Source organism: Thermobia domestica, chromosome 1 (genome assembly GCF_964235325.1).
Source record: "Thermobia domestica chromosome 1, izTheDome1.hap1.1, whole genome shotgun sequence".
Classification (NCBI taxonomy): domain Eukaryota; kingdom Metazoa; phylum Arthropoda; class Insecta; order Zygentoma; family Lepismatidae; genus Thermobia; species Thermobia domestica.
The window spans coordinates 388485969-388611110 of NC_137454.1; the positions used below are offsets into that span (position 1 = coordinate 388485969).

At 37.3% G+C, this 125142-nt stretch overlaps 1 protein-coding gene across 4 annotated transcripts; it reads left to right on the forward strand.

Annotated features, from left to right (window-relative positions):
• Positions 1–28358: 28358 nt before the first annotated feature.
• On the forward strand, positions 28359–101315 carry LOC145665085 (uncharacterized). 4 transcript variants are annotated; one of them, XR_014127553.1, is made up of 3 exons: positions 28359–28929; positions 43301–43448; positions 47726–52719. XR_014127553.1 is itself a non-coding variant. In XM_081732366.1 (2 exons), the coding sequence occupies exons 1-2, from the start codon at positions 28568–28570 to the stop codon at positions 101298–101300; spliced, it is 381 nt and encodes a 126-aa protein (XP_081588492.1). In that variant the 5' UTR covers positions 28359–28567; the 3' UTR covers positions 101301–101315. The 4 variants fall into 4 exon arrangements, 3 of the variants coding, with proteins under 3 accessions (XP_081588492.1, XP_081588484.1, XP_081588490.1); XM_081732366.1 differs by lacking the exons at positions 43301–43448; positions 47726–52719 and adding an exon at positions 101282–101315; XM_081732358.1 differs by lacking the exon at positions 43301–43448 and having other exon boundaries at positions 47726–52716.
• The last annotated feature ends 23827 nt before the right edge of the window (positions 101316–125142 follow it).

Consider the following 125142-nt stretch of genomic DNA (forward strand, 5'->3'; position numbering starts at 1 on the left):
GATCTCAAATATTTATCTTTTAGCCTGATTCTATGTATGAATCCGAAATTTCAAATTTAGATAAGGGTCACCAAAATTCATAGTTTATTCTCGGTGCTCATATTGTGATTTACTAAATAATTATTAAATCTAATTGTAAAGTGTACATTTGATATTTAGAGAAGACTGAGCAAGATAAATATACGTAAAAACTGGTCAATACTTGTCTTAACTGTTTGTTTTCTTAACTGTCAATGAAATAGGTGTACTGAGGAATTTTTAATATTCGAGTTTTGTATTCCGATTTCAAATATAAATGTGTGTATTTCATCTCGGTCCTGACACCGGGTAGACTTAATTTCGACATTCGAACTCTCATCCGAATCAAATCAGGTTTTTTTTTTTTTTTTTTTTTTTTTTTTTTTTTTTAGTAAGGTAAGCATTTGATCTTTAGTGTAGAATGAAGGAGACAAATAGACTTGTCAATATTCGTCTTAATTTTCTGTTTTCTTCTTCACTGTCAGGACTTAGTGAATTTACTTTCGGCGAATTTTAGATATTCAAGTTTATCACAATTTGGGTGGGATGTGGGTTTGGATAAGAATCAAAGATCTGAGATCCGGATTTCGGATCCAGATCAGAATTTCGAACCCAGATCCGAGATCCGAATCCAGATTCGAGATTCGAGATCCGGATCCAGATCCGAAATCCGAGATCCGGATTCAGATCCGAAATCCGAGATCCGGATCCAGGACCGAGATTGGAGATCCGGATCCAAAGGATCCGGACCCAATCAGATCCGGATCTTCGGATCCGGCCATCCGTAGTCAAGACCACTGATTAACTGGTATGTGAACTATCCAAATATCCATGATTAAGAATGCTTGAGTACTTGCACACCAATTTTTAGAGAGGTAAGTGGAGAGTAATCGAAAATGAAATTGAAATCTTTGAGTTTTACGTCCCACGTTTTTGCCGGTTAGGCTAAAGGAAACGGTGATTATGAGAAATGAGTGAAATGGTGGAATGAAGAAAGTGGGAGGAAACGGGAGAACCCCGAGGAAACCCACGCACACGGTGTTTGTCCACCACAAAGTTCACTTGGCGGGGGCTGGGATCGAACCCGGGACCCCAAGCACCAGAGGTGAATGCTCTACTACTGAGCCACCGTGGCCCGGAGAGTAATCAAGTACTCCCAAACAGTCTCTCTAAAAATGATTGAGCAAGTACTGGAGGTTCTTAAACATAGATATTTGGATAGTTCACATACTGGTTCCTCAGTGATGTCTTGACCCGACTACGATCGGTCCTATAGTGGTAGAACTATGAACCTTTAAATTTCATTTTTTTACATTTTCATCACGCTATAACTACGAAACTATGCATTTCCGACCACAAGCCCTTATTAACTTTTTTCTTATTTTCATGCGAGGAATCTATACCCAAAATACTGTGACAAATTTTTGTAACACCCGTATAATTAATATCCATGTTCCCCATATTCGCACAATTGTTACTTCTTTGCGTGTTTTCTGTCAAATTTTTCACAATACAAAAAGAAAACTTTTGCCCATATAGCACACGGAACGTCCTAGCCTGATCAACAATGGACAACGAGACATCCCGTTATCATCTCAATTTGCTCCTGGGGCATCCATAGAATCTCCGCGGGATATCCAGATGTCCGCTAATATTCCGGAAAACAGGATATTCAACGGGACGTCAAAGGAATGTCTACTGGTAAATCGTAGGATAATGTGGTCCTAGGTATGTCCGGCGTGGGATTTCCCTGGGATTTTGTTCCATCTGGGACGTCCCGTGTACATCCTACTTGGAATCCTTTAGGACATTCCATGCAGGACGTCCATGGGATGTCTACTCAATGTTTCGATAATCCCGGGAGCTATATGGGATAATTTGGATCAAAATGGAACGTCCTAGGGACGTCGTGTGTTATGTGGGTTGGATTGAAGGGCTGATTCAAAAGCAGACAAATCTTTTTTAAAATGTACTTTTTGAAATACATTCATACGGTAGAGCAGTTTCTCTTTGCTTAGCTTTACCTGATGACATTATTCAACTGCTCAAACAACAGTTAAGGTTGGAGATATAGTATACATGAAGGGGATATAAAATGATTTGCGTAAACTTATGATATACCTATCATAGCTCGGATTCTGGCTTCCCCCACCCCAGATTTTATCTTCCAGATCCGCCAGTGCACCCCGATATATCACAGTGTTCAGTGTTGCAAACTAAGCACATTACAGTAACTCATCACAAACATCCAAATTTCGGAGCCGTCTATAACAGCATATAAAATGGGAATGAGACGGTCGGGAGCATGGTGGAAAGACTACAAGGTGGATGCAATGCAGTGCTACATTCTTGTCGCTCTGGCGCATGACGTCATCTCGGTCGCAGACGTGGCCAGCGAGAGTCAGATGAACTTTTAACAAGCGCTTGCTCGCTGGTATCTTACACGCAAACTTCTCTTCTATTTAGAGTGATCTTAAACAAAGTAAATATTTTAGTACAAAGAATAATTATATAAACGTAATGTAATCAATGCTTAAGCTAAGTGAATTCAAAGGAAGATATTTACAATAGCAAAAGAAACAGCAATATCAGTTCATATTAAACAACTTTGAAACTTGAACAAGCCAATATTACTCACTACATTTTCTGCTTTTTCTTTCTTTTCTTTCTTTCTTTTCTTTTTTAAATATCTGAAGTAATACACTCGAGTACAAGGATCTTATAAAATAGAGGATCTATCCTTACAACAAAATCTTGAAGCCATACCTCACAGTTTCGCCACCTCTACTCTGCCCACTTCGTCCAATAGGATCGCAATGTTTTGAGCCAACAATCATGGCGGAAACGAAAGTAGCTAATCAGACGATGGTAGAAACGAGAGTAGCCAATCAGACGTGCCGATGCTCGGTTGCTTTCTGTCTTCACCGATTTTTAATAGGATGAAGATACATATGGGCAGATCCTCTATTTATAACATCCTTGCTCGAGTATGTATAGGCCTGAATAATCTATAACACAGTGTGTCGTTAATGCATTTTATTATTATATATTTATGTATGTTCAAGTATATTTTCGTAACACATTGATCGGTTTTGATTTACTATTATTATTATTTTGCTTGAAAGAGAATTCTTTACTGATGACCCCACATAAATTTTGAGAATATCTCAAGGGAGAATTCATGGTTTTCATAAACAGAAATGCACGTACGTATATTTTCGTTATGCTTGGACAGCTTTTTTTTTTTTTTTTTAAGACGTTGCTCCCACGTAAGTTTCGTCGGAATCTCAGGGGAGGTTAAAAACTTTATTGAGCAGGGACGCACGTATTTAATATTTTAAACATCGTTTTTATTTTTGATTTATAAAAAAATCATCTTATTTGAAACCACTGATCGCTTATTTATAGAATTTGTATTTGAACAAAAGGTTTGGTGAAACTGACAGTTCTCTGAATATTAGTGTCAAAATTTACGCCATAACAAACTGTATTATTAAACATTTGTACGAAATAAAACGTTACATATACTATTGTGTTCCAAAAATATATAGAAATAAATATGTATATACAAAGCACCTCAAACAAAGAAATTGCAACTTGACTATTTCAAGCAAGAAACAAAGTACTAGGCGTAAGTGAAGACGATGTAGGGGTGTTACAGCTAGACTAGAAAACACATAAACCATAAAATTACACAATTTTCTTAATTTCCTTGATAAGTTTTCTCTTTTCTATCCCGTGGACTAAAGAAGACAAAAGATAAATGCAAGTGAATGATTATGTGGAATTTGGTGGAATGAGAATGCGGGAGTACCCCGAGAAACTCACGATGTTGTCCACCAGAAACTCACTTGACCGAGAAGCGGGCAGTATCCCTTGCACCAGAGGTGAGCCTTCTGCCACTGAGCCACCGTGCTTCCTTGATTGGTTGAGAATCTACCATATTTTTAAATTTACTGTAGTCATTCTTAATTTTATAATTCTGGAGGGGGGCCCTAAATATGTATATGTAATTATCCAAAGTTATGATTAAAATGAACAAAAATTTCAAAATTTGAGTGTAAAAATGTCCCGACAATGTCGCCCTGACATGGTAGGTGGACACTTTATTCTCTTGATCAAATATATTGTTATATATCTTTGTAACCGTTAATCGTTATTACGAACCTTCCATTCGTTAGTTAATTTGAAGTCCAATGTCCCGTTTTAGCATCGAGGCTACAGGGAATGCAGACCTCCAGAATGAAATGGGACCTAAACTACTGTAACGCGTTCAATGCTCTCCATATGCGTAACTCGAAGGAGGTAAGCCTTCTAGATCATCGTGCCTCCCTTCTCGAGTTACATGCCTGTCTCTGTGGGGAAAATTTTGTCTCAATAGCTTATGTATAAGGAAATGATCACCTCTGTCGGTTCCCCTCCCTCATGATTTCAAATCTGGGTCTTACCTCAAAGTTCGTCTTTTTAAATCATACTGTTGGATTTTTGTATGCAGAATCAACACAAACTACTGTAGCCCTATATACTATTAATACTAAAAGGAAAGTACGTAAATAAATCGCTTTTTTATAATTTCATTTGCCATTGCATTTATTTATTACTTTTATGTAAAACTTAACATATTTTAGGTTTATTTTGTCCTGTCGCCTGCAAGATAAAATCCATTTCTGGAGACATTTCCCCTCTTTTTGAGGAAATCTAAAGTATTTTATATTAGTTCCCTTAGTTTTTCTCTAATAATTACTACAGCCGTACATTGCACAATTAGGCATTCTCGATATCATTTAAAAGAACAAAGTAACAAAGATTTTCCACTTGTCACTTAAAGCCGCGCCGTTTCCCGTTGTCTCTTGCAAACTAGATGACGTCACAGCCACGACAGCGCTCTAGGCGACATGCGCATGGTCGGGAGAATGTACATGTAAAATACTTTATTACTATGACTGTGGAATGATACTTTCTTTCAAATGAATATGTTTCGAGGAAAGTGCATAAATCAGTACTATACCCAATCACATGGGTAATTTGTCTTTTAAACTTAACACATTATAACATTGAGCGGAGTTATGGGGGTCAGTGACCCACAACTTTTTTTTGACCCAAAACTCCACAGTCGTCTAGGAAGTATGACGCAAGTCCGAGACCGATCTAAAGGTCTACCCCCAAGCGGACAATTCCTAACTCCGATCATGATTATAATGCTGTTTAGAACAATTTGATAACTACATCCGTTGCAGTTGCCCCCCCCCCACTTTTCTGAAATGGCCTATTAATGTATATAGTTTCAACCAGGGAAATTCGTATATTAACATTGATATACAAATATTCAGATCATGTCTTGCCCCCCACTTTTAACGTCCAATCGCCGCCACTGGTTGCAACCATAGTTAAAAAGGAGAACTGTTAAACACCAGTTGCAAATATTTATATACTGTATAAATTAATATTCGATAATAGGCGTATTAATTATTACCGAAGTAATTACATTAATACACCCTCCAAAAAATTAACATAGTTTCTTAGTAGCACAATCACACGCTAATCATTATACAAAAGTTAGATTTTTTTTTTTTTTTTTTTTAAGGTTACAGGGTTAGGGATTGGTACTTTAACCTTTATTCATCTATTTTCATCTATTTTCATTTCAAAATGGTATGCTGGTAGAGTGTCTCCTAACCCTAGCCATTAGAGGGTTACGCCCTCTCTTTGGCACAGAATTGACGACACTGGCGGGTTTATAGCATATAAGATGGTCTAAGTGCAGTTTTATAAACGAATAGTGCTGAAAGTAACAATAAACAAAACAATAATTGAGTGAATAAATTGAAATGTGCAGATAAGTAAACAAAATACATATATAATTATATAATTGGCGCAGGCGCAGGAAACAGAATGGAACTTTGTCATGGAAGCAGTGCGTTGAATTGTTATGAAATAAAGATGATAGTATAAAATGAAATGCAGTGCGTACACGCCACAATCACAAACATAGTGTTAGAGACACGAATGCATGTTAGTTCTTCTGTCTCGGGGCGACTCGAGACTGATGGAAACACGAGGAAAGCCCAAAGTTAGTAGTGAATTGAGACATAGTGCTAAAATGGAAACAAATGATGAAGATGATCTGGTATAAGATATATATGAAATATGTCGTGGTCTTCAGCTGTAGGATGTATAGATTTTAGGTATAGCGTGAGGAGAACGTTTAACGGTGTATGCAGATATTTATGCGGTGCATCAGTTTCAGCATCAGCTTGTAAAGTATCTAGGAGTAATGGGTGGGAGACCGGTAGGCGAGAGAGTATATGTTTCAAACGGAGGTCTGCAAGATGTTGAATAAGGTGAGGAAAGTTGATGTGTTCGTATGTCATGAAGTTCGGGTATGGTAATTTTATGCGGTACGCAAGTCTAATAGCATGGCGTTCTAGTATCGATAATCGGTCGTAAAACTTTGTTGGAGCATTGCACCAAGCAATATGGCCAAATGTTAAAATGGGCCTGAGGAACATTTTGTATGTGTTGATTAAGAGAGGTGCGTTTAAACCCCAAGTAGTTCCTGTTAGACGCCGTAGAAGATTGAGCCGCAGAGTGGCCTTTTGTGTTATTTTCTCTAAGTGAGCTTTCCAATTTAATTTAGAGTCGAAAACAACCCCGAGATATGTAGCTGTAGGTGTTGGTCGAAGTGGATGGCCTTGTAGAGATATATTAAGGTTGCGAGGGTTACGTTGAACCTTGGAGCGGCGTTTAGGAGGTAGAAATACCAGTGCTTGTGTTTTGGCGGCATTTAAAGTTAGTCGCCAAGTGGTGCACCATTGCATAAAATTATTTAGAGTTGATTGCAAGGTTATGTTGATCTGTTGCATGGTCTTGCCCAGAGCTAAGAATGCCGTATCATCTGCATATTGAAATAAGTACACATTCTGTGTAGGTGGTGGTATATCGGAGGCATACAGTATATAGAGAAGTGGGCTGAGTGCAGAACCCTGTGGAACTCCGGAGTATGGAAAAATAGGACGGGAGATGGCAGATCCTATGTAAACATATCCGATTCTATTAGTTAAGAAGGTATATATAAAACGTAAGTAACTGATCGGAAGGTTAAGTTTCTGCAACTTTCGTATGAGCCCATAGTGCCAAACTTTGTCAAATGCTTTTTCCAGATCCATTAAGACGAGACATGATGGGAGACCTTTGTTATATTGATTGGTGATAATTGTCGAAAGACGAAGTAACTGGTCATTAATAGAAAATGAGGGTCGAAAGCCTGCTTGATGTGTAGGTAATAAGTTATGTTCTTGGATATATATATGAAGCCTTTGTACCAGGACTTTTTCGAACAGTTTACTAAAAACTGATGTGAGCTGGATAGGGCGATAAGACGTTACATCATGTGCCGGTTTATGAGGTTTGAGAAACATGCAGATTTTGGATACTTTCCAATCGACAGGATAAAAGCCGGTACGGAGAATAAAGTTGAATACTGCAACAAGTAACGTAAGCAAAGAAAGCGGAGCCTCTTTCAGTAGTCGGTAGGAAATATGATCAATGCCTGGTGCAGTATTGCGTTTCTTATGGAGAGCACGTTGAAGTTCGTGAGTAGTGATTGGTGATGTAAGAGGGGCTTCCTCATCGATTGTGTGTAAAAGTGACGGCTGTAGAGCAGGAATAGTAGCCAAGTCTATACGGTTACGTGAATGAGGAGATACTTCAGGTGTAAAAACTGTCTGCAATTGCGTTGCAAAAGCGTTGGCCTTATCTAGGTCAGTAAACAGAGGAGCACTATTGTCCAAAAGTGGATACGAAATTTTAGTATTTCTACCTGTGAGTCTATGGAAAGATTTCCAATACCGGCTTGGAGATGCTTCATCGTTTAATTTATTACAGGCGCTGATCCAGCTTCGACGTTTATATGCTATGAGATAATTAGTTACTGTGCGATGCCATTGCCGGTGATGGCGAAGACATTTCTCGTTTCCGGTTTGTTTGTATTCTCGGAAATGCTGGCGTGATTTTTGTACTAAAGACAGATATTGAGGAGGCAATTTAGGTTTAGAAGGATAAAATTTCTCCTCAGGGATGGTTTGTTGAGCACTAGTATGTAAGATGTTTGTAATCTGGTTGACTGTGCAATACATTTCATTTTCAGTAGTTGGTGGATGAAGGGTTGAGACCTGGGTATGTATGAACTGTCTAAATTGAGGCCAGTCGGCTTTATCATAACGGGGAATAAAATGAGGTTGTAACTGCTTTACAGAGGAACGACCTTTGTTAATGGACAGTTTAATCGGACAATGATCACTTCCGATCGTGTCGAGAATCTGCAATTTACAGTCATTTACAAACGATAAAGAAGTGATTACCACATCTGGAGTTGTTTGACTGGCTGGTCGAGTGGGACCAGGAAGGTTGTGAATATAAAGTTGTAGGGTGGTTGAAATAAATTCCGTAAATCGTTCTCTTTCCCTGGCACTTCTGCTATGAATGTTTACGTCGGCCATGATAATTATGTTTTTAAAATTACGGGCTATATAATCGAAAAAAGAAAATGGTATTGGATGCCCAGGGCGGATATATATAGTGGCTACATTTACTGTGAGAGAAGGATAGTATATAGAGTAGAAGAGATGTTCAGGTAGCTGTGCAAATGCCGGAGGATTATATTGCCGATAAGGAAGTTTTGGAGAAAAGCCAATCAGTACTCCTCCTTGAGCGCGCGCATGTGCATCATGGTAATCGCATCGTTGAATTTGATACCCTGAAAGTCGCGCTGTAATGGTTGGTTTTAAATCTGTTTCATTGAGAGCTACAATATCAACTCTCTCTTCTAGCAGTAGAGGCTCTAGAAGTACTTTGTGTTGATGAAAAGAACGAATGTTTACAAAGAGTAAAGTCAAAGCCATTATGTATACTGCCATGTTGGTTTCAGACTGCTGTTTCTAGAGGTGCGATGTGGAAGTGGACAAAATTGCCTGAATATGTAGCTGTAAAGTTTAAGTTGAACAAAGATTTAGCTGTTGAAATGGCAACCCGAAGAATGTGCTCGCGTTGGAATGGAAAAACATTTTGGAGTACTATGGTGATGTAACGAAGGAGATCTTCGACAGTGAGAGGCTGAGCGAGAGACTGAGTAGGTGGTGTGGATTTGTCAAAGCTTTGTACCGGTACTGTGAGTTCTGGACGTTCAGGTTGAGCTTGTGGTTTACCCTTACAGCGATAACTGTAAGTTGGATGATTTTCGTTACACGCAGAGCAAGTTGGTGGTTGCTGCTGATTTTTACAAGACTTAGTTTCATGAGGTCCACTACAGTACCCGCATTTAGATGTGTTTGGACATTGGTGTGTAAAGTGAGAATTATAGGTTTGACATTTCTCACACCGGATTGGAAGAGGCCCTGGTGTCTTGGAAGGTTCAACACGATGGAGTTTCTTATAGATAGGAGCTCCATGTGATAATAGATAATCTAACGAAGTTTGATTTTGAGATAGAACGCGCACCATGTATGTGGGGCCATTGTTATTTTTAATGCGAATGCACTTGCTAACGTCGATTCCCTCTTGTTTGAGTTCCTCAAGAACCTCGTCATCGCTTATTTCGGGTATCACCCCTCGGATAACGACAGAAAACATGGGTGGTTTTCGAGGAGGTGGTGGTTGTTTGATTTTCCTATCAGTTTGTTTTGTTAATTTCGCAGTTTTACCAAAGATCTCATAAGATGCCTTATTTCGGAGTGTTGTACCGAAATTCGGGTCCTTAGAACGAATGATAAATCCATTCCGAGTTTTAACAATAGTTTCCATGCTGGCTCGTGGTAAGTATTTGATGATTTGTAGAAACACCATCTTAGGATGGGTGTATTTTGTGTCGAAATCAGTAAGTAGAAATGAAAAGATTGGTTCTTTGGTGTTGTACAAATTAGAAGAAGCGGTAGCAGTGTCCATTGCAGAGTCCAAGTTGGTAGTCAGAACAGGAGACCGAGATCTATCGCGAGGCCGTTTACTGGAGTGTGCCGAGTCACCAGAATCAGTACGATCTCTGGGTCTAGTTATTCGTAAACTAGTTTGACTACCCCATGAGAGGTGCCTGGTACGACCGGAACGAGACACATTGTCACGGTCTACTGTAGCAGAGCCAGGAGCCGGTGGCCCCACATACGGGGGTAGGTTCTTGTGCATTGGTCCAAGGACCAGCACTATCTATCCGTGTGATTTAACTACAGTGAGAAATGAAGTGAAGTGAAGTGAAAAGAAGAACGACGAATGATAATGATGAAATCCCAAAAATACAAGCGACCCTCCGAAAGTGTCAACTTTCGTCAATCCCCTAAATAGCGTATGTCTGTGGTGCTCACAAGTGCGTATGCTACACCTGATCCTCGCAAACAGATTAACAGCTATAAGAGAGGCTAGGTTCTGCTCAAAGGTAAAGATGTGAAAAGTTAGATTACCCTCATTTTTATTAAATGCTGATTTTAATATATACTAGCCATGGTTTTTGATACTTTTTTTAAAGATAATTGGGAAAATTGTGAAACTACTACCAAAAGTTGAAACACACTAACCGCAACATTATAGTTTTAGAAGTTTCGGCACTTTAATGTTATTAGCTTAAACGCAAGGCAAGTTGTTGAACACAGATTGTATTTGAGTCTGTGCTACCATCTGTTGGGCATAATATAAATTTCAAACCTCTTCTTACATTACGCCTCTTCCTAACGGTCTCAAACGTTTCTGAGATCTCATCCCGGCAAAATTAAAATACCGCTAATTTTACTGTAATTATGTGATATCTTCAAATAGATAAAATATAATTGAAATGCGGAACAAGAGCGCCCTAGACAATATTATTTTGTCTGAGGTATCGTTATCACAAGTCGCCTATTATAGTTGCTTTCCTTTCCAGCCGTTTAGAAACGCGAAAATAAATGCCGATTTTCAAAATGGCCAGAAATTGAAAGCAGATAAGTGGGTCGTGATAACGATCTCATGTAAAATGAAATTGTCTAGAGCGCTCTTGTTCCATATTTCGATTATCTTTTATCTATTTGAAAATATCACATAAATACAGTAAAATTAGCGATGTTTTAATTTTGCCGGGATGAAGCCTCTTAAGGTTTTCACAAAGAAATTTGGAGATGCTGTTGTATAGGTCTATATGTTTGTTTTGTTAACATTACTAATGTTGAAGTTCCAATGTAGAGTTATTTTTAAAACTCATGTATTTTTTCTGCTGAATACGTAAATATTTTTTCTTTCTATGTATTAGGCTGGAGCAGGAAAAGCTTCCATGTAATGCCGTGATTGTTCTAATCGGACAAATTTTATGAATTATGCCCCCAGTCCTCCTTTCATATGTAAATAGACAAATTTATTATTATTATTATTATTATTATTTTATTATTTATTATTATTATTATTATTATTATTATTATTATTATTATTATTATTTTATTTATTATTATTATTATTATTATTATTATTATTATTATTATTATTATTATTATTATTATTATTATATTATTTAATTGTATGACGAAAAACTATTGAACCTGCATGTTGGTTCCAGGGGCGGATCCAGGGGGGCGATAGAGGTGATCGCCCCCCAGAAGAGGAAACTTTCTTATTTTTTATATATAAATAAAACCCATCCCAAAGTTTGGAGCCCTTAAAAGTAGCAGTATGACAACCCACCGCCCCCTTCAGAAGTCGGTCCTGGATCCGCCCCTGGTTGGTTCATGTCATCCTACTCATTTTATGTACAGTCGCTCACATTAATATTCGGTTTTTATTAGAAATTGTCAAAAAAATGGATTTGGATAATAAAAGGTCAAGTAAACATAATTTGTAAGGCAAAAGATATCTGGATATATAATTGAACGCTGAGGGGAAAAAATGTGACACAAAATGCTAATCAATGCTTGGTAACAGGATGTGGAAAAGATAATAAGTGGCGAAGGGTCGTAAGAGACCCTGAGGCCCGGCCTACCCATTTACTTTCAGAAATTATAATTTATAGTTCATTCATTTTCCTTGCACAGAATGTATGATACAGTAGTTTTCTAAGTTGAAAAAAAAATATTCGATAAAGAATCGTGGTTAGCACCACTGTTGGGAGTCTCACCGAGCAGTGTCTTAGGCGGCAGTAGAACTACAAGCTACTCAGAAAATCCCACGAGAGAACGTGTTGGTAATAACCTGTGAAAGAGACCGGCCTCAGCGCTTATCGACTTTCTTTTCTACATAAAGCGTTTTTCTCGAGACCTATGTCAAACAAACGAGCAAGAGAACGTAGAGCCCCATTCCGTACCAACTTTGCTTAATTTTGCGGACCCTAACGCAACGCAAAAGCTGGAACAAGCAATTCTAAAGGTGCTACGCGAATTATTGCGAACTACTGCCCCTTTGTTCGGTTACGTTGGCAGAAACCTGTACGAAATCAGACTCGTTGAGTTCATTAGAATTGAGTAGGGAGTGTGTGTGTTTTTGAGATATTGAGTGTGACATTTTTTAATTACATTTACAAAAGCAAATGAGAGAAAATATCAGTAAGTGGAAAATACGAACATAGAATCTTCTATTAAAGTGGTCTTTTGAAAATTAATGTATTATTAAGGAACGATGATTAACGCCTGTGTTGAAAATAGAAAAAACAGAGGGCAAGAGAGTTCTGCATGCATTGGTACAATAAAATTATTTGCAGTTGTTGAAATAAAAAGCAGCGTATGAAAAAAAGCATGGGTATGGCCTTTGCTCCGAGACTCAAGCATCCGTTGGAAATTTTCAGTGTATATTCTTAAAACTAATATCGAAATAACATTTTCATGACATTGACAAAAACTTAGTGCATATGACCGCAAGTTTGATTTCATGGGCGGATGCTTATACATTGAATAATTTGTTTATTAATATAACTTTTAGTCTCCTTATTTATACGGCACATCGAGGATTGAACGATATGACATTATACTACAACAATAAATTTATATTATAAAATTGAAAGTGACTATTTTTGCGACTTCTAATCTCTTGAACCAGCCGACCGATCTCGATCTAATTTTCAACATAGATGAGGTTTGGGCCTGTGAATGTTTTCATCATTTAACTTTGACGGTAAAACTTACGGGAGGGAAAAGGGGGAGTTATAAAATAATAAAAAAATTCTTAATAACTCTTGAACCAAACGACCAATCTCGATCAAATTTTTAACATAGATGAGGTTCTTATTGGCTGGAATGTTATTTCTCAGTTCACTTTGACGGAGCAATGTAGGGGAGGAGGAGGAGGGGGGGAGATGTACAAAATTCAATATAACTAAAAATAAAAATGACTAAGTTTGGGACTTAATAACTCTTGAATGGATCTCAATCAATCATGTATGAGGTTCGGTCCTGGAAATTTTTTAGAGTTTGTTTCACTTTGATGGTAGAACCTAGGAAAGGAGGAAGGGAGAGATATAATATAATATAATATATACATATATAATAAAACTTAATAACTTTTGAAACATCCGACCGATCTTGATCAAATTTTCAACATAGATGAAGGTTAGGCCTGGAGCGATTTTTATCATTTTACTTTGATTGTGCAACGTAGGGAAGGTGGAGGAGGGATATATATATATATATATAAATTAAACATATACAGTTATGTCTTTGTGACTTCACTCTTGACCTAGCCAATCGATCTCAATCAAACTTTCAACATAGATGAGGTTCTGACTTGGGGTGTTTTATTTTTTTTTTTTTATATCAAATCACTTTAACGGAAGAACTTAGGGTAGGAGGTGGGGTTGGAAAATGTACAAAAATAAATAAAATTTAATAACTCTTGAACCATTCGACCGAACTGGATCTCATTTTCAATATAGATGAGAATCGGACCTAAGGTGGTTTCTGTCATATCACTTTGACGGTGCACTTTTGGGGAGGGGGAATGAAATATATGTAAAAATCATCGAAAATGACCGATATTAAAATGGAGTCTATAGTTTTGATAAACAGAGATACTTCCGATGCTATTTAAGTCCAAGTTCAGCCCCGTAGCTTGGTGGAGGGAAGAGAAGATAAAAAATAAAACGATCGAAAATAACAAATATTATTGTCGAATCCATAGTTTTCCAGTTTGCTGAGTTGAATACTGGCACTTCCGATACCGTTTACGACCAAATTCAGCCTCGTAACTTGGGGAGAGGAAGATACATAATAATGATCAAAAATGACCAAATATTAGTGTCGAATCCATAGTTTTCGGCGTCGCTAAGGTAAACAGTGATACTTCCGATCCCGTTTAAATGCAAATTCAGTACCCCAAGTTGGGGGAGGAACAAGATATATAAAATTATCAAAAATTACCATTATTAATGTCGAACTCATGTTTTTCGAGGTCATTGAGATGAACAATGACACTTCCGATGCCGTACCTCGCAACATGGGGATGAAGGAGATATATATGTTTATTGAAAATGACCGATATTAGTGCCGAATCCTTAGTTTTGGGGGTCTCTGAGACGAACAGTGACACTTCTGATGCCGTTTAAACTCAAATTCAGCCCCGCAACTTGGGGAAGAGGAGGAGAGAGAAATATAAAAATAATCCAAAATGACCGATATCATAGAGCGCTTTACTAATAGTAAAAAGTGACTGACTAACGAAATTTATTATTATTATTATTAAGTTTAACCCAACGAAGTGGGTAATTGATGCTAGTAATCCATATTCACAAGTGAGACTTCAAATAACTTGGAGTTTGATGCCGTTATTTTGTATTTCCAATACAGGTGAAAAGTATTTATATAGATTGAATTTACACAAAAGACATAGATAGTTGAATCGTTTTCAGTTTTCCTTCATATTATTCTAGACTATTAAGAGGTTTGATTATAATAATTATTATTTTAATTTTCTCTCTCTCTTTTTTAGTCAATATTGCTAAATATATCCTCATCTTCATAATAGCTATTCCGCCATTATTAGCAGGTTACTTGCTGCAACTGAGAAGCTTCGACGTTCGGTGATCCTCAGCTAGTCTCTTCGTCTTGACGTAGCAATTTTCTGTTTTAATACCTTCCTTCAAATAGTTTCCTTCGCTTCCTCCCTCTCTTTCCTTCCACAATACCCTCCAGCACGTCCCTCATAATAGAGTTCCTCCTCGCCAATATCCTAGCCAGTTCCTCTTCCTCCTCTTAACAATATCTAAAATTCTTCTTTTTCCCTAATGCTATTTTTTTAACACCTGCTCATTCGTTGTCCGTTCAACAGAGCTAATCTCTCCTTTTTTGTCCATGCCCATGTATCGAAAGCCTGCAATATTTTTATCTCTTTTGCGTAATGTCAATATTTCTGCCCCATAGAGTACATTGGATTCTGTAAAACAAAATCTCAATATTTAATTGAAAGTTTGATTATCACAAGGATTAGCTAAACGTGGTTGAAAAGAAAAATCCTTTATGTGTAAAAATGCCTTTAGATTGTAAAAATAATTTTTCAATTTATGGTATTTCAATAATCTGTGCCGTCTTGATTTTCTTTCATGCGTCTCAGGGGTAACTTTGCCAGTTTGGGAACCAGTGGAGTGTTGGATCTGTTAAAAAAATATAAACAGATTACGAAACGTTGTGATTTAGGCATATCTTACAAGTGGTGAAGCGTAGGCACCCATTAAAACTAAAGGCACCCATTAACACCTATGTTGTACACTATCATGATACTTACACAAAGTTAAACTACATTACATATACAAACATGCATTATATTTCCGTTACTATTGGCGCATTGTAGAGTTTATTATACCTTATATTCATAGTAAAATTTAACTATGAAAAGCTTGAGATTTCTTAAATGCAAGACTTGCAAGACTCTTGCATGCAAGACCAAGACCAAGACCAAGGGTTCCAGTGCAAGACCAAGACCAAGACTGGATGTGCAAGACCAAGACCTAGACCACCCCGGTCTTGGTCTTGGTTTTGCATTTGCTCATCACTAATTTTATTATTATTATTATTATTATTATTATTATTATTATTATTATTATTATTATTATTATTATTATTATTAGTAGTAGTAGTAGTAGTAGTATAGTAGTAGTAGTAGTAGTAGAATATTGGACCTACCCTCTTGAAAATATCACCCTTCGCCACTGCAGATAATGGACCAAAAATACCTCCCATAACACCTACGGTGTTTACTTGTTTTTGTACTATATAGAGAGCAGGCGGACTGGGCTGCCTGGATATCCGGAAATTTCCGGGTGGGCCCTGACCTCTGCAAAAGCACTTAAGATATTGCTCGATTAGTTATTTCAAAAATCACGTTTTCGTTCATAGTAACCAGTGGCGTAACTAACAGGCCCGCAGTGCTAGCGAAGGGAGGCACTACGGAAAGGGGGTCCCTGCTCAACCCGTAGCCTTGTTTGTTGAAAAATCAATAAGACAATAAAAAAGCCTCAAAAATACATATAAGTTAATAATTCGAAAATATTATCTCGTCCATAATTTATGTATTCAATAATATGATGTGCAATCGATAACATATAGGCTAAATAGCATGGAGCTAGTTCTTCTACGGTAAGGAAACCGTGTTAGAGATTGAGTTGTTGAACGCGAGTGGTGGCGATAAATAATGGACCTCTGAGCACAGCTGTGATGTCAGAAAACGGGCTTGAAGCCTTGAAGCCCCAGAAATCGGGCCGCGAAGTTTCTAGCTTGGGTCTCTTCTATTCACCAATGAAATAGTCTACGTATGTAGTTCTTGGACGTGGGAAGTGGCAATGGAAAGGTTGTGGCTCCCTGAGCACAGTGGTGATGCCACAAATCGAGCCCGGGATCTGATGTCCCCAGATATCGAGCCCCGAAAGTATAGGGTAGGGTCCCTTCTATTCGTCAATGAAGCATGGAGTTTTAGGACGTGGGTGGTTGCATTGGAAAGGGTCGGTTTTCCCTGAGCACATCAGTTATGTCGTAAATCTGGCCAGAAGCCCAAGAAATCGAACCCCAAAGAACGTTCATGCCATATTCTCTATGGTTTTTGCTCACAAAAGTAAGTTTCCTTATTATCCTACCTGAATGTTATTCAGCCGGACATTACAAAACAATACTGTGATGCTGCATATCAGTAAGGGTCAGCGCAGTGTATATGATACCGAATAGAAGGGAAGTAGTACTGGGGACACCCTATCGCACTCTTGATTATCCAATTTGGGGCCTCATAGCGTTAATGCAAATGAACCAGGGATGCTTAAGCCCGGGATTGGGTCACCTATTAAAATTTTGCTTATGCTTATTCAGGGGCCATGCACGCTGGTGCGAATGAGTCAGAGGTACCTTGGCCCGGCTATGAAGTCATTGAATCGGGAGTTTTGGATCAGATGTTATAATGATTCTTTAAAATTACTAAAAATATGGTCTTGATGATTTATTACCGTTTGAAATAGTACAGGTTTACGAATGCTTTTTATGTTTCGTTCCCTTTTATGACATAAAATTTGGAGATTGTTATCCCTTTGATGAGATGGACTAACACTGGTGAAAATGAAATCTTTAGTTTTACGTCCCACCAGGGCCGGCGCGAAACTACATGCTCTGTTATTTTTTGAAAGTTAACGAATTTTGTTTTATCCTGCCGTAAACTAGTCCAATCTTCATCACTAAGTTCATCTTTGAGATTCCTTATTTCTTCACTAGGTACGTAATTTTCACAATTCCATATTACGTGTTCAGGTGTTTGGATTTCTCCACATGAACACATTTCGTCATTTTCAATATTTAATCTTTTCAAATGTGTTTTGAAGGGTCCATGTCCCTACAGCGCTTCCATAGTTTCCTTCTTTATTTCACCAATTTCTTTCCTTACTTTGATAGTTGGTATGTATTCTTTGAGCTTTTCTCCTTTTGTTGTGATGTACCATTCCTCCTGCCATTTTCTTTCTATCAACATATTTAGTTCGTCTTCGTTGTTCGGATTTGTACATAGAATCTCTATTATTTTTATAATTTCATTATTTGTTTTCCATCGTTTTATAGCTTCTCTTAGTATTTGGTAGTAGATTGGTTCTTCTAATGCAAGCACCTGTAAGGATTCTATCGGTAGTGTTTTGATTATTCCTATTGTTCTATTTATAACTCCTCTCTGAACTCTGTTTATTTGTTCCCTTAAGTTTTTATTTGCAAATATTCTGTGAGCCCAGATGCTGGCACAGTATTTTACTGTTGGCATTATTACAGCATTGTTGTACGTTTGTAGGGTCTTTTTGGGTATCTTATAGTATTTTCTTGCAATTGTGAGTATTTTATGTGCTACTTTCTTTCCTTTGTCAGTTACGTTTTCGACATGTTTAGCATAGTTCAGTTTATCGTCAATCCATACTCCCAAATACTTGAATTCTTTCACTCGTTCAATTTTTTGGTTGTTAATCTTTAATATTGAATCTCTTTGTATATATTGCCCGAATATCGCGTATTTAGTTTTATTTCCTGATAGTTTCAGTTTATTTATTTCGCACCATTTTTGAAGCGTGTGTAAGACTTGGTTCCCTTTCCTCTCAATTTCGTCTCTTGATCTTGCTGATACGACTATTGCGATATCGTCTGCATAGCCGACTACTCCTTCCGTGTCTTCCGTAATTTCCAGTGTTTTTAGACAGGGTTCGATAACGATGTCTGACATCGTTGGGCCACATATGGATCCCTGTGGACATCCCTTTGTTGTATATGTGGTAATGTTATTATTTGGTGTCTTGTAAGTGACCTGTCTTTCGTTGCAGTATTCTAACATTAATTGGTATAGTGATTTAGATACTTTCATTTTTTAAAATTATTTGAAGAGTGATTGCCACCGCAAATTGTCAAAAGCTCCACTGATATCAACATAGATTACTATTTGGTACTTGTCTATTTTTCCATTTTCTATTAATTCCAAAAGCCTCCTTATAGCTGTCTCCGTACTTTTCTTCTACCTAAAGCCATGCTGTAGCTTATCTCTTTCTATGTGTCGATATTTGCTAAGTCTGTTAGTGATTACTCTTTCGAATATTTTTCCTATTATATTTAAGAGACAGATCTGTCTACACGCCTTAGGGTCATCATTTCTTTTATCTTCGCTCTTTTTTATTATTACTAAGTTTGAGTGTTTCCATATTTTAGGAATTCTTTTCGTCTTGAGGCATAAATTGTAGAGTCTTAATAGATATGATGACCATGTATCTGCATTTTCCAAGAAAATTTCTGATTTTATCATGTTTGGACCTACTGCTTTCTTCTTTTTTAACATTTTTATGTAATTACTTATTTCTTGATTGGTTGTTTCTTCCATAATTTCGTCGTTTATTGGTAAAATTTTCATTTCTTCCCTCATTTGTTTGTGCACCTCGTCATCGTCTTCTTTTCCATCCTTGGGTAAAAGTTTTTCCATTATAAGTTTTAAGGTGCTTTCCTATTCTTCAGTAAAACTTCCGTCATCTTTTCTTAATGTTGAGAGAGTTGTTGGCTTCTTTATTTTCTGACTAATTATTTTATATGGTTCACCCCAAATGTCTAGGTTGGTATTCTCTTTAAGGTAGGTCTTCCAACTATTCACTTTCATTTCTTTTATTTTGTTTTCATGTATTTCTTTTTGCTCCCTGTATTTTCTTGGTCGTATTTGTTTCAATTCTATTTCCCACGTCTCTTAATATAATTTCCTTGCTCTTCTCGTTTTTAGTTTTAAGTCCTTTAGTTCATTATTCCAAAAGGAGTGGTTTTTATTTGATTGTCTATTTAATGTTCATGTTTTAGTTGAACTTTTAATTGCTTTAATTATTTCAGTTTCCAATGTTTGAGCTATTTCATCAACATCGCTATCGTCTTCAATTTGTGGCAATTTAATTGTCTCCCAAAATTTAGTCCAATTTATTCTTTTTGTGTTATATATTACAGTTGTATCGTTTTCATTTAGATTGTTGGAATTTGTTTTGCGGCTTATCTCGAGTAGTATTGCTTTATGATCACTTAGGGTAGCCGCGTATAGTACCCTTCAATTTGTTATTCTGTCGCTGATTTGCAATGTTGTTAGTGTTATGTCTATGTTTGATTCACCCCCTTGTGTACTCCTGTACGTGGGCGGATGACCTTCCTCATTTATTACCACCAGATCATTTTCTATCATTTCTTCTACTTCCTGTCCTCTGTCGTCTGGATATCTACTCTGCAAATTGGAGATTTAGCATTTGCGTCGGCGCATATAAGTAAAGTGTCACAGAATTTTGTCATGGTATTTAAAAAAGGTTCTATATCTAGACAATACTGACAGTAACAGTTTAATATCATAATATCTCCATTTTGTGATTTAAGTTCTACACAATTTGTCCATGTGTCACTAAGCTGGGTTAGATTTAGAATTTTATAGTTTTTGTTTCTGTTTACTATTACTGCCATAGGTTTCTCGCCAATGTGGTTTGAGTTTGGCTTCCCTCCTCGTGTGTTTTGTTTCTCACCTGTGTTGTTTATAGGTTTCTCTCCTGCGTACACTATTTCTGTTTTTCCCATTACCGTTATTTTTTTGTTTTTAGTATAGGGTTGTTGTATTAAAATTATGTCTATATCTTCCTTCTCAGCGAGTTCCTTTATCTCGTCCATTACTGTAATTGACCCACCTGCGTTTATCTGCATATTTTTTATTCTTTCATCCTTTCTCGGTTCATCCATGCTTGTGGTCAGGGGTTATATATTTTAACGTGAGTGTGTGGCCACTCCGCTCTGTGGTCAAATACAATACGTCCATACAGTTTGGCAAATTCCCTATAAACTTTTTCCAAGTCGAGGGTCTTCTTTCTTCTTTTGTCTTTTGAAAATTCAGTGTTGCAAAGAACCTGTGTGATTGACTGATAGCTACACATAAATTGACAGAATTGAAATCTATATTTTAGTACTGAAGCTGCCCTCAGGCAAACTGCCTGCAAGTGTAGCTTCTTTGCCTTCTAACATTCTGTTTAAAAAACCTTCACAGGGTCAGTTGTCAGTTGCTTAGTTCTTTGTAAAACAACTGATAACACTTTTTTTCTTATATTCAAATCATATTGTTGTTTGAAGCCTCTTTATTCCTTACAAAGACAATATATCCAGATTCACGGAAGCCCACAGGAATTGTAATAGAAAGTTGAAAAATATCTTTATCATCCAGATCCTTTATTATTATTATTATTATTATTATTATTATTAGTAGTATTGGTATCATTATTATTATTATTATTATTATTTTTATTATTATATTTTTTCGTTAGCCTTCAAGCAATTAATACTTAGCAGCAGAGGTAAAAGTGCGTTGGAACACGGGGTACCCCAACCCCCACCTCCAAAAAAGTTTTTACGGCGACCCTCAGCTCCTAAGCAATTACAATGGGCAAAGATAAACATGGGGTACGGCGTGACGTAATGCCGCTACTTACCAACCCCTACCTTTTCAGAAGATTCCATCTCATTTCGCCTAATCCCACCTCACCTAACAATTTATCACCCACTTATATCTCCAAGATAAAAATGTCCACCATTTCAGGCGAGATGGGAATTCACATCTTACCTGAAATGACGTTAGCATGCATGGAGTTAATTTCTATACTAAAGAGGGAATTCCTCTATTAGCACTGTAACCAGATATTTCAAAAAAATATTGGCAATCTCTCTCGATGTGATATGTTCAGACTGACAGGCCTAGTTCGTGTTCGGTAGTAGGCCTTCTAGTCAATGTCGGGGCCATGAGATGAAATCTTCGGTTATTTATTATATAGGATACGAATAATGTCAGACTCAACTATCATTGGGTAGAACTACAGAGCTTACTTTCTTTTGTTGTACAACGATTTTAGAGCAGGATGATCTCCATATTTTAATATCACCAGCTCGTGTCAGTTTTTTTACTCTGCAATTCGGACTCAAAATTATATTTGATTGCTTTTTTCTAAAAAAAAACAAATGCTTTAGTTTCATTTGCGTTCTATTTCATCAAGGTTTCTACTTGTCAGGGAAATCACGGAAAACTCAGGAAAAATGGTGCAAGTCAGGGAATTTCAGGAAAAAAGACTGGAAATAAGGGAAATTTTATAAATTGTGTTTTCTAACATTAATTCTTTTACTATTTTAGCTTAGCCAACCTTTTAATGGACGTTGTTCATATTTTTATAGAAGGTAAGTGGAATGTACATATAAGGAATTGATTACTGTTTTACTCCATAGAATATAATGTTCTCATATATAAATATTCTCCGTTATTTATTCGTTATTTATATGTCAACGTCATCCGACATCTGTCTCGAAAGTCAGGGAATTTCCTGCCAAAGGTCACAGAAAGTCAGGGAAATAGAATTATCCAGATCAGTAGGAACCTTGTTTACAAAAGTTTTATTTCTGATTTTACTTCATTAGTTACCATCAGTTCTGGAATGTTTTTATATTATTGACTTCCCTTTTGGAGAAGGAGCAATATTGTTCTCCATTTCAGAAGTATATTTCTTTGAATCCAGGCGAGGAGAGATGTATATGTCTTCATGTTACACATCGTTTTGTCAGTAAAGTGTTAATTTGGTTCCAAGCTCCCGTTAATGCTCCGATATAGGTACACTCACTTCATTTCAAGCAGTGATGAAGGATATTTACAGAGGAAAATAGAATTATTAGTTACAGGAAAGGATACAAAGCTGGATTGAGGCCTCGAAATAGGAGTCACATCGGCCCTTTAGGTTAGTCTAGAGAGTGGGAAGCAAGTGGCCCTGACCTTAGAAAAGGTATCTCCCACCAATAACCTCGTTGGACTTTGTAAATCCAGGGAAGCCGCTTAGAGCACGGTTCCTTTCCACATTCGACCTGGGTATGTAAAGTGAAAAGATGTGAAAATGACACTTTTCTGACACTGAACTTTTATTATAAAAAATAAATGGAACAGCCCCTGGGAAACGGATGATAAATCTGAACCTGCTACCTCTAAAATTCAGTGATAGCGCTAGATTTTGAAGAGATAAATTACTTTGAAAGTATACACGATAGATACCTACTTTATACGTATAATATACACCACGAAGCCGGAAATCTCAGCTACTGATATACGTATAATATATATAACTTATACCGAATTTATATAGATAATACGTGTACAAGTGGGAAGTTTTAACATTGTAGTTATTACAGCGTCCGTATCGGAGAACCATTAAACTCAACCCACTTTGGCGCACGTTGAAAAGTACAATAAAAAATGAATTTGGTTGATTTTATTAACTTGCGAAAACTGTTTTTTTCTTTTTTCGCTATATTTAGAAATAAGTAGTGAGTAATTATGAAAAGGTTAAATTTTTGTCAGAATTCTTTTCACATTCGAATAATCGATTGGAGATAAATAAATACAAGTTAATTATCAGTTTTTATTAAATGAATTCATAAATTTAATATTCCTTGTACATTCCATGGCAAGGTGCATTCCAAATGTTTTTCTATCTTTCTTATCACTGGTATACAAATTTTGATCAAGGTCGTGCTTATGTTGGTTTTTCGTTGGTTTCTTAATGATATGCACCCGCTGGACACAAGTATGGCAGTTATTTTCCCGTAATGTCAAAATTTGTAATGATATAAGCATATCAGATTTTATTGAAACAGTAACATATTATACAATTGTATCTTATGAGAACATTGAACTACAAGCGTAACAAATATTGTAGTCGTGTTTCTGTTGATTTTTCATTGGTTTCTTAATGATTTGCACCCGCTGAACACGAATATGGCAGTTATTTTATCGTAATATCAACATTTGTAATGATATAAGCATATAAGATTTTACTGCCACAGTAACATATGTTCATCAAGTACTGGAATTCCGTAATCAAAAGTGAAGGGTAGTGATTCTTTTTCTTTTGTGGAAAACGTTCACTTCGTCACGAACTAACCCGCAAATATAATCGCCCATCATTACTAAGTCCCACCTTCCTTGGCATGCTTTCCAGTACCTCAATGTCCTTATGGAAACGTTCCCCGTGCTCTTCTTTAACATCTTCTAAATTCTCCCTAAAGAAATCCAAGTGTGAATGAAGCATATGTAATTTAAAAAAAAAAACATTCTACATCCCAATGCTCGATATTGATCAAAGAGTGTCTTAAAGTGGTGATCCAACGATTCGCTTCGGTTATGCACAAGAAATCCCGTCACCAACTTATGAAAGGCCTCCCAAGGGTTTCTTTCCAACTCCGTCATTTTTTGTTTAAGTGTAGCACTATTAAGCATGACACGATTCTGAGGCTCTGTGAAAATGCCAACCAGAACTTTTGCCTCTGAAAAAGCTGGAAACATTTGTTTGATACATAGTAGGGCAGGTGATTTGCGATTCAGAGCTTTCACAAATTGTTTTGCCAATCCCAGCTTAATATGTAATGTTGGCATGAGAATCTTCTCGTTAGATCATAATGCTGGTTAGTTGCCCGACTGTCCCACAGACACAGTAAGGAGGAATATTTAGTATATCCACTTTGCAACCCAAGGAGAAAAACAATAATTTTGAAATCCCCACACACGTCGCATTGATGTTCCTCATATTTAATTTTCTCCAACATCAGCTTCACACTTGAATAACTTTTCTCCATATGGATGGAATGTACAACAGGGATTGAAGGATACTGGTTTCCGTTGTGCAAAATAATAGCCTTCAGAATAGTACTCGAACTGTTCATAAACAGTCGCAATTCCTTTGGTTCATATTGAAAGCCAATTGCCCTAAAAAGACCACCGATATCTGTACAGTGGTACAATGAATCCTCAACAGCAAAATAAACGGAAAAACGTTGGTGTCTGCTTCTGTACTTAGATATTTTGCAGGAAGGAAGTAGAAACTTTCACTCTTTGAGTCGTGATGCTAGCAATTCGGACTGTTTTTTCGACAAATGTAGATCTCTAATCAGATCATCTAGTTCTTTTTGGTTCAGTAAATGAGGTTTCTCAATATCTTCCAAAATAAACGAATTATCTGAACTGCCGGAATCAGCTGCTTCTTCACTGGAAACCGTTTCGGGCGGAGGTGAGGAAATAGGAGATTCACTATGCGGAACAGGTGATCTGGAGCATGGTATGTTTGGGTATTCTAGCTGATGTCTGTTCTTGCTTTTCTTGTAGTGCGTCAAGTCGATCATGCAAAAATAACAATCATCATGATGGTTGGTAGGCTTTCTCCACACTCGTGGAATGGCATGGCAAACGGCATGCTTTTTCTATTCCCACGGAACCAATGTTCCAACGTCGACTTGCAATTACCACTTGACACATGTGGGGTCCATGACTTGTCAATATCCCAAACCGCCATTCCGAAGTAAGCTTTATATTCTTCACAACATTTTGTTCTAGGCACTATCCCATGTTAAACCTGCTTCGGACCAATATAGTATCCACACGTAGTTTGCACTTCCGATCCAACGACATGTTGCTTAAATACATTAACTACACACTGACATTTAACTACACGCACATACTCTCAGATAGATTTATACGATAATATAAAATAACTGTGGAAAATGTGCAAGCAGCACTTTGCGACCATTTCATTACTACCAGAATTGGCTACAGCTTAATTATTGCTTAGACTCTATTTAATCAATTTACAATCCTGCTATGAATCTTTAGAATCTATATTCTCTGTTTGCTACTCCGAACAATTTATCTTTAATAACAAATGCACAGCCACCTAGCGAGCATCGAAATAAATGCATGAAATTTGCTCTGCATAAACTAGTACGGTTGAAAAATAAAACATGCTTATATCACTGAAAATATTGACACTACATAATATTAAGTGCCGGAATTGTGTTCAGGGGATAAAATACATAAAAATTCATCGAGAAATAATAATGAGCAAAAAAAAATGTTTACCAGTGTTATTCGTATGTAATTGTATAGTAGGTGAGCATACTTTGCTTAGTTACGAATTATGTGTAAAATTGCCTTTAGCTAACTAGAAACAATAAATTCTAAACATTGTTTATGGTCTCGGTACAGGATTTTCATAACCAGCAAAGAAATTCATCAAAACATGGTGAGATACCTCGCTTGAACTAACAAAGAAGTCCACAAAATAAAAAATGAACTCCTTGCTGGAGCCTGCATATAAATCTGCCCATTTCTTAATAGAACAAGCATAAAATACAGGAAAAATGGTACATTTTGGAGCCAGGTAAAAGCAAAGTACAACATGCTAGAATATCATTTGCAACCTTCATGGAAGTCTAGCAAGACATACTGGAATTCATTGCTGGAACAGTTTAGGAATCCATCATAAAATGCCGGTTAGTCCAAAGACACATGGTGGAAGTAGTCCCAATTACCAGGGAAAAACTAGAATGTTCTTCTTGGTCCAGCGACAAATAATTGGTGGAACTTTTTTTTTTTTTTGGAAAAATTACAGTTCTTGCTGGTCCAACATTTATTTTCCAACAAAAGTTTTAACTAGTCACTGCTTTTACTCGGTTGAGGAATACATGAGCTGTTAACTGCATAAACATTTTGTAAGAACTAAGTGAATCAGTGTCATTCCTTGTTTGTAAATTTATATATGTGCAATGATTTCTACATACAATGGAAGTAAAATTTATTATGATTTTATTTTTTAATGATAACATGCAAAATATCTTTTTTCATTATTATGATTATGAACATAGTGTTTGTAATTTACTATTATTAGTGTTTCTTTTGCTTTTGTATTTATATTTAAATGAGATTTTTTTCACTTTGGGTGTATTGAAATACTGCGCTAAATATATGAAAAAAGGACGAAAATAAATATAAAACAATACACTACCGTAAGACGGTGTTACTTTGCACAAGATTTAAGCCGTTTTAAAGGAAATCGCTCGAACTTACAAACGTAATGATTTGGAACACTGTATTTTAAATATGTAAAAGCTAGATATATCTAAGGAAAATATTAGTTCAAGTTCATTAGTATACGTTCAGTATAACCTTAGTTATTGAAATATAAACTTTGGTGCAAAGTAACCCCATGAGTGGGGTTACTTTGCACAACGTACAAAAAAAAAGTATGTTCAATATACAAACATAATAACGTTTCTGTGCAATGTTTTCGCTTCAGTAAATATACATTTAATTTTCTACACAAAACTGCATGCAGTCTACAAATACTGTTATTAGAATGATGGTACTGGTATCAGTATTTAGTTTGAATTATCGATGTTTGTAAAGAAAATTATGTTTTTTTTTTCGTACTGGCACAGGTACCGTGTCCTGATAGTTTAGCATATGTCCCACAAAAATGCCAACTCAGCAAAAGAAAAATAATCCCGGTAAACTGATTTGCCTTGGTCATTCCTGAAGTCCAAGAATAACGTCTCGAGTGTTGTTAGTGAGAGAGTTACGGGTTTGGGAATTTCAGGCTGAAACTCACCCAAAGCGCGATTAAAAAAAAAAAAAAATCTAAAATTACTTATTCCTATGCGCATAGTCTGCAAGCCCACCCCCCAAAAGTTTAGTAATTTCTGAAAAGGAAAAAAATCGAAGTCTTTGTGTTTAAAGCCTCTCTCAAACTACTTTTTGGATCCACCACCGTTCATAGTTAATTTTCCAACAAGAAATTCGTTCCGGCATATTACTAAATAGGAAATTTAGAATGCAGGAGGTTCCAGTAGTAATAGTTTCCTATCTAAGCGGTATTTTGGACCGGTGCAAAGTAACCCCGAGTAGAGGCCGAAACTGTGTTCTCCCAGTTTTACTTTTTGACGTTAAAACGTTTCACATTTTAATTTCATCTATTTCATCAAAATCTGACTATACACATAAGTATTCTACGAAATTTACCTAACTTGACGGAAAATCTTGTACGTGATATCTTTCAAATTTTGGCGGCCTTTACAGTGACTGCTTCCCATACCTCTACAACAATGAACACTTTCGGTAATTAAAACTGATGTTAACCCTCGACATTATACCCAAATTGAGATAGATGTTCTATCTTACGTTGCAGTTGATACTACCACATTTCTGTTCATGGTTTTGCCGACAGAGGACTGTACCACCCTTTTCATATTTTGTTCAAAGTAATCCCTGATGTGCAAAGTAACCACGTCTTACGTTACGTTAGCGTAATTTGCCCCATTGTTGGCTAAATATACTTGCATTTTTGTAAATAAATAAATAAATAAATAAAAAATAAGGAAAAAGTAAAAAAAATAGAAGCAAGAAATGAATGAAACGACTTTAGTCGATGTTTCCATTAGTATAGCTAAATTAAACATATTAATGATTTCTGTCATTGTAATTAGGCACTCAACAAACTAGGAAAAGTTTTGTCAGGAATGGGAAATTTTCTAAGGGAAACTTACCAACACTGATAGAGGTTTGGGAAGCAAACTACGAAGTTCTTCAATCGTGTTGTTTCAAAAGAGTAATTATTCTGTAATTTTTAAAGATCTGATTGCATGTTTGATTACAAGTATAAAATTGCTTCTATGAACGTTCTTTTAAGCCATTTCATTAATACTGGCAGCATAAAATAAAATGGAAGTATCAAGCACAGTTGCAAGTTCGTATTAAGTTTGTATCAATAATGGATGGTGAAGCGTCTGTTAAGTTGGAATTTTTGTGCAAAGAAGAAATTGATTATGGTTTTCCTCAGGAAGATCCACTCGAAGGGAAAGGATGGACATACGAAATGATAACTGACAGCAAAGAATTAATATTATCTACAACCGAAGGAGAGCAAACAAGAGAGAAGGATGTAGCTATGTATTCTTCGGATGTCAAATTAAACATTGATACGGTGAAATCTGAATTTGCAGTAAAAGATCCTGCCTTTGAAAATAATATAGAAACACTAAGAAAAGTAGAGGTTGAAGAGACTTGTGCTTCTTACTGTGATGACTACAAGCAATTAATGACCAGTAGTTCAAATGCAGTTGAGCCACAAAGGTAATGTTAAATTTTATATACACTAACTGGTTCAGATTGATAATACAATTACAAGGGTACGAAATTTTATAGTTGCAAGGGATACTTTTCGAGAAATAGTTATGGGAGATAGGCCTACGTCGAACGTAAATTAATAATCAACATTTTGGAGTGGCGCGGCACACATAGACTAGAAGTACCCAGAAACACAAGTGAGTGCACCCATCTTAATGAAGGAATGATTACCTAATTATTGACAACACATTTCAAACCAACTCTTGTAGATATTTTTGATATGGGTACTTTGCGATAGTGTTCCATACATAGAGGCTTGTTTAAGAGAAAACCTCCATGGCTGAATGGGATCTGAAAATTTCCAAAATACAAACGTGATATTTTTTATGCCGGACCAAACGTTTGTAACTTTATCCCCAAATTATCTCGAATACGCCAATTTTCCGGTCTTCCAAAGACATTAATAAAGCATAAGATAAACCTAACAAAAAATAGATTGATATTTATTGAAAAACCTATATATAAATTCATTGCATATTTTACTTCATTTGCTAAAAGTCGGCTATTTTTATTTTCAACATTCATTTTTGGGGGACGGAGTTGCACTCATCCATATAGTTTCACATCATAGCGCTCCAGTGTAAGTACACAATAAGAATTATTATGTAAAAGACACGAATCAAATTGTGCTAGGTTGCCACTAGAAAGAAGTAAGGCTATGTAAGTCAGGGCAGGACCGAAGCATGTTGGCTGGAGAGGGAGGGAAGTGTTGCGTCGGTAAGGAACAGGCGCGTCACCAAAGATCAATATACATTTGAACAAGGATAGGGCAAAACACTGTATATGGCATAAAGTGTATTATTTTTCATGCTGAATTGTGTATTTGTACGCTAGTAAAGATGTTATATGAAACATTCCAATACGTTGTAATTGCTTACATATTTGTGTTCCAATATAATACGTTACTAACGTAAATTTTGCAATTGTGTTGATCCCTTAAGTCTCGGATTTCTCTAGTACCGCGCCAATTACATCTATACTTCATTTAATTTACAATGGTTACTAGCTACTTTCTGTGTGAATCCGCGCATAACAAGTTCGATCTTGATTAATTTATTTTTATGAAGGTAGGCATCTTACAAGTAAGAACATAACATATTTACGATATCTAAGTACTAGTCTATTAAAATATATCGAATTGGGTGAAGATTTTACTTTGACTCGGGCAGTGACTTCAATCGGTTCTTATTGGTTCAGTTACTTCCTCGGACTGTTTCTGCCTCAGTCAGTTGTTGAAACTGTTTGTGCCTTTGGAGCTTTCACGTGGTATGTAGTCCACTTTTCACACGCAAATTCACTAACCGCTTAAGGACCGGACATGGATCCACCGGTGCGAATTCTTCAAAATTTTTAATATCTGTCCTTTTTTCATCCTTAAATAAATTTTTGTTTTGATTTGTCGCTTACCACTTGCTAACATTTTGTGATGTGATGGTCCCTTTTGGGTACATTGGTACATCGCGTTTGCAGAATTCACGTCTTAGTTTTTCTTTCACAATATTTTCTATAATTATTTAATTAATTAATTACATTAATGAATTTCATACAGACTACGTTTCTATGACTTTATTACACAGACACGCATATATATATATATATATACGAAATACTATTTGCATATCTTCCCTACACATTACATATATTAATACTTAGAAGTAAAATAAGACATTGTTTTTGCACACAGCACATTCAAATATGTCTAACATTTTTTCTCTTGTTACATTTGTGGTAAATATGAGGGTAAATATATGTTGGAGGTTGTGATGTGAGGTGGAAGATTTCACATTTCGGATAATTTTCCGCTATATTTTTCCGGAAAATTTTCCGTTCTAAAAAAATTAAATGAAATCTTTGAGTTTTACTTCCCACGGTTATGCCGGTTAGGCTAAGGGAGAAGTTGATGATGAGTAATGAATGAAATGGTGGAATGAAGAAAGTGGGAGGAAACGGGAGAACCCCGAGAAATCCCACGCACACGGTGTTTGTCCACCACAAAGTTCACTTGGCGGGGACTGGGATCGAACCCAGGACCCCTAGCACCAGAGGTGAACGCTCTACCACTGAGCCACCGCGGCCCCCCGTTCTAAAAAAGTATCAGTAATCACGTAACAATTCCTCAGCAATCATTAAATTGGTTGAATTCATGTAAAGAAATGTAAAACAGTGAAAGATCCTTTAAGGAATCTGAAAATTTTCATAGCTCAGACAATTTTCAGTCGTATGTAGGAGTAAGTTAAACATTTTTTCATGAATGGAATTATTTTCTGTCTTATATGGAAAAATTAAAGAACTTTTTATGAGTCGGAAAATTTTCATCATTTTGAAGCAAAAAGTAAATAAACTTTTTTTGTGAATCGGAAAGTTTTATTGCTCTGTAGAAACAAGTGAAAGGAATTTTCATAGATCGGAAAATTTTCATCACGATGTAGAAACAAGTGGAAAAAACTTTTCGTAAGCCGGACAATTTTGGATATTATGTATAGTGATGTTAGGTGGAAAACTTTCCAGTATATTTAACTGCACATTCAGCTACAAAATTGAATTTCTTTAGAGGAAAGTTAGTCATCAACAAATTATAGTTTTCCAATTAGCTTTCGGGAACCGGAAAATTTTCTAATATTTCCAGTTGGGAAATAAACTTTTACACAGTGCTTCTTTCTCTATCTTCATCTGCGAGCTCCTTCGTTGCTAAGCGGTTGGCATACGCGCCTTTGTCATGGAAGACCTGGCATCGATTCCTAGCGGGAGCTCATGTAGTTCGGATTTCACATTAATCAGTTGGTCCCGGCTTATACAGTCTCACTGCTGAAAGAGACGTTAAACTCAATTCAACTCCTCTCTCTCTCTCTCTCTTTCTCTCTCTCTCTCTCTCTCTCTGTGTGTATGTATGCAAAGAGCAGAGAACATGAGTTCTAGAATACAAATATCCAATTCTATTATTTTAAATTTCAATTTATTGAAAGTTATGAATGTTTTCCGTTTCATAAAAACATACTCCACTTATTCCTACATCGTTGTTTAGCCGTAGAATTTATTGGTAATAAATATTGTCTTAAAAAGTTTCATGAAGTGAAAATCTAACGATTCTGCATTTCAAGAAAGTTTCAGTATGTAAATTTTTACTTCCCAACTTGATATATTAGAAAATTTTCTAGTTCCAGATATCTAATTGGAAAATTACAGTTTGTTGCTGTCTAATTTTCCTCTACAGGAATTGCATATCTCAATGTGCAGTTAAATATAGTGGAAAATTTTCAACCTAACATCACTATACATAATATCCAAAACTGTCCAGATATGAAGTGTTTTCACTTGCTTCTACATCCTGATGAAAATTTTCCGATTCACAAAAAGTTGTTTTACTTTTTGCTTCAAAATGATGAAAATTTTCCGACTCAAAAGTTCTTCAGTTTTTCAAGACACAAAATATTTCTATTTATGAAACATTGTTTCACTTGTTCTCACATAGTACTGAAAATTGTGTGAGCCGTGAAAATTTTCAGATTCTTTAAACGATCTTTCACTCTTTAACATTTCTATACATGATTTCAATCAATTTTATGAATACTGAGGAACTGTTACTTGATCACTGATATTTGTTAAGAACGGAAAATTTTCCGGAAAAATATAGAAGAAAATTTTCCACCTCACATCACAGCTAAACAACGATATAGGAATAAGTTGAGTATGTTTTTATTAATCGGAAAATTTTCTGGAAAATTTTCATCGCTGTATAGGACATACAATTCTTCGATTCACGAAAAATTGTTTAACTTGTTCCTACATAGTGCTGAAAATTGTCTAAGCCATGAAAATTTTCAGATTCTTTAAACGATCTTTCACTTTTTAACATTTCTATACATGATTTCAGTCAATTTTATGAATACTGAGGAACTGTTACTGGTTCACTATTTGTTAAGAACGGAAAATTTTCCGGAAGAATATAGAAGAAAATTTTTCACCTCACATCACAGCTAAACAACGATGTAGGAATAAGTGCAGTATGTTTTTATGAATCGGAAAATTTTCATCACTGTACAGGACAGACAATTCTTCGATTCATGAAAAATTGTTTCACTGGTTTTTACATAGTACTGAAAATTGTCTGTCATGAGAATTTTCAGATTCTTTAAATAATCTTTCAATTTTTAACATTTACATGACTAATCAATTTATGAATACTTAGGAATTGTTATTTGATCACTGATATTTGGTAAGAACGGAAAATTTTCCGGAAAAGTGTAGAAGAAAATATTTTCCACCTCATATCGGGGCTATACAATGATGTAGGAATAAGTGGAATATGTTTTCATGAATCGGAAAATGTTCAACAGTGGTTGAAGGGCTCGACGTTTTTACGTATGAGTACACTTGAATACCTATGAGCTTTTATTTTAGATATATATTTACTATTCTTACTATTCACTTACTCTTAGTATATGTACATGTATTTATTAGTATTTTTGTAAACTATATAACTAGTACTTTTTAGGAAATTGAAAAACGTATAATCGCAAAAAAAAGTTTTTCAATTCTATACTAGTCATGAATTTTTCTCAGCATAAGCTAACCGTCTTTTTTCAGGTCTTTGAAAAGACGCTTACAACCCATGGTACTTTGGAGAACACTTCTGATGTAACCTCTTTTGACACAGAAAACACATTTTTCTTGTATTAGATTTGCACACTACTCAGCGTTCTTGTGATGCATCTACAATGTAATGCGTGTCAGAGTTTCGAGCTTCGATAGGGATATGCGATCTTGGACCTGGCCTAATTGATGTCATGTTTCCAATGTGAAGAAGACACATGGTAACTTCCCTCAAAAACTGTAGATATGTGAGTTCATTGTTCGTGTTGAATTCGTAATGCAATTTTCAAGAAGAAACAACTGCTAAATTGAGCGCATTATTGAAAAGATGCCACCACCATTTCTTGGATCTGAGTTTGGGTCTGTATGATGCAAGAAGCCGATCCATAACGTCAGCTCCTCCCATTCCTTCATTGTACCGGTACTTTTGAATAACGAATAGTCGACTTACTGGAACCTTTTTCTTATATACACAAGAGTATCTCCTTACTGATTCTACTGGCAAGTTTGTAAAACAGTTTCAACCAACAGTTACAACCGCACTGTAATTCCACCTTACAAAGAACATATTACCATCACTTTTGACGTCAAACTGTTTCGTCCTTAGCAAGTTTTTCTGTGGAGTCAGAGGACACTGTTGAACACGATTATCTCTTACTGTCCTTGTTGCTCAATTGCCTTTTCCTTGTAATTCTAAAACAACATCATAAGACGCGAAGAAATTATAGTAAAAGACTTGGTGCTGGTCATTATTTTCTATGATCCATGTGAGACAACGAGTAACTCGTTCCAAATGGGATATTCTCACTAACGTTATCAGTAGTATTGTCTTTTACACCATAGAGGTCCATTGCATATGGATAACCGTCAGAAGAAGATAAAAACCATATTTTGTAACCAAAACGGATTGTTTTTTTTTCTAATAAACAATTTGCAGGTGTGATGCCCATAGTACGGAACCATGCTTTCATCAATGCTTACAGATTGGTGAAAGATACTAAACTGCTGGAAGTTCTTCTGTAGTTCGTGGTATATAGGTCTTATTTTCCAAAATTTTTCACCTCTTGGTAAGTTAGAATTGTCAACAATATGGAAATATTTCTGTGTTCGAAACGGGCTCTTGGCATTACGGATGACACAATCGGTATACACAGGTCGTCTGCTGTACTCCACCAGGACTTCTCAGAAGAAGAATATGATACCCACTGAGAAGTAATAAACGAAAACAATTGGTGTAACTGTTCATATGATACTTTTATGTGTGGAGCTCACTTCTGATGTGCGTACAAATTAGACATTTGAACAAGGTGCTCAATGTATGATGGAGGCAAGATCTTGAAGAAAATATCTATCGGAGAACTACCGTCAAGATGAGAATGAGAAACCACAAGTTTTTCTGGTGAACAGGAAATGGGATTGAGGCTAATTTTCGCAACATTTCTCACTTAGACACACACTGTTTCCCTTTCTTTTTAGATGATCAAGTTGATGGTATATTTTCGAGCTCATTTGCGCTGCCACTATCAACTCACCACATACGTCCTTAGGCATAACAGGAACTAATTTGTCTTCATGTATGTGCGCCTCGTCTGATATGTCATCTGTTTCATCTTGAGGGAGATTAAAAACATCCGTTTCCTCATGATCAGAAACACACAGTGTCCAACGTGTCTACTATTTCATCCAGCGTAAGAAATTACCTTGCCATCTCGCAATTTTAAACAACAAATATTCAAATTAACTCGCTACGTACCAATGTTCCCAAATGGGAACATTAAAATATTTGAGTTGTGCAATAACAAACGATGGTCTCAGATGCACGTTCACTCATACTACAAAAAAGCACACACATTGAACTCTCAACTGTCCACAAACAGTCTTGCCAACTTCTATATTACGTCGTAAGCACGCAGTATTGCAATCTCTTTTAAAAAGCACGAAAACATCAATTGTAAAAAAATCGAAAGAAATTACTTAATATACATTGTTGTGAAATTAAGACAAATAAAATAATTCACAATTCATTCATTTATAATACCACTCAATGTCGGGCAGAAATATAGAAAAGATACAATGCTAGAACACTGAAAATTTCCTGTTTCCTGAAGGAAACAATGGTGCCTAAACGGTTAATGAAAAAGTTACTTACTTACGTTACGAATCAGCTAAGATTTCTAAGCCACGCAGGTTTAATTTCATTGCACGTTTACCACCATGATAATACCACACAGCGTTACATCACGATCGGGTGGAGCGACTGGAATGTAATTCCTGAACTGCTCCGGGAACCGGGTCAGAGAAATCGGTTACACTGTCCGAGTCAAAGTAAAAGCTTGCCCGAATTTGTTATATATTGTTTACAATTCTGTGAATTTTAAAGTTTTTACAGTAGATCTGTAAAAAAAGAATGCTTGCGTATTGATTCCTCTTTTATAGAAATTCACACAGTAGAGTTCGATACTTTAAAGCAGTTGTATCGAAAACATCATAGTTTGGAAGAAATCGTAGCCTTTATATAAACGTTTGGTTGTAAACTTTAACTGGAGAGAAGGAAATACCAACGAAGTAAGGTTGCTTCAATATTTACACACACTCCCCCTTATATATATATATATATAGAACAAATCAATCACGTGTCAACCATGGAACTCGGTTCATAGTCTGATTTCAATCAATGAGTTGAAATACACATGTAACTTACAAATCAGGAGTAAAGTTCTATCAAGGTGAGAGACCCCTAGGGTTTGGAATGGAGGGGATATATGAAAATAATCGAAAAGGGCAGCTGTCAGTATCGAATCCATTGTCTTAGAGGTCACTAAACTAATCGGTGGTAGAGTCAGTAACACTAAGCCTAAAGTAAGTCAAGAACAATCTCAATTTGCACATTGATATTTATTTTGCTCATTTATAATAATAATAAATATAATAATATTTATTAATGTTATTATTAATAGTGAATTGTATTTTTACCGGATTAGACACGGATAACGCTAAAATATTACTCTTCTGTATTTATTTTCGTCAGTTTTTTAAAAAATTATTTTCATGCAACTGCTGGTGTTTCAACTGGAGACGATGAAATAGAAGTTAATGCTGTCACAATAATAATTTTTTAGATAACCAAGTGCAATAAAAATTATTTATTTTAAATTAGTTTTTGAACAAAGCACACAAGAAATATAATTGCAAAATGTATATTGATAATCATACTCGTTGAGTAATTCAGGAAATCACAGCATGCAGTTTATTTACTGATAAGAAGAACACATCTCAGAAATACGCTCCATCTTTAATATTGGGAATGGCGCCAATAATCCGTAATGTTTCCAAACCCGTTTCAAGGAGGAAAAGCTAGGAAATAGTTCGTGACATATCTAGGTCGATATTTACACTCCTATAGATTCTAGAAAAGATATTAACCCATTTCATTGGTTTAACAAAATTGACGTGATTTCAAATTGTACCCTATATTAAAAGAGAATATCCGCCATTAATCGTTCAAAATTCAAGGTGTGTATTTAATATTACTATCGGTAATTTTTTGATGCCTCATACCTATGCTTTCTTACACTTTTCCAAATTCTAAAAAGAAAAATAACTCAATTTATTTAATTCTTGAAATGTCAATATGATTACTTAAAATGAAAAACTTCCATGATAGTTTCTCATATTGGCGTAAATAACAGGTCAAAATTTGGAATAAATGGAAAATAGAAGGAAGAAATAATTTTCGTTGCTTGTATCTAATGACATTTTTACAGTAGATTGCATAAAATTATAGGAAATATTTTTTTTCACTCAGGTAATAGGTATAAGTAAATTTCTAATTATATCCTTGGCGTTGAGGAACAGAAAAGCTGTCATTACAAATTCGAAGTTCGATAACATCTCAAATAGAATGATTGGTAACTTTTTCGTAACGTTTTCTGGACTTGTAGTTTTTAATCGGAACCATTCTACTTGAAAGTGCGAAATGTATAATTTTTTATCTTTTAATTTTTATGATATAAGTGTAGTAAATTTCAAGCTTTATCTTTCCGGAATTGAGAAAAATGTCAGAATATACGTAGCTATAAGTTACAAAGAGAGTTTAGTTCGTTCTATTTCAAACACATTCGGGATTAGATTATCTTGTTTGCACCTTATTGGAACCTATCGTCGAAGTATATATTTGACATGATGCTAACTCTACTGGCAAGCTATGAAAAAATTTTGGATTGTTGTATATAATCTTGTTGCAAGGTTGGGCACCTAAAGTGCTGCTTTTCGGCTTGTAACTGCGGATGGTTAAAATTGAGATCCTGTCATTTTTTCGGTGAGTGACATAATTTGATATCTTTTTTGGGAATTTAGGAAACGTAAAAGATCCATAGTACAAGCCACGAAAAATTTCGCGACGGCTCTATTTCAAGTATATTATGAGCATTTTTTTTCCTTCCAACTTCAGAGAATGGAACCTGAGGTCAGTCTTTCTTACTAGATAAATAAAATAAATTATGTTTTTTTTTTCAGATTTTGGACGTGAAAATAACCCTAGATACAAAACAATCATTTTTTTATCTGTTTCGTTTCAAAAGTCTTTTGACATTATGCGGATTATTCTCGCCATTGTAGCTTGTAACTATATGTACTTTCAACATTATTTTACTTTTATACAAGTGAAATAAATATTTTTGTGAGCTCTTAGCAGTGAATGAATCACACTCTGCATTTTGTAGAAATGTTTTTGTGTGCTTTAGTAGAAAATATATTGTAAAATCAAGGATCTTTTTTTTCATTTCTTAATACGGTTTCGAATCTGAAATTCGAAAATTGTTTCTTCTGGTTTCGAATCTGCCATAATACCACCTCTAATTTTTTGAAATGTATACAGAAGTCTTTTTGGTAAGTTATTGTACATAGTGTGCATAAAACCAAAGCAGCTTTTGAGACTTTTAAGCTGTTACTTGCATAAGTTACAGAAGGGTTATAGAATGGTTTGTCTGTGCGTTCGTCTGTCAACAGCTATCAGAACAAAAATTGCAAAAAACCGAGAAATGGATTTCGGAATCGGTTGAGCGTCCAAAGAATAGGTTCCATCTCCTCTGTTTACCCTTACCAAGCCTAAAGTGGTTAATATTTCATTTTGAGATTGAACGTTTATTTCCAGAAGACGAAAATTTTAATATAACGAGAAGCGGATGTTTGTGCATGATTCATCGTCTTAGCACAACATTCAAGGCTATTTCAATTATTTATTTGGGGGCGCGGTTGCTCAGTGCTAGAGTGTTCACCTCCGGTGCTTGGTGTCTCCGGTTCGATGCCAGCTCGCGCCGTGTGGACTTTGTGGTGGACCAGCACCGTGTTCGTAGGTTTCTCGGGGTTCTCCCATTTCCTCCTACTTTCTTCATTTTACTATTTCACTCATTTCTCAATTTCACCGTCTCCTTTAGCCTAACCGGCATAAGCGTGGGACGTTAAACTTAAAGATTTCATTTCATTTGTTCCAATTATTTATTTATTTATTTAACAATCACCAAATACAGCTCAGAGGCCATTTTATAGTGGATACATAACAACAACAATAAAAATCAAAAGGAAGTGGGAAGATGTTGGTCAGGGCCTATTTAGTTGATACTATCCTGATATTGGCCTAATAGGACTAAGGGAGACTGGAAAACCCCAGTCAGGATTATCTGCAACGTGAATGGAACCCACGACCTCCCGAATGCGAAAGCAACGCTCTACTACTTGCGCTATTTTGCTCGGTTCTCCCGAAACCGAAAGTAGTTCAAATTTACTATTACGTCCGGTTCATGACTGATTCCCGTACGAGATAAACGGTCAATGCTTTCAAGATGATTTTAGTATAAGTATTTCATTGTCCTAAGAATAGGTCCCATTTCGTCCGTTAACCGTGTTTTGAAACCGAACTCTATTCAGTTTAGTCATTTTGATTTTAGCCTTTATTGCCACAGAAGGTATCTGTAACACACAACGAGAAGCGATTGTTTGTAAACGATTCACCATCTATATATAACATGCGTATCATGACTCTCTATAACTCTGTCCAAACCGTTTGTTTTTCAAATTCACTATTACTTCAGCTTTCACATTTTCTGCTCCTATTCAAACCGGAGCGATTGAAACCGAGTATGATGCATTCCGGTTTAAATATTTGTCACCATAGAACGGGAAGGATAAGATATTGACAAACATTTTTCTACATTGAATAGACAGTCTAAAGAGGACATACTACATGCGCAACACTAACAAATTCGGAATTGTTTGAAATTTAATAATATAATTCCTTTCTATACTGATTTCTATATACAAAAGACGGTAAGAGATATCGAGATATGTTTTTTTACAATCGGTTCAGTTTCCAAATGTAGATTCCATCTTCTCCGTTAAGCCTCTATTCCGACCGCTAGTTTTTTAAATGACCATTTCCAGTTTCAACAATATAGCTTCTGAACAAAGACAGACAAGCGTGTGTTTTTTTCTTGGTTCTTCTTTGTTGTTCATTCCAATATTTCATTCGTTTTTCATCATTCCTTTGTCCTTTAGCGTAGCCGACATTTCTGTGATACGTGAAACTAAATAATTCATTTAATTTAAATTTGAATGAAAACGGGTCAATGGTTGAACATTCACCTCTGATACACGGGGGTAGTGCCGCGATCCCAGCTTGCGCCAATCGGAATTTGTGGTAGACAAACACCATGTAAGATTTCCTTGGGGCTTTTCTATTTTCTTTATTTCAATATTCCATCCATTTCTCATAATCCCTGGTCGGCATAAGTGTGTAACGTAACACTTAGATTACATTTTCGTATCAAAACGAAATCGGTAACAGGTATTGTAACGCGGGTCTCTGAAAACGATTCGGCGTTTAATTGCAACATATGATAACGAGAAACATTTTTGTGCAGAGGATTCAGCTTCGCAACACAATGTATAATGACTATCCTCAACAATCTTAAAGTGAGGCTGCACTTGCTTAGTAGCAGAGAGCGTTCACTTCTGGTGCTTGGGTCCTTGCTTCGACCGCAAATCGTGCCAAGTGAACTTTGTGTTGGACAAACACCGTGTGCGTGGGTTATGTCGGGCTTATTCCCCATCCCTCTACTATCATTCCACAATTTATTTCATTTCTTATCATCACTGTCTCCTTTAGCCTAGAAGGCGGAAACGTAGAACATAAAACTTAAAGAATTTTAAAATGAGAAGTTGATAACATTTACAATTACGTCCAATTTCAGAACTGATTTTTTTTACAGCAAAAGCCCCAAAAGCTATTAACTTTCAGCTTCTTGCAATCGATGTGGCATTTAAAGAACATGCTCAAGTCCTGCGTTGAGATTCTATTCAAACAAGAAGTGATTAGAAATAACGATGTGTGGTTTCAACATTTATTGCCACACATCAAACACGGTAATAGATACGGAGAAATATTTTCTTCAAACAGTTCAACGTGACTATTTATAGCACTATACCAGAAACGGAAGTCTTAGATTTACCATTGTGGTTTGAACACTGTTTTCCGTAGAGCCAAAACGCTAAGAACGACGGGATGTGTTCTTCGAGTCGAGTTTGCTGATCGAGAAAACGTTACGTTTTTCCGTTGAAGCTCTATTGAAACCATAGGTGTTTAAAATTACCGGTTTCCAGTTTCGTATCGACGTAATACGAAAATTGTAACAAATAGCGTGTAATTATTTTATTTAAAAAGATTTCAGCCATTTTCAGCGTCTCAGGACAAGTTAGCACAACTATCGACAACACTGTTCCAAAACAGAAATTGTTTCATGCTTACCGTTATTTTCAGTTTAACACATCTATAGAACAAAAACGATAAAACATATCGATATGAGTGTTTTTTAATTCATTAATTTTGACAAGAATTGGTTTGATGTTTTACGTTAACTCTAAGATAAAACCGGAAGAGGTTAAAATTGTCCATTTCTCGTTTCAAAGGTTATCATAATAGAACCCAAATGATAATAGGTGTCGACAAATCATACTTGGAATGGATATAACTTTGTTTCTTATATAAAACCTCACACTCGCAGCAGCGATTCAAAACCGGAAGTGGTTAAATTTATTGGTACTTCTGTTTTCAGATTTTCATAGACAAAAGCTCGAAAAGATGTAGAGAGATGCTTTTTGCGACCTTTTCAGCGTCCCAAGTGTAGCTTCTATCTCATCCCTCCACCCTGTATTCAAATTTAAAGTGCTTCAAATTAACGATAGTTTTCAACATTTAGTTCTATAGAATTAATAGAGTAAGGGAAAATAACGCCTTCTTTACATGGAATCAGTGTCCAAGGAACAAACACTATCTTTGACCTTGTTCTCTATTGCAACCAGTATTTACAAATGTATTATCTTCAATCTGAGTATTGAATTCGCTTAGTTTGAAAGTCTTAGTTTCACACATTAAATTTATATTCACTTGTTTAACTTGGGTATTGGTACTGATGACTCGTGTAATATATGTCACTAGGTTGACTCCTAGTCATAGATGAAAAAATTCGAGCAGTGTAACAGATTTGTGGCTGACGTGCGAATTGTTAAGCATGATGTAGCTCCTTCACCGTTTTTCCTCCAGTGCCACCAGTTATTGTTATTTCAACTACTATCCTAAAGTAAAGCAACGATATTTAATTCGTCGTTAAGACAATGATATATGTGTTACCCACGCCACGTTCTTACTATTTCGACATTCACCTTGTATATCTCACACATTCGCTAACATCCTATCACTTATTCAATCAATTAAAAGCATTTTACGAACTCGTTAACTTGATCATTTTTAGTTCTCTTACTGTAAACAAAATATTTCGGTGAGATTTTTAAACAGCTTTTTATTTCCTCATTTTCAAATATACGCAATACTCTGTCCGCTTCTATCATTTTGCTAAGTATCTTATAAGCTATTGGGGCTTATGCACAGTCGTTCTGACGTGTCATTAGAGCCATGCTGAAGACTTTGACTGCCTGTAGCATTGTGCAGTATATTGTATTATATAGATGGTTAATAACATGCAGGAAAGAAGACCTACGAATTTTCAAAACAAAATCTGAGTAAGTTACTTAACGTTATGTGAAGTAAATGATGGTTCACGTCGCTAAAGGCATAGTCGATGTTTACAAAAGAAAGATACGACATATATTTACAAAAGTAATGCAATCAAAATGTCTAAGCAAATTTTTCACTTTGTTTGCGACAGAAATATGCATGGGCATTGTAATATTCTTTAGAAAAATATGTAGGCGGGTTTGTAGGTCAGAAGCGACAAGAGAGTATTATACAACAGGAGCCTATTAAAGTGCGTGATAGGAGTCTAGGGTAGCTTGGTTTAATCGTGGATTATATCCAGTAGAGATGTTTTTTTCTGACGCCATGAGCCTACGGGACCACTTAATCACAGGGTGTCTGTGTTTTGTATATTACCGTATGTATACTCAAGTTTAACGATGAAGAGTGTATTGCATTTTCTTCAGTTTTCACATGTGCAGGTAAAATTACACAGCCAAAATTACTATCAAAACTTCTAATGCAACTCGGGTCTGTTGGATATATTTAACTCTTTAGGTCTTCGTTCATACTTTCGTCAACTTATGCACAATAAGTTCTTTGCTTGTAGCCAGCGAAACAAACACCTGATAGCGAGGGTGACACCTTTATAACAGTATGTCAAAAATACCAAAGCTTAACTTCAACTTTTCAATTCCACAGATCGTTCAGTATATACAGCCAGGGTAAGCTTATTGTACACTGGTTCAGGATCGTTGCATTTTCACAGTCTTACTCTTGGCTGGATTGAAATATTGACCAGTTTTAAGACGCATTTCTACAAAGAAAGAGAAACTTTAACTAAGAAAATGTAAGTGTAATTTGTACTTTCTTCAGAATGCGTTGGTGAAGCCTAAAAATAAGATTTTTTAAACTTTTTTTTTTATTTTAAATGTGTACTTCTTTTCTAGTTTCGGCCTTTAAATATTTATAATGGTTAAGTGTTAATCACAACATTAAGAATATTGTATCATAATTTTCAATACCTCTATCGTGTTAAAAAGTTTATACCATGTATAAACCCTTATAACTAACTAGATGTACTGAAGAAAAATTTTCCACAAGATGTTCTCCCTTGAACATTTTTGTGTATTAACTCGCAAACAAAAGTAGTAATTTGAACTAGATTTACTCAAGAAGAAATTGTGATTCTGTGACATATTTTGCCATTTCACATAAGTAAACGGGAAATTGCGTTATTTAGATGAAAAATGAGGAAAATACTTTGTTTGCCTGATTTTTTTTAAAAATTTTGTGCCACGAGACTTTCTGCAGTTTTAGACGTTTCACATGTTAGAATACCGAAACTAGTCTATATGTTGTGTTTAAGATGTATGGGTTCACAGCTGAATAATTTTTCATGACATTCCAATGAAAATGTAGGTATCCTAGTTTTTTTTTGTATGCTGGGAAAGCTGTGATCACTAAACTGGATCAGATGATGTGTAACGGATATCTGTGCAATACATATTATTAGGAGGGTAGATCGGGAAGCAACGCGCAATGTTTTTTCCCCAAAAAATTTAATATACCAAAAGCAAACAAAGCACAAATAAAGTTACGTATTTGATCCATTTTTCTACAGTCACCAACTTTCTCAATACGTTTCTATCAGCGTGGTACCAGTTTCAAGATGCCCTGTTCGTGAAAGTCTGTTATGGTGGAGTATAGGAATGTGCAGGGTGCTGTTTTCACTTCCGCATCTGTCGCAAAATTTTGACCGGTGTGGAATTTCTTCATGAGACCTAAGAGACTTGTGGACTGGCAGTAATGATGAAGTTTGACGTTGTCAGCATTATTGTAGCGGCGTTTGTCACGCAGGGCATGACGCAACATTAACCGATTTTAATTTAGGCTGCAGCATTTTCAGTGGTCCCGTGTTTAACAAATCCCCCAATAAAACAACAAATGTCCCAGAACACTGTCACAAGCACTTTTCTCGCAAATTTAATCACGTTTAGTTTTTGTCGTGTTGGGAACCAGTATGTTTCCACTCCTTAAAGACCTGCTCGATCTCGGCCGTCTAATAGTATGCCCAAGACATATCACCATTGACGATTGCTTGCAGATGGCATAACGCGTTAGGTGATCCAAGCATGTCATCATTCCCTGATCTTCGTGGTTATCTGTCAGGTTCTTAAGCACCTAGCGAGCACCAACTTTACGGAATTGTAACGTGTACTGGGCTAGGTCGTACACTACAGCATAGGAAATGTTGAATTTCTGCGATAAGGTTCGCAGGTGGACACGACGGTCACTAAGAATTGCTGGATGGATGGTGCTGATAATCTGCGGTGTTAAAGCTGTTACCGGGTGCCCGGAGAGTGGCGGAATGCACAATAACTGGAAACATTGCAACAGTCCATATAATCGTCCCCATATACGGTACGCATGTTACAGTAATTTTCTCTTTGTGTATGCCCTTTGCTTCATAAAATCTAAGCATAACTGCCTTCTGTTCACATGTAAAGGACAGTAACAGGACGCCATATTGGTTTCGTAGTTCAAGTTTTTGTAGCGAGGGCTACATAGGAAAACAAAGAAATTCCTGTAGAGCAAATATCAAACACTCTCGTCATGCAATTTCACCATTCCAGCTGGAATACCTGGGGAGAAAAAAATATTGTGGTTTACAATCTGCCCTCGAATTTAAATCATATGGTAATTTTATGTATTAAGGAAACAGCTGGAATTTCCCGTTTTCCTTCCTTAAAGCCGATAACACTTGCCCACTGGTTTTCACTAAGGATTTTAATTACGAGGCCCGATAATAACGTAAGAAAAATGTTTTTTTTTAGCTGATGCTGGCAACCCTGCAAACTTAAACCTCCATTACAAATGGGGTGAGGGAACTTGTGCGAGCTTGTTAATATCAGATGCACATTTTCTCGATTTATGTTCAGTTCATCCGCAATCATTTTCACGGTTAATCGTCTATCCTGTCAGAGAAGTTCCCTCTCTGTGTGTGTGTTCTCTTCCATTCATATTGTTGTGAGTCGCCCACTACGATGTTCATCTTCGATTTCTGTTCTGCCTTCCGCAAACATTTTGTGCCAACAGTACACCTCTGCCATTGATAACGTTTATTTCCAAAGGCCTGTTGAATCTTCCGGTACGTTAACGAGGCAGTCTTAACAAGTTTCATACAGATGGAAATTGCGTTGCACTGGACAATATTACGTGTGCGTGCCACGTGCTGTGCTATTGGAGCAGGCCCAAGGCCACACGCTGGCGACGGTTTCACACTGCAGCGTTGGCAGCAGAAGCTGAAACAATTTTCTTATTACTTTATTGTCGGACTTCCTATATCGTAAATTTCATCTTCGTAACGTAATCCACTTGTCAGATACTCTGCTTGGGGTTCAATTTAAGTGTTCTGTTACTCACAGAACATTGATTCTAATGATAGTAACGTAAAAAGACAATAAAGAGTAACAAAAGGGGGAGACAGAGTGCTCATCTGTGGAAAGTATACTTTCAAGATATTCACACGTTTCCTGAAATTATAGGAAAAAAGCTGTATCTCAACTGTAAGTACTGATAAATATTATGCTTTATGTTACTCTTCTCCCTACCAAATATAGCATTCTCCAATGCACCTGTGAATGCAACCGTCTTTTTTAAATCATAAGCTTATGTTAAATTTTCTTTCTTTAAGAAGAGAAACGCATGAGATGATAATTTTTGACGTATATTTCTTGATCCTCCTTCTCTCCTTATGATACCAATTTGAATGAAAGTAACATGATAAAAACCCAGGTAAAGGTAGGTACTCAACAAAATAGCTAACATTTTTCAAATAGTAGAGCTGCCTTTCTTTTATAATTAAATATTTACCAAGTTTTTTTTTAATTTTCTTAATATTCAGGGCGTAGCATTCTCAAAAGTTTTTATTTAAGGAGAGTGCTTTTTACACTTAGATGTATATCAATAAACTTAAAGATTGTATAAGGGTTTAAAACTTAATATCTCAGAGCATTCAAGTGATACTAGAAGCACTAGTAGAGATTAGTAAACTGCTTGAAATGGCGTATTTTGTGCAAAATATTAAACATGGTTATAGTCTTGTTTTCTTTCTTTGTCATAATACGAACAGTTTCTGGTAGTTGTAATTGCAAAAATCTCTCGCAATTACTAAATGTTATACCACAAAATTAATGATATAGTATACAAGCACTGTCAGTGAGAGCGTACAACCATTTTCACCTGTAATAATCAGATGTTCATTCCATACTGTAACGTATATATGTTAGTATGATGTTAATCTGATAACTGATAGATAAAGTAGATACGATTTGAGATATCAAATGAAAGAACATCCTTTCCTTTGGATGGTAGAAATGATGCTGAAACACCTCAATAGTTCTCTTTTCCTAATATCTACAAGATTTTATGTAATATTACAATAGTATTATAAATCAATTTATTGGGGGAAAGTGCAAAACCTCGTATCTCCACTTTTTATGGATTTTTAGATTTTGGTTGGATTCAATTCCCCACATATGATTCTACCTGCGTGTGAATGCTCGTAAACGAAAACCCGATAAAAAAAACGTGAAAAAACCAACTTTTAAAACCTGTTATTGCATATAAGATAGTGTAAAAGCAGAACAGATTTATTGCTCTCCTGAAAGATTGGTTTTGATGAGGGGGCCGCGGTGGCTCAGTGGTAGAGCGTTCACCTCTGGTGCTAGGGGTCTCGGGTTCAAACCCTGCTCCCGCCAAGTGAACTTTGTGGTGGACAAACACCGTGTGCGTGGGTTTTCTCGGGGTTCTCCCGTTTCCTCCCACTTTCTTCATTCCACCATTTTCATTCATTATTCATCATCACCGTCTTCTTTAGCCTAACCGGCATAACCGTGGGACGTAAAACTTGAAGATTTCATTTCATTTCATTTTGGTTTTGATGAGTTACGAGGGTTAGCTCTTTCGGGGCTGTAAAACTTATGATTACCTTGAAAAACCTCACGTTATAAATACAATATTTTTGTTGTTCTATTTTAGATGCGAACTTGTGCCTTTCTTTGTTGTTTGTTTCAATATAGTGTATGCAGATTTCCACTCCCTAGTTTACTGAATTTGTTACAGGCTCCATACATATTCTCTCTCCACAAAAGCGAATATGTTCAGAACACAAAAGGCAATAATTTCTCATTCAGATGAAAAATCTCATGCTTGCAAGGAGTTTAACCCTGGAAATAGTAGATCACATACAGCAAGACATACGTTAACACATGACATTGTTAAACATTTTCCTTACCCAAAGTGTGATAAAGTATTTTGTCGAAATTCAATTTTGACAAGAGACATGTTAATACATACCGGTGAAGAACCTCACATAAACCAAGAGTGTTCAAAGGGATTAATTGACTCTTCAAATTCGGTTATACGTATGGTCACACATACAGGTTTAAAGAATCTAACATGCGAAGTGTGTTGTAAAAAATTTAGTCGGCGTTCTTTTTTGGCTAAACACATGTTAATACATAGAAGTGAAAAGTCTCACACATGCCAAGACTGTGGTAAGAAGTTTGGTCAACGTTCATATTTAACTAGACACATGTTAATACATACAAATGAAAAACCTTACAAATGCAAAGAGTGTGGAAGCAAATTTAATCACAGATCAAGTTTAACTAGACACACGTTCAAACATAGTGGTGCAAAACAGCACACATGCCGAGAATGTGGAAAAAAGTTTAGTCAGCGTTCAAATTTAGCTGATCACATGTTAATACATACAGGTGAAAAACCTCACACATGCCTAGAGTGTGGTAGGAAATTTAGTCGGCGTTCTTTTTTGGCTAAACACACCTTAATACATAGAGGTGAAAAATCTCACACATGCCAACAGTGTGGTAAGAAGTTTGGTCAACGTTCATATTTAACTAGACACATGTTAATACATAGAAATGAAAAACCTTACAAATGCCAAGAGTGTGGAATCAAATATAATCACAGTTCAAGTTTAACTAGACACATGTTTAAACATAGTGGTGCAAAACCGCACACATGCCGAGAATGTGGAAAAAAGTTTAGTCTGCGTTCATATTTAGCTGATCACATGTTAATACATACAGGTGAAAAACCTCACACATGCCAAGAGTGTGGAAGTTTGGTCAACGTTCAAATTTAAATGTACACATGTTAATACATACAAATGAAAAACCTTTCAAATGCCAAGAATGCGGAAAAAAGTTTAGTCAGCGTTCCAATTTAGCTACTCACATGTTAATACATACAGGTGAAAAACCTCACACATGCCAAGAGTGTGGAAACAAATTTAGGCACCGTTCACATTTAGCTAGACACATGTCAAGAAGGCATACTAGTGCAAAACCACACACATGCTGAGAGTGTGGAAACAAATTTAGTCAGCGTTCAAGTTTAGCTACACACATGTTAATCCGTACAGGTGAAATCTCACACATGCGAAGAGTGTGGTTAAAAATTTAATCAACGTTCATGTTTAGCTAAACATATGTTAGTTCGTAAAGGTGCAAAACCTTACACATGCAGCAACTGTTGTCAAAAATTTAGTCAACGTTCATGTTTGGCCAGACATATGTTAAAACACACATTTACATAACCTCACACATACCAAGAGTGTGAAAGCTAATTTTGTCAGCGTTTAAATTTAGTTGCACACATGTTAATACACACAAGTGAAAAACTACACATGCCAAGAGTATGGAAATAAATTTATTCGACGCTCACATTCAGCTGAGTCATGTTAATACATACAGGTGGAAAATTTAACGTGTATGCAAGAAAGGTGGAAAGAAGTTAAGTGAAGGATCAAAGTTGGTTAATCATACGTTGATACATGCCTGTGAAAAACATTACTTACGCAAGAGGTGTGGGAGATTTTGTCGACGTTCAAACTTGACTAAACATATCTTGGTACACAGTTAAGAAACCTCATATACGGCAAGACTGTGAGTAGAGATTTCGTCAAACTGCATTTCTTTGTACATACGTTAATACATATAGGTGAAATTTCTCATCCATGCCAAGAGTTTGAAGTTGATTTTGAGTTTAACGTTCCGTTCTTCAGCGACACTAATTGGACCTTATTATTAGCGTGGTATCTAAACCACGATCTACCGCCGGGAATCGATCCCGGGAACCCCACACCAAAGGTGCGTACGGTAACCGTTTAGCCATGAACGAGCTCCCATGCCAAAAGTATGGGAAACGATTTCTGCAAAAAAATTAACATTCGTCAGAAAGCGTTAATTAACAAAGGAAAAAGATCTCAGTGTGCGACAAGAAGTTCAATTTTGGCAAAGCACATGTTAGCACACACTAATGAGAAAGCTGATATATCGAAGGAGTTTGGAGAAGAAATTTTGGAAAAGATCAAACACATAAAATTTTCTCGCAAATTAAATTTTGCAAAACACCCACACAGCACAGGCACGCCCAAATATGATCCAGGAATTTAGCCGATTCAAGTCGTCTGAATGTAAGATGGATCAACATATTAGAGCAAACTGCGTGTATGAGAAAGTAAACATCCATTAATAATTCACCATGAATATATAGTGTACCTTAACAGAACACTAAGAACATGTCCACTGAACGTTTGTATAGATCTTAATACTACTCCATGCAACGTCCATTACATGTCCGCTTTTTGGAGAGCCAGTGGGTCAGTGAGGGACATTGCGGACGAAAGCAGATGTTCAGTATATGTCATGAAGACATCGATGTGTACGTTTATAGATGTTCACTTGTTAACCTTAATAGAGGTAAATCGTTTGTCGAAATTTTTTCAGTAAACTTTCAGGAAGTCGAATGTGTGCCCAGTGGACACCTGATACGTACCTGTATAAAAGTGCAATGTATGACGTGTGGATGCCAGTAATTGAGTTTTATTAACGTACACAGACGCCCAGTAGTGCCGTAGAAGTAAAACGCAGGTAAAACGAAAGTTTAGTGTACATGCACTGGATGTTCCTAGGTATGTAGAGGCACGTCCACTAGACGATTCATACGCATATCGAGGGACGTCCACTAGATGTTAGACAATATGTGTGTGTGCGGCTATGGATGTGAACGGACGTCGAATGTCCAAATTAAAGATAGCTCGTACGGGAAATCATATCGGGAAAAATAAATTTTTCTCGCGTCGAACTCATCCATTAAACGTATACTTTAATATAGCAATATACAACATTAATTCAATAGAAGAGGTTGCTTTTCTTTCCTTAGTTCCAGGCAAGAAACCGAAACTTTTGATTTTACCGTAATGCTTTCCCTTATGAGACGCCTCTAATTTTGCCTACATCCGACGTCTGTATAGGTAAAATACAGCTCGTCATACCAACGTACCTGTGGAAACAAAAATTACATAATCAAAACATTAAAGTCTCTAATAAAGGCTATATAAAAAGTGGATACCAATCAAGCAGTACTTGTAGAAACATTGTAAAATGTACTTCAGCAATCAGATCTTTGACATTTACTTGGATATTATATTTGTTTTACATTAACTCTGGAATACATTAAGAAGCTAAAAGAGTGTTAAGAATTACTCAACTACATTTTAAAAATGTTCCACAAAGAAATAAAAAAGTATATACGCCCTTGGTTTGGCTTTACTCTTCAAGATAATATCTATTGCAAAACAAAGAATTAAACACTAATTACACGCGCTTATAATACGTGTAATTCTTCTTTACGTGCAGGCAAAGCGTGATTGTATAATTATGAATACATGGATTCCATGTAATTAAATTATAATGGACAATAGTGAGTGTGTTTACGTGATTGACTGTACAAAATTGATTTTAATTTTATTATTATGTCCACTTGCTTCACAATTTTTGGCCTATAAATAAACCTTTCTTTTTTTGTCTAAAAATCTTTCAAGTCAAAAACTTATTTAATATCAAAAATGTCCTCGAAAGAATTTTTTTTCTGTAATTTTCAACTAGCTGTCTTCACCAACGGAACTGAAATAAAAAATCACATATTAAGACATCAATAATGTCATTAATCCCTGCACATTCAGTTACACATACACATTCATCAATATAGTTATAATTGAAATTAAACAGGTAATTGGCATGAATAGAAGACACAACACATGCAGCATACATATGCCTAAATACGTCCAGTGGAGATTCAATGTACGTATACAGTGCCTTAATCAAGGGGTTTGGGATACCCAAGAACGTGCACCCTCACGACGGCTTAGTTTTTATTTACCGGGTACATCATTTATTCGAGAGATTTATGAGTTTGCAAACAATCATATATGAAAAATTAAAAGCATTTAGTTGTTCTGTTAGTTATTAATGAAATACTTTCCTTTTCTCTGTATTTTTCAACTTTAAAAATTGAATCTTCTATTTTGAATGAGTTGTGTATAGTGCGAATTCTTCCTATATTTCCATGCCCAAACCTACTGCTGGGCTGCATATTTTGCGAAAAAAATGTGTCGTAAACGGTTTCGGGTACATTACGAAGATAAGTATATCATACCTTCCTTTTCTATGACAGAGGACAGAGTAAATAATCTGAGACACTTTTCAACGAACAGTGACATTGATATCAATGTACAATATTTTCTGCCTCCTCTCAGAGACAAACGTCGGCTGAACATTATATTGTAAAAGCAGTCACAACATCGGAGTTAAGACGCAAATTACAAATAAAGTTTTTCATTAAGGCTCGGATTTCTATGAGCTCATATCTTCATCCTGTTATCCTTTTATATGTATAATTAAATATAAACATATTTCTGACTGTTGTCATAAAAAATTTTTTTGGTGGTTATATATATATATATGTATATTTGAACCACATTTTGGCGTAAGGTCATGTGGGCTTGAAGTGATACAAAGGCTTTTTTTTTTATCATATTTTAGACGGGTTTCATTATTGTTCAAATAGATATCTGTCATTATTAGGAATGAGCAGATGATCATTCAGCTTTTGTGTTATAAAGTCAGTAATATGCTGTGATTTATTCTTCAGAGCTTACAGATATTCATTCAGGCCAAAATAACTGTAAATGTGTTAACAAATGATTATTCTTAGAAATATGTTTGTTAAAAATTCAAGTTTAAATAAAATTTCAGTAAAAAAAAAAAAAAAAGATTTACTTCGTGTATTTGAGCACATTTTAAGTCATAGTTTGCTATTTTTTCGGTCATAAAACATGCACATTTCCAACTTTGGTGGTCATAGAGGTTCGAACCCTAGTTGTTATATTTCTCCGATAATGATTGGTAACCTATATCAGTTAATTGCTAAGGACATCTTTGTTCTTTATGTACGTGATTATTCAACAAGATATAAAAAGCTGGTCTAAAAGAATCAAACACTTTTTCAGATATCTTGGATGCGTACCTACGTACTCCAGAAGTAGCTATTTCAAACATATCGTATATTGCCTCCTAGCATTTGCAAATATTAAAAAGAAAAACTTAATTTAAGGATAGTTCACACCCTCTTATGATCTAGATATAAGGAGATAAGTTAATGTTTGCATCAATTCTATACGTTTGCGTTTAGCTTTAGTGTCTGACCACGGAATTTTATCAGATAACTTTCATTCTCTATTGACATCTCAGAGCATGTTTTATACTTGTGTAGCATTCTGGTTGTAAGATTTGAAGATCCCTTTTCTGCCTAGGTATAGATCAAGCATCCAATAACTATCTTAGTCTTCAAAAAAAGTCGAAAACTTTAATCGCCTTGGGAAAGTTATCGATTTTCCATTATTTTACGTAGTAAATAATGAGAAATGATTTTTTATCTATACAAAAACTGAAACAAGAATTTTCAAAGTAAAAATAGTAGCAGAATTTTTTTTTTAATATCTGGACATAATAAGTATTATTAATATACTTTTGATTTTTACATGTTGAACATGTGTTAGTTCATCATCAGAACTAATTTTGAGATAAAAATAACCCAGCAGGCTATCTATTCTGGTGATCCTGTAAGAGTAGTTCCATGGGAGTATATTTTTGTGTGAATTCTGACTCAACCTCAAATCAAATTTAGAACATTGTTGCTATTAAAATAACCATAATTCTCTTATCAAATCTTCAGGTCTGAAATTTTTTTTCTAAGTAGCACTTAAACTGTCTAAGCAGCTAAATTCTTGATTTCTTGAGAAGAATCAAGCCAGGAGCCATGCCTACCAAGTGCAAAAAGCATGTTAACAGATCGTCAAGAAGGTTAGCATTAAGCTTTCTCTCTCACACACCCGAAACCCCATATGAATATATATATGTATCAAAGAGAGATACAAAAAACTTATCTATGCCCTCCTTTTAACCAAATCCAAGCTATACGCTTGTACGTATATGTACCTCTTAGTTGGTCCGTTCTGTTATTGATTTACAGATGGGTCCGTTGCGACGTTAATTGTCATCCAAATAAGTATGTGTAGGTCCGTGGATGTAATCTGGACACTGTGGTAGCATGTGGATATTAAGACCATTTTGTGGGAAAAAGAAATGTATAGCGAGTATGGATCATGAATTAAGCATACTACGTCAGTTATTTCTAACGGAATGTTCCATGACATCACACATTGCTTCTCGAATTTTTGTTGAATACCTCTCCCAGAGCAAAGAAAAGGCATCATAGATAGCGAAGATTTTGGGGGCGTAGTCAGTAGTTTCACTGATAAACTGCTCGTGCGACTAACGAAACAACCAACCTTGTTTTGTTCAGTTCCATTTACTTCGTTTCCATCTTCTTTCTCATCATATTCTATTCAGTATCATAATAAAAGCAAGACACAGACGACTGAAATTACTATACTAGAATATTCGCTAGATATCTTCTTCAACGGGCCATTCAAGCTCCTGCAGACGAGTCCTTCTTGCTGCTATAACCTGAAGATGTTCGCAGAATGAATACCAAAGGAATCGTTCATTGAACACGACAGAATTCCTATTCGTGGTTAGTTACGACTGTCGATTTACTGTAAAAATAAACAAATAAATGAACACTAGTAAATACCGTAAAGAGGATCATGGAATATTTTTCAATATGGAAAACGGATCTTTTCTCCGGTTCGAGAATAGGGATTAGTGTTGATATGGGTTATAATCTTGGGGGCACTTCATAAATTACACAAAAACCCTCCTACCTGCATTATACAGAGATTAACGTTAAAACCAAAACTGTTTTATTTTCGCCACCTTCGGTCTTAGTAGATAGTTAGAGTCGAGATAGATCATTCTTGAAATACTTGATTACACCAAACTGCTTTACGATATTTTTAACGCTTTTGATCTAGCCATACCGATAGTTATCAATACTAAAGATTGGAAGTGTTTTCCTTTTCACCACTTGTGGTTTGATTAGGAGTTTAACAGAGAGGATGATAAATAATCCCACAACGCTAAATTGATCCCCAAAACAACTCCTTCCTGCATCTTTGCTTTATGATGTAGGTTAAACTGAAACCGAAAGTTTCAGATAATTTCTACCACTGCAGTTCCACTCCCTCATACTATCAACTTTTGTGGTTCTCCTTCAGATCCACCTCTGTTGTGATTTGGAGTCCCCATGTTCTCTCTCTTCCACTATTCTTACCTAAGGTTAATCCACGAGGTAGAATATATAAGGAGTCGAGAGATGACATAGATAAGTTCCGGTTAGCAGAAAACCGTGGACTATCGAACTGACCGGACATGTTAGAAGCAGTCTCCGATAAATCAAGTTATGGCGGGACTTAATCTTTTTGCTGAGCCTCACTGTAACATGTAGAGTTCGACTTCAAGTAAGTAAGATGCATAATCCTTCACACAGCAGAGGTTAGTCCAACACACAACTCTTTCCTTTCGAGTTTTATTCCAATCTACTCTGTCTCTTTTTGCTATTTTTCTCTTTTACTACTTTTCCCGCATTCCCGAATTTGAACAATAAGTTGAAGGAATAACAGAAAGCGTGGACACATTCTTAAACTCGATTTTTTGGAACATAATGTTCATTTTACTCCGACCTCACTCACCCTCGAACTCACAGTCGGAGTTAGCCCTCGCCCTCGTTCACACTCTCCGTCGCGAAGGGAATTGTCCTTCGCCCTCATATCATTGAGGGCGAGGTTATTTTAGGGTGAAAAAGCCCTCGCGAGGATCAGATCCTCAAATTTCCAGCATATTTCTTGAATTATTTCCTTAAAATACCTCCTAAACAAAGCAAATTAAACATACCATCGTATAACTTACTCCGGATCACCTAAAATGGAACAAATCATTGACCACTCGACGCTTAATATTACCATTAATATGTTCAAGTAAAATTTGAATAGAGTTTCCTTTACATCTTTCGGTGCAAAACTGGTGTTGCTCATGAGCCAAGTCGACACTAGAAATAAGAAAAATAAAGTGAAATGTTTGAGTTTTACGTCCCACGGTTATGGGGGTTAGGCTAAATTAGACGGATGAGAAATAAATAAAATGGTGGAATGAAGACAGTGGGAGAACCACGAGAAAATCCACGAGCACTGTATTTGTCCACCACAAAGTCCACACAGCGCGAGCTGGGATCGAACCAGGAACTCCAAGTATAGGAGGTAAAAGCTCTACCACCGAACCACCGCGCCCGTATGAGAAATAAGGTTTATTGTTTCGTCTTGTAAATTTTATAGAAGTCTCGTCCCGTCTCAATTCTTTGAAACTTCTTTATTGTCTCGATTCTCGAAAATTCACTTCTCGTCTCGTTCTGTAAATTTACGTACAAAATGTATATCCCTTATTTACATGTTCTAAGAATCCTTCTGCGTCACTAGAAATATAAGAAGTTTGCATCTAAGAACATTTAAACTATATTTATTATCGGGATATATTATGTAATGATTTGTGTATCTTTAAACGTTCATAAATGCTTTTCATTGTGATCGCACAATCACTTTTATCAAAATATACGTTTTACATACGGTTCAGTTAGCAAAAAAAAATGTATGAGACCTAAGACTCGGGTGAACTGGTGTTGCTCACGAGATTCGAAAATAAATTTCGTCTTGTCTCATAGTGCAAATTAAAAGGGTGATAATGCTGATGAGGTTTAAAAAGTGTTGGTTTAGTATGTTGTTTCTTTGATGAACTATTAGCGTATAAGATTTTCGTGAAAGATTGAGTTAGTTATTTGCACGAAATTAATTTGTTTAGTTTTGTTCACAATTCCAGCAATAACACCCTTTGTAATATGTGGTATATATTTCTTATTTGCAAAAATTATTGGCCCATTTTTAATGTTACTTTTGTGTGTAGAAGTTAGTTTCTATTTTAGCTAAGGTGATGAGGAAGACACCTAAACTAAATTCAAAGAAATCTTTGCGTCATCACAGGACGAGGTGTCGTTTTACCCTATCCTTACTGTCCCTATTTGCGGCAGCTTCAGATCATCGGAGAAACCTTTCTCTGCCCCCAAGGAGTCCGTCGTGAATTCAACCCTGGATTACAGTCCTAGATTGCCTGTAGGTGTTATAGCTGCAGATAAAATCATTTCTTCGGGTACTGTAAATTGAAGGTTCGTTCTGACGACTTTTCCAAGGAATGTGTAGAAGTACAAAAGAGAAATTGTCCATGCAATTAAGTGAAAGAAAGAATATGACCATTCTATAATCTTACTATGACATCAACTATAATCTAGGGGACATGGGAGATGTTAATTTAAATATTATATTCTTCTAAAAAGAGGTCAAACTGCTAATTCAAAATAGTTGTTAAGAAGGCTTGTCCATCTCCCTCGCTTGCCCTAGTCTCGCGAAGGAAATTGTTCCTCTCCCTCGCGCACCCTCACCATTCCAGTAACAATTGATCCTCGTCCTTGTAAAAGGATTCATCCATCGCCCTCGCCCTCGTGCTGAAGACGTGTCCTCGCCCTGGCGAACGAAGTTGTACATCGCTCTCACTCGCCCTCCTATTGGAAATTCCCCTAACCCTTGCGCATCCTCGCCATCGCTGCCCAAACTTCTCCTCACCCTCGCGCACCCTCGTCTTTGCGAATGAAGTTGTCCATCGCCCTCACCCTCGTGTTGGGAATATCTCCTCACTCTCGCGTACCCTCAACCTTGCTTCGTTGTGGGCTAGGGAATTTTGAGGGTGAGGATGCCCTTGAGAGGGCCACCCTCGCGAGGGTGAAAATCTGGTTTGGAATAGTGTATCGGGCAAAATAATAGACGTTAATCTTAGTGATTTATGTAATCACGACACATATAAGGAATTAATGTCTCACATAGTTATGTTTCCTCTCTTGTACTCATCTTGTATATCTATTCTAATATTGTAATAGACCCTATTATGTCTCATTGAACTTCTCCTAGGTGGATATTATGATAACACGGTTAGAGACAACAAACAACTTAGCTACGACTTCGATATGAATTCTCTATGAGCTTCACTTCATACCAGCAAATCAGAGAAGATAGGAGTATGTGGATTAAATACGGGGTGTTAACTAACTACAGCCCTGTTTGGAAGGAAAGAGAGAGAGAGAGAACGAATTGCAAATCCATACAAAGCAAAGTTCTATAATGAAAATTGTCCTAAACGGATTAGTGTGTGCTTCTTGCCACGGACACACACTGTGTGGTTCGTATCACGCCAGTCAAACACGGTGGAACCCTCAAAGCGTTAGTGATCGGCTGCCGGATTGCAACCTGTGGACCGCGTTACCTTCAGTCACCACACCACCGTAAAGGTTATATTGATGGAGTTTCGCCAGGTATGGATGGTGAACTCTACACAGTAACTATACATCCCAACTACCCCAACCGTAATAGTCGGTGGCAGCCGCCGGTGGTACTGATGTTTTACTTTTACACTCGTTATGTCATTTGCCCAGGCTTGTGGATCGGTGAGGCCAGTGCTACAATGTACCAGAGGTACAGTTTCATTTTTATTTTTATGTGTAATAATACACACTTGGTTTCAGCATGTTAGTGTTGCTATCGTTTTGTGTTTTTCTTACAAGTGAATCATGAAAATAATTACTTTCATTGGTGTCGTAGTATACATGCTAAATAGCATGTAGTCAGTGAACAGTGACGTATAATACCGGAATAGTGCTCAACCTACAAATACAGATATGAAAACGATTATAATACGTAAGTAGTTTTGAATGTAATTTCTCAATCGTTTCCTTATCTGGAGCATAGTATTAACGCACCATTATCCTTTTCGAGCTCTATTATGTAACGTTCGGTAATCATCCTCGACTAGATCGGAGCCTATTTCGTGTTGCGTCAAAGTGAAACTCCTCTCTTTTTAGTATAAGACAGCAAAAAATATTGTCTAACAGAAGTAAACAGATTACACGAAGTATATTGAATTTTATCTATCTAATCCAAATGATAATACAGCAATAAACTTAACACTCGTTCTAGAAAAATAGACAGGAGAAGGAAATGTAACTATCCTCTTAAAGCAGGAGAAGAATTCTTTATTTTTAATCTTCTTGTATGCCACTTCCTGATGAAGTAATTCTTCGCGAGTAAAATTATTTCTGCTGTATGCATGTTTTTATAATAGGAACTAGGTTAAATCATAGCGTTGCTAGGGATATATGTTGAGCCACTAAAGAAATAAAAAGGGTAAAATTGAACACTAGAACAATGAGTTTTCGGCAGCAAATAAAAACGTTGGCGCGAACTAGGGAAATTACATTGCCCAGCTGGCGAAGGAAAACCTTATTATATGTGGTATTCATATGGCAATGTTTATTGTTTATATAATGATAAAGTTAAAGGAAAAGGATACGCTATTCCTCAATTTAGTCGAAAGCAACATAGTAATGCGCCGAAGTATATTGATATGTGGGATAGAACCTTGTATTTAGATCCTCCAACACCGATTTCTGACGTGCAAGAACCACCTGAGTTCGGTTGTGAAACAACCCGCTTAGCAGTTTGTAGTCCTGCCGGACCTGCGCTTTATCCTGCACAAGGAAATGATAAACTGGTTCCATTACTTCGAACTTTGGTTCTTTAATCGGAAAAAGAGAAATACTGCCTGGAATGAATGCCAGGTACTTGAGAAACAAAAATAAGTTACAAGAGGAATAAGAAGTAGCAGAATGGTGGCTGCTCAGGTAGATACGAGGACCACTATTGAGTTATAATCTACCCCAGGCGTTTTTCCTATTATAGAGTCGAACCCAGTTCGTCAGAAAGGAATAGACAACGAAATTTTAGAAAATAAATCTCCTAAAACCGAAAATGGCAGTAGGAAAGAAGCCTGCCTCTATTTGCGTGAACCTGACAGTCCGGAAACTATTTACTTCCCAGTAAAATACGAACCATCTGAGATTCCGTCTCAACCTGCGTTAGAACAGTTTGACAAGGAAACTAATAATACTATTATTAGTAACGAACTTAGCTGTGTCGATATAAGCGTTAAACCTGACTTGACTGATACGAGTATCGAACCGAGAGCCTCCAAATAGCAACTATTAAGTGAATATAAAGAAAATGACCCGTACTACTCAAATATTAGTCAGGACGACGAAATAGTAACACGAATTAGGACATAATTACAAACTGACTTATCGCCAGTGATAGGAGCCTTAGCACAACCACTGATTAGAGGAAAGAAAAATAAGAAGGTACAAACCACCGTGGTTCGTTGTATGGACTAGGGTGTAGAAATATTATGGGTATTTTTCAGGCAGATCTTATCATTCCTAACGAGAACTTATCACTAATAGATCATGTAATAGGGAATATCGACATCGAGGTTCAAACTGAATATCCCATGCGGAGAACGGACCATAGTGATCAAACCGACTTTAGGTTCCCATAAATGATTACCATCGAGACTAATCCGGATCTCAAAGCGTTATGTAGCGTTTCTACGGAAACCAAGCCCGCAAGCTTTCCGCTGGAAGAAAAACTGTCGCACCTAGAAGGCATAGATAGTGTAGTTAGGCGAGTTAGATGTTCAGATGGAATCGTTAGTAATTCCGAATTAGAGGATGATGATACTATAAAAGAAGCGTGGCTGGAATATAAATTGAACCGATTACAAGCTGAAGACGAGTCTCCGAGTAGGAATTAAAGCATTTCCACAGAAGTAACCCATAGTTAATTCCCACCTTATTGAGTAACGAAGCAGCGCCGTTTATTCCGTTGAGCCCAGAAGACGACCTTACCTATTGTAATTGGGACACCTTAGTAGCATCCATACCCCAGTGAACAGCTCGAGATCTCATTTTTAGTAAAGGGAACGAAGAAGATGATGACGTCAACTTTGCTATTGAAGCAAGACCTTCAGTTGAAAAGGATAAAGGAAATGAAGATATTTCTCCCATCGACCCTTCTAACCAGACAGAGGAAGAAATAGGAGCGGATAACAACGACTCGTGGTCGGAATCTAGAGTTTTATAAAATATCAAAAAGATACCGGTATTTGAGTATGCGGAATACGGACCTTCGATAGTGTGTTTAGAGGAGATAGAAAAAACCAAAATCTTCTGCACCTCCTTTACAACCAAGTACAGTTCAGGAAAAGATAGTGTTAGACCTAGTATTAGTTTATTATGTACAGCTCATACGAGTTCGAAACATAGTAACAGTTAATCACCAACCATTAAAGAAATGAAAAGGTACAGGAAAGTGGACAGTATATCCCGCTAAAATAGTTTGTTTCTCCACCTGTAGTTTGGGCTCTCCCACTACTAGTGCGACGAACATGTTAGAAAATGCAGAAATTATACCGGAACAAAGTAGAGAGTCACAGAGCAGTGATTTAAGTAGGTTATATTCGACTAAAACCTCGATGGAGGTCGACCACCCCCTCACACACAGAAAAGTCACAGTACATGATAATTGAATTTTCTTCGTTTGAAAGCGATTGAAAGCAAATGACCAGCAGTCAAAGGTCAGATTCGATTCAGGACACTACTTCAAAACAAAAAGATAACATTACTACTAAATCTGAAACAATTTAAGACTAGTTCGGTTAGAGAACTTTCGTCTCAACCTAGCTTAGAGAAAGCTCAGACAGGCTCAGCTCAGAAAGCTAGACCTGCAGGTGGTCCGCACACCCTATTATTGTTACTCAATCTCGAGCATATCGTATTTACCCGGAAGTAAAAATCCCGTTATTTTCAGTCGGTAAATATGAGGCTGTAAAGATTTTCTTTCTTCCTACGAAATGACGTTACGTATATACGATTGGACACCATAGAAAATGACGGATTATTTCCCTATTTGCTTAAAGGGCCGGGCAACGGCTTGGTAGTTTGTGGAAATAGCAAATCAGCCTACGTTAAACTATGCGGAGCTAGGAGGTAAGGTACAATTTGCTTTCCAGTCTATCCCTTATCGCGCTAATCTTGAATATGACTTAGAACATAGACGAAAAAAGTAGGCGAAGATACCATACCTTTTGTTTACAGGTTAGAAAAAGTTTTTAAATGCTTGTGTGGAAGTACAGATCAGTTGGAAGTGTTACATAGGCTCAGAGTGAATTTACTACCACAGATTTTATATCAACGAATGCTTAATGTTGAAGACATAGATAAGTTAGAGCAATGCGTAGATTACCTGCGAAAATATGAAATCGCGAAAGGAACTGGTGGACATATTTGCAAACTAGTCATGGCGTCATCCGAAAAAATGATCGTGTAGTCTTGCCCTTGCTTGAAACTACTGTGCAATCTGAATCTGTTTCAGTTTGCTATTACTCTTCGAAATATGCATTGCCTAAAAGTGATCGGAAGTCCTAAGAGAATAATTACTCTAATGACTATGAGCTGGGAGCTGGCCGAAGTCAACTCAGTACAGTTAAAATAAAAATAGGAGACCGCTGGACGTCACATCTAATTGACAGGAGGACAACCATTTCATTCCTATCTAGTGAATGCCTATCACTTAGGTTCCCAGTGTTTATTCGATTGAAAGTTTACGTACGAATACAAGTAGTAGGCTCCCAGCTTTCAGAATACCTACCGGAGGTCAGAACGGCATGCTACATAAAATATCACTTAGAAACCACTAGTCGAAAGTACATTGATGTAGTATGCCACCGCTATTCACCCTAAATGTATAACTCTTGCGGATAGCGATGGGAACTTTGTAGAATATCGCTGGTTCGAGATTCCTCAGGATCTTCGAAATTTCCGTGAGAACAAGGTCTATAATCTAGATTTAACACACGTTGAAAGATATGCAAGAACAATACAAAGGAGAGCTTCCCAGACAAAGATTATGTGAACAATTGCGGGAAGGAAAAAGCTAACCACATATACCATACAGCTATTCCAGTAATTCCTCTGCCCAAATACGGCACTTTAGGAACCAGAATTTCACTAAAAAGAATCAAAACTTCTCCAATTTGGCGGGACGCCTTTTAAAACTTTCAGAATGGAAAGGGAGCAAAATGTCCGCCCTACGACTATTAGGTCACGAGTATTTGTACGCTCAAGGGAACTCCTACAGTGTCTTTTTGGAGCCTATAATTACCTTAAAGAGGCCGTTTCAAGCGAAAGAAAGAGTAAATGATTTCACACTCAACGAAGGGAATATTAACTGCAGTACTCATGAACTGGATATTGGCAGCTCAATTACCTTGGTAGAAAATGTTTCTTACTCCGTTAACGGTGGAAGAAAAACCAACAAGCCTGTTGCTTCGAAATTAGGGAGAAAGAAATATTCTCCTAGAATCGCCATTGCCAACAGTTCGACAGAATCATCTACCGAGAGCTATCAGACTCGCTCAATTGGTACGAATGATCAAATGTGTGAAACGTATTCTGAGAACGCACCTCTAAACGGCGACTTAGACGAAGCTAAATTTCTAGAAATCTCTTCGTCAGAGATCTATTCGCAGAGTCCCTTCGAAAACGGTTCTCAAGAAACGATTGTTGGTCTAAGTGATGAGGCTGTAAAACTTTATCCCACAACCATTTTTAAGATACAATTATCAACCAACCTGCGTGTCCGAGCCAATGCATGCTAAGAAAGAATTAGGTAAAGCTCTGAATATTGCACCGAACTTAGAACCCCATGAGAAAGACCAATTATTGGACATGCTTATGGAATTCCGAGATGTCGCCTGCAACAATCCATGTCTCTAGGCGACAACAGACAAATTCATGTGCCCGCCCCTAGAGGTAACTACATTTATTCCTGTTTCTCAGCCTCCTTATATTGGGAGACTCCCGAAAAGACAGAAATAATCAGGGCAGAGGTGCAGAAAATGCTGGATGGCTACATTATACGAACGAGCCGGAGCACATACTCCAGCTCCGTCGTTGTAGTTACTAAATATAACAATACGTATCGCTTCTGTATCGGTTATCGAAAACTTATTCTGAAGCCAAATGTTTACTCGATACCCCGTATAGACGAGGTTCTAACGTTCCCCAGTGATACACAATGTACTACTATGTTGGATTGTTTAATCGAAATACCACCAAATGCTCATAAAACCTAGCGAGATAGAGAAAACTGTCTTTGTCTGTAGCAGTAGTAAGCTTGAATGTTTTCCCGTTTGGCCTGGCGCCAGCGCCAGCTCTTTTACAAAATATGATGGATGTGATCCTTTCCGATGTAAAATGGAAATATTTAAAGGTCTACTTGAATGGTGTCATTTGTCCTAGTCCGTCCCTTCCAGGTCTGTCGGATAGGACAGGGGCTATCCTAACCCGGTTCAATAAAGTTAATCTCAAACTCAGTCCTAAGAAGTGTTTCTTCGCTTATGAAGGGACCTATGTTCTCGGTCACATTGCGGGAAAAGCGAGGCGTTCGTGTAGACCCTGCTAAAGTTGAGTCTATTTTGAAGGTGCCCCATCCGGGAACCTAAAGGAGGTTAGAAATTTTATAGGACTTTGTTCGGTCTATCGCTCTTATGCTCAAAATTTTTCAAGGATAGTAAAACCCCTCGTAGCCTTAACAAAGAAGAACGCTAAGTTCGAGTTTGGAGAAACTGAGCAGGCAGCCTGGGACACTCTCTAATAAGTGCTAAGTAGCGTCTTATATCTGCCCCAATTTTAGCTCATTTTGACGCCACCAAGACGTAATCGTCTATTCAGATGCCAGCAGGGATGGCATCGGTGGGTATGTAGTACAAATTAAAGAGGATAACAAGGAGCATCCAATAGCCTACCTTTCCAAATCCTTGAGCTCAGCCGAGCTTGGTTATTTGGTTCCGGAGCTGGAGGTACTATCGAGCGAAACGTGACGGCCGACTTCTTATTTCGATGCCCACTAAAACAAGAATTATCCTTTAAGTACGGACAAGAAGAGGATTGCGTACATATCTGTCATCTGGCCATGAGTCCTAAGATAGATTGGAAGAAGTTACGGTATGAAGATCCCCATATTAGGGAATTGATTCAGAAAGACAGCTAATACTATTGACGGTGCACTAAAACCCTATGTTTTAGTGGATGGCCTATTACATCGAACCATGAAGGTCGCCAATAAGTTAGTGGTTCTAGACCAAGTGATTAACGATGTCTTGAAAGACGCTCATACCTCTCCTTTTTGCGCAAGTCACTCTAGTTTTTCTCGAACATACTCAAAACTGAATGAGCGGTAGTATTTCCCGAACATGGGAAGAATTATCGAGGAATATGTCCGCTCCTGTGACGATTGTCAAGTGAATATTCCGCGGGTAAAGAAAAAATGTTTATTCACCTCCTACCTGTGAAAGATGAGTTATTCACAAGATGGAGTTTCGATATATTTGAATAAAATCACCATAGTACCGGCTACCAGTATATATTAGTCTCGGTCGAATATCTTATCCATTTCGTAGTGTTAGTATCCTTAGGTAACGTAAAGGCACCCACCGTGACTGTAGGCATTTGGATTAATTAATTACCTGATACGGCCAAAAACTATTTTGACGGATCAGGTATTGAATTTCTCTTCAACGTTAATGAAAGAATTGAACGTCCTGTTCGACATAAAGCATGTGCGAATCGCAGCATTTAATCCTATCGTTATGTCCTCTTATAATACGCCTCTTTATGACCTGCGGTCCGGGCAAACCTTATCTTTTAATAAATAGATTTCCCATGAATTGCATCTTTGAAACTCTCTTTACCTTATGCTTTAATATGTTTACTGATCTAGTACTCAATTCTTACTATGCATTTTCTTATTGAAATTTACTTTAATTATTATTACCGTTTATTTTTATTCAAATTACCAAATACTCATACAAATGTAATAAATCAAAGTAAACTGTGATACATAACGCTATTATCATATTTTTTCAAAATGTTCTTAATGTGCGATAACTAAGTCTTAGCCACTTACTACCAGTATTCACCTACATACCATTTCACCATATAGGTTTCAGCATGTTCTAAATGTTCGTATGTTAACCTAACCAACATATTTTCTAAATAAAATTATTACAATAGGTTTCATCATGTACTAAATATGCGATATGTTAACAGAGCCTACTTACTACTTGTATTCACCAACTTCAACATAATTTATTTCACATGTTTTATTTGTTCCGTGCGCAATTATCACATATTGTGTGGCAGTGTTCCGGACAGCAAGGAATGAGGCAGCACTTGCATTTTGTCTTCACCTTTCTATCCAAGGAACGTGGACGCAGTTGGCAACACATCTTTTTTGGCTTCTCTTGACTCCCAGTTTCAGCAGATGCAGCTTGCAATTTTGAAATTTCCATCCCCAGAGATTTAAGTGATAGACGAACTCCAGACTGCAAGGCTTGTGGTTTCTGAAGTCTTAGTTGAATCTGGTCATTGGCCAACTTCCTTCCAAGTTCTTTCAGCAATAGGAAACGCCTATGTCGCTTTCCAAGTTCCTAATCTGGAAAATTGAAAATCCAAATTATGTATACTGCTACCGCTACACAGTCCAGCATGTTGAACCATAATATCATTGGTTAACTGCGAATCTTTCGTTTACATGAATACAACCTGCATAAGTGGTGAAGGTTGTCTATACCGGATTTTTCACATTGTAATGAATAATTATCTCTGGTTTTTTGTCTTTCATTTCATTTATTACTTTGTCGAGATGCATTGAAGAGAGCAAAACAACAGCTTTTCTTTCTTAAGAATATAACTAACCAGGGTCACTTCACGATCGAAAGAAAAGATGGAAGACTTCTCTTCACGTTTGGGATCTTTCAAAAGTGTTTTTGGTACTTCTTTTCGATGATGCCGAATTCTTACAACTACTGTTGTTTTTACAGCTAATAGGTCTTCAGCTAGCTCAGCACTGGTGAAGAAGTTATCCAAAATAACTTTGCGTCCTTTGTTTTTGCAAGGATCAACCAATCGCTTTACAAGATCCAAAGTATTACTTCTTCCAACCAGTGATGAAAATTTTCCGATTCATAAAAACGTACTACACTTATTATTACATCGTTATTTAGCCGTGATGTGAGGTGGAATTTTTTTTTTAATTTTTTTTCCGAAAAATTTTTCGTTCTTAACAAATATCAGTGATCAAGTAACAGTTCTTCAGTGTTCAAAAAATTGATGGAAATCATGTATAGAAATGTTAAAAATTATAAGATCGTTTAAAGAATCTGAAAAATGTCAGGGCTCAGACAATTTTCAGTACTATGTGGGAACAAGTAAAAATGTTTTTCATGAATCGAAATATTTTCTGTCTTGTATGCAAAAATTGAAGAACTTTTAATGAGTCGGAAAATTTTTATCATTTTGCAGCAAAAAGTAAAACAACTTTTTGCGAATCAGAAAGTTTTGTTGCTCTGTAGAAGAAAGTGAAAGGAATTTTCATGAATCGGAATCGGAAATAAGTGGAGAATGTTTTCATGAGTCGGAAAATTTTCCGTTTCAAAATTTTCATCACTGATGCGCAGTTAAATATAATGGAAAATTTTCCACCAAACAGCACTATACATAATATCCAAAATTGTCCGGCTTACGAAAAGTTTTTTCCACTTGTTTCTACATCGTGATGAAAATTTTCCAATGTATGGAAATTCCTTTCACTTGTTTCTACAGAGCAATAAAACTTTCCGATTCACTAAAAGTTGTTTTACTTTTTACTTCAAAATGATAAAAAATTTCCGAATCACAAAAACTTCTTCAATATTTCCATACAAGACAGAAAATGTTTCGATTCATGAAAAATTGTTTCACTTGTTCCTACATAGTACTGAAAATTGTCTGAGCCATGAAATTTTTCAGTTTCTTTAAATGATCTTTCAATTTTTAACATTTCTATACATGAATTCAACCAATTTTGTGAATGCTGAGGAATTGTTACTTCATTACTGATATTTTTTAGAACGGAAAATTTTCCGGAAAAATATAAAGGAAAATTTTCTGCGGAAATTTTTCCACCTCACATCACTACTTCCAACTGTAGCACTAGGCTGTCGCCCGACAAACACTTCTGAAGAAAAAGTTAATGAATTTTCTGTGTCACAGGATTAGATTATTTTATTCCGTTTTTTGTTGGCTTGGTAGGTACGTATTGTTTAGACCCACTTCGTCCGCGAAATGCTACCAATTGTTCATCAACGGTCAGGTCACCCCCAGGCTTGTAAAACTTCGATAAGTTATACAAAAGCATTTTCCAAACCGCTGCATGCATCCAGTTTGTCTCTCTCTAGTCTCTGTTTCCTTGTTGCTTCGTCGTCGAAACGACAGAAACGAAGCAAGTGAGGGAAGCGTTTTATTGACATTGTACCACGAAATATTGGCCTTCCAGTATCCCTTGACCATATTTCTTCAACACTTTCATTAGGGGATTTGTAAACTCCATCAAGTAACAATATTGCAATAAAAGCATACATTTCTGTTTCACCTGTTTCTGCCCATTTATTTTCATTTGCAGGATGTGATTTATTCCAGTTTTTTACCACTCTTTTAGCCTTTCGATTTGTCTTCCGAACAATGAGATTGACCATTTCCGGTGTTATGAACAGTTTCAGACACTACATTTATCAGAAACATTCTTCGCATTACCTACTAATCCTGTTTTTTGTTGTAAAATATTATGGGCTGTCGTGTGTGTTCAATTAGGTTCTTCAGTAGTCCACTTGCGCCCTGACCGCGATTCAAAAATATGATATTGATGAACCGTTTACGACTACTACATGGTTGATCGAAAGACGAGTCACTAGTTTCACTACCACTGTCAGATTCTTGATCGTATTCATAGATCAAGTCTTCTATTTCATCCCCTACACCTCTCTTCATATTCGGAGGATTCGTCGCAGCTACCAAATTCTACATCATCTTCACTGTCACTTTCATATAATATACGCTTAGCTTCTTCCAGTGATAGAGCTTTTTGTCGTGACGTTTTGCAACCGAAGAACACAGCACACAATCAATCTACTCTTTTTCTAACTTTGCATTTACGTGTGGTTAAGACAACAATGAAATCCCTTCAGGAGCACTCTACAAGAGGTATTTACTGGTTGGCGAACAGCCACAAACTGAACAATAATACAAGTTGTACAAAAATGTTGAAATTATCTGAACCTAGATTGCCGTGAGACCTGTTGATAAAATAGAGAAGCCAGCGGCATTGTTGAAGTAATATACACCCAGAATGTGCTGTTACATGTTGATAAGATAGAGAGCTTTCAAACATCCTGCACGTGCACAAAATTAACATTTACAAATTGAATAGTAAATTGAATATAACTGGGGTCCGCTCGGACCTCAGTTCACATAAATATGACATTAAGACTTTAAGACAGCAATACTAAGCTTTCGTAATTTTTACGAACGGAGTTGGTAAAAGCAGTATAGAAAGAAAACCCATGCGGACCCCAGGTCATAATGATGAGGTTAAGCCCTCTACAGTCGGCCTATGTGAACAATATAACTCCGTTCTTACTTATTTCCTAGCAAAATATACGGCCAAATACCCAAGGCGTTGGACCGAATATGTGCGGCTATGCGCCTATACCGACAACATATCTACTTGCCCTATCAGAAAGTATTCTTTTACGAGATTTCAAATCAACTGGATATCCTACACCAATACACAAATATACAAGATCATCAAAAATAATTGCGTTTGATTCGCCGGCTAGCTCAACAGGCTATGACGAAAGCTCAACAACGAACTAAACTATGTGTAGGCCAACGTAGACAGCCTATTAAGTTAAAAGTTGGCGTCTTAGTTTTATGTAGAGATTATTTGCCGAGAAAGTCGAGATGTCAGTCCGAATTTGACCCCGAAGTATTTAGAACCTTATATTCTACGGTATCTTTCCTACAAATGCATGTAGGATCGAACTCGTAGCAGATCCTAGTAACACACAGATAGTAATCATCGAAAGATTAAAGAAAATTGCTCTCGTAATTCACCGTCCACAGGCGAAGTAGATAGCGACAGTGACCAGCATACGAATTAGATTTACACATTACCGTGTAGTAGGCCTGAGTATGTTGAACTGGCCCATTTTCTCACCATACTCAAGGCCTACTACGCAGGAATTAAAACTAAATTTAAAAACCGAGACGTCTCACTCATTAACATAGAGGTAAACTTACTTCTATATAGGAATAATGGGGTTTATTTTCTTCTTCCTATGAACGGACTATGTAAAAAATTTTGGGAAAATATGCCTCTACGAAAACAGAAGGCTCAAACTAATACTCGTCTTTAGATGTTTTCTATATATTTTTCGTATGGAGCGCCTACTTAGATCTTGATATTAGTTTTTATGATAGTTACAAATAATCTAGTATAAAATGTTTTTTATAGTTTGTTTTTGTCGTAGTTTTCTTTTTGTCACCAAAAACAGAGCTTGGTTCTCCTAATAAAGCTTGCGAATTCACATGGAATTAAGGTTATATCTAATATGAAAGCTATCTGGTTAATTTCGTTACCTAACATGGTGATGGTACTAATTTTGAAAGACATGGGATTAAGAAAAACAAATATTTAACCATTTGTGTTCTTGTTCCCAGAACAATTCTCTCTTCTAAACAGCTAAGAACTTGGTTATTTCTGTTAACATAATCACGTAAGTCACATTGTTACCTGACCTTCTTGTAATTGCTTGTTGTGCTTACTGATAGCTGGAACTGAGATAACCATGACAAGTGCTATGACTATGACACCGAAAGTTAATAGCATTAAAATTGACAGTTATGGTGGAACTCCAGGGGAATCCCTTGAAGATTTCTTCCAGACGTTAATACTCGCCGCCAGACGTCTCATATAGCCTCGCTGCTGAAAGGGACGCTAAACTAAAATCAACTCAACAGCCGAGCTAAAAAGAGTTAACTTATTCACAATACTATTTTGCTATGATGAAACTTTGCCAACGAGTTTCCCCTAACATGAATGATGAGGTCAAATTCCATTTATTACGAAGATTACCCGCGGACGCACTCAGTTATGTAATTGAAAAGGGATGTGAGACCCCGGAAGAGGTAAAAACTTCCCTCAAAAGTTATGGAAAAGCGCGCGCTCACTCGCAGATGCGACGAGCACAGACTTCTAATTCAACCGCCATCAAATCTACAGTTCGGACTCCGAGAACTCCGCTTTCTCGTAAACCACTGTCTTTTAGAGCAACCCCAACGAGATTGTAAACGGTCACGGTAGAACAATATAAGAATCATAGTCCCCAAAAATATTTAGATGTGGAAGAACAAAGAATTTGCGAGCTCAATGTTGGGTTAACACTCACATTTCAGGAATTCCTTTAACGGACAAGGTCCCAGCAAATTGCAAAGGGAATAAACCTCAAACCTAATGGAAATCATAACTGGCGTACTGCCCCTAAGCTAAATCATCAAAATGACTCTAATCGACCCTTAAGGGGTGAGCTACCCCTTAGACCGTCTGGGAGACCCACTTCACATGTAAACCCAATTAATGTCCAAACTCCACAAAAACAAAAAGAGTAATTGAAACAATAAGAGAGCTAGAAGTAACCTAAAAGGTAGAGTCAGAGTTCCATAGATATTATTTAAAAAATAAGTAGTTTATAGTTAATCCCAGACAGCAATTTAAACTTGCTGCAAGTTGCCACAAACTTGCTGTCGCAAGGTCAATTAGCTTGCCGCAAGCTATGCTATGCAAGCCAATTAGCTTGCTCTAAGCTTGTGACAAGCTAGTTAGTTACATCTGGGCAAGGCTTGGGGCAAGCTTGTCTTCACAAGTTAAACACAAGTCAAATTATCTCAAACGCAAGCCAATTATAAGCGCATTCTCATCAATGGTAAGCTTTAATTAGTTTATTGCAAGCGAAACACACGCCAAACAAGTTATATGGAAGCTTGCAGTAATCGAATTTAGATAATACAGTATGAAATCAGCATAATTTAACCGTGTGACTAAATCTATGGTATAATATATTGTCCTCTCAACTTCCCAATTATTGAAGCAAATGCACAACCGTGAAAACACCCAAGTCTCCGATCCGCTTCTGCAAAACATCAAAATAAGCATAATTGTTACGTTTTAGTTGTGACAAGTAACACGGTCACGGTCACGGTAATTTTCAAGTTTTGAGTAGAGTATCGGGCCGAAGCCCCTGACTCCATGAGTTAGATGGTATAAAAGATATATGCAACATGTGCAGGTGGTTTGTTGGGTAGTACTATTGTTTTGTTAGGCGTGGTAGACTACATCGGCAACTGTCGCAGAGTTGCAGATGATGATAGCAGTGCGATCGCTGGAAAGATATTAAATGCGTGGCGTGCGATAGACATTTCGTAGAGCAAATTCGGTGCCGATGTTAGCGATTGCTGGATTAATGTGTCGGGGTAAAGTACGCCAGAACTTACTGTGAAGATGTCGCAGTAGTTCTCTAACAGTAGGAAGTTCCAAATCTTCCAGAATTTGTCTGTTTCGGGTATATCTGTCGTGACCAGTGATTATACGACCAGCTCTAGTTTGCACACTTTCAAGTGTTCGAAGGAGACTGTATGAAGCGTGTTGCCAAGCAGGGCATGCATATGTGAGGGTGGACAGAACTATCATCTTAAGTATGTGAACGCGGACCTCATGAGAAATGGAACTGCAGCGGAAGATGGGATATAACGCTGAGATTTTCGTAAAGCTCTTTGCTTGATGTTGCTGATATGTGCGGCGAAAGTTAGCCCACGGTCTAAGGTCACTCCCAAGTATTTGGCATGGGTGGCGTGAGGAATATGTGCGTTCTCATAGATAAGGTATCGAGGGACGCGGATGCGTCGTCGGCTGTGGATGACAGCACAACTTTTTGTCTGTGTTTACTTTAATCCTCCAACGTCTTGCCCATTCCTGAAAACTTGTTAGTTGTCTTTGCATATAGATGTAGCATTGTGCAAGAGAGCTACTGGTTGTAAAAAAGGCAGTATCATCGGCATACGTTGCGAGAAAGCAATGTGGTAGGGTCGGAAGATCTGCTGTATACAGAGTATACAGAGTGTTGATTAATTCGTGTGTCAATTTCATTTGTTCACTGTGCAAAAGTGGTATGAGGTAAAGCCGTGTATTTTGGTGTAACTTTAGACGAAGGACATAAGTTTTGTTTCGCCACAGAAGCATGTCAGTTGTACTGAAGGTTGAAGAGAGGTAGGGTCAAAGGTCAAATTTCGATTTTTTCTTTATGGGATTCCAATGTTAAATTCTGAAAGATCCTGAAAAAACATAAATCAAAGTGATAACAAAGAAAAAGCTGTATGGTATGATTCTATGTCGCAATCCGACCAAATATGCGTCAATCAAGTGTCAAGGTCAGAGATCACGGTCAGATCAAGGTTACAGGTCATGTTGAGAACCCACTTGAATACACTGAAAACAACGAATTTTCCGTACCTCATCATGTCAAATGGGTTCTCAAGGTGACCTGTGACTTTGATCTGACCGTGGCCTCTGACCATAGCACTTAATTGACGCATATTTGGTCGGATTGCGACATAGAATCATACCATACAACTTTTTCTTTGTTATCACTTTGATTTATGTTTTTTCAGGATCTTTCAGAATTTAACATTGGAATCCCATAAAGAAAAATTCGAAATTTGACCTTTGACCCTATCTCTCTTCAACCTTCAGTACAAGTGACATGCTTCTATGGCGAAACAAAACTTATGTCCTTCGTCTAAAGTTACACCAAATTCCACGGCTTTACCTCATACCACTTTTGCACAGTGAACAAATGAAATTGACACACGAATTAATCAACACTCTGTATAAAAGAGGTGAAAGTACAGCCCCTGTGGAACACCTGCTTTGATAGTCCTAGAGGAGGATTTGACACCGTCAACAGACACATGAAATTCTCTGCCAATGAGGTAAGAACGAAGTAAATGCAGAAGACGATCTGGAAGACCCTGGGTGTATAGTTTATATAATAGTCCTGCTAAGCAGACTTTATCAAATGCTTTTGAGACATCCAGATATACTCCAAGGGTGTGTTGTTTTCTGTTGAAAGCCACTGTTAAGTGATCTACTACGCGTACGAGTTGCGTGGTAGTACTATGTTGTGCACGAAACCCAAACTGGTAGGATGGTATGAGATCATTATTGACTACATACTGTCTTAGCCTCCAGAGTAACACACGCTCAAATAATTTACTTAAGTGTGACAAAAGATTGATCGGCCTATAGTTTTCCGGGAGCAGCGGATTTTTTCCAGGTTTGGGTATGGTAATGATATGGGCTTCCTTCCAGGTCTTTGGGAAGTAGCATAGTTGAAGGATGGCATTAAATAAATAAGTTAAGAAGACCAGTAATTTCCTTGTTGGGTGCTTCAGTATCTCAGTTCGAATCCCATCAGACCCAGGTGCTGTCCTTGCCGGCAGACGTTTGATATGTCTTTCTATTTCCCGAGGTGTTACTAAAGTGATATCATCTGTAGGGTTTTGTTTACTTATGGTATATAAGGTGGTTCGAATGTGCTGTTGGAAATAAGGATCGAGAATAGGTCTGTTGGGCTGGAACTGCTTTTCCAAAGAGTCGGCGAAAATATCCGCTTGCGACTGAGGGTCTTGAGTCAGTCCTTGGGGTCCTTGTATGAATCTAGCTTTTAAAGCGTTCGTAGTACGTTGGAATGCTTTGGAGTACGTCCAGATTTTGCGATCATTTACTGTAACATTTCGAAAAGTGTCTTCCCAGTATTGTTGGTTTTGTCGCATACTCAGTATCTTGAGCTTTGCACGCAGTTTGTTCCATAGTGTCTTATATGCTGGATGTAGTGTGTGCTGCCATCGACGCCTAGCCCAACGTTTTAGGTGGATATACAGTTGTAGATGAAAACTGTCGCATTGACCGGTTTGGGTTGAACAGATTTTGATGGTGGTGCTCGCTGCCTCAGCAGTACGAAGTGCTAAGGTGACGTGAGAAACTGCTTGTTCGATGTCCTCAATAGTGGCTGGTCTATCTCGTAGATCGATCATATTGTTTAATTCCTGTTTAAATACATCCCAATCAGTTTCTGTTGTTTTCATGAGAGGGCTGGTATGTGCGAGGCTGTGGTGTGAAACGTGGAAAATGACAGGATCATGATCAGAGTCTAAATCCGAGATGACATAGGGATGTACAGTAAAGGATACATCTTTGCAAATAGCGACATCAAGAACATCGGGTTGACCACCGAATTTTGGATGATAAGTCGGGTCTCGTGGAGCACTGATAATGAAATTAGACGTTAGGATATATTGGTGTAAGGCGTCCCCTGCGTTGTTAGGTTTAATTGAGTGCCATTCGCCATGCTTAGCATTAAGATCTCCAGCCAAGATGACTTTTGGTCCTAAGCTAGCTATGATATCAAAGTCTGTGGGCTCTAGTTGTGTGGCTGGGGACCTGTACCCAGTGACCAATATTAGTGGAACGCCTGGAGTAATTAGCTCAACAGCAAGGGCCTCCAAAGTTAGTAGGGGTGGTATTGTAATCAACCTGACTGGGAATGACTTTTTGATGATAAGTAATAATCCTCCTTTCTGTCTACCCACTCTATCCTGTCTGTACACAATGTAGTTAGGTAAGCGCCAGCTAATGATTCGAGCAGTAAAATGCGTTTCTTGTACAAACATAATATCAACTTTATATTGGATGAGAAATCTAATAAGTAGGTGTTTCTGCCCTTCGAGACCATCTGCATTCCACGTAGCAAGAATAAGGGAGTGATGGAGAACCTTGGATTTAGAAGCAGCCATCGTCAACCATTTCCGCTATTGTTTCTATTACAACTGCAGCCTTAGAAGCTGAATCGACTGCTTGTCGGAATCGTGTAATCCCACGTTTAATATGAGTTATTATTTTACGGAAAGGTAATTCCTTGAGGAAGGAAAGAACGGACTTTAAGTCCAGATCTTCTTTAGAATTCCCTTGATTGAGTGCAGAAGTTGTCTCGATGTTGGAAGAAATGGGAGCTTCAGGATCATTATCTGTAGTCATTGGCTGGTTATTAACAGAAGTGGGAATGGAGGTTTTCTCTGTCGTTGGTTCTTGTAAATTTTTCTTGGGTGGTGCTTCTGGGTGTTTCTTCGGCTGCTGTGCCGGTAATTTTAGTGCTTCAGAGTAAGACTTAAATACCGGGCAACCACGGTAATTTGTCGGGTGATCCCCCTGACAATTTGCACAAGTGGCGGGTGTTAATGTGTCTGGTTTACTGCAAGACTGTGTGAAATGCAGTTGTCCACATTTGAGACACCTCGGGTGAGCTTGGCAGGTGTATTGAGAATGCCCCAAGCGTTGGCACCTGTAACATTGCAGCACTGAAGGAGGCTTATAGGGTTCGATCTGGACCTTGTAGTACAGCAATTTATTGATTGCATATATTTCTTTGACAGCTGCAGTTCTCTCCAAAGCTACCAAGAACAGTGGCATCATTATTTTCTTATCATCAGTCTTGCTTTTGCGAGACATTTGGTGGACACTTATTGGTTTGAAGCCTAATCGTGTAAGTTCTTCCTTCAAAACAAGTAACGCTTTTTTTTTTAGTGCTAGCCGAAGGCTAGCTCCCTTGCGAGGGTTACGCCCTCTATCCGGGGTGAGAAGTGCAGAGACTGGGGAAGGAAGGATATTGTAGGTGGTCTATGGGAAGTAAGAGTAAGCGGAAAGAATCATTTATTTTATTTAGATCATAATTTCAGTTTATTGCTTTTATTGCATTTTATTCAATTTCATTGGACATTATGAACTTTGTTCATAATCATGAGGACTGGGAAAAAATGACAATGAAGTGCATATGACAGGACAACACAAGGATATGTTAGTGAGACGAATGCAGATTATCTTCTTGTCCAGGGGCTGCTCTGGACAGTAATGTAGACAAGTGGAGCCCTGTTAGCACAATAGGTTACGGTGCAGCATATGTAGGTGATATATGAAATGGAAGGTGATCAGAAGAATAAGCTGAAGCGACAAAATGATCTGGATGGTCTGGTGGAATGGTTTTGAGATATAAAGAGAAGAGTAGGGATAGAGGGGAAGTAGAAAATTGATATCCTAAATCATAGTGGCGGTCGGCATCCATAGTATCTAGAAGTAATGGATGACGTTGCTGAAACCGGTTTGTGATGAACTTTAGTCGCAACTGTTCAAGATGACGGAGAATGGTAGGAAAAGAGATACGGTCGTAAAGCTCCTGTGTCGGACTGGGAAGCTTGATCCTATAAGCCAGACGAAATGCGTGCCTTTCAAGAACTTGTAATTTCTGATAGAAAAAAGGTAGTGCAGCAACCCAAGCGGGATGACCATAAGTTAGAACTGGACGTAAGAATACCTTATACGTATTAAGGATTGTAGTGGGTTGCAATCCCCATGTGGTACCAACTAGACGTTTTAGTAAATTGAGCCTAGCATACGCTTTACGAATGATTGCTTGAAGATGGGGCCGCCAAGTTAAGTGATGATCGATTATGATACCAAGATAGGTAACCTGTTTAGTAGGTGATATTCGTGTGCCATGAACCTCTAGATTAAGTAGATTGGGGTTTTTCTGAACTCGAGAACGTTTTCGAGGTGGTATGAAGACGATAGCTTGAGTCTTAGTCGAGTTTATATGAAGGCGCCACTTAGCACACCATCGGAGAAAAGAGTCTATTGCTAGGCGGAGTGCAGAATTGATTTGTTGAATAGTTCTGGCTGTGCAAAGAAATGCAGTGTCATCTGCATATTGAAAAGTATGAACATTGGGAGGAAGGGTTGGCATATCGGCTACAAACAGAAGGTATAGAAGAGGCGAGAGAGCGGAGCCTTGAGGTACACCAGAATGGATAAAGATCGGATGTGATGAGGAACTATTGATGGTAACATAAGATAGGCGGTTAGAAAGAAAATGGAAAATGAAACGGAGGTAGCAGAGTGGAAGCCTAAAACGGTGAAGTTTGAACATGAGGGCTAAATGCCACACTTTATCAAAAGCCTTCTCTAGGTCAAAAAGAATGAGGCATGAAGGCCGAGCAGTGTTATAATGATTTGTGATTAGGTTGAGAAGTCTGAGCAATTGATCATTGATGCTGAAATTAGGTCGGAAACCAGCTTGGTGTACAGGCAAGAGATTATATTGAGAAAGATGGTGATGTAGTCTGATGACAATGATGCGCTCAAGAATTTTGCTAAAAACGGAGGTTAATTGTATTGGACGGTAAGAAGCAACAGAATCTGGAGGTTTGTTGGGCAAACGAGTAACGCGCCGTTGCTTCTTACAAATATCTAGTATGTTGCAATATTAGCCGCGAGTACTTGAAATTTCTACCTTTTTATATAAAAACGCAGAAAAATGTTTATACTTTAAACACAGCGTTCAAATAAAGTTTATACTGTAAGTTAAACTTGAAGTTTATATTAAAATATCTCCAACAGTTCTGTATTCTTTCGCGAAATAAGTAGGCTCAAACCTGCTGCCATCTATGTTCACATTTATGCTTTATACATAAATACTACAATTCGTTATGCCTCATGGTTACCGAAATATGAGGAAGTAAAGAGCGACATTATAGGTACGTGGGACTAGAGTACTAGACGGCACAATTAAAAAAAATAATTAAGTTTGCCCTTTATTGAAGCTGAATGCTAACAAGACGCTAACAACGCGAACACTACCGCCGAAAGTTAAGAGGTCAGCGTCACGTGGTTTTTGAGAACAACTGAAAATCGAACGCGCGCTGGCTTTTTACTTCAATCTAAAGAAAAGCGTCTCGCAAGTGAAGCATGGGTTGCCCGCATTACAGCTTGCGCTAAGCAGAAATAAGCTTTTGTGTATAAGCCAAAGCGAAATAAAATCAAATAAAAGCGGCAGGCAAGCTTGCGGCAAGCAAACATGCTGTCTGGGAATTATACTTAGTGTCCTAAGGGATTTTTATTTATATATAGTTAGTTATATAAGATATACCCGTTTCCTAGATTAAGTTTAGGAGAGCGAGCACAAGACTCGAAGTAGTTCCTTTTATTATCTGTAGATTAAGCTACGAATAATTATGGCGCAGTCGGCAGAAGTATATGAGTTAATTGCAATTGACGGGAACTAAGAAGAAACCGAGCATTCAGCTAGCGAACGAAGTGTCGATCTTTAAAGAATCATCCGTCTTATTTTTTTTTTTTTTGGCTCAGGCCCGTCTTTCAGATCCGGCATCTGAAACTTTTGACCGGAACGGGTTATCATCATTGCCATTTATTTATTTTCTTATCTTTATTGGGTATCCATGTTTGAAAGAAAAAAGGTGAAAAGGAAAAGGGAAAAAGGAAAGAACAAAAAAAAAAAAACACAGCACAAGAACAAAACAAACAAAAAACAATGAACAACAAGAATAAACTATGAGAAAAAAAATAACAACAATTTTCTTGCAAAGTGCTACTCAGCTTAAATCTATCTGCACCTATCCTGACCTATACTACTTAGTATTTCAATTCCTGATCCAACAACTGTAATAGTATGGAATACGATATAAAATACTTAAATAATATATTCTATTGTTATTAATTCTTATCTACTTATCTATCTATATTATCTAACTAATCTACTCTTCTATTTTGCTGTTATTTGTTTATTTTTATATATTATTTCCCTATAGTTCTTAACCATTTAATTCCTACTGATTGATTTCTTTTCTTAATTATTAAGATTCTTTTTAAAAGATTATAGTCTTATTATGTTTTTTAGTTACCTAGTTTCTAATTTTTATTTTTTTTAAAAAAAAATGTAATTATGGTTTCCTATTCTTGTTTAATGGTTTATTATATTATTTATTATCATGTATTAATACATTTATTAATTAGGCTACTATTTATCCTTTTTCCCTCTTGTTATTCCACATGAGTGTTTAATGATGTTGTTTAATTAATTTTATATTTACTTTATTAATTATTTAATTTTTTTATTTATTTTTTATTATTTAGTTAAGTTTTATTTAATAATATGTTGCTTCATCTTCTTTCTTCGGTTTTCACCGTATGACAATGGTTCCTCTCCCGTATGCTGTATGATTATTTATCAAACTGCACTTCTCTTCACTTTTCACAGCAAAACAGATCACTATGGTTTTTCACTGTATGATTGGTTCTCTCCTGTGGTCACGGAACACATTTACACTAACATTCACTTCACTAATAACTTCCACTCTTATATGACATAAATTTAATAGTTATTCATGTAGTGTTCTGTGAGTGTTCTCAGTTTCGTGTCCATGCCATATCACAGTCCTGTATGTGCTGACTTGAGGTCCAGGACCCACTCAGAGCACTTAGTGTGGATCCTGGTCCGTTGTGTCCTTCCGCCCGCACACCCAGGCTGGGACCGTCATTTCGGCCGAGATCGACTGAAGCGGTCACTAAGTTCACTATCTCTGAGACACTCCTCTTCACTTATCGTCCATGACGCAATGAGGTACACCCAAAAACCCGAAAACCGAAAACCCGGAGACCACGAACACAAAAGCACACATGCGACGCACACACACAAGACCATACGCGTCCGGAGTTCATCCGTCTTATTCATGGCACCCCGGTTTATTGACCAAGCACCTGCCGTACTTCCTACTAATTATTTATTAAAGCCATACATTGGGTACGATCAATTGACAACTTCCCAGCAAGTGACACTTTGGCTGTACGAACAGCTACATTCAAGAGGATTCCAACAAGATGATTGCTATTTGGACGAAGCCTACGCTAAGTGAGGCACTACATCCCTATCGCCTCCCTCATATTCACCTATGGCGAATTGACGACCTCCACTTCGCGGGAAGCATTCCACCACTTCCTTGTCATGGATCTGAAACCATATACTACCATATCATTAGAACATCTTCCAGATCGAATGACCCCATGTCCTCATTCACCGAATGAGTATGCACAGTACGGTTGTAGTGAAGACGATTTGATGTGAGTGTAGAACAGGTATAGTCTGAAGATACAGTTTGAGTCAATCCTTTTTCGGCTTGCGACATAAACCATTAAAAAAGAGAGAGGGGAGAAAACGGAAAAGATATATTTCAAGATACAGAACAAAGATGGATTAAAAACCACAATAAAATCATTGTATATCACAAACATGGATATTTTCTATTTTACTCTATGAACCATACCTTGTATGTTACTCTAGTAATAGGGTTGACAATGGAACCAAAGCTGTGAACAGAGATAAAGTAAGAAGCCACCCCTCCATGAATCCAGCAATATCATTGCTTATTTGATTGTTAGCTAAGAATCGGGGTAACGATTATAATTATAATTTAAATCTTATTATATTACAATTCGTAGTATCTTAGAGTATATATATGTTAAACTAACCTAAAACACACATTTCCTATTCCCTGTTGAAGTCATCCTTTATTATTCGTATGTTTTCCTTTTCCGCAGCCAACCTTCGTTAGTTCACGTTTCAGTAAAGGCAACAGTGTAAGCTAATTTGCAAACTGTGCTCGCTAGTGCAGCTTATCACGAGCTTGACAAACTGTCATTACTTCTCTAAATCATTTGCAGTTAAAATTATTACAATCCTGAATCGACAATTTCAGCCGGATTTGGTTTACATGCTCCTAAAGAATCATTGGAAGCCATCTGCACTGGTCTCATTGATAGGAACCTGTCAGCTGACGTACTAACAGACGGTATTTGAGCCCTAACACAGAATATTATAGCAGGGTTACACTATGTCCAGGGTCAGTCAATGGCCTGTACTTGTTATTGTCATCAGGAAATGGATACCTCCAAGAAGTCCTAATCTGGAAGTCCGAATTACCGTATTACAATTAATAGAGGCAATATCATTCCCTTAGGGGTATGGAAGTAAATAACATTTTGAAAACGGAAACGGAATGCAAAAACTCTTCGCTTTCATTCCTCCGCGACAAGCATCTAAAGTGTTACCACCCTTTTCCCCTATTATCTGCGACGATATCTTGCATTGCAATATAACGAGATAGGAAATTTTCTGCTATTCAAAGATGGCTACATACATTTGGTTCCCCAACCACAAAATGGATCATGGATGTTTACGCGACCTATGGCTTTGGATTCTGTGTATACCTAGTAATGGTACACGAATGACAACTTACTTCACCTACGGGTAGTTTCCCGAACCGTGTTCTGGAATGAAGTTTTAGAATAAGAACAAACCCCGTTCTAGATCAGTTAGACCGTTTTGACAATGTCCGTTTCTTTTTCTCTCTCGTATCAAACATTAAAATCAATAACTACATATTACCTACTCTATGGACGCCAATACAGCCCACCATACTCCAAACCGCTGTAGGAAGGAGAAGTAGAAGTTATATTGTGACCACCCGATCAAGTTGAAACAGATCCAAAATCGTAGCCGATTCAATAATGTTAAAATTCGCCTTAATGACTCCACTCCGTCTGCTTCACTCTATACTGTTCGTATTGTACACTCTAATTGCGTTCGACTGTTTGTCGCAAGGGTAATCGGGAGTCCCTCGTTTACAATCCACCAACATAAATCATTAAGAAAAGTGTTGAATGGAAGACATTACTCAAATGCGCATTCGTCAAAATCTGGCATTGTACTAACTTCGAAGTCTGAACTACAGGCTAAACCTGAAAAAGCGAAATGGACATCTAATCTCATTTTAAGAAACTTCCAGTGGCAGAAAAAATAAATTGTATACGAAACCACCAAAACGAAACAGAAAACGGAAAGCATGCCCTAATTTCCTTTATCTATGACGAACACTAGCTAGACAATTCACCTCACCTCCGATGTTGTCCTAGTTTGGGACGACACAGTCACTTTAGTGTGTGAAATGAGCAACAGATTTCTATGGTCTCTTCTTATATTGCACTTAAATTTTGTCCTCTTCCGATTCACCTGAGTAATTATTCTGGTCCAAAGACGATAGTCTTAGTAGAAGCTGAAATAATTTTTAAAAAATGAACAATATATATATAAAGCTTGCCAGGGGCGGATCCAGGACTGACTTCTGGGGGGGGCGGTGGGTTGTCATACTGCTAGTTTTAAGGGCTCCAAACTTTGGGATGAGTTTTATTTATATATATAAAATAAGAAAGTTTCCTCTTCTGGGGGGGGGGGCGATCGCCCCGATCGCCCCCCCCTGGATCCGCCCCTGAAGCTTGCACATGCGGTCATTAATTCATACTAGGACCTACAACTGGAAAGGGTTACCTTAAGTACGTATTATATAAATAACAAACTGGTTGATCCTAAGGCACATAAATGGGTGACTATGAAACGTTGTAAATATTTAAAGAAAAATAGACCTTTCGTTAATATGGTACTATAGGGGTGGTAAAAAAGTTAGCGGTTAACTCAGTTGGTAGGTTAATTCCTTTGCATCTGCACCTCAAGTTCGATACCCGAAAGACACTAGTCGCGGGGCAGCAGAGATATTTTTTTCATTCGTCTCCATGTCGATGTTTCCCCCTTTACATAAGCTCATTCTCAAATTGAGAATGAATATAGCAAATAGAAAATGATTAAAGAAAAGCTTGAATATACAAATCCGCGTAGTATTGACATATAACTTCATTTCTCCTCTACAAAGGCAAAATGAGGCAACGTTGCTTCCTTATCCTACTGGGTATGACAAGCATCACGGTTCTACCCACTACGCAAGTTATGACTGTTTCTGTACTCGCTACTGCTGGAATATTTTGGGAACAGTTATACTCACAAACTATCAATATTGGCTTATACCTTACCTATGTACAGCTTATCTCAGCTACACGATGAGCTCAGAAGTCTTCAACAAGCCCTCGTGTCGGGTTATTTTGACCAATCACGGGATGCATTAGAGCATCCTTGTCAATTGTTGCAATCCAATATCGAAATTCAGAAGATTACAGACTTGCAACTACAAAACAAGTTCCTAGAATTAGCGATGTTTCAATTAGCTAAATCCAAACTAGGTTGGGCTTTATAGGCAATTTTCTCTCGTGCTGTTGTAACACCGTATCCAAAAGTACGTTCCAGAATTATGTAACTACTCAACTGAAAATGGGAGAGATAATCAATTAATTGGTCAACCAAGTACAGTCGGATCACCGCAGTATCGTTCTGACACGAGATTCGGCTAAGAATTTCTCTCTTCAAATAGAAAATGCGATACAAACTATTCAATCAAGAGTTAAAGCACTCCAGAAAACGGAAAACCGGGTAATTGAGCAGGAATACAGAAACCATGATAATGCACTCTCAGTACAAGCCCTAGTGCTGAGTGAACTATTGGCTACTCTCCAGTATGAACGCCAAAACAAAGATATTCATTCGGCATGCATCGAAGGCAGTATATCATTATAGCAGTTAATCCTAAACACATTTCACATGATCTTCGAACCCTAGCGTTTCGTTTACAAAAGCAAGTATACTCATTGGCCATACACACTACCGAAGCTTTCCGTTACTATAACTTACGACCAACCACCTGTCACTTTCCGGATAATCAAGAAACATTAATTACCAAAAGGTAGCGACTGTATCCACACCCAGGTACTATATTAGTGTGAAAACTAGGTCGAGGTTGTTGCATTTCTAGCCAATAGTTACTCGTACAGGGGATTGCGGCCTTTCAAATTGTTTCATTTGATTCCCGTTCCATTCTAATGTCAAAATCAAACATGTAAAATAATCTATAAATGAGCTATCTTAGCCACGAATTCTCAGTTCGAAACTCTTTTGGTCGATCATGAAGTCAACTCCTGCTTAAGTCGTCCTGATGGACTTTGCAAGATACCAGAGATTAGTATCACCTCATGTCAGGCCCCAAAATGCATAAATCATTTGTGATGAACGTCCTCGGTGGAGGAAATAAGTCATTTTTGTACTTTCCAATGCCAGCCCCAAAACCACACCATTATTATTCTCTTGCACCAAGACGAATTCCTCGTTACCAATCTGCCACCTCAAATGATCCTAACCCAACCTGACCGAACTGGTCATTAAACAAGATTGTAAAAGCCCTGGTTCCCTTAAAATCACTCACGACTGTCAATGCATCTTAGAGATAGATCAGCATTAACGTATCCCAAAGCGATTTCCTTGTCCCCACGATTCGGTTCCAAACACTTTGGTGAAACGACTGTTACTTTTAACGCGGTTACCCCTAAAACTTTAAGATCGCTGAAAAATATATTCGATGAGATAGAGTTCAGTGATTTCAATTCCTCATTGAGTCAGAACTGGTCAGTAAGGGTAAACTACTTTGAACTTCCAATCGAATTGGAACAATTGATTCTCCTTTCATTACCAAATGAACTCCATGTAAAGCCTGTCTCAGACGAGACTGAAGTAAGGCTGCGATTCACGATCAAAAACTCACGACCTTACTTAACGATCGTGTGAGATGTAACTTGCACTTAGTTCCGGTTGAATTTTCTGCTGTCTTTATTTGGATCCTGACTTGGAAGAAATAGAAGCAGTTTCTATTTTCTTTTGGACTTCCATAAACTACCAATCAGAAATGAGGAGCGCCTGACGACATTCAACTTTATATCTTGCTGTAATTTCAAAACAATGCTGCCTGGACAAGAGAAGCATTACCGTAATTATATTAATAGTCATATGAAAAATATGATTTTTTGTTTAACGTGAGGCACGATTTATATTATTTTAAAAAACGGTAAGAATAAAGACCTTAGAGGAGATATACAGATGTGAACAAATGTAATTACATCTTTTAAAAGAATAAAAATAGGTGATTTAAATATATTGTGCAATTTGTATATCAAAAAATGTAACGTTTAAAGAAGCGCGCAAGTTTACTTTTGGCGCACCACTCGAAATAATTGTTCAAAAATTAGAATTCCTTCACTAATTTCTTCCTTATTGTTTTCTAAATGATTTGTGCTGAGCCACATGAAAATATCCACATGGTATATTTAAAATTCAAGTGGGTATCATAAGCAAGTAGTTGAAAAATTATAATTCTTTTACTATTTGCATATAAATACAACGTCCAGATGCATGCATAGAAACCACAGCCCAAAAAACACAAAACAACCTGCGCTAGGTCGCCACTAGAAAGCACGAATGCTATCTAACTGAAGCTGGAGCGCACGAGTGTTAGCGAGGGGTGCGTCAGCGAAGGTGGGTATCCGCATAAGCGAGGGTAGTGAAAACGAATGTGTTTTGGCAATGATACGAGTTTTAATAGCATTTGTCATGGTTTCATACTAGTAGCGTTCCACTTGTAAACAAAATACAACTTCTGTACACTCGTGCAGATATACACCGCCGGTGGAAAATAGTTTCTATACAGGCATCTTTCATATGAACTCACTTATTTTATCCGTCGTAAAGCACTTGTAATAATTTTACGCTAGTAATCCTTCATTTATAAACATAAAATTCACATGTGGTGCGCCAAAAATAAACCAGAAACAGAAACAATGAGAGTTAATTGTCATCAATGTTGTGTGGCCTTCGTGCAATTTTAGGGAACAGTTGTACTATGCTGGCACAATACAATAAGTTCGAGCGTAGTGCATAAAAGGAGCTCCCGGCGCGGTATAAGTTTACTTTATGGGCTATGTGGGCAGTGAGCTGAGCGGATACACTCAGTACCTACACTAGAAAATTGCTCTTTCTTCTTTATTTTAGCTTCCCGCGCCTGATAACTGCCCTTATTTACATAATTATTTGGACAAGTAATTTTATTTTCAGTTCTACAATCTGGTGGATACAAGGATCTACAGACCTATTTCAACTGATACAGACTCCCTCATGTTCGTATCTCGCTATCGAATTTTCGGAGTTACTAATTTTAATAGCGTATGGAATTCTGAATAGTCCATTCTGTAGTTTTTTTTTTTTTTTTTTGGTAAGAATGAGTATCTTCTGCAACTAGTTCATTATTCACCACTGAAAATACGGTCATTTCCTATGTATTATTGCGGCGAAGAATTCTCTCCCTGGTTCAGCATCTTCTCTTTACTCTTTTCTCTCACTCTCTCTCTCTCTCTCTCTCGTTTTTGGAGGGAGGATTTTGTGTAAACAACAGAGTAGATATCGGAGCTACGGCTATTTTATCCTCTTCGGATGAAATCATATTGTGAAATAGAAAAACAATAATATTTACAATTACGACAGTTGATTGCCCTGTGCATAACACATTCTTCAAGTTTTTTCCCTGTTTAATACAGCGATCACGAGAGGCTTTGCTGGTAAAACGTACCTAGTTTTAAGGATCGTCTGAGACCCCTACATCACCTCAGGATAAAAGAAATTGCATGGAAGTTTGAGTTAGGCAACACTGTTAAGTTCTAACCTGGGTTGAGGCCTTAGTTCACATTCGTGTGAGACGGGCTTAACTAATCTCATTGGTAGACCATACCTAACTATTCTCTATCTGGAACGTGGATATTACGCTTTGCTTACTTTACGACGTGTGTCAAGTTAGCATACACACGTTTAGCCAGCACGACCAAAACTATACAATCGTTAGTGCTACGTTAGTGCTCGTTAGTTCTAGCTTCCCAAAGTTAGGGCTATTATACTTAAGAAAATAGAGCGACTTTTTTGTTGTATGCCAACTTGACGTCAAGTTAGCATACGTATACACAAGAATTAAAGCACTAACTAAAGTAACTATACCAATCGTTAGTGCTGCGTTAGTGCTGGTTAGTGCTAGCTTCACAACGTTAGTGCTGCTATACTTAAAAAGTTAGAGCGACTTTTTTGTTGTATGCCAACTTGACGTCAAGTTAGCATACGCATACACAAAAATTAAAGCACTAACGAAAGTAATTATATCAATCGTTAGTGCTACGTTAGTGCTGGTTAGTGTTAGCTTCCCAACATTAGTGCTGCTATAATTAAAAAGTTAGAGCGACTTTTTTGTTGTATGCCAACTTGACGTCAAGTTAGCATACGTATACACAAAAATTAAAGCACTAACTAAAGTAACTATACCAATCGTTAGTGCTGCTATACTTCAAAAAATAGAGTGACTTTTTTGTTGTATGCCAACTTGACGTCAAGTTAGCATACGCATATACAAAAATTAAAGCACTAACGAAAGTAAGTAACTATACCAATCGTTAGTGCTGGTTAGTGCTAGCTTCCAAACGTTAGTGCTGCTATACTTAAAAAATTGAGCGACTTTTTTGTTGTATGCCAACTTGGCGTCAAGTTAGCATACGTATATACAAAAATTAAAGCACTAACGAAAGCAACTCTATCAATCGTTAGTGCTACGTTAGTGCTGGTTAGTGCAAGCTTCTCAACGCTAGTACTGCAATACTTAAAAAATAGAGCGACTTTTTTTGTATGCCAACTTGACGTTAAGTTAGCATACGCATATACAAAAATTAAAGCACTAACGAAAATAACTACCAATCGTTAGTGCTAGCTTCTTATCGTTAGTGCTGGTATACTCATAAAATAGAGCGACTTTTTTGTATGCCAGCTTGACTTCAGGTTAGCATACGCATATACAAAAATTAAAGCACTAACGAAAATAACTCTACCAATCGTTAGTGCTAGCTTCTTAACGTTATTTCTGGTATACTAAAAAAAACAGAGCGATTTTTTGTTGTATGCGAACTTGACATCAAGTTAGAATGCGCATATAGAAAAATTAAAGCACTAACGAAAGTAAGTATAGGGCCTACCAATCGTAAGTGCTACGTGAGTGCTTATTAGCATAGGCGGCACTACAGTGAGGGTTATGGGTGCACCTGAACCAACTTTAACTTCAATTTTCATAGTTTTCCAAAAATAATACTTTCTATTTTGTATATTTATTGTTTCCTATGTTTAGATATATTTGAGTGACGACGGATATATTTGAGTGAAAGGGTGTATGTGAATTTCTATAGTTTGATGAGAAAGTTTTCAGTGATTCCGGTTACTAGTTGCTCATGCGAACGGAGTTTCTCGAAGATGAATTATGTCAAGTCCAAATTAAGATCGACTATACTTCAAACGAGATTCAACTCCATAATGTGATTTTCTGTTGAAAAGTCGATTTAAGTGAGTAAAGTTATTGAAGATGTCATTAAAGAATTCAAAGCCATGGTTCCATTCAACAGAAGAATGCCCTTATGAAAGCTCTTGTAATTGATGGCATTGAAAAAAAGTTCACTTGTACACTTAAAAATTCTGATATATCTTTGATAAATCCATAACTCACACATATGTGTATCCATGTATGAAGTTTCTTTAAATATGAACATAAAAGTTTTATTGTGTACCATGTTAATATCTTTTACTATGTCTTATCCCTTCCCATTCTGCACCCACATTATCAAAATCCTGGCGCCGCCTATGCTAGTTAGTGCTAGCTTCCCGACGTTAGTGCTACTATACTTTAAAAAATAGAGCGACATTTTTTGTATGCCAACATGACGTCAAGTTAGCATACGCATATACAAAAATTAAAGCACTAACGAAAATAACTATACCAATCGTTAGTGCTACGTTAGTGCTGGTGAGTCACGGGCGTAAATAAGGGCACCGCAGACCCATCATTGCGAGGGGGGGGGGGGGGCAGGCGATCAGGTTCCCCCAGATCGTGAAGTTGGACGTAGAGAAGGGGCCCCACTACACGCTGTCTGCGGGGGAGCCCCAAGGCTTTGATTACGCCACTGTTCTTAGTGCTAGCTTCCCAACGTTAGTGCTGCTATACTTAATAAATAAAACCGACTTTTTGTTGCATTCAAACTTGATGTCAAGTCAACGTGACCAGAACTTTTACTTGCAAAAACGGGACACATACGAATCGGCGACGGAAGGGGGGGGGGTAAATATGTGACTTCCAGATTGTATTTTGGGACTCAACAGTGTTTTCAATTTACAAAATACACAAGTAAGAATGATAACACAGCGTTTCTAACTTAAGTACTTTTAACAATACTAACTTAACAATACTTTTAACTACTTGAGCACTCAGAAATCGAACTCAATTCCCACTTGAACCACAGAACAATCAATTCTCATTTGAACATTCAGAAGTTACAGACACGGCTCAACCTTCCCAATGAGTGTTGGTACGGAAGAGTGTAGAATTTGCATTGACCATTTATATTTTGAATAATAATTATGAGTCATTTTTGCTTAAAAACGGGACATTTAGGCGTCCCGTTTGAGAATCGGATAAAAACGGGACAACGGTTGAAAAAAGGGACTGTCCCGGCTAAAATGGGACGTCTGGTCACCTTGTGTCAAGTTAGCATACGCATAAACAAAAATTTAAGCACTAACAAAAGTAACTATTTGAATCGTTAGTTCTACGAGTGCTGGCTTCCCAACGTTAGTGCTGCTATACTTAAAAAATAAAGCGACTTTTTAGCAAAATTACCAACCGTAAGTGCGAATACGAGTCTGATATTCTCTAACTTGAGTAGAAAGATATTTTTGGCTGAGTGATTTTTTTAAAAAAATAACATATTGTTAGTTTGTTAGAAATTATTATTTCATTTATTAAATCTAATTGTTGAAACAATGGTTTTATAATTTCCTTTTAGTCAAATTTCTAATATTAATTAAATTTGAATGTTAGAAATTTGAATGATTGTGTCGGTTAAAACAATATTTGATTGTTAAATATTTAATGTAATTAGGCAATAGTCGCTTTGTTGTGATTATAAACAAATGATAATTAAATGTGTTTTAATTATGACAGTTATATATCAAAGCTGACAGTAATAGTATCTATCATAACGTAAATAAACTAAGTTGGCCCAGACAAAGGCGATAGTTTTAGCTTAAAATCAGTATTTAAAAAAATAAAATATCCTTTTTTGGTTTTTTTATTCATGCTGGGCAGATTTACCACACACATCTAACATAAGGTTTGCATAATGGTTGAGTATTGGTGTGAACGGAACATTTTATGGAGATTGAAACAGCCTGATGCAATAATTTGGAGAACGATCATCACGAATCTAAACCGTATTTTTCTACGTCTGTAACTTGGCCCTCACTTAGGGCACTAACGATAAAATGACACTTGTTAGTGCTTCTTAGTGTACCAATCCCAAATGTTAGTGCTTCATTAGTGTAGGTGATACAAGTAAAAAATCTTTGAGCGACCAAGTTCATGCTGCTCCATACTTCAAGCACTAACGAAAAATTTAGTTAGTGCAGCAACCCATAACGTTAGTGCTTTATTAGTGTAGGCTCTAGAGCCAAAGCAATGATACACGCTGGCCCCACTTGAAGCACTAACAAATAAATTAGTGCCAGTCATCGTTAGTGGTTCTAAAACACTAATAGTTTCGTTAGTGCTTCACTACTCTAACAGCACAAGTACATAGCAGTCATATGCCTATCATGTTCCCTCAGTTACATGGGAATATGCCCAGTATGTGTCTTCTGTACCTATGAGAGAGAAATCACATGGATGGCAAATGGTAGTCACAGTCTATGTCCGCCCCTTGGCATACCTGACATGTACCTGGGGAACGTACCTAGTATGTTCTAGGTATGTTCCCCATGCCGTAAGCGCCAATGAACCACAAAATCATTCCCCCAAAATATGTTAAATCGCCTATATGCGTAATGTGTTTACATTAAGGTAAGTTTAGAAAACACTTTAAACAAGTGAAAAAATTTACCCCAGGGTAGAGTGGGTAGGTAGGTGCGAGCCACCAACCTTTGGATTACTAGCCGCGTGCACTTCCGACTTACCCACGGAGGCGATGAAGACAACGTCGCTTTTAGAGGGATAAATTGTTGAGGTCTTTTGAATTTGACTAATCAGAGTGCTTACCTTTAACCGCGTATATTCGACGATAACCGTTTGGATTCAGATAAAATCTGCTCGCCATGTAATTTTATAACAAAATGACGAGTGTCTATTTACTTTATTTCATGGTTCTTCCATATTCACTTTTATATGATCGGCGACAGTTGCCATCTAATAAAGTTAATGCGTTTGTTGCTTCTAGTACACAATCGCTTAGAAATAGAAGCAACAAATGCATCAAATGTAGGAGTTGAATTTAGAACACCTAAATTGTGCATGCCCAACACATCTTGTGCTGTTAGGGTATCTGAAACAGTATGTACCTAAAGGACGTACCTAGAACATGACAGATATATGTCCCAAGTGACGACATAAAATTAAATGACAAGAGTACGAAACTGAGCCAGGTATATAAACGCTATATTTGTAGTACATAGTTGCAAATATCAATTAGGTGTAACAAGTACCTAAAACTGTAGGTAGCTGAAGTACATACTTAGCACATGAATATCATATGTCCAAAGTGTCGGGTACCTAAAAAGTAGCTGGGACACTTAAATGGCACATGCATAGCAGATCTTGTGCTGTTAGGGTATTAGTGTAAATTGGCAAATTATATCACGAAACACACATAAGAAATACATTAGGAATTTTTCATTGGGTGAAATTCCCACCAAATTCAAAATCAGTAATGATATCTTCTACTGCAATTGTTAGCACTTCGTTAGTGCTTGCTAGTGCACCAACTCCGAGGATTAGTGTTTCTTGTGAATGCTTTTGTGGGGAGGGGCTAGCGTGTAGTAAGCTTCCCCTAAGTTTCATCTTTTAGCGTCCATACTATTGAACCACTAATGTTGGGAGTTCTGCAATAAGACCCACTAACGTAATAGTAACCAATAAACTATAAACTATAAACCGTTACTCATATATATCGTTATTAATATTTTGAAATTTGGCGGTAATTTTAGAAAATGGAAAATACCACGTGTCGAAATTTAGCCCCTCACACATCTCAAATACTACCACAACTTTTTACATGGTTAGTGCCTCGTTAGTGCACATTACTGCACTAAACACTATCGTTAATACTATGATAGTTTAGGAGTTTTAATGAATAACTCTCGTGGGACTAAATTGAAATTTATCGAACTCTACAATAATTACCCTACAAAGGTGGAATAAACGCCACAAGTTAGTGCATCGTTATTGCTTGCCGAAACACCAGTCATAGTTTAGGAGTTATAAGTGAATAACACTCGAAGCTAAATTTAATTTTATCCAAGTTCATAACAATTGTCCCACAAACATGGAATAAACGTCAAAGGTTAATGCATCGTTAGTGCTCAAAAAATACTAAGCACGATAGTGCGATCATTTGACGATAGTGCTACCGTAATTTATAAGTTATTAGTGAATAACTAGGAGGTAACTCAATTAAAATTTATCGAATTTTACACTAATTGGGTAAAAGTCGAAACACCTGAAGTTAGCCCCGCACGAGTTATTTATTACCAACAATACACTGACCACTGGTGGTCATCTCATTTCTGTCTGACAATTAGTGTAAAAATGTAAAAAAAAAAATGAAAGATCTCAAGTTAGCCCCGCACCAGTTATTCATCAAAATCTCCCAAACTACGATAGACTGACGTTAGAGTTTAGATAGCACTAACGTTAGAGCTTTTTGGAGTACTAACGATGTACTAGCCTTTGACGTTTATTCCAACTTTGTAAGAAAATTGTTGTAAAATTCAATATATATTTGAATTTAGCCCCGAGTGAGTTATTCACTTATAACTCCTAAACTATGAGAACACTAACCTTAGAGCTTAGTGTTTTATAGAGCTCTAACAATGCACTAACCGCTGGTGTTAGTCTCACTTTTGTGCCACAATTATGTAAAATTGTATAAAAGTTGAAAAATCAAAAGTTAGCTTCGTCCGAGTTATTCATTACTAACTTCTAAAGCATCATAGCACTAACGTCAGTGTTTAGTGCACTAACGAAGCACTAAACATGTAAAAAAATAGCATTTAAGAAGTGTGCGGGGCTAACTTGAAAGACATAGCATTTTTCATTTTGTAAAATTCCCGCCAAATTTAAAAGCACTAATGACCATATATAGGAAAATGGTTACTACCTCATTAGTAGGTCTTATTGCAGAACTCCTATCATTAATGCTTCAATACTATGGACGCTAGAAAATAAAACTTAGGGAAAGCTAACTATACGCTTGCCCCATCTCACAAAAGCATTCACGATGAGAAGCAGTAATGTTCGAAGTTGATGCACTAGCAAGTACTAACGAAAAACTAACGATTGCACTAGAATAGATTATTACTACTTTTGCATTTGCCGAGAATTTGACCCAAAGAAAAATTTCCCATGTTTTTCTTACGGGAGTCTCGTGACATATAATTGGCAATATTATAAACTAATATTGAAATACTAACTGAACTATTAGTGTTTTCTAGACGAAGCACTATCGATTGCACTAGGTTTCATCGTCAGTGCTTTCTTGGTGGCTAAAGCTTTTTGCTTCTAGCGTCTAACCTATTAAAACACCAATGTTGGGAGTTTGTGCTCTAATAAGCACTAACAAAGCGCTAACGACTGCACTAGAAGAAATTATTAGTGCTTTTGAATTTTGCGGGAATTTGATCCAATGAAAAATTTCCTATGTGTTTATTATAGGAGTTTCGTGACATAAATGGCTATTTGTACACTAATAGTGAATATCTAACGAAACTATTAGGGTTTTCTAGATGCTCTAACGATGCACTAACGACCAGCACAAATTTATTCGTTAGTGCTTGAAGTTGGGGCCAGCGCGTAAAATTGTTTTGGCTCTAGAGCCTACACTAATGAAGAAATAATGTTAGGGGTTGGTGCACTAAGAAGCACTAACGATACGCTAACTAATGGCACTAAATTTTTCGTTAGTGTTTGCAGTAGGGGGCCAGCGTGAACTTGGCCCCCCAAAGGTTTGTTACTTATAGTATTTATACTAGTGATGCACTAACGTTAGGGGTTGGTGTACTAACAATAAGTAAAGATCCACTAATGATTACACTAGAAGAGGTCATTAGTTCTTTTGAATTTGGCGGGGATTTGACACAATGATAACTACCCTATGTATTTCTTATTGGTGTCTTGTGACGTGTAACTTGCCATAACTACACCAATACTGAAGCACTAATGAAAATATCAGTGTTTTCTAGAAGCACTGACAATGCATAATGAACGGTGCTAATATTTTCGTTAGTGCTTAAGATGGAGGTTTAAGTTCACGCTGGCTTCCCAAAGCTATTTAATTGTACCAGCTACACTAATGAAGCCAAACATTAGAGGCTGGTGCACTAAGAAGTACTAACGATGCACTAACGGTTAGCACTAAATTTTCCGTTAATGCATGAAGTGGGGGGCAGCGTGAACGTGCCTTCACAAAGATTTTTTACTTGTACTACCTACACTAATGAAGCACTAACGTTAGAGATTGGTACATTAAGAAGCAATAACATTGACACTAATTTGATCCTTAGTGTGTCATGTGGAGACCAAGTTCACGTGGGTAGAGAAATAAGCTTTAGAATAGGGATGATCGTTCTCCAAATTATCGCACCAGACTGTTTCAATCTCCATAAAATGTTCCGTTCACACCAGTACTCAACCATTATGCAAACTTTATGTTAGATGTGTGTGGTAAATCTGCCCAGCATGAATAAAAAAACCAAAAAAGGATATTTTATTTTTTTAAATACTGATTTTAAGCTAAAACTATCGCCTTTGTCTGGGCCAACTTAGTTTATTTACGTTATGATAGATACTATTACTGTCAGCTTTGATATATAACTGTCATAATTAAAACACATTTAATTATCATTTGTTTATAATCACAACAAAGCGACTATTGCCTAATTACATTAAATATTTAACAATCAAATATTGTTTTAACCGACACAATCATTCAAATTTCTAACATTCAAATTTAATTAACATTAGAAAGTTTACAAAAATAAGATGTTATAAAACCATTCTTTCAACAATTAGATTTAATAAATAAAATAATCATTTCTAACAAACTAACAAAATGTTATAAAATTTCACCTATCAAAAAGTAACTTTCTAATCAAGTTAGAAAATATCAAATTCGTATTCGCACTTATGGTTGGTATAGTTAATTTTGCTAAAAAGTCGCTTTATTTTTTAAGTATAGTAGCACTAACGTTGGAAAGCTAGCACTAACCAACACTAACGTAGCACTAACGATTGGTATAATTACTTTCGTTAGTGCTTTAATTTTTGTGTACGCGTATGCTAACTTCACGTCAAGTTGGCATACAACAAAAAAGTCGCTCTATTTTTTTAAGTATAGAAGCACTAACGTTGGGAAGCTTGCACTAACCAGCACTAACGTAGCACTAACAACTGGTATAGTTACTTTCGTCAGTGCTTTATTTTTTGTGTACGCGTATGCTTACTTGACGTTAAGTTGGCATACTACAAAAAAGTCGCTCTAACTTTTTAAGTATAGCAGCACTAATGTTGGGGAGCTAACACTAACCAGCACTAACGTAGCACTAACGATTGGTATAGTTACTTTCGTTATTGCTTTAATTCGTGTGTATGCGTATGCTAACTTGACGTTAAGTTGGCATACAACAAAAAAGTCGCTCTAACTTTTTAAGTATAGCAGCACTAACGTTGGGGAGCTAGCACTAACCAGCACTAACGATTGTATAGTTTTGGTCGTGTTGGCTAAATTTGTGTATGCTAACTTGACACACGTTACTTTACGTAGCTTTCAAACTACGAAGGAGCCTTTGGCCCTTCATGTTTACAATTCCAACCCCGGTTAAAACCCAAGGAATCATATACGAATGCACTGAACCCTTGTTGTATTATGTATAGGTTTCGCGATACTTGGTGTAATCCTAGTTTGTTGTTATAAAGTTCTTTGTTTGAAACTCTTTCCAGCCATGCTTGGTAGTTCTAATGATTCTAAAAGAGAGTAAACCTTACCGCAAGTTGGGCGTTCTGCCCTTGCACCTCGAAACACTCTCTTATGACTAGTCCTAGCACTAATACTTGTTATATCCCACTTCACTGGAACCCATGCAGTAGAACTTTCGACTTTGTTACATTCCAGGGTTATTACGGAACACGATTTACATGTATTGCTTTATGATTCTTTGCTACCCTTAGTATTAGAGTTCCAATACGAATCCATTGTTCCGTCGGATACGATTAATTGGTCTGAACTCCACAAAAATAATCTCGAGATCCTAATGAAAGATGATAGTCTACAACAGGGCCTAAAATTCAACGAAATCACAGCTCCACACTGGTAAAAATTTTATATAGTATAGAAAAACTAGTTTAGTCAGCAATTGTTTAGACATATAATCAGTGTTCTGTCCAGTACATCATGTTTGTATTGTATTGTATTTATTTCGTCCTTTTTTCATACATTTAGCACTGTAATACAATGCATATGAAGCGGACACGTCATTTATATATGAATACAAAAGTAAAAGAAACAATAATAGTGAAAATTACATACACTAGGTTAGTAATTAAGCCTTACTTCTTACATCTTATTACACTATACATTTTACATGACATCATTGTTAAAAATAAACTTAGCAATTATTACTTGCAGTGTATTTAGAAACCCTCCAACAAATATGTAATGCTAAAAGCAAGTAATGACGTTGATTTACTGTATATCCTGTAACGTTTCTATTTACTTAGCAGTTCATGTATTCCTCTACCGAGTAAAAGGAATGTTGTAATAAATATTTCTGGAGTTCTTTTTTAAATTTAGCAACAGAGTCCTCAGTTTTTATTTCTTTCGGAAGTTTATTGTAAAGCATGATACCCGCGTATTTACATCCTTTTTCATATAATACTGTTCTGTGTTCTACAATAGAAAAGTTTTCTTTGTTTCTTGTATCATGATCATGTAGCTGTTCTACTCGCGTAAGGATACCTTGTAGGTGTTTCTTTACAAATATCAATAGATTTAAAATATACAAACAGGGTACTGGAAGTATACGAAGTTTTTTAAATATTGGTTTGCAATGATCTTTTGGTTTAGCAGTTGCCATCAATCTTATTATTCGTTTCTGTATCGTAAAGATTACTTTGGCCTTGTGTGTATTTCCCCAAAATATAATACCATATGTTAAATTCGATTGGAATAATCCAAAGTAAATTGTTTTTAAAGTAAACTCTCTTAAAACATTTTTAAGAACTTTAATTACGAAATATATTTGGTTTAATTTTTTACTAAGCTTAGTTATTTGCACATCCCAGGAAAGATTTTTATCTATCCAAATTCCTAAGAACTTAGTTGAGTTTACATATTCTATTTCATTATTTTGAATTACAATGTTCCTAGGCTGTGCATGTTTGTTGCGCATGTGATGAAAATTGATTGCTTGTGTCTTTTCAATATTTAATTTAAGCTTATTTTCTTTAACCCAGTGAGAGATTTTACAAAGGATTTCGTTTGCACTACCTTCAACAACCTCATTTGTTTTACCTTTTACTATAATATTAGCGTCATCTGCATAAAGGGAAGCTTCTGCTGGAGCAATATTACTTGGTAGGTCGTTAATATATATCAAAAATAATAGCGGCCCTAATACGGATCCTTGTGGCACTCCACATGTTATTTCTTGTTTCTCTGATATGTAGTGCGTAGCTTGGTTTGTATCCCTGTTATTGTATGTAATTTCCACTACTTGCTGCCGATTTTTCAGATACGATTGAAACCACTTGGATGCAATGCCTCTTATTCCGTAATCTTGTAGCTTTGAGAGAAGATTTCTATGTGACACTAAGTCAAATGCTTTCGAAAGATCCAGAAAAACACCTATACATTTCTCCTTACAATCTAAACTTTAATATACACTTTCCACGAAGTTATATATTGCGGTTTCCGTTGATTTCCCTTGTAGGAAGCCATGTTGCTCGTGTGTTATTAGATCATGTTTAAGTAAAAAGGATGCTAGCCGGACACTCATTGTGGTTTCTAAGATTTTTGAGAAAATTGAGAGAAGCGAAATAGGCCTATAATTTTCAAGCGCTGATTTGTCGCCTTTTTTATATATTGGTTTTACTTTTGCAATTTTTAATATACTAGGGAATTCTCCACTTGAAAACGACATATTTATGAGGAAACACAGAGGGTCAGCAATATATTTAATGCTTTTCTTTACAATACTTGGCGGTATGCCGTCTACGCCAGCTGACCATTTACTTTTCATTTTCTTTACCACTTTTATTATTTCTGCATTAGTAGCTGGATGTAGATACATTGTATTGTTGCAAATTTTTGAGAATATTTTCGAAGTGGGCAATGCTGGATCATTATTGTACATTTGTGATAAGTTGGTGTAATAGTTATTAAATAGGTCAGCAATTATACGAGGGTCTTTTATTATGTTGCCATTTTTAATTACCTCTAAATTACCGTTTACCTGCGACCAAAAAACATTATTATTATTATTATTATTATTTAGGAAAATTTTGGCATCCAGAGCAAACAAAATTAAAGGGACATTAGGATACATATTTAATTGTGTGGTATTAAACCATAAAATACAGGAAAAAATTCGGTAAGAAAAATAGTCACACTGGAAGAAAAAAAAAGTCTCTCTTTCTTACATAAGAATTTCACTGTCATTTTTTCGTGATCATCACGCTGTCTCAGTCTGTTTTCTGCCAAGGCAAATACACCGTCATACCAGGGCTGTTCCTTTGACTTCCTACCAACTTCAAAACGCCTTTTCTTTCTTGCCAGTCATTTCATAACAGCAGGGGTTGAGCTAAAATCTTCCAACGGACCCATATTTATATTAACGTGAAGGTAATTTTTCACAGTAGTGGGAGCTAAAGACAGTCTGTTATCTGTTTTCAATATGTTGTAGTCACTTATAAGTCTTTCAACATCGGAAGAAGATGGTTTCGAAGCAACAACTCGGGCTAGACTTGTTGACAGAGCATGAAATGACTGATTTCCACAGATTTTCATGAGAAGGCCTTTAGCGTCCAGACCTTTCAACATACTGCACGATGATGCCTCTCTATATTGCATTGCGAACTGCAGAAGATCTGTATCAAGAGAAATAACTTTGTGGCATTCTCTTAGAGCATAATCAGTTACATTCTCTTGCAAAACACGCAAAGGCTCCAAAGCAACAATACTGTCTTCATACAGCAAACGCTGACTAACAAAGTTAGTTATTGAATCCAGGACTTCGTAGCGTACTACAGTAAAATCTCTTTTCTCACTGACATATTTGTCATGGGATTTATTGCGACTTGTGTTACGATGAAGTTGAATACCATGTAATGAGTAATGTATTTCTCCGTTGACGTTTTCTTGCACACGTTCGTTTAAAAACCTTTCTTCCCACCCACCTAACAGAGGTTTCTATTTCATACTCTCCAATTGTGCTGCATTTCTATTTTTATTTGTTATTATATAATTGGTGCGAATGAGTCAGAAGTACCTTGGCCCTGCTATGACGTCATTGAATTGGGAGTTTTGGATCAGATGTTATGATGATTCTTCAAAATCACTAAAAATATGGTCTTGATGATTTATTACGTTATGAAATAGTACAGGTTTACGAATGCTTTTTAATTTTCGTTCCATTTTATGGCATAAAATTTGGAGATTGTTATCCCTTTGATGAGATGGACTAACACTGGTGCAAATGAAATCTTTAGTTTTACGTCCCACCAGGGCCGGCGCGAGCGGGAGGGTCGAGCCGTGCTACCGCCCAGGGCGGCAAAATTTGAAAAATAAAAGAATACTATCAAAATATAATGCTTCGTAATGGGCCCACATGGAAAAATAAAATTGTGTTTGTGTGAAAATTTAATTGAACTAACTTCACTCACATTCAGGAAAATACTCACTCAGGAAATTCAGAGCACCCCCTCCTCATTTTCAATTATCAAACTACTAACCACAGATATCTCGTTCAATATTTCCGTTGCAGCAGAGTAAATAAGATTTTCAGCTAGGATGAATAAGATTATCAAGGTGTCATATATATATATATATATATACAGTGGCGTATTTAGGGGGGTGGCTTCAGGGCTTAAGCCCCCCCGAAATCTTACTTAGTATAGTAAAGTAAATGAAATATCTTGCAGAATTTTCACATTTCCAGGCAAAGCCCCCCCCGAAAGTTAGCAAAGCCCCTCCCGAAACAAAATCGTAAATACGCCACTGTATATATATATATATATATATATATATATATATATATATATATATATATTTCTATTCAGCAATGTTATGACGCTCCATTCCAAGTATGCAAAAGGTATACTCCCATTTGAGACCCATGGGAGGATAAAATAAATACCACCATTACTTAGGAAAAGATGTCCAAAATGGAATTATTCAGATTCTTAGTGAATAAGTAAAAAGTAAAACACTGTTCTTGTTGAGAGCTGCAAAATATTATAGTACAATACTACACTGTACTCCAGATATTTCTGGTACAGAGCAAATGACAATAATAGATCGTTTTTTACAAATTGCATATAGTAATGGAGAATGCCTTGTAAAAATTTACGAACATTTTCTTTTTTTCGTAGCGGTTACAGACACCACTAGTCTAGGACTAACAGAAGTAATACTTAAACAGCTAAAGGAAATTAACATCCCTATCGAAGACATAAGGAGCCAAGGATATGACAATGATTCGAATATGAAAGGCAAATATTCAGGTATTCATAAGAGAATTTTAGAAATAAATTCCCGAGCCTTCTATGATCTTTGCAGTAGTCATTCACTAAACCTTGTCTTAACTAGTGATGGGCAGTGGGAATATTCCCGGTGGGAAGAAATTTAAAAAATGTCAATATTCCCGGGTTTTTCTTTGGCCTATAAATTCCCGGGAAGTAATTTATTTTCATTTTTCTTTACTTTATCTTCCAAATTATAAGAACCATATGAAAAATTACCTTAGTTTAATGTATTATGATTTACTTCTAGGTTTTAAAGAATTTGGAGGCTAAAAACTCAAATATTCTTTGACTGTACTTTATATAACTAATAATCTGACTTTTTAAGTTCCATTTCCATTTGCACTAAAAAGTAAGGTAATTGTTTTGTATAGGGGGGCCAAAACTAGCAAAAAGTAGGATGATTTACGGAAGAAATGAGTTGATAGTGGTGTTCAAGTAGTCAAGAACTATCGAACATAATTTTCTTTAGGGCAGTAGGGGATTTGTACAAACCGTAAAGGTAAATGGAAGTGATTTATGTGAGAAAAGAAAGTGAATTGTTGGTAACGAAGATAGAAAACCACGTGCTATGCGGGGCTCTAACCCGCCTTCACTCGCTAACGCTCGCTCTGTAGTGCTGTCTGAATTTAATGTTGGTAACGTAATTTAACGTATGAAACCATAAAACAACCGCATCGGAATAGAATATCAGAAAAAAGTATGTGCAGAAGCTGGCCCCCCAATGCTAAACAATAGCCAAAATTAGCAAAGTACTAATTTACAAATGATGAAAAGGAACCATTTTGTAAAGTAATGTAGAATTATGTAGAAATAGAGATGAAGTACTATTAATAAACCCTGAACCACCGGTAGTAATAGACGTCGGTCCGTCACAACTCTCTGACTCGAATTTCTGAAGAGGTACTCGGACTTCTCTTACATGTGAATTAATGCATGAAATTTCGAGAAATAGGTAAAAAGAAATGTCGTGTATGGCAATGTTAATTGCTAAATTATAAAGATAAACGAGTATCTTGCAAATTTTGTGAACATAAATGCGTATTCCCAAATGTTGATAAATTGGTGAGACATGTATCTTACGGCAGTTACCCAATCTAATTAGTTTATAACATTTAAAAATTTAATATGTTTATAATATCAGTAGTAGAGTCAAGTATAGAAAATCAACTTACTTATAAATTTAAACTGTTTAGCGGTGTAAAAATATGTGGGCTTACTATACCATTTTTCCACATATGCATACCATTTCCACATATGCATACTATACCATTTTTCCACATAAGCAACAGTACCAATAGAATATACATTTTAAACAATTACAGGAGACAAATGTAATAATATACTGTGATAAAAAAAAACGAATTTAACTTCGAAATCTTAATATAGTAATAGAATGCACTTTTCTTTGTGATTGTACATAAATTCCTGGAAAAATTCCCATTTTGGGAATCTTTCCGGGAATTTACCCATCACTAGCCAGCATAGGAGAAGGGGAGGGAGGAGATATATATACATATAAAATAAAAATGACTGACTTTGTGACTTCATCACTCTTAAACCACACAACCGATCTAAATCAAATTTTCAACATACATGAGTTTAGGGGCAGGGATTACTTTAGGCTATTCAATTTGACGAAGCAACGTAGGGGAGAGAAATTTAAAAATGATTAAAAATGATCAATATTAGTGAATAGTTTTCGGGCCCGATGAGACAAACAGTGACACTTCTGATGCTGTTTGAATCCAAGTTTAGCCCTAATAGTTAGGAAGGGGGAGGGTACAATAGAGAAGAGGGGATAAACATTTAAAAATGATCGGGACTGACTAATATTAGGGTCGAATCAATAGTTTTAGGAGTGGCTGAGATTAACAGTGAGAATTCTGATGCCGTGTGCCGCAGCATGGGGGAGGAGGAGCTATATATAATAATAATTGAAAATGAGCAATATTTTTTTCTATCAGTTTCTAATACATAGTTTTCGGGATCATTTTGATGAACTGTGACATTTTCGATCCGGTTTAAATGCAAAATCAGCTCCACCACTTGCGGGAAGGAGATAAAGTAATATATAAAATGATCGATGGTGGCCACTATCAGTGTCGAATTTATAGTTTTCTGGGTCGCTTAGATGAACAGTGGTATTTTCGATCCCGTTTAAATTCAAATTGAACCGCACAACTTGGGAGAGGGGTACACATTTTTTGGGGGGAAATATACATATAAATGACCGAAGACGACCAATCTTGGTGTCGTATCCATGATTTTTGGGGTCGCCGAAATGATCAATGATCTTTCCGATGTTGTTTAAATCGATGCCATTAAAAACGAAAACAGCATATTTCACGGGTACTGAACACATGAAATACGGAATTGTGAATTAAATTTTCATTTCAACCCAGCGAAGCGGGAAATATATGCTAGTAATACTAATAAAGTTCGGGTACTGTCCTTTCTCTATTTCAAAACCACCTATTTTTAAAACCTCTTTCCTATAATATCTATTACTGGAGCTATCAGTATATTTTCGTTTTTCGTCCTTATAGAAAACCAAGGTTATAAAGAAAGGTCTATTTAATATGGGTTCGGAGTTTGAATCTGATAGGACGTTCCCAACCATACTATCTCGCCTCCAGAAAAACTGGATTCCAGGGCAGAGTCCAAAGCAAGAAATTTATATCTCCTTTGCTAAAAAAAAACCTAAGTTCGCGTATTAGTCATAGCACATGTTTAGAAATTTTTCAGCGAATCTGTATGAGACGAGACCTGCAAATGACAGGACTGAAAGTTGAGCTTACTCCAGGAGTCGAATCTGGTATCATTCTAATGGGGCGTTTACACTTAGTCGATTTAGTCGCACGACTAAATCGACTCGCTGCATTTGCCACTAAATCGAAGCAACTAGGCCGAATCAGATTGATGGATGTGTTCAATTATTTCAACCACAGAAAATAGAACGTCTTTTAATTCAGTTGCCAGTCGATTAGTCGCCTTCGATCAACAAGCGATTAAGTTGAAGTCCCGTTTACACGGTCGATTAAGTTGAAAGTGACGTCAATTCAACTGAAACGAACACAAATCGACTAAGTGTAAACGCCCCATAACAAAAAATCCTAATGGCTTACTACTTTAATGCTCATATTTCATTCTCCTGTAAAAATTTAGGGTGATCCTGGACCGCTGGTCTCCCCGTGCATATGGGCCTGTGGGACCACCTACCCCTGAACACAATTTTCAGGGAGAAAACCTCTATTTTTCCGTTTGTCTGTCTAGTTTACTGAAATCATGAAAAGCAAACTAGGTTACAGAGCATAGAGTTGGAAATGATTGACATGTTGCATTGCAGACATATTTCGTACCGTTGATGATTTTGGGAGGTTTTCCAGGGACAAAATTCTCCTCGGAGTTATATCCCCTTGGTGCTCAATATGAGTTGATTTTATCGTCCCTTTCAGCAGCGAGGCTATATGAGACGGGACCTACTGATTAATCGCGAAATCCGAACCGCACGAGCTCTCGCCGGAATCGAACCCGGGTCTCTCACGCCAAAGGCGCGTATGCTAACCACTTAGCCACGAAGAAGCTCGGAGCTCATATTAGTAAAGAAGAAAGCACATTATGGGAATTTCAGTGCAGACAACTAAGTACGACGACTGTTAAATGAATATTTTTCATCTTGAATATATTGTGATAATGGTCAATCTATTTGATAATGTCATTTTTTTAAAAATAGCATTATCTTTTCATTAACTCACTACAGTATACAAGTTGAATTTCACACAATGTGCAAAAGAGGGGAATTGATTACAACGTACGGTGGATGGACTTTGCTTCCTACCCGATGAACAAAACCTTTCTTGTAAAATTCAGCGTTTTTTAAAGCCTACACTTCCCCCTGCCTTGGCCGATTGCTTTCGGACTTATTTATGGCAGACGCAACTGCCTCTTGCCTTTATTCTCTCTCTTAAACTTTGATGTTTTTTTATTATCTCCCTGTCTTTTCGGCTGTCAAACCTCAGCAGATTGAGATGAGGCACATTTTTTTCAGCATGGCACCTAATATTTAAAACCATGCCCATATATTTCTTTCTTCTTTTCTTGTTTGTTTGTTTTATTTTCCTTTATTTATCCTTTTTACATGCAGAAAATAACCTGAAAGAAGAAAGAATATAATTGATTATAAATGATTGGGAAGCAGCGCATTCACCACCCTGAAAAGTAAAAATTTAAAAAGAAAAAATAATCAAAACAAATTGTAAAAAAATATCTTCTCATTTGGTGTTAACTGTCTTGTAGTTTCTTCTTTCTTCCATGATTCTGTATGCTTTTATGACACTGTTTCTCATATGTGTTTATTACACTAACACGCACAACACTGACACACACACAATGTTAATAGAGGTTATAGAAATAAAAACGACATAAATAAATAAATAAGTAAAAAGAAACGTAAGTTTGTACTATAGTTCTGAGTGTTTGCCAGAACTTTAAAATTGTTTCTATTAGAATTTGATTTTTTTTTTAGTTGTATCTTTTCAAAGAGCTATTTGTTCAATTACCTTCTTTGTTGAGTTCGTTCATTCCATTGGTTTCTCACTACATGCTCAGTTATTTTTTGAAAGTTATCGAATTTTGTTTTATCCTGCCGTAAACTAGTCCAATCTTCATCACTAAGTTCATCTTTGAGATTCCTTATTTCTTCACTAGGTACGTAATTTTCACAATTCCATATTACGTGTTCAGGTGTTTGGATTTCTCCACATGAACACATTTCGTCATTTTCAATATTTAATCTTTTCAAATGTGTTTTGAAGGGTCCATGTCCCTACAGCGCTTCCATAGTTTCCTTCTTTATTTCACCAATTTCTTTCCTTACTTTGATAGTTGGTATGTATTCTTTGAGCTTTTCTCCTTTTGTTGTGATGTACCATTCCTCCTGCCATTTTCTTTCTATCAACATATTTAGTTCGTCTTCGTTGTTCGGATTTGTACATAGAATCTCTATTATTTTTATAATTTCATTATTTGTTTTCCATCGTTTTATAGCTTCTCTTAGTATTTGGTAGTAGATTGGTTCTTCTAATGCAAGCACCTGTAAGGATTCTATCGGTAGTGTTTTGATTATTCCTATTGTTCTATTTATAACTCCTCTCTGAACTCTGTTTATTTGTTCCCTTAAGTTTTTATTTGCAAATATTCTGTGAGCCCAGATGCTGGCACAGTATTTTACTGTTGGCATTATTACAGCATTGTTGTACGTTTGTAGGGTCTTTTTGGGTATCTTATAGTATTTTCTTGCAATTGTGAGTATTTTATGTGCTACTTTCTTTCCTTTGTCAGTTACGTTTTCGACATGTTTAGCATAGTTCAGTTTATCGTCAATCCATACTCCCAAATACTTGAATTCTTTCACTCGTTCAATTTTTTGGTTGTTAATCTTTAATATTGAATCTCTTTGTATATATTGCCCGAATATCGCGTATTTAGTTTTATTTCCTGATAGTTTCAGTTTATTTATTTCGCACCATTTTTGAAGCGTGTGTAAGACTTGGTTCCCTTTCCTCTCAATTTCGTCTCTTGATCTTGCTGATACGACTATTGCGATATCGTCTGCATAGCCGACTACTCCTTCCGTGTCTTCCGTAATTTCCAGTGTTTTTAGACAGGGTTCGATAACGATGTCTGACATCGTTGGGCCACATATGGATCCCTGTGGACATCCCTTTGTTGTATATGTGGTAATGTTATTATTTGGTGTCTTGTAAGTGACCTGTCTTTCGTTGCAGTATTCTAACATTAATTGGTATAGTGATTTAGATACTTTCATTTTTTAAAATTATTTGAAGAGTGATTGCCACCGCAAATTGTCAAAAGCTCCACTGATATCAACATAGATTACTATTTGGTACTTGTCTATTTTTCCATTTTCTATTAATTCCAAAAGCCTCCTTATAGCTGTCTCCGTACTTTTCTTCTACCTAAAGCCATGCTGTAGCTTATCTCTTTCTATGTGTCGATATTTGCTAAGTCTGTTAGTGATTACTCTTTCGAATATTTTTCCTATTATATTTAAGAGACAGATCTGTCTACACGCCTTAGGGTCATCATTTCTTTTATCTTCGCTCTTTTTTATTATTACTAAGTTTGAGTGTTTCCATATTTTAGGAATTCTTTTCGTCTTGAGGCATAAATTGTAGAGTCTTAATAGATATGATGACCATGTATCTGCATTTTCCAAGAAAATTTCTGATTTTATCATGTTTGGACCTACTGCTTTCTTCTTTTTTAACATTTTTATGTAATTACTTATTTCTTGATTGGTTGTTTCTTCCATAATTTCGTCGTTTATTGGTAAAATTTTCATTTCTTCCCTCATTTGTTTGTGCACCTCGTCATCGTCTTCTTTTCCATCCTTGGGTAAAAGTTTTTCCATTATAAGTTTTAAGGTGCTTTCCTATTCTTCAGTAAAACTTCCGTCATCTTTTCTTAATGTTGAGAGAGTTGTTGGCTTCTTTATTTTCTGACTAATTATTTTATATGGTTCACCCCAAATGTCTAGGTTGGTATTCTCTTTAAGGTAGGTCTTCCAACTATTCACTTTCATTTCTTTTATTTTGTTTTCATGTATTTCTTTTTGCTCCCTGTATTTTCTTGGTTGTATTTGTTTCAATTCTATTTCCCACGTCTCTTAATATAATTTCCTAGCTCTTCTCGTTTTTAGTTTTAAGTCCTTTAGCTCATTATTCCAAAAGGAGTGGTTTTTATTTGATTGTCCATTTAATGTTCATGTTTTAGTTGAACTTTTAATTGCTTTAATTATTTCAGTTTCGAATGTTTGAGCTATTTCATCAACATCGCTATCGTCTTCAATTTGTGGCAATTTAATTGTCTCCCAAAATTTAGTCCAATTTATTCTTTTTGTGTTATATATTACAGTTTTATCGTTTTCATTTAGATTGTTGGAATTTGTTTTGCGGCTTATCTCGAGTAGTATTGCTTTATGATCACTTAGGGTAGCCGCGTATAGTACCCTTCAATTTGTTATTCTGTCGCTGATTTGCAATGTTGTTAGTGTTATGTCTATGTTTGATTCACCCCCTTGTGTACTCCTGTACGTGGGCGGATGACCTTCCTCATTTATTACCACCAGATCATTTTCTATCATTTCTTCTACTTCCTGTCCTCTGTCGTCTGGATATCTACTCTGCAAATTGGAGATTTAGCATTTGCGTCGGCGCATATAAGTAAAGTGTCACAGAATTTTGTCATGGTATTTAAAAAAGGTTCTATATCTAGACAATACTGACAGTAACAGTTTAATATCATAATATCTCCATTTTGTGATTTAAGTTCTACACAATTTGTCCATGTGTCACTAAGCTGGGTTAGATTTAGAATTTTATAGTTTTTGTTTCTGTTTACTATTACTGCCATAGGTTTCTCGCCAATGTGGTTTGAGTTTGGCTTCCCTCCTCGTGTGTTTTGTTTCTCACCTGTGTTGTTTATAGGTTTCTCTCCTGCGTACACTATTTCTGTTTTTCCCATTACCGTTATTTTTTTGTTTTTAGTATAGGGTTGTTGTATTAAAATTATGTCTATATCTTCCTTCTCAGCGAGTTCCTTTATCTCGTCCATTACTGTAATTGACCCACCTGCGTTTATCTGCATATTTTTTATTCTTTCATCCTTTCTCGGTTCATCCATGCTTGTGGTCAGGGGTTATATATTTTAACGTGGGTGTGTGGCCACTCCGCTCTGTGGTCAAATACAATACGTCCATACAGTTTGGCAAATTCCCTATAAACTTTTTCCAAGTCGAGGGTCTTCTTTCTTCTTTTGTCTTTTGAAAATTCAGTGTTGCAAAGAACCTGTGTGATTGACTGATAGCTACACATAAATTGACAGAATTAAAATCTTAATTTTAGTACTGAAGCTGCCCTCAGGCAAGCTGCCCGCAGGTGTAGCTTCTGTGCCTTCTAACATTCTGTTTAAAAAAACCTTCACAAGATCACTTGTCAGTTGCTTAGTTCTTTGTAAAACAACTGATAAGACTTTTTTTTCTTATATTCAAATCATATTGTTGTTTGAAGCCTCTTTATTCCTTACAAAGGCAATATATCCAGATTTACAGAAGCCCACAGGAATTGTAATAGAAAGTTGAAAAATATCTTTATCATTCAGATCCTTTATTATTATTATTATTATTATTATTATTATTATTATTATTAGTAGTAGTAGTAGTAGTAGTATTGGTATTATTATTATTATTATTATTATTATTATTATATTTTTTCGTTAGCCTTCAAGCAATTAATACTTAGCAGCAGAGGTAAAAGTGCATTGGAACACGGGGTACCCCAACCCTCACCTCCACATGACCCTCAGCTGCTAAGCAATTAAAATGGGCAAAGATAAACATGGGGTACGGCGTGACGTAATGCCGCTACTTACCATCCCCCTACCTTTTCTGAAGATTCCATCCCATTTCGTCTAATCCCACCTCACCTAACGATTTATCACCCACTTATATCTCCAAGATAAAAAGGTCCACTATTTTAGGCGAGATGGGAATTCCCATCTTACCTGAAATGGCGTTAGCATGCAAGGAGTTAATTTCTATACTAAAGAGAGAATTCCTCTATTAGCACTGTAACCAGATATTTCAATCAATATTGGCAATCTCTGTCGATGTGATATGTTCAGATTGACAGGCCTAGTTCGTTTTCGGTAGTAGGCCTTCTAGTCATTGTCGGGGCCATGAGATGAAATCTTCGGTTATTTATTATATAGGATCCGAATAATGTCAGACTCAACTATCATTGGGTAGAACTACAGAGCTTACTTTCTTTTGTTGTACAACGATTTTAGAGCAGGATGATCTCCATATTTTAATATCACCAGCTCGTGTCAGTTTTTTTTACTCTGCAATGGGAACTCAAAATTATATTTGATTGCTTGTTTCTAAAAGGAAACAAATGCTTTAGTTTCATTTGCGTTCTATTTCATCAAGGTTTCTACCTTCAGGGAAGTCACGGAAAGCTCAGGAAAAATGATGCAACTCAGGGAATTTCAGGAAAAAAGACTGGAAATAAGGGAATTTTATAAAATGTGTTTTCTAACATTAATTCTTTTACTATTTTAGCTTAGCCAACCTTTTAATGGACGTTGTTCATATTTTTATAGAAGGTAAGTGGAATGTACATATAAGCAATTGATTACTGTTTTACTCCATAGAAAATAATGTTCTCATATATAAATATTCTCCGTTATTTATATGTCAACATCATCCGACATCTGTCTCGAAAGTCAGGGAATTTCCTGCCAAAGGTCACAGAAAGTCAGGGAAATAGAATTCTCCAGATCAGTAGGAAACTTGTTTACAAAAGTTTTATTTCTGATTTTACTTCATTAGTTGCCATCAGTTCTGGAATGTTTTTATATTATTGACTTCCCTTTTGGAGAAGGAGCATATTTGTTCTCCATTTCAGAAGTATATTCCTTCGAATCCAGGCGAGGAGAGATGTATATGTCTTCATGTTACACATCGTTTTGTCAGTAAAGTGTTAATTTGGTTCCAAGCTCCCGTTAATGTTCCGATATAGGTACACTCACTTCACTTCAAGCAGTGATGAAGGATATTTACAGAGGAAAATAGAATTATTAGTTACAGGAAAGGATACAAAGCTGGATTGAGGCCTCCAAATAGGAGTCACTTCGGCCCTTTAGGTTAGTCTAGAGAGTGGGAAGGAAGTGGCCCTGGCCTTAGAAAAGGTATCTCCCACCATTAACCTCGTTGGACTTTGTAAATCCAGGGAAGCCGCTTAGAGCACGGTTCCTCTCCACATTCGACCTGGGTATGTAAAATGAAAAGATGTGAAAATGACACTTTTCTGACACTGAACTTTTATTATAAAAAATAAATGGAACTGCCCCTGGGAAACGGATGATAAATCTGAACCTGCTACCTCTAAAATTCAGTGATAGCGCCAGATTTTGAAGAGATAATTTACTTTGAAAGCAAACACGATAGATATCTACTTTATACGTATAATATACACCACGAAGCCGGAAATTTCAGCTACTGATATACGTATAATATATGTAACCTATACCGAATTTATACAGATAATACGTGTACAAGTGGGAAGTTTTAACATTGTAGTTATTACAGCGTCCGTATCGGAGAACCATTAAACTCAACCCACTTTGGCGCACGTTGAAAAGTACAATAAAAAATGAATTTGGTTGATTTTATTAACTTGCGGAAACTGTTTTTTTCTTTTTTTCGCTATATTTAGAAATAAGTAGTGAGTAATTATGAAAAGATTGAACTTTTGTCAGAATTCTTTTCACATTGGAATAACCGATTGCAGATAAATAAATACAAGTTAATTATCAGTTTTTATTAAATGAATTCATAAATTTAATATTCCTTGTACATTCCATGGCAAGGTGCATTCCAAATGTATTTCTCTCTTTCTTATCACTGGTATACAAATTTTGATCAAGGTCGTGCTTATGTTGGTTTTTCGTTGGTTTCTTAATGATATGCACCCGCTGGACACAAGTATGGCAGTTATTTTCCGGTAATGTCAAAATTTGTAATGATATAAGCATATCAGATTTTATTGAAACAGTAACATATTATACAATTGTATCTTATGAGAACATTGAACTACAAGCGTAACAAATATTGTAGTCGTGTTTCTGTTGATTTTTCATTGGTTTCTTAATGATTTGCACCCGCTGAACACGAATATGGCAGTTATTTTATCGTAATATCAACATTTGTAATGATATAAGCATATAAGATTTTACTGCCACAGTAACATATGTTCATCAAGTACTGGAATTCCGTAATCAAAAGTGAAGGGTAGTGATTCTTTTTCTTTTGTGGAAAACGTTCACTTCGTCACGAACTAACCCGCAAATATAATCGCCCATCATTACTAAGTCCCACCTTCCTTGGCATGCTTTCCAGTACCTCAATGTCCTTATGGAAACGTTCCCCGTGCTCTTCTTTAACATCTTCTAAATTCTCCCTAAAGAAATCCAAGTGGGAATGAAGCATATGTAATTTAAAAAAAAACATTCTACATCCCAATGCTCGATATTGATCAAAGAGTGTCTTAAAGTGGTGATCCAACGATTCGCTTCGGTTATGCACAAGAAATCCCGTCACCAACTTATGAAAGGCCACCCAAGCGTTTCTTTCCAACTCCATCATTTTTTGTTTAAGTGTAGCACTATTAAGCATGACACGAATCTGAGGCTCTGTGAAAATGCCAGCCAGAACTTTCGCCTCTGAAAAAGCTGGAAACATTTGTTTGATACATAGTAGGGCAGGTGATTTGCGATTCAGAGCTTTCACAAATTGTTTTGCCAGTCCCAGCTTAATATATAATATTGGCATAATAATCTTCTGGTTAGACCATAATGCTGGTTAGTTGCCCGACTGTCCCACAGACATAGAAAGGAGGAATATTTAGTATATCCACTTTGCAACCCAAGAAGAAAAACAATAATTTTGAAATCCCCACACACGTCGCATTGATGTTCCTCGTATTTAATTTTCTCCAACATTAGCTTCACACTTGAATAACTTTCCTTCATGTGGATGGAATGTGCAACAGGGATTGAAGGATATTGGTTTCCGTTGTGCAAAATAATAGCCTTCAGAATAGTACTCGAACTGTCCATAAACAGTCGCAATTCCTTTGGTTCATATTGAAAGCCAATTGCCCTAAAAAGACCACCGATATTTGTACAGTGGTACAATGAATCCTCAACAGCAAAATAAACGGAAAAACGTTGGTGTCTGCTTCTGTACTTAGATATTTTGCAGGAAGGAAGTAGAAACTTTCACTCTTTGAGTCGTGATGCTAGCAATTCGGACTGTTTTTTCGACAAATGTAGATCTCTAATCAGATCATCTAGTTCTTTTTGGTTTAGTAAATGATGTTTCTCACTATCTTCCAAAACAAACGAACTATGTGAACTGCCGGAATGAGCTGCTTCTTCACTGAAAACCGTTGCGGGCGGAGGTGAGGAAATAGGAGATTCAGTATGCGGAACAGGTGATCGGGAGGATGGTATGTTTGGGTATTCTAGCTGACGTCTGTTCTTGCTTTTCTTGTAGTGCGTCAAGTCGATCATGCAAAAATAACAATCATCATGATGGTTGGTAGGTTTTCTCCACACTCGTGGAATGGCATGGCAAACGGCATGCTTTTTCTATTCCCACGGAACTAATGTTCCAACGTCGACCTGCAATTACCACTTGACACATGTGGGGTCCATGACTTGTCAAGATCCCCAACCGCCATTCGGAAGTAAGCTTTATATTCTTCACAAAATTTTGTTCTAGGCACTATCCCATGTTAAACCTGCTTCGGACCAATATAGTATCCACATACATAACAAAAGGAATGCACACGTAGTTTGCACTTCCGACCCAACGACATGTTGCTTAAATACATTAACTACACACTGACATTTAACTACAGCTCAGCTCAGCTCAGCTCAGCTCAGCTTGAAAGTGTAGTTTTGTGTCGAGTATCGGACAAAAGTCCCTGACTCGATGACAGCTGTAGAAAACAAAATGATTAGACCTTTGGGGGGTGAGTTAGAACATGAGATACGACGACGTCATGTGGCCTTCAGCTGCAACTGTCGCAGTGAGGGGGAGAGTGTGGGTAAAGAGTTATGCTACAAACGTGGCGTCCTGTAAGTTCGTCGGTGTGTATGCGCTGTGCCAATGGCTGCAATAGCGGGGTTGACGTGGCGGGGGAGGTTGGCCCAAAAACGAGTATGGTGTTGACGTAACACGTCCCGGATAGGATATATGTTTAAGTCCTCTAGAAGTTGACGATTACGCGTATATCGGTCATGGCCTGTTATGATACGAGCTGCCCTGGTTTGCACACTCTCGACCGTGCGCAAGTGACTGAGTGCCGCATGTTGCCATGCTGGACATGCGTAGGTGATTGTGGACAAAATTACCATTTTAAAGACGTGGAGTCTTGTTTCATGACTTAAGGCACTGCAACGCAGAATAGTATAGAGGGCAGACAATTTTCGAAGGGCTCTGTGTTTAATGTCCCTGATATGAAGACCAAAAGTAAGGCCTCGATCTAAGATAACTCCCAAGTATTTAGCATGCAGACGGTGTGGAACTTCAATGTTGTCATAATATAAACGATGGATGGTTCTGCTGCGTCTTTTGCTATAACAGACTGCAACGCTCTTATCCGCGTTGATTTTTAGGCGCCAGGTGGTAGCCCAACGTTGAAAGACATTGAGTTGCCGCTGCATGTAGTGGTAGGAAAGACGAAGATTGCTGCTGTTCGTGAAGAAAGCAGTGTCATCGGCGTATGTTGCAGGAAAGCAGTGTGGCACAATGGGTAAGTCTGCGGTGTATAAGGTGTAAAGCAGAGGCGAAAGAACCGCGCCTTGAGGCACACCAGCTTGAATTGGTTTGGGAGCAGACTTGGTCTGTCCCACAGAGACATGGAAAAAGCGATGAAAGAGGTATGAAGTGAGGAGTTTGAGATAAGGTAAAGAGAAACCTTGTAAGCGAAGTTTATAAATGAGGCCTGGTAACCACACTTTATCAAACGCCTTCGAGATATCAAGGTATACACCTACAACATATTGCCGTCGATTAAAAGAGGTAGTCAGATGGTCGACTACCCTCACTAATTGGCTTGTTGTGCTGTGGTTAGCACGAAAACCAAATTGATGGTGGGGGAGCATATCTAGAGTGGTGACGTGCTCGTGAAGTCGGGCGAGAAGCACTCGTTCGAAGAGTTTGCTCACATGAGATAATAGGCTAATTGGTCTATAGTTTTCTGGGAGAGTCGGATTTTTACCTGGTTTAGGGAGAAGAATGACTTTCGCTTCTTTCCAAGCACGGGGAAAGTAGCAAACCTGAAGGATGCCTGTAAATAAAGCAGCAAGATAGAGGAGTAGCTTCCGTGTCCCATGTTTCAGTAGTTCTGGGCGGATCTGATCAACTCCAGGCGCTTTTTTGTTGGGCAAGTGACAAATTTGACGCTCAACTTCCCTTGGTGTTACGACCTCAGGCAGGGGAAGTATTGGTTGTAAATGGAGCATGCGCATAGTGGCCCGAACGTCCTGCCGAATGTGAGGAACGACAGGAGTCGCATTAGGTGTAAACTGGCGCTCTAGAGATGCTGCAAATAGGTCTGCTTGCCCTTGGTCGTCATGTATGACCCCATGCGGACCTTGCAGTATTTGAGTTTGACGAGAAGTCTCTCGGCGCTGGAAAAGGCGGGAATACTGCCAGATTTTAGTGTCATTAAGTGTGACCCCACGAAAAAGTTTCTCCCAGTACTGCTCGGTTTGTCTTCTAGTGATTGTCTTGATTTTGCGGCTTAAGGTGTTCCATAGTGTTTTGTAGAGTGGATGTCTAGTGCGCTGCCAAGTACTTCGAGCCCAGCGTTTGAGATGGATATAAAGACGAAGTATTGGAGAGTCACAGTGTGGATCGGACTGCGAGTCAGGAATTATTGATGTGCTGAGGGAGTCAGCCGTACGTAAAGCAAGTGTGAGATGGGCGACCGCCTGATCAATTTCCGCAGGAGAATTTGGACGAGCGGCTATGTCGAGCAAAGAGTTTAATTCCTGCTTATAGACATCCCAGTTCGTAGTTCGGGAGATATGAGCGGGTGCAGGACGGGAGATATGACGATGCGAAATTTTGAAAAGGACCGGATCATGATCTGAGTCCAGTGCTGAGATCACGTAAGGACGTGTAGCTAAGATGGTATCTTTGCTTAGAACTATGTCCAACACATCCGGTTCTCCCCCTGCTTTAGGATGGTGAGTTGGATCAGGTGGCCCATAGGCAATGAATGAAGATGTGTGCAGATACCGGTGTAATATTCGTCCGTTTTCGTTGGAACGTCTGGAGTGCCATTCCCCATGTTTTGCATTGAAGTCCCCTGCCAAGATGATCTTGGGGCCCAAGGTCGAGATGGCGTCGAAATCATTGGGATCTAAGTCATGTGCTGGAGAACGGTAGCCCGTGACCAATATGAGAGGAATCCCGGGGAGGAAGACTTCTATAGCAAGAGCTTCTAGTGTGTGTAACGGGGGTAAAAGGAGTTGTCTAGCCTTGAAACTTCGTTTCAGGGCAATCAGTAATCCTCCTTTCCGTCCTTGAACTCGATCGAGGCGAAATAATTGGTAGTTAGGCAGTCTCCAGTATGTAACCTGGGCAGTGAAGTGAGTTTCCTGTATAAGTATGATATCGACCTGATGTTCTGCTAGAAAACGAATTAGGAGACGCTTCTGGTCGGTAAGACCATCTGCATTCCAGGTTACAACAGTTATAGTGTGATGAATGAGTGGTTGGTTAGAAGCAGCCATCAGCAATCATGTCAGCAAATGTCTCTATGACGACAGCAGCCTTGGACGCAAGATCCGTGGCTTCCCGAAGTCTAGTAAATCCTTTCTTGATATGAGAGATAATGCGACCAAAGTTGAAGGTTTTGATGTATGTGAGGAGTGAATGGAGATTGAAGTCATTAACGGATGGTGTAGATGCACTATCTGGTGTGCTGGACGTAGAGGGAGCATCCTGATTTGGTGGTGGAGGTCGGTCGATGCGAGGTGCCTTATTGTCCAGTGAAGTTGATACAGTAGGACCGGAGCTGCGGCCAGAAGGAGTTGATTTCTTGAGAGCATCTGAGTATGAGCGAAAGACGGGACAACCGCGATAATTGGCTGGGTGGTCCCCTCCGCAGTTTGCACAGGTTGCTGGCGTAGATGCATCTGGTTTGGCACAGGCTTTCGTAAAATGACTTTGCCCACACTTGACACATTTAGGTTGAGCTTTGCAAGTGTCTTGTGAATGACCAAGACGTTGGCAGCGGTAACACTGCAGAACACTCGGCGGCCGATAAGGCTCAAATGAAACTTTATAATGAAGCAATCCTGATATGTTGTAGATCTCCTGTATATTTAGAGTTTTCTCGAGGGAGATGAGAAAAAGTGGCATGAGGACTCTATCTCCACCAGTGGGGGCCCGACGAGACATTTGATGAATCGTGAGCGGCTTAAAACCTAAAGTGAATAGTGCAGACTGAAGATCAGCGACGTCGGTATCGATGGGTAATTTGCGAACGACAACCTTTACGGGTCGGTCACTTTTGGCGATGCCAGTAGCGTATTCAGTTTTCGTCTGTTCGCAGTAGTTTTTTATAGTTGTGAAATCGTCCCTAGAAGATACCTGAATCACAATACGTTCTTTGTTATGCCGAACCTGAGGTGATTCTCTGAGGGTCTTGGAAAGGCTTTTGGTAAAGTTGTAAGTGTTTTTGATGCCGTAAATGTAAATAGGAGGTGGTTTAATCTCTTTGGTGCTTTTGGGCCGTGGCTCTATCACAGGAGACTCGTCAGCTGTGAGAGTAGAGAGAGGCTCAAATCGGTTGCTCATCGGTAAAGCAGGGAAGTCTGATGAATGTTGTTGGCTCAGTGTGGACTCCAAGGACGAGCGACGTCGCTTGGGTGTAGTAAACAGGGTAAAGTCCATGGCATTGTCGTCCTGCGGTGGAGCAAGGGATGGAACTTCTGTCGTCGACCGGTTAGTCGAGGATGATCCTGACTTGGCAGTAGTGCCGGAGGTGGAGGGCCGCCCCAGCGGAACAAGGAAGTCCTCAGGCCGGTATTGAGATCGGCTGACTATCTTCGTTGGGATTTTGGTCTTCTTTTTCGAGATGACTGGCTTGGACGTAGCCATCATAGGAGCTCAGATGACGAGTGAAGCTGAGATGCAAATGTATAAGCTACCCTCCGAAGAGGAGAGCAACTTAAGAAATCGCTTAGCCAATAGAAATAGCAGTGTCGTCAACAGATAATATCAATTTGATGTGTTAACCTCCGTGGAGGTATTAAATATAACTCGACGGTTGTTTCCTCAGCCTCAAAGAGGCAAGTAATCCAACCGTATGTACGAAAATCGCGACTAAAATAAACTAATGGGGATGGAATACCTAAGTGACTTGGTTATTTTTCTCCGCCAGCTACGGATACCCTATTTTTTTTACCTGGTTAGAGATTCCAGGTGGCCAGTCTTAACTACACGCACATACTCTCACATAGATTCATACGATAATATAAAATAACTGTGGAAAATGTGCAAGAAGCACTTTGCGACCATTTCATTACTACCAGAATTGGCTACAGCTTAATTATTGCTTAGACTCTATTTAATCAACTTACAATCCTGCTATGAATCTTTAGAATCTATATTCTCTGTTTGCTACTCCGAACAATTTATCTTTAATAACAAATGCACCGCCACCTAGCGAGCATCGAAATAAATGCATGAAATTTCCTCTGCATAAACTAGTATGATTGAAAAATAAAACATGCTTATATTACTGAAAATATTGAAACTACATAAAAATAAGTGCCGGATTCGTGTTCAGGGAGTAAAATACATAAAAATTCATCAAGAAATAATAATAAGCAAATTTTTTTTACCAGTGTTATTTGTATGTAATCGTATAGTAGGTGAGCATACTTTGCTTAGTTATGAATTATGTGTAAAATTGCCTTTAGCTAACTAGAACCAATAAATTCTAAACATTGTTTATGGTCTCGGTACAGGATTTTCATAACCAGCAAAGAAATCCACCAAAACATGGTGAAATACCTCGCTTGAACCAACAAAGAAGTCCACAAAATGAAAAATGAACTCCTTGCTGGAGCCTGCATATAAATCTACCAAGTTCTTGGTAGAACAAGCATAAAATACAGCAAAAATGGTACATTTTGGAGCCAGGTAAAAGCACAGTACAACATGCTAGAATATCATTTGGAACCTTCATGGAAGTCTAGCAAGACATACTGGAATTCATTGCTGGAACAGTTTAGTAATCCATCATAAAATGCCGGTTAGTCCAAAGACACATGGTGGAAGTAGTCCCAATTACCAGGGAAAAACTAGAATGTTTTTCTTGGTCCAGCGACAAATAATTGGTGGAACTTATTTTTTTTTGGAAAAATTACAGTTCTTGCTGGTCCAACATTTATTTTCCAACGAAAGTTTTAACTGGTCACTGCTTTTACTCGGTTGAGGAATACATGAGCTGTTAACTGCATAAACATTTTGTAAGAACTAAGTGAATCAGTGTCATTCCTTGTTTGTAAATTTATACATGTGCAATGATTTCTACATACTATGCAAGTAAAATTTATTATGATTTTATTTTTTAATGATAACATGCAAAATATCTTTTTTCATTATTATGATTATGAACATAGTGTGGTTAGAGGGAAGCAAACTGGGCCCCATCTTTTTTCGCTTGATTCTTGTCGTATGTGACGAGACAAACACGACGGTACCAAAATTATCGAAATTGCACCGGGGGAACAAGGGTAATTTGGGTAATTTTCTAGCTTAGTTTGGAAAATGAGGTGGAGGGAGCAAACTGGGCCCCATCTTTTTTCGATTGATTCTTGTAGTATGTGACGAGACAAACACGACGGTACCAAAATTATCGAAATTGCACCGGGGGAACAAGGGTAATTTGGGTAATTTTCTAGCTTAGTTTGGAAAATGAGGTGGAGGGAGCAAACTGGGCCCCATCTTTTTTCGCTTGATTCTTGTCGTATGTGACGAGACAAACACGACGGTACCAAAATTATCGAAATTCCACCGGGGGAACAAGGGTAATTTGGGTAATTTTCTAGCTTAGTTTGGAAAATGAGGTGGAGGGAGCAAACTGGGCCCCATCTTTTTTCGCTTGATTCTTGTCGTATGTGACGAGACAAACACGACGGTACCAAAATTATCGAAATTGCACCGGGGGAACAAGGGTAATTTGGGTAATTTTCTAGCTAAGTTTGGAAAATGAGGTGGAGCGAGCAAACTGGGCCCCATCTTTTTTCGCTTGATTCTTGTCGTATGTGACGAGACAAACACGACGGTACCAAAATTATCGAAATTGCACCGGGGGAACATGGCTAATTTGGGTAATTTTGTAGCTTAGTTTGGAAAATGAAGGGGAGGGAGCAAACTGGGCCCCATCTTTTTTCGATTGATTCTTGTCGTATGTGACGAGACAAACACGACGGTACCAAAATTATCGAAATTGCACCGGGGGAACAAGGGTAATTTGGGTAATTTTCTAGCTTAGTTTGGAAAATGAGGTGGAGGGAGCAAACTGGGCCCCATCTTTTTTCGCTTGATTCTTGTCGTATGTGACGAGACAAACACGACGGTACCAAAATTATCGAAATTGCACCGGGGGAACAAGGGTAATTTGGGTAATTTTCTAGCTTAGTTTGGAAAATGAGGTGGAGGGAGCAAACTGGGCCCCATCTTTTTTCGCTTGATTCTTGTCGTATGTGACGAGACAAACACGACGGTACCAAAATTATCGAAATTGCACCGGGGGAACAAGGGTAATTTGGGTAATTTTCTAGCTTAGTTTGGAAAATGAGGTGGAGGGAGCAAACTGGGCCCCATCTTTTTTCGCTTGATTCTTGTCGTATGTGACGAGACAAACACGACGGTACCAAAATTATCGAAATTGCACCGGGGGAACAAGGGTAATTTGGGTAATTTTCTAGCTTAGTTTGGAAAATGAGGTGGAGGGAGCAAACTGGGCCCCATCTGTTTTCGCTTGATTCTTGTCGTATGTGACGAGACAAACACGACGGTACCAAAATTATCGAAATTACACCGGGGGAACATGGGTAATTTGGGTAATTTTGTAGCTTAGTTTGGAAAATGAAGGGGAGGGAGCAAACTGGGCCCCATCTTTTTTCGATTGATTCTTGTCGTATGTGACGAGACAAACACGACGGTATCAAAATTATCGAAATTGCACCGGGGGAACAAGGGTAATTTGCGTAATTTTGTAGCTTAGATGGAAAATGAATAGGAGGGAGCAAACTGGGCCCCTTCATTTTTGGCTTGATTCTTGTAGTACGTGACGATACATACACGACGGTACCAAAATTATCGAAATTGCACCGGGGGAACATGGGTAATTTGGGTAATTTTGTAGCTTAGTTTGGAAAATGAAGGGGAGGGAGCAAACTGGGCCCCATCTTTTTTCGCTTGATTCTTGTCGTATGTGACGAGACAAACACGACGGTACCAAAATTATCGAAATTGCACCGGGGGAACAAGGGTAATTTGGGTAATTTTCTAGCTTAGTTTGGAAAATGAGGTGGAGGGAGCAAACTGGGCCCCATCTTTTTTCGCTTGATTCTTGTCGTATGTGACGAGACAAACACGACGGTACCAAAATTATCGAAATTGCACCGGGGGAACAAGGGTAATTTGGGTAATTTTCTAGCTTAGTTTGGAAAATGAGGTGGAGGGAGCAAACTGGGCCCCATCTTTTTTCGCTTGATTCTTGTCGTATGTGACGAGACAAACACGACGGTACCAAAATTATCGAAATTGCACCGGGGGAACAAGGGTAATTTGGGTAATTTTCTAGCTTAGTTTGGAAAATGAGGTGGAGGGAGCAAACTGGGCCCCATCTGTTTTCGCTTGATTCTTGTCGTATGTGACGAGACAAACACGACGGTACCAAAATTATCGAAATTGCACCGGGGGAACAAGGGTAATTTGCGTAATTTTGTAGCTTAGATGGAAAATGAATAGGAGGGAGCAAACTGGGCCCCTTCATTTTTGGCTTGATTCTTGTAGTACGTGACGATACATACACGACGGTACCAAAATTATCGAAATTGCACCGGGGGAACATGGGTAATTTGGGTAATTTTGTAGCTTAGTTTGGAAAATGAAGGGGAGGGAGCAAACTGGGCCCCATCTTTTTTCGCTTGATTCTTGTCGTATGTGACGAGACAAACACGACGGTACCAAAATTATCGAAATTGCACCGGGGGAACATGGGTAATTTGGTTAATTTTGCAGCTTAGTTTGGAAAATGAAGGGGAGGGAGCAAACTGGGCCCCTTCTTTTTTCGCTTGATTCTTGTAGTACGTGACGAGACAAACACGACGGTACCAAAATTATCGAAATTGCACCGGGGGAACAAGGGTAATTTGGGTAATTTTGTAGTTTAGTATGAAAATGAAGGGGAGGGAGCAAACTGGGCCCCATCTTTTTTCGCTTGATTCTTGTAGTATGTGACGAGACAAACACGACGGTACCAAAATTATCGAAATTGCACCGGGGGAACATGGGTAATTTGGGTAATTTTGTAGCTTAGTTTGGAAAATGAAGTTGAGGGAGCAAACTGGGCCCCTTCTTTTTTCGCTTGATTCTTGTAGTATGTGACGAGACAAACACGACGGTACCAAAATTATCGAAATTGCAAAGGGGGAACATGGGTAATTTGGGTAATCTTGTAGCTTAGTTTGGAAAATGAATTTGAGGGAGCAAACTGGGCCCCTTCTTTTTTCGCTTGATTCTTGTCGTATGTGACGAGACAAACACGACGGTACCAAAATTATCGAAATTGCACCGGGGGAACATGGGTAATTTGGTTAATTTTATAGCTTAGTTTGGAAAATGAAGGGGAGGGAGCAAACTGGGCCCCTTCTTTTTTCGCTTGATTCTTGTAGTACGTGACGAGACAAACACGACGGTACCAAAATTATCGAAATTGCACCGGGGGAACAAGGGTAATTTGGGTAATTTTGTAGTTTAGTATGAAAATGAAGGGGAGGGAGCAAACTGGGCCCCATCTTTTTTCGCTTGATTCTTGTAGTATGTGACGAGGCAAACACGACGGTACCAAAATTATCGAAATTGCACCGGGGGAACATGGGTAATTTGGGTAATTTTGTAGCTTAGTTTGGAAAATGAAGTTGAGGGAGCAAACTGGGCCCCTTCTTTTTTCGCTTGATTCTTGTAGTATGTGACGAGACAAACACGACGGTACCAAAATTATCGAAATTGCAAAGGGGGAACATGGGTAATTTGGGTAATCTTGTAGCTTAGTTTGGAAAATGAATTTGAGGGAGCAAACTGGGCCCCTTCTTTTTTCGCTTGATTCTTGTAGTACGTGACGAGACAAACACGACGGTACCAAAATTATGGAAATTGCACCGGGATAACATGGGTAATTTGGGTAATTTTGTAATTTAGTTTGGAAAATGAGGTGGAGAGAGAAAACTGGGCCCCACCTTTTTTCGATTGATTCTTGTAGTATGTGACGAGACAAACACGACGGTACCAAAATTATCGAAATTGCACCGGGGGAACAAGGGTAATTTGGGTAATTTTGTAGCTTAGTTTGGAAAATGAAGGGGAGGGAGAAAACTGGGCCCCTTCTTTTTTCGCTTGATTCTTGTAGTACGTGACGAGACAAACACGACGGTACCAAAATTATCGAAATTGCACCGGGGGAACAAGGGTAATTTGGGTAATTTTGTAGCTCAGTATGAAAATGAAGGGGAGGGAGCAAACTGGGCCCCTTCTTTTTTCGCTTGATTCTTGTAGTACGTGACGAGACAAACACGACGGTACCAAAATTATCGAAATTGCACCGGGGGAACATGGGTAATTTGGGTAATTTTGTAATTTAGTTTGGAAAATGAGGTGGAGGGAGCAAACTGGGCCCCATCTTTTTTTGATTGATTCTTGTAGTATGTGACGAGACAAACACGACGGTACCAAAATTATCGAAATTGCTCCGGGGGAACAAGGGTAATTTGGGTAATTTTGTAGCTTAGTTTGGAAAATGAAGTTGAGGGAGCAAACTGGGCCCCTTCTTTTTTCGCTTGATTCTTGTAGTACGTGACGAGACAAACACGACGGTACCAAAATTATCGAAATTGCACCGGGGGAACAAGGGTAATTTGGGTAAATTTGTAGCATAGTTTGGAAAATGAAGGGGAGGGAGCAAACTGGGCCCCTTCTTTTTTCGCTTGATTCTTGTAGTACGTGACGAGACAAACACGACGGTACCAAAATTATCGAAATTGCACCGGGGGAACAAGGGTAATTTGGGTAATTTTCTAGCTTAGTTTGGAAAATGAAGGGGAGGGAGCAAACTGGGCCCCTTCTTTTTTCGCTTGATTCTTGTAGTACATGACGAGACAAACACGACGGTACCAAAATTATCGAAATTGCACCGGGGGAACAAGGGTAATTTGGGTAATTTTGTAGCTTAGTATGAAAATGAAGGGGAGGGAGCAAACTGGGCCCTATCTTTTTTCGCTTGATTCTTGTAGTATGTGACAAGACAAACACGACGGTACCAAAATTATCGAAATTGCACCGGGGGAACATGGGTAATTTGGGTAATTTTGTAGCTAAGTATGAAAGTGAAGGGGAGGGAGCAATCTGGGCCCCATCTTTTTTCGATTGATTCTTGTAGTATGTGATGAGACAAACTCAACGATACCAAAATTATCGAAATTGCACCGGGGGAACATGGGTAATTTGGGTAATTTTGTAGCTTAGTTTGAAAAATGAAGGGGAGGGAGCAAACTGGGCCCCATCTTTTTTCGCTTGATTTTTGTACTATGTGACGAGACAAACACGATGATAAAAAATTATCGAAATTGCACTGGGGGAACAAGGGTAATTTGGGTAATTTTGTAGCTTAGTTTGGAAAATGAAGTTGAGGGAGCAAACTGGGCCCCTTCTTTTTTCGCTTGATTCTTGTAGTACGTGACGAGACAAACACGACGGTACCAAAATTATCGAAATTGCACCGGGGGAACAAGGGTAATTTGGGTAAATT

Bases quoted from the DNA above. Each gene is read 5' to 3' on its own strand.
- LOC145665085 (XM_081732358.1), top strand. From the start codon at position 28,568: ATGGATGGTGAAGCGTCTGTTAAGTTGGAATTTTTGTGCAAAGAAGAA. The intron at 28,930-47,725 runs GTAATGTTAAAT...AATTTGTTACAG, and splicing joins AATGCAGTTGAGCCACAAAG to GCTCCATACATATTCTCTCT.